The 132,742-nt window shown below is 40.8% G+C and overlaps 8 protein-coding genes, 1 non-coding gene and 1 pseudogene across 12 annotated transcripts in view; 1 reads left to right on the top strand and 9 right to left on the bottom strand.

Moving 5' to 3' along the window:
• The window catches only part of LOC116358936 (zinc finger protein 664), a 16,386-nt gene extending 15,354 nt beyond the window's left edge, over positions 1–1,032 (bottom strand). For 2 of the 3 annotated variants that reach the window (XM_031811375.1, XM_031811378.1), the window contains exons 1-2: positions 945–1,032; positions 311–805 (exon numbers count right to left, since the gene is read on the bottom strand). In XM_031811375.1, the coding sequence (XP_031667235.1) occupies positions 311–728 (418 nt within the window). In that variant the 5' untranslated portion in view covers positions 729–805; positions 945–1,032. Of the gene's footprint in view, positions 1–310 lie in introns of all 3 variants that reach the window. The other variant, XM_031811377.1, reaches the window with a different exon arrangement.
• Positions 1,033–3,469: 2,437 nt separating this feature from the next.
• On the bottom strand, positions 3,470–13,832 carry LOC109877338 (gastrula zinc finger protein XlCGF17.1-like). Of its 2 annotated transcripts, none has more exons than XM_031811394.1 (2): positions 13,278–13,832; positions 3,470–4,399 (listed from the first exon to the last, which is right to left on the bottom strand). In XM_031811394.1, exons 1-2 carry the CDS (start codon positions 13,540–13,542, stop codon positions 3,705–3,707), a joined length of 960 nt encoding a protein of 319 aa, XP_031667254.1. In that variant the 5' UTR covers positions 13,543–13,832; the 3' UTR covers positions 3,470–3,704. The 2 variants fall into 2 exon arrangements, with proteins under 2 accessions (XP_031667254.1, XP_031667253.1); XM_031811393.1 differs by having other exon boundaries at positions 3,470–4,402; positions 13,278–13,831.
• Positions 13,833–16,646: 2,814 nt separating this feature from the next.
• On the bottom strand, positions 16,647–52,752 carry LOC109876839 (zinc finger protein 239-like). The gene is made up of 2 exons (XM_031811079.1): positions 52,698–52,752; positions 16,647–18,721 (listed from the first exon to the last, which is right to left on the bottom strand). The coding sequence occupies exons 1-2, from the start codon at positions 52,750–52,752 to the stop codon at positions 17,736–17,738; spliced, it is 1,041 nt and encodes a 346-aa protein (XP_031666939.1). The 3' UTR covers positions 16,647–17,735.
• A 2,615-nt stretch (positions 52,753–55,367) lies between these two features.
• On the bottom strand, positions 55,368–65,197 carry LOC116358933 (zinc finger protein 501-like). The gene is made up of 2 exons (XM_031811372.1): positions 64,384–65,197; positions 55,368–56,299 (listed from the first exon to the last, which is right to left on the bottom strand). The coding sequence occupies exons 1-2, from the start codon at positions 64,961–64,963 to the stop codon at positions 55,560–55,562; spliced, it is 1,320 nt and encodes a 439-aa protein (XP_031667232.1). The 5' UTR covers positions 64,964–65,197; the 3' UTR covers positions 55,368–55,559.
• A 4,411-nt stretch (positions 65,198–69,608) lies between these two features.
• Positions 69,609–74,002, bottom strand: LOC116358837 (histone H3.v1-like; annotated as a pseudogene).
• Positions 74,003–82,200: 8,198 nt separating this feature from the next.
• Positions 82,201–87,349, bottom strand: LOC116358949 (cilia- and flagella-associated protein 251-like). The gene is made up of 3 exons (XM_031811400.1): positions 86,550–87,349; positions 85,068–85,478; positions 82,201–82,761 (listed from the first exon to the last, which is right to left on the bottom strand). The coding sequence occupies exons 1-2, from the start codon at positions 87,076–87,078 to the stop codon at positions 85,318–85,320; spliced, it is 690 nt and encodes a 229-aa protein (XP_031667260.1). The 5' UTR covers positions 87,079–87,349; the 3' UTR covers positions 82,201–82,761; positions 85,068–85,317.
• A 183-nt stretch (positions 87,350–87,532) lies between these two features.
• Positions 87,533–87,614, top strand: trnal-aag (transfer RNA leucine (anticodon AAG)). Its single transcript has one exon. It is a non-coding gene; the product is annotated as a tRNA-Leu (tRNA).
• Positions 87,615–99,740: 12,126 nt separating this feature from the next.
• Positions 99,741–101,637, bottom strand: LOC116358838 (zinc finger protein 180-like). The gene is made up of 3 exons (XM_031811080.1): positions 101,565–101,637; positions 100,086–100,812; positions 99,741–99,771 (listed from the first exon to the last, which is right to left on the bottom strand). The coding sequence occupies exons 1-3, from the start codon at positions 101,635–101,637 to the stop codon at positions 99,741–99,743; spliced, it is 831 nt and encodes a 276-aa protein (XP_031666940.1).
• A 5,310-nt stretch (positions 101,638–106,947) lies between these two features.
• LOC116358945 (putative zinc finger protein 833) lies at positions 106,948–110,307 on the bottom strand. Its single transcript, XM_031811395.1, has 2 exons — positions 109,749–110,307; positions 106,948–107,696 (listed from the first exon to the last, which is right to left on the bottom strand). The coding sequence occupies exons 1-2, from the start codon at positions 110,017–110,019 to the stop codon at positions 107,038–107,040; spliced, it is 930 nt and encodes a 309-aa protein (XP_031667255.1). The 5' UTR covers positions 110,020–110,307; the 3' UTR covers positions 106,948–107,037.
• Positions 110,308–119,248: 8,941 nt separating this feature from the next.
• Positions 119,249–131,447, bottom strand: LOC116352920 (zinc finger protein 239-like). The gene is made up of 2 exons (XM_031811388.1): positions 130,907–131,447; positions 119,249–121,221 (listed from the first exon to the last, which is right to left on the bottom strand). The coding sequence occupies exons 1-2, from the start codon at positions 131,205–131,207 to the stop codon at positions 120,479–120,481; spliced, it is 1,044 nt and encodes a 347-aa protein (XP_031667248.1). The 5' UTR covers positions 131,208–131,447; the 3' UTR covers positions 119,249–120,478.
• Positions 131,448–132,742: the final 1,295 nt, after the last annotated feature.

Here is a 132,742-nt window from a genome sequence, read left to right on the forward strand (position 1 = left end):
AATATTTAACAAATCACTTAATTTCAATAGTTCATCACAATGTGACCAAGAAACCTAAAACCAACTTAGGATCGTCCACTGGGTAGGTTTTCCCATAGGATCGTCACAGGGTAGGTTTTCCCATAGGATCGTTCACAGGGTAGGTTTTCTCATAGGATTGTTCACCCTATGGTTTTCCAATAAAGCACTTACACATTTTTTTTATTCATATTTGAAACTTTTAAATTTCAATACCTCGTTTTCAAACATGTGACCTAGCAATCTTCAAGGATTGAAGAGTTTGTGCCCCCGTTTTTAAGACACTACTTACTGGTTTTACTTAGATCTCCCGTCTCCTCTTCCTCTCCTTCCTCCTCTTTCAACGTGAAAGTAATCTGCCCCTCCTCTTCCTCCTCTTTCAACGTGAAAGTAATCTGCCCCTCTTCTTCCTCCTCTTCCAACGTATAAGTAATCTGCCCCTCTTCCTCTCCTTCCTCCTCCTCTTTCAACGTGAAAGTAATCTGCCCCTCTTCCTCTCCTTCCTCCTCCTCTTTCACTCTGAAAACTCCTTCCTCCTCCTCTTTTACTTCGAAAGCTTCTTTCTCTGTCACAGTAACTTCTTTATCTTCTTCTTTCACTGTAACAGCCTCATCCTCTACTTCTTGTTTAACTGTGACAGCCTCTTCTTCTTTCTCCGTCCAGCAGACCCCCTCTTCTTCAGCAGGAGTGGAGTAGCTAAGTGAACTCATGATCGGGGATGTTAGCTCGCTAGCTACTTAGCATTAGCGATTAGCCTAGTGCAAAGCTAACTTAGCAAGCCAGCTACCTGACAAACAACGTAAATAGTACATTAAATGGACCAACAAGTAAACAAAACAGAAATATGTTTAAAACACAGTGACTAATGTACATCAAAACAGGCTAAAAACATTTGATGTTTTTGGCTACGGAGGTTGCCGACCTACTGTTGTTTTACTGTTGAGGAAGTGTCCCGTCCACTACATTAGACGTCACACAAGCGGTATCGCCTGAAATCTGCACAACGCCATCTGCTGCTTGGAGTGGGTAACGCAGTTGTATTTATTGTATTTTGGGGGCCAAACGTTTGTTTAATAATCTAAGTGTAATATTTTATGTAAACGTACAAAGAGACGCGTGTGTTGATGGATTAGTGCAGATTTTTTTTATAAGAGAATTTAAATACTGTACTACACAACAGTAGTAGGTCTGATTACCAACAATCACGAGACATCTACAGCAGGGGTAGGAACCCCAATCCTCAGGGGCCTGATTGATGTCACACTTTTTCTCCATCCCTAGCAAACACAGCTGATTAATCAAACTGCATTCTGAACTGAAGATCATGATTAGGTGATTATTGGAGTCAGGTGTGTTAGCTGGGGATGGGGTAAAACTGTGACACCAATAAGGCACCCGAGGACTGGATTTGTCGTGGCAGAGTGGTGCCGGGAAAATAATCTCTCCCTCAACGTCAACAAATCAAAAGAGCTGATGGTGGACTTCAGGAGACAGCACAGATAGGGAGCCTCTATCCACGTCGACGGGACCGCAGTGAGGAAGGTGAAAAGCCTCAAGTTCCTTGGCGTACACATCACTGACAATCTGAAATGGTCCAGACAGTGTGGTGAAGAAAGCGCAACCCTCCAGGACACCTAAAGTATGTAATTTACAAAATCGCCTCCAATACCCTACTCAACAAATTGGATGCAGTCTATCACAGTGCAATCCGTTTTGTCACCAAAGCCCCATATGATACCCACCATTGCGACCTGTACGCTCTCGTTGGCTGGCCCTCGCTTCATACTCGTCGCCAAACCCACTGGCTCCATGTCATCTACAAGACCCTGCAAGGTAAAGTCCTCCCTTATCTCAGCTCGCTGGTCACCATAGCATCACCCACCTGTAGCATGCGCTCCAGCAGGTATATCTCTCTGGTCACCCCCAAAACCAATTCTTTCTTTGGCCGCCTCTCCTTCCAGTTCTCTGCTGCCAATGACTGGAACAATCTACAAAAATCTCTGAAACTGGAAACACTTATCTCCCTCCCTAGCTTTAAGCACCAACTGTCAGAGCAGCTCACAGATTACTGCACCTGTACATAGCCCACCTATAATTTAGCCCAAACAACTACCTCTTTCCCAACTGTATTTAATTTTATTTATTTATTTTGCTCCTTTGCACCCCATTATTTTTATTTTTATTTTGCACATTCTTCCATTGCAAAACTACCATTCCAGTGTTTTACTTGCTATATTGTATTTACTTTGCCACCATGGCCTTTTTTTTGCCTTTACCTCCCTTATCTCACCTCATTTGCTCACATCGTATATAGACTTGTTTATACTGTATTATTGACTGTATGTTTGTTTTACTCCATGTGTAACTCTGTTGTATATGTCGAACTGCGCTGCTTTATCTTGGTCAGGTCGCAGTTGTAAATGAGAACTTGCTCTCAACTTGCCTACCTGGTTAAATAAAGGTGAAATAAATAAAGTACCCGATGTCACAAAGGCCAAAAAGATCATCAAGGACATCAACGACCCGGGCCACGGCCTGTTCACCCCGCTATCATCCAGATGGCGAGGTCAGTACATGTGCATCAAAGCTGGGACCGAGAGACTGTTAAACAGCTTCTATCTCAAGGCCATCAGACTGTTAAATAGCAATCACTAGCCGGCCCCCACCCAGTACCCTGCCCTGAACTTAGTCACTGTCACTAGTCGGCTACCACCCAATACCCTGCCCTGAACTTAGTCACTGTCACTAGCCGGGCACCACCCAATACCCTGCCCTGAACTTAGTCACTGTCACTAGTCGGCTACCACCCAATACCCTGCCCTGAACTTAGTCACTGTCACTAGCCGGGCACCACCCAATACCCTGCCCTGAACTTAGTCACTGTCACTAGCCGGCTACCACCCAATACCCTGCCCTGAACTTAGTCACTGTCACTAGCCGGCTACCACCCAATACCCTGCCCTGAACTTAGTCACTGTCACTAGCCGTAGATATGTGGTAGTAGAGTAGAGGCCTGAGGGAACACACTTAATATGTTGTAGATATGTGGTAGTAGAGTAGAGGCCTGAGGGCACACTTAATGTGTTGTAGATATGTGGTAGTAGAGTAGAGGCCTGAGGGCACACACTTAATGTGTTGTTGATATATGGTAGTAGAGTAGAGGCCTGAGGGCACACACTTAATGTGTTGTTGATATATGGTAGTAGAGTAGAGGCCTGAGGGCACACACTTAATGTGTTGTTGATATATGGTAGTAGAGTAGAGGCCTGAGGGCACACACTTAATGTGTTGTTGATATATGGTAGTAGAGTAGAGGCCTGAGGGCACACACTTAATGTTGTGAAATCTGTTATGACTGTTTTGTAATGTTTAAAAAAAATGTAGAACTGCCTTCATTTTGCAGGATTCCAGGAAGAGTAGTGGGGATCGATAATAAATACAGAGGCTTGTGAAAGGCAAATTACTTATATATTTATGTACATTATGCAATATGAAAAGCATATGATGAACAACAGAGGGTTTATACTTGTATCAAATCCAACGAAGCTCATCATCAAAAACCCAACAGACACCTGATATTAGACATGATCAGGTCTCTAAATGAAACAACAACAGCAGGAACCTTATTCTGCTTTCATATATACAAATGGATTTCATAAAGATTAAACAAAAACACAAATGATCAGTCAAAAACTCAAGTCAGAACACAGCCTCTCTATTTTCTCATGTGATTTCAGGTCCTCTAACTGGGAAAATGTCTTTCCACACTGAGAGCAGTGGTATGTCTTCACCTCCTGTGTATGTATTCTTTCATGCTTATTCAGCTGCCTTAACCAGTTAAATCTCTTTCCACACTGGGAGCAGTGGTAGGTCTTATCCCCTCCTGTGTGTGTCCTGTCATGCACAATCAGGGCTTCTAACTGGGTAAACCGCTTTCCACACAAGGAACATTGGAGGTTTTTTTGTGTGTGTATTCGCTCATGCGATTTCAGAGTCCCTAACCACCTAATACTTTTTCCACAATGGGAACAGGAGTAAGACTTCTCTCCAGAGTGTATTTGCTTATGACTTTTCAGGTAATCTAACCGAGTAAAACACTTCCCACACTGGGAACACTTGTAAGGCTTTTCTCCTGTGTGTGTTCGCTTGTGTGATTTCAGGTGTTGTGATCGGATAAAACTCTTCCCACACTGGGAGCACTGGTAAGGCTTTTCTCCTGTGTGTGTTCTCTTGTGCAATTTCAGTTGTTGTGATCGGATAAAACTCTTTCCACACTGGGAGCAGTGGTGTCGTCTCGCCGATTTGGACGTCTCTGGGTCTGGTTCCCCTGAAGGACTCTCGCTGCCACTCTCGCTGCCAGAGTGAGAGTCTGGTCGCTCTCCTGCTAAAAGACAAACAAACGATTTAGTTCAATACTAAAACAGAGCCCTGATATGAAACCTCCATGTGATAAAACTATCTTCCTGTGTGGTTTAATGGGCTGTGTCTGTGCACCGGGGTTCAGTTGGTATTTTCTTTTGACCCGACTAGACGCACTAAGAACATCCCAGGCAAATCTGTTGAATAGTTGATACTGTGTCCCTATCAAACAGCGACCGGACAAACATTATTAGGTTTTTACAGGTATTTATTTGGATTTCAGCATTATTGGTTTTGTTCCGTCCATTATCCTCCTTTTCTAGTCTAGTAGAATTGATTTGATATTTAGATTATGGATGTGAGGACGACGGTCCATACATTAAAAAGGACTAACATGTCAACTACAGAACTAAGCCAACCTCAGCGTGAGCTTTGGTTGTGAATGGTGTGAACTTCGAACTCTTATTCACTACAGAAGTGAGACATCCTAGACGTTGAGTTAGCAACAGCAGCTAAAAACATGGGCTTGGAAAGGACAGACAGAGTATCCCGTCTACCACCTAACGACGACACTACAACGTTTCCCGTTCACCACCAGAGACACTCTTCAAAGGACAAAGGACTCTGTTGGGCAACACTGCCATCCATCTACCACCAACCTATGGAAGCGCAGCTCAGAGTTAATATTTAATCACATTTTTCTTTTCCAAACGGGTGGTAATTTAGAAGGCATAGGATATTGTATTTACGATAGCATAGCTTCTCGCTTTGTTCTTCAGTCTTCCCGCTCTTTCACTCAAACCCAACCCCCGTTCTTTGTGTAAGTTTTCCTTTATGACATCATTTGTAATCAAGGTATGATTCATTCTGTGTATATTTAATTCTGTGTGATTAGTTAGGTATTTAGTAAATAAATAATTAAACCCAATTTTGTATTGCTGATTCAACTTGTTAGCCAAGAGTATACTCTGCTTCCAAGAATTTAACATTGTTCGATGATCTGAAAACTCTGAAACATAAAATTATTGGAGCCCCCGTGCGAGGAATCTAAAATGGAATGACGCTTTCATTTTGATTCAGCCTATATACATTTGAAAAGCAGATGACATAATATACCAAGTGGTAGACAAGCATTATTGGGTGTGTGTGTGCTGAGGATTCCTCCGTGTTGTTCTGACGTAGTCAGTGGGTACCGTAAGTGGATACGTTTCTGTATGAGGGCTGATAAAGATAATTATAGAAATCTGAGAAATAAGAGTGTTTGGCCAAACTCAGGGCTATTTCTGCCTCGCGCGTTTCAGACGTGTGTAGGCTCGGTCATTATTAATTTTCTCGAGCAAAGGACAAAAGAGCCAGCCGATTGAAATCAAGGAGATATTAGCATGACCAGCGCAAATTATCTAGGTCTCTCTCGTGTTTCCTCGCGAGTAGACCACGGTGCAGTTCGTCGTTTGCCGCGTGTTCCGATTGAAATATCGTCAAAATAACGCCGAAAAGGGTTTGAACATAATATGTTATGATTAAAACATCGTCATAATAACGCCGAAAAGGGTTTGAACATATGTTGATGTGAGTAAAACTTTTCCCTTGCTAAGGGAATCCTATGTTGCTAAGGGAATCCTATGTTGTGCATTTTTCATGCATAAAGTAGGATTAGCCTGCACAAGATTCTACGCTAACAAAGGGAAAACAGCCATTTTGTTTTCTTTCGCAACATTGTAATTCCTCCGCCTTGCGGAACGGAAGTCCCGCCCCGGGTGCTTCCGCTTGATTTCAGTGTGTGCAATCAGTGACGGCTGAAGTCTGTGCCAGTACTTTCCTAGAAGAATTATTCAGGTCACACTCAAGTCATTAATTATCCAGACGGATATCAATGTCTTATTCAATTGAACTATTAAGTGAAATGGCCTGATTTACATCCTCAAATGGATCTTTCAAATAATATCCAAATTGATGAGTTTTCTAAATAAGACATTGTAAACTTTTTCCAAACTAACCTAGATGAAACAACTTCTCAGGTTAATTAAAGTTGAATTCCCAAATAGCCTATACAGGTCTGATTTATCATTAAATTGATCAATCAGTCAAATGTGATTTTTGCAAAACCCATTCAGTAATCCAGTACTGACAGAAGCCCCGCCCCATCTGGAATCCCAAGTGGCTTCGGCCTTCAGGGAGAAGTGCACCAGTGTTGAATATTCCCAACATTAGATCTAATGTTTACACTTATGATATCCAATCAATGGAGATTGTATGGATTATGATATCCAATCAATGGAGATTGTATGGATTATGATATCCAATCAATGGAGATTGTATGGATTATGATATCCAATCAATGGAGATTGTATGGATTATCGTCTCAGTCAATTTAATAAGTTAAATTGTTGAACATAACTTAATGTTCTTCCAATCAAATGAGACACTTTTAAACTTCTCATATTAACCTGGATGAAGCAACCTCTCATATTAACCTGGATGAAGCAACCTCTCATATTAACCTGGATGAAGAAACCTCTCAGGTTAACCTGGATGAAGCAACCTCTCATATTAACCTGGATGAAGAAACTTCTCCTATTAACCTGGATGAAGCAACTTCTCATATTAACCTGGATGAAGAAACCTCTCCTATTAACCTGGATGAAGAAACTTCTCATATTAACCTGGATGAAGAAACCTCTCCTATTAACCTGGATGAAGAAACTTCTCATATTAACCTGGATGAAGCAACATCTCCTATTAACCTGGATGAAGAAACTTCTCATATTAACCTGGATGAAGCAACTTCTCCTATTAACCTGGATGAAGAAACTTCTCCTATTAACCTGGATGAAGCAACATCTCATATTAACCTGGATGAAGAAACCTCTCCTATTAACCTGGATGAAGCAACTTCTCATATTAACCTGGATGAAGAAACTTCTCCTATTAACCTGGATGAAGCAACCTCTCAGGTTAACCTGGATGAAGAAACCTCTCCTATTAACCTGGATGAAGCAACCTCTCATATTAACCTGGATGAAGCAACCTCTCCTATTAACCTGGATGAAGAAACTTCTCATATTAACCTGGATGAAGAAACCTCTCATATTAACCTGGATGAAGCAACCTCTCATATTAACCTGGATGAAGCAACTTCTCATATTAACCTGGATGAAGCAACTTCTCATATTAACCTGGATGAAGCAACTTCTCCTATTAACCTGGATGAAGCAACTTCTCATATTAACCTGGATGAAGCAACTTCTCATATTAACCTGGATGAAGCAACTTCTCATATTAACCTGGATGAAGCAACTTCTCATATTAACCTGGATGAAGCAACTTCTCATATTAACCTGGATGAAGAAACTTCTCCTATTAACCTGGATGAAGCAACCTCTCATATTAACCTGGATGAAGCAACATCTCATATTAACCTGGATGAAGCAACATCTCATATTAACCTGGATGAAGCAACCTCTCAGGTTAATTACAGTTTAATACCCAGGTAGTATTAATCAATTAATTAATTGGCAATGATTAATTATTTCAATTTGCTTTTGCAAATTCATTCACGTCAAACTTCCACATTACTGGTATGGTACTGATGGTTTGTCAACATCTATAAATAGATTAAACTTGTTTTTGCAGCTTCCAATGAATTCCAAACCCAAACTTTGAAAAAAAAAAATAGGCCAATTTTTCCTCTAAACTTTTCTAATAATGTGCAAGCTATCAAAGGAGGTGGTCACCACCTCTCCGCTAATTAGTGAACATCCACCCATAAAAGGATTGATCTCTGACCTCAGCAGCGATACCAACCCTAATTATGCCATTCGTGAAAAAACAGCCGAAATTGCGAACGCTCTGCAAAATCAACCATCAAACAGGCTTTGTGACGGTTCTCTCCACTTTAGCACTTCTGTATCGCCATCAAAGGTTGGCATCGGTCCAATACCACAGTAAACAGCTGAAGCATGTGCAAGACATGGCTAACATGAGGGGACAGGTGGAGAGAACTGAGCAACTATTGACAAAAGCAGGAAATGAAAACATTCTGCTAGCCGAAGAACTGCGTTTGAATTCAGAACAATTAAAAGTAATTGCAGAATACTTATGACGATGAAAGAGCACAACCTCTTCAACAAAATCGTTGTCTCCAGGAACAACTCGATTTAGCCAAAACTAAATACGATGTAGTCCACTCCAAACTCGATAAATCTGTTTGAGTCATCTACAAACAGGAGCTCAACTTGATAACATGCAGGCAGTTTTGTTGAACGTTACCCAGAGGAACACGGTTCTCCTCAAAACGCTGCAGAATCTAAACAGCCTGGAGGACTGCTTAACTTGTCATGCTCTAATTGATTCAGGCGCGAAGCCAGCTAAACGTTGGTTAAAAGTGGAACGATGCGACACTACACTTCGAGGGGTCACTCAGACTACCTCACCTCTCACATGGAGTGTCATGCTGAAACTACACATCAAGGACGTATCGCTCGTTCACCCTGTGTATGTTACCAGCCTCGAAACGGGTACCCCTGCTACTTGGAGCAGACTTGATGGATTGGTTACTCCCATTGATGGATTGGAAAACCAACAGGGTATGGTCACAGGCTACAGTGCCTCCTCCACCGACCACACTGTCTCCCCTAACGCTAGCTGCAACGCAGTCATTCACGAGGGGAATCTGTCAAAAGCTGCAGTTTTGCAGTCCAAAACGCTGCAGACCAAAGACCATCAGTTAATGAACACAAGGACAAAGTTGGATGACAAATCAGCAGAACTCATTGAAGTCGCTGACCAAATGAATGCTGAGAGAACTCAGGTGATGAAGATGGAAATATGAATGATGAGAGAACTCAGGTGATGAAGATGGAAATATGAATGATGAGAGAACTCAGGTGATGAAGGTGGAAATATGAATGATGAGAGAACTCAGGTGATGAAGATGGAAATATTGATTTCTAAGCAGGCGGAGGAAATCTCATCACTGAATCTCTCGCTCCGTACTCAAGACCTCTATCTGCAAACCATGACGGATAAGTTTGAGAACGAAAGTAGCAAATGCGACACTCACGTGTCCAAAATCAGTACTCTAAGTGCTCAAGTGGACTCTGCAATGCAGCAGAATACCACCCTTAGGTACCATCTGGAGGAAGTCCAGAATGGTCACGCTCTACAGCGTGACTATCCATCCAAGCAACCGGAGCCCGGTACTCAAAGGAGTGAAGATGATAGGTTTCAGACTTTGCCTCCATCATGTGTCCCTCAGTCTTCTCCTCTTGGCCATTCGGCACTGAGTAATATGGCGCCTCTTGGCCAACAAAGCCAAAGCTCTGCTTCTCCTCTTGGCCTTTTGGCTCCACTTTCCCCACAGGATGAGGCCAACCCTCTCCACCCGCTTGATGCGGAATACCTTGACAAACTCATCAAGAATTTCCCCACCTTTGACCCCGTTCCAGGTCAGCCAAACGATACTGAGACGTTCCTAGCTGACGTAGAGGAAGCGTTGGGTGGCTACCCGAACGCTACGGGTTCTGACAGGGTTTACCTGTTGAAGAGAACGTCGAAAAGACACGTGACAAGGTTAATTCGCCTACAACAGCAATACGCGCTAAATGACTACGCTAAACTTGCCACAGCTTTGAAATTTGAATTCAGTGGTTCTGCGACTCGCAAACACGATAGCTCACAGGCTAACACGGTCAAACAAGCTCGGAACGAACACGCACAAGCGTACTATCATCTTCATTCAGCTTACTTTGTCCTACTCACTGAAACAGGCATGGAAGACCTGTTACCATTTAAACAAATGTTTCTGTCGAACATGTATCCCACCTTCATTACCTACTTACCTACCTACCTGCATCCCACGTTGCTTGCCTATCTTAAAACTCAGAGAGCTTGCAAGCACAGCTTTTGAGGCATCAAAACCTCGCAACGCTAAGAGCCCTGATCACTCGGTTTTGAAGTTTGACCAGGAGCACTCACTCCAGTTAGAGGATTATCAGGTATTGGAGCGTTGAGAGATGACGCACAACAACGGGTTCCACCACAAATCCAATAACCAACGAGGTCGACTGTAAAGTACGTCGCCATCAAAGCGACTACCGCTATAATCGACCTGTTCGCTATGTTCCTGCCCCCAACCCACACAAAGTGTCAGAGCACAAGGGTAACAAAGGGTTGAAGGATGATCAAAACGTAGACCAATGTTCTCCAGAAGTTCTACTACGTGAAGAACTAAAGCGAGAAACATTTGAGAAAAGGGTAAAAGGGATTAGACGGGGAATTACCAGACACCAGGTCCGCAGGAAATAACACCCATAGCAGGGACGTTAAAATTCAAATCCCGCTCTCACTCGAGACCCCATCCAGGGCCCACTTGATCAAGAAACAAGACTCTGTTACAAAGGTTGCGAAGAAAAAGGTCAAACACTTTGCTAAAGCCAAGCCCACTCAAAATCTGAAAATCGATCTGCTTCCACCTTGAACAGAAATGACACATCATGTCTATGCGAACGACCCCTCCACTTTGTGGGGAATATGTCCACTAATCACGAATCTAAACGGCCTGGAGGACTGCTTAACTTGTCATGCTCTAATTGATTCAGGCGCGACGATATCACTCATCTCTCAAACATTGTTCGATGATCTCAAAAGAGCTTTGAAGCCAGCTAAACGTTGGTTAAAAGTGAAACGATGCGACACTACACTTCGAGGGGTCACTCAGACTACCTCACCTCTCACATGGAGTGTCATGCTGAAACTACACTTCAAGGACATATCGCTCGTTCACCCTGTGTATGTTACCAGCCTCGAAATGGGTACCCCTGCTACTTGGAGCAGACTTGATGGATTGGTTACTCCCATTGATGGATTGGAAAACCAACAAGGTATGGTCACAGGCTACAGTGCCTCCTCCACCGACCACACTGTCTCCCCTAACGCTAGCTGCAACGCAGTCATTCACCAGGGGAATCTGTCAAAAGCACCCCTTGGGAAAAAGACGTTTAGAAACCTCTTGGGGCAGAATCCGATCCAAGGAGATATTACGATATCTCGACACATTCCATCAGCCAATCTGATTGAATATTCTTGTCCTGATTTCGAGCCAGCTGTCTCTGTGAATGAGCAACTTCCCTCCTCCTTGCAGTCCAGTAATACGGTAGTTGAGATGAACTGCCCTCCTCCTTGCAGTCCTGTAATACGGTAGTTGAGATGAACTGCCCTCCTCCTTGCAGTCCTGTAATACGGTAGTTGAGATGAACTGCCCTCCTCCTTGCAGTCCTGTAATACGGTAGTTGAGATGAACTGCCCTCCTCCTTGCAGTCCAGTAATACGGTAGTTGAGATGAACTGCCCTCCTCCTTGCAGTCCTGTAATACGGTAGTTGAGATGAACTGCCCTCCTCCTTGCAGTCCAGTAATACGGTAGTTGAGATGAACTGCCCTCCTCCTTGCAGTCCTGTAATACGGTAGTTGAGATGAACTGCCCTCCTCCTTGCAGTCCTGTAATACGGTAGTTGAGATGAACTTCTCTTGCCCTTCGGACACTTCCGCAAACACTACACCTTCCGCTTTGTGGGGGACTGTCAACCCTTACAATGACACTAATGGCGTCAGTCCAGCAACTGACCCGATGACTCCCAATGGTGAAACACTTTGCAATATCACAGACCGATATCCTTGCCTCAGTTCGCAGGTACTGAAGAGGTTGCCACACGCGGACACGCTGAAAATTACCTGATGCGGTAATGAGAAATGTGTGTTTTGGTAAAGAGAGGCCCTTAGCTTCATCTGGAAGTAATAGGAGACAGACATTATGAGTCAGCAAACTATGTTGGTAAGGTAATGGGTCTCTAAGGGTTGACTACATCACTAAAGCCCATTCATGTCTCCATGTTGGTAAGGTAATGGTTCTCTAAGTGTTGACCACATCACTAAAGCCCATTCATGTCTCCATGTTGGTAAGGTAATGGTCTCTAAGTGTTGACTACATCACTAAAGCCCAACATCTCCATGTTGGTAAGGTAATGGTCTCTAAGTGTTTACCACATCACTAAAGCCCATTCATGTCTCCATGTTGGTAAGGTAATGGTTCTCTAAGTGTTTACCACATCACTAAAGCCCATTCATGTCTCCATGTTGGTAAGGTAATGGTTCTCTAAGTGTTGACCACACCACTAAAGCCCATTCATGTCTCCATGTTGGTAAGGTAATGGTTCTCTAAGTGTTGACCACATCAATAAAGATTTACAAAAGTTTTAGCTTTTTTGTCATTTTGGTATTGACAAGGTCAAGTGTCATAAAGGGGGAGGGTGCAAGAATAAGACCCTCATTCTGAACGCATATAAGTGAACCATTTTAAATATCTTGTGCTCATCTAATGAATAGTCCACTAGATGATGCATCATGGGGGAATAAAACTTGGAGTTTACAACAATACCCCATAATGACATCACAATACCCCATAATGACATCACAATACCCCATCATGGGGGAATAAAACGTTGTAAAAAACAAATACTGGAGTTTTTACAGCAACTTGAACAAGTGTTACAGTAATGAGAAATATGTCCACAGACACTTTATGAGAATCACCTCTTTCACCACTTGATTTAGAAACCTAATTCCAACGGTCCATTATTCCTTTCGTGGAAAGGCAAGTTGAACACTATATTAAAATATATATATTTTTACCAAATCACTTAAGAAACCTAAAACCAACTTAGGATCGTTCACAGGGTATGTTCTCATAGGATTGTTCACCCTATGGTTCACCCAAAAAGCACTTACACGTTTATATATAAATATGAGTAACTTTACAATTTCAATAGCCTCGTCTTCAAGCATGTGACCTAGCAATCTTCAAGGACTGAAGAGTTTGTGCCCCCATATTTAAGACACTACTTACTGGTGTTACTCAGACCTCCCGTCTCCTCTTCCTCCTCTTCCAACGTGCCAGTCATCTTCCCCACCATCTTCACTCCGAAAACTCCTTCCTCCTCCACTTTCACTCTGGAAGCTTCTTTCTCTGTCACAGTAACTTCTTTGTCTTCTTCTTTCACTGTAACAGCCTCATCCTCTACTTCTTGTTTAACTGTGACAGCCTCTTCTTCTTTCTCCGTCCAGCAGACCCCCTCTTCTTCAGCAGGAGTGGAGTAGCTAAGTGAACTCATGATCGGGGATGTTAGCTCGCTAGCTACTTAGCATTAGCGATTAGCCTCGTGCAAAGCTAACTTAGCAAGCCAGCCACCTGACAAACAACGTAAATATTAACCTTACATTAAATGGGCCAACAAATAGACACGGCATAAGTATGTTTAAAACACAGTGACTGATGTTTACGGAAATGTTGGCTACGCAGGTTGCCGACCAAATGTTTGACTGTTTATGAAGTGTCCCGTCCACTACAATAGACGTCACACTAGCGGTATCGCCTGAAATCTGCATATCGCCATCTGCTGACTGGAGTGGGTAACGCGGTAGTATTTATTTTAATTTGGGGCGGCAAACATTTGTTTCATAGAATGTAATCTTTTATGTAAACATACAGAGACGCGTGTGTTGATGGATTAGTGCAGATTTTGTAAAGAGATTATTTAAATACTATAAGACACAACAGTAGTAGGCCTGATTACCAATGACGAGACATCTAGAAAGCTTGGACCTAGAGACTGAAAAACACCTTCTATCTCAAGGCAATCAGACTGTTTTTTAACTATCACTGAGCTGGTTACCGCTCGGTTACTCAACCCTGCACCTTAGAGGCTACCGGCGTCACTGGTCACTTAAAATTTTTTACATTAGTCACTTTAATAATGTTTACATACTGTTTTACTCACTTCATATGCATATACTGTATTCTACTGTATTTTAGTCAATGCCACATTGCTCATCCTAATATTTATATATTTCTAAATTCCATTATTTTACTTTTACATGTGTGTGTATTGTTGTGAATCGTTAGATACTACTGCGCTGTTAGATCTCGGAACACAAGCATATCGCTACACCCGCAATAATATCTGCTAAATATGTGTATGTTGCCAATACAATTAGATTTTATTTTACAGCACATCCGCATGAGCATTTAAGCCCTAGTTCATGCAGCTCTCTATCGCCGCACCAAACAAAAAAATATGTCACTTTCTCTTGGGAAAGATTAGCGACAGAGTGGCCTGTCGGCTCATACTGAATTATTCCACTGTTCTGTCGTTCGCTACAGACTTCAGTCTGAGACTGCCGTCATTGAAGCCGATTGTGGTGACGTCTAAATGAGGGGTGTTGTACAAAACAAAGTAATCAACGATTGGCTCATCTCCAACCAATCAGAGTAGCAACACCAGACGAACCCTCACTCACTAGCGGACCAATGAAGACACATTGTTCACGCCTCCCACTACAAACCCCGCCCTTCATGGAAAAATAATGCCAAAACTCGCATTCCGAAAGACTGACAGTGAAAGCAAAGACATGAACAGCGTAACCCAGTTAGTACATGCAGGCAAGAGCGTAGGCAAAATGTATTCAATCGGATTGGTTGCTGGGAAAGTTGAACTGAAAACGATTTCTGCATTCGATTTCAAATTTTGATTTGAATCATTTGTCATTGAGTTTTGCTCTCGCCTTAATTATTTGCTTACAAGTTTTTGTGTTTTGCTTTTGATGTCTTTTTACATTCTTTTTATTCCTTAATTTTTAAACATGTTTACATTCACAACTTTATTTTTCATTTTTACGATTTATTTCATTTTGAGTTCCATACACATGGCGTGAATTTGACCCCATAGGAGTCTGCTGCAGAATTGAGAGCGGTTGTAAATGAAACCAATCAGTACATTTTATTTATTTTTATTTTACCTTTATTTAACTAGGCAAGTCAGTTAATTAAGAACAAATTCTTATTTTCAATGACGGCCTCAGAACTAGTGGGTTAACTGGTCTAGGAACAGTGGGTTAACTGGTCTAGGAACAGTGGGTTAACAAAGCTCTTAACCCTGCCAAGCTGCTCTTAATTGTTCCCTTTGATGAATTGTGGAACAGTTTTATTCCGTTAGTACTTTAGTATGTCAGTTAGTTCGTACCTTAGTCACGTGCGATATCTCAGACAGCACTGGCCTGATTTTGACGAAACTTGGGTGAATGATGCTCTTGCCATAGAGATCTGGCATTTACAAAATTACACTGATTGGCAAGATGTTGGCGCTGTAACAAGATAAACCCATTTTAAAGTCCCATCTTATAAAATGTTATTGTTAGTTACGAATTCAACATAATTCAAGTGAAATTAGTGTTGTAAATATGTATGGTATAAATTACAGTGATGTGTCTTTGCAATTACAGTTTTCTTGTTAATTTCAGCCTCATATTTCTCTTTGGCTTTTGTTTGTCTGTCTTTCCTCTTGGTGGCATTCATACGTCTTTGTGCCAACAACTTGAAATGGAACCCCATTTAAATAGAAGCCTTTTCCTCTCCCAACTGTTATTTTCCTGTTAAAGGCTGGGCATCTGGTGAAGGTCAACAACATGATATATTACTATTAGAATGAAAGGCTGGGCATCTGGTGAAGGGCAACAACATGATATATTACTATTAGAATGAAAGGCTGGGCATCTCCGTCCAGCTGACGACCGCTTCTTTAGCAGGGGGCGAGTAATTTCGTGAGCTCATGGTCGGTGATGTGCCACCATACTGCCACCTAGAGGGGTGGTGTTGGAACAGTTATTAAAGTCAAGGTTGGTGATTTAACTTTAACCTGCAGTTATGGAACGTTTTCTCGCAAGTATCATTTTAATTGGCCGATTCCTCCCGATGACCCGGATGGAATCATGTCATCCTTCCTCAACCCATAGGACAGGGACCATCAACTAGAATCAGCCGCATGACGATTTTTCTTTTTCTTGAGCGGAATGTCGGAATGGCCGGAACAGAAATACAAATAATTTGTAGATGGCAAATTGACCTCCTTGCTCATATTTTTATACGACCGCGTGTCTCTCTATTATGCTTGGGAATACTTGGGAACAGATTTCTTGAATTAAAATCACTTGGAGCTGGTGTTTTTACAGTCTTTCATGTTGATGACCCAGTTGATGACCTGGATGGAATCATGTGATACTTCCTTAACCAATAGGAAGTCCCACCCAGTTGATGACCTGGATGGAATCATGTGATACTTCGTTAACCAATAGGAAAGTCCCACCCAGTTGATGACCTGGATGGAATCATGTGATACTTCCTTAACCAATAGGAAAGTCCCACCCAGTTGATAACCTGGATGGAATCATGTGATACTTCCTTAACCAATAGGAAAGTCCCACCCAGTTGATGACCAGGATGGAATCATGTGATACCTCCTTAACCAATAGGAAAGTCCCACCCAGTTGATGACCTGGATGGCATCATGTGATACCTCCTTAACCAATAGGAAAGTCCCACCCAGTTGACTGCTTTTTAATGGTGGAAACCCTCAATGTTCATGCCAAAATGTGTTCCATGCGTCTTAGAGTCCGACATCTCACTCTGTTTCTCATCTCTCTTCCCCAATTTAGATCAATTAGTCCTCTGTGTTTAGTTCACATAATATCATTTTAAAGTTTGCGTGAAGTTGTCTGTGATAGAATACAACAAATGTAGACATGAATAAATAAATTTCTATAGCTTCCTAAATAGTTTTTAGAATGGTGGTGGAGTACCAAAATGGAGGCGCAATGGCTTCAAAACAGCACCCCATTCCTCTCATCTAGTGTGTATATATATAAATCATTGGTACCAACCCCCTCCCCCCAAACACACATTTCTCAACTAACCCGAGCCAACGCTCTGTGTTCTAATACCCAGGTCTGTTGTTGGACATTCCACACTCTGTGTTCTACTACCCAGGTCTGGTGTTGGACATTCCACACTCTGTGTTCTACTACCCAGGTCTGTTGTTGGAGGTTGTTCCACACTCTGTGTTCTACTACCCAGGTCTGGTGTTGGACATTCCACACTCTGTGTTCTACTACCCAGGTCTGGTGTTGGATATTCCACTCTCTGTGTTCTACTACCCAGGTCTGGTGTTGGATATTCCACTCTCTGTGTTCTACTACCCATGTCTGGTGTTGGACATTCCACTCTCTGTGTTCTACTACCCAGGTCTGGTGTTGGACATTCCACTCTCTGTGTTCTACTACCCATGTCTGGTGTTGGACATTCCACTCTCTGTGTTCTACTACCCAGGTCTGGTGTTGGAGGTCATTCCACTCTCTGTGTTCTACTACCCAGGTCTGGTATTGGACATTCCACTCTCTGTGTTCTACTACCCAGGTCTGGTGTTGGAATTCATTCCGCTCTCTGTGTTCTACTACCCAGGTCTGTTGTTGGAGGTCATTCCACTCTCTGTGTTCTACTACCCAGGTCTGGTGTTGGAGGACATTCCACTCTCTGTGTTCTACTACCCAGGTCTGGTGTTGGACATACCATTCTCTGTGGATCTACTGTGTGCATTTTCTGATGTTTAATCAGATCTCTTAAATCAGAGTATCTCTTCTCACATTGATCACAGCTATAAGGCTTCTCTCCAGTGTGAGTTCTCTGGTGGGATTTAAGGTTGGTTGACTGAGTAAAACTCTTCCCACACTGATCACAGCTATAGGGCTTCTGTCCTGTGTGAGTTCTCTGGTGTGATATCAGGTTATTTGACTGAGTAAAACTCTTCCCACACTGATCACAGCTATAAGGCTGCTCTCCTGTGTGAGTTCTCTGGTGTGATATCAGGTTATTTGACTGAGCAAAACTCTTCCCACATTGATAACAGCTATAAGGCTGCTCTCCTGTGTGTGTTCTCTGGTGTAGTAATAGTCCTCTTGACGTGGTTAAGTTTATTCCACAGTCAGAGCAGTGGTAATGCTTCTCTCCCGTGTGTATTCTCTGGTGTGCAGTCAGGTTAGCTGAGGTAGCAAAACTCTTCCCACATTGATCACAGCCATAGGTTTTCTCTCCTGTATGAATTCTCAGGTGTGATTTCAATGAATGTGATCTGGAGAAAGTCATGCCACACTGTGAGCAGCGATAAGGTTTCTCTCCTGTGTGGATTCTCTGGTGTATTTTAAGTTCTGACGAAGAGGTGCATCTCTTCCCACATTGATCACAGTTGAAAAGCTTCTCACCTGTGTGAATTCTCAGGTGTAATTTTAGTGAATCTGATCTTGAATAACTCTTCCCACATTCAGAGCAGCGGAGCGGTTTCTTCCCTGTAAGTGTTAGCTGGTGTTTAATGAGGTGTTCTGATGTGGAGAGGCTCTTCTCTGCTTCCTCAGAATCAGGATGTTGTTGAGGCTCCCCGGATGATCGACGATAGTCATGTCTCTCTCCTGTGTGAACGACAAAGTCAGACGGTCAATGGCGTGAATGATTAAATTATTTTACAAACTTTGGACAATTGTCTTCTAAGTATTTTTGGGGGGTTCGTTTTTGGTCCACCAGTCACCGTGGCAGGCAGATTGAAAAAAAAAAAAAACGACCATCCAAAATATTATTTTCCGCTATGACTACAAAATAATAAATAAAAATGAATAAGCATTCTTTGTCATTGTTGTAAAACAAGAAATGTGAGTATGAAGTAATGTGGTATGTTACTCAATGTACAGTAATTTCATTTTTGTGATATGAGTCTTTTAACCAATGTGTGTTAAAATAATTAATTTGGACACAATAGTAATGATGAACAGTTGTATAAGTGAACATCAAGAATCAGCAAAGTGCCTCCATATCACTACACACCACACTGTCCTGACTGATACAATGCTGATTGGTGCAGTTGACTTATTATTATAGTTCTACGCTGACATGTATCACAAGGAGTACATGTGATCCTACATTTATAGTTAGGAGCACACAAATATATTTAGGAGCACACAAATATATTTAGGAGCACACCAATATATTTAGGAGCACACCAATATATTTAGGAGCACACAAATATATTTAGGAGCACACAAATATATTTAGGAGCACACAAATATATTTAGGAGCACACAAATATATTTAGGAGCACACAAATATATTTAGGAGCACACAAATATAGTTAGGAGCACACAAATATATTTAGGAGCACACAAATATATTTAGGAGCACACAAATATAGTTAGAAGCACACAAATATATTTAGGAGCACACAACTATATTTAGGAGCACAACTAAAGTACGAGTCTTTTAATGACATGTTTTTTGTTGGGGTGATCCAGTTTCAGTGAAGCACAATTTTCCCCTCAAATAGGTGTCATTAGGATATACCAAAAATGTTCAGTTGTCCCTTTAAGGTGGGGTCCGATACCGTGGTAACAGGGTATTGGGTGTGTCTTTAAGTGATAGATGAGGATGGTGATCTCTGTTGTCTCTTCAGTGGGAGCAAACTAACTGACATTGAATGATGATCTCTGTTGTCTCTTCAGTGGGAGCAAACTAACTGATATTGAATTGTAATCTCTGATGTCTCTTCACTAGCAGCAGAGAGTGGGAGCAAACTAACTGATATTGAAAAACAACCTAGTGAATAAACAAAACGATGAATGTCCCCCCGCATTGTAAGATGTTATAAGTGTTTGTTTCTACATGGGCATCGTTGGTCTGACGTTTTACGTATCTGTAGAAGCACTTTGTAAGATGTTATAAGTGTTTGTCTCTACATGGGCATCGTTGGTCTGAGGTTTTAGGTATCTGTAGAAGCACTTTGTGACACCTGCTGAAGAGCTTTTTAAAATACATTTGATTGATTGATGTCTTTAGAAAACGTTACTTAGTGTATTAAAGTAGTCAATGCTTTGCTTGTGACTCTTTAAACGTGTTGCACTTTCAGTTTGTACTGGTTGTGTTTCGGTTTTACGTTTTTATGCTTATAGGGACTGAATGGTAAATCATGTTGGTTTTTATGCTTATAGGGACTGAATGGTAAATCATGTTGGTTTTTATGCTTATAGGGACTGAATGGTAAATCATGTTGGTTTTTATGCTTATAGGGACTGAATGGTAAATCATGTTGGGTTTTATGCTTATAGGGACTGAATGGTAAATCATGTTGGGTTTTATGCTTATAGGGACTGAATGGTAAATCATGTTGGGTTTTATGCTTATAGGGACTGAATGGTAAATCATGTTGGGTTTTATGCTTATAGGGACTGAATGGTAAATCATGTTGGGTTTTATGCTTATAGGGACTGAATGGTAAATCATGTTGGGTTTTATGCTTATAGGGACTGAATGGTAAATCATGTGTCATTTTGGAGTCTCTTTTCTCATTGGAAGTAAAAATGGAAGCAGCACTGAACAGAAATCTAATCACAACATGTAAAGAGTTAGTGCCGTGTTTCATGAGACTATAATGTAAAGAGTTAGTCCCATGCTTCATGAGACTATAATGTAAAGAGTTAGTGCCGTGTTTCATGAGACTATAATGTAAAGAGTTAGTGCCGTGTTTCATGAGACTATAATGTAAAGAGTTAGTCCCATGTTTCATGAGACTATAATGTAAAGAGTTAGTCCCATGTTTCATGAGACTATAATGTAAAGAGTTAGTCCCATGTTTCATGAGACTATAATGTAGAGTTAGTCCCATGTTTCATGAGACTATAATGTAAAGAGTTAGTCCCATGTTTCATGAGACTATAATGTAGAGTTAGTCCCATGTTTCATGAGACTATACTGTAAAGTGTTAGTGCCATGTTTCATGAGACTAATGTAAAGAGTTAGTGCCGTGTTTCATGAGACTAATGTAAAGAGTTAGTCCCATGTTTCATGAGACTATAATGTAAAGAGTTAGTCCCATGTTTCATGAGACTATAATGTAGAGTTAGTCCCATGTTTCATGAGACTATAATGTAAAGAGTTAGTCCCATGTTTCATGAGACTATAATGTAAAGAGTTAGTCCCATGTTTCATGAGACTATACTGTAAAGAGTTAGTGCCGTGTTTCATGAGACTATAATGTAAAGAGTTAGTGCCGTGTTTCATGAGACTATAATGTAAAGAGTTAGTCCCATGTTTCATGAGACTATAATGTAAAGAGTTAGTCCCATGTTTCATGAGACTATAATGTAAAGAGTTAGTCCCATGTTTCATGAGACTATAATGTAAAGAGTTAGTCCCATGTTTCATGAGACTATAATGTAAAGAGTTAGTCCCATGTTTCATGAGACTATAATGTAAAGAGTTAGTGCCGTGTTTCATGAGACTATAATGTAAAGAGTTAGTGCCGTGTTTCATGAGACTATAATGTAAAGAGTTAGTGCCGTGTTTCATGAGACTATAATGTAAAGAGTTAGTCCCATGAGACTATAATGTAAAGAGTTAGTCCCATGTTTCATGAGACTATAATGTAAAGAGTCAGTCCCGTGTTTCATGAGACTATAATGTAAAGAGTTAGTGCCGTGTTTCATGAGACTAGGATGTAAAGAGTTAGTCCCATGTTTCATGAGACTATAATGTAAAGAGTTAGTCCCATGTTTCATGAGACTATAATGTAAAGAGTTAGTGCCATGTTTCATGAGACTATAATGTAAAGAGTTAGTCCCGTGTTTCATGAGACTATAACGTAAAGAGTTAGTGCCGTGTTTCATGAGACTATAATGTAAAGAGTTAGTCCCGTGTTTCATGAGACTATAATGTAAAGAGTTAGTCCCGTGTTTCATGAGACTATAATGTAAAGAGTTAGTCCCGTGTTTCATGAGACTATAATGTAAAGAGTTAGTCCCGTGTTTCATGAGACTATAATGTAAAGAGTTAGTCCCGTGTTTCATGAGACTATAATGTAAAGAGTTAGTCCCATGTTTCATGAGACTATAATGTAAAGAGTTAGTCCCATGTTTCATGAGACTATAATGTAAAGAGTTAGTCCCATGTTTCATGAGACTATAATGTAAAGAGTTAGTGCCGTGTTTCATGAGACTATAATGTAAAGAGTTAGTCCCATGTTTCATGAGACTATAATGTAAAGAGTTAGTGCCGTGTTTCATGAGACTATAATGTAAAGAGTTAGTCCCATGTTTCATGAGACTATAATGTAAAGAGTTAGTCCCATGTTTCATGAGACTATAATGTAAAGAGTTAATCCCATGTTTCATGAGACTATAATAAGAGTTAGTCCCGTGTTTCATGAGACTATAATAAGAGTTAGTCCCATGTTTCATGAGACTATAATGTAAAGAGTTAGTCCCATGTTTCATGAGACTATAATGTAAAGAGTTAGTCCCATGTTTCATGAGACTATAATGTAAAGAGTTAGTCCCATGTTTCATGAGACTATAATGTAAAGAGTTAGTCCCGTGTTTCATGAGACTATAATAAGAGTTAGTCCCATGCTTCATGAGACTATAATGTAAAGAGTTAGTGCCATGCTTCATGAGACTATAATGTAAAGAGTTAGTGCCGTGTTTCATGAGACTATAATGTAAAGAGTTAGTCCCATGTTTCATGAGACTATAATGTAAAGAGTTAGTCCCGTGTTTCATGAGACTATAATGTAAAGAGTTAGTGCCGTGTTTCATGAGACTAATGTAAATAGTTAGTCCCATGTTTCATGAGACTATAATGTAAAGAGTTAGTCCCATGTTTCATGAGACTATAATGTAGAGTTAGTCCCATGTTTCATGAGACTATAATGTAGAGTTAGTCCCATGTTTCATGAGACTATACTGTAAAGTGTTAGTGCCATGTTTCATGAGACTAATGTAAAGAGTTAGTGCCGTGTTTCATGAGACTAATGTAAAGAGTTAGTCCCATGTTTCATGAGACTATAATGTAAAGAGTTAGTCCCATGTTTCATGAGACTATAATGTAAAGAGTTAGTCCCATGTTTCATGAGACTATACTGTAAAGAGTTAGTGCCGTGTTTCATGAGACTATAATGTAAAGAGTTAGTGCCGTGTTTCATGAGACTATAATGTAAAGAGTTAGTCCCATGTTTCATGAGACTATAATGTAAAGAGTTAGTCCCATGTTTCATGAGACTATAATGTAAAGAGTTAGTCCCATGTTTCATGAGACTATAATGTAAAGAGTTAGTCCCATGTTTCATGAGACTATAATGTAAAGAGTTAGTCCCATGTTTCATGAGACTATAATGTAAAGAGTTAGTGCCGTGTTTCATGAGACTATAATGTAAAGAGTTAGTGCCGTGTTTCATGAGACTATAATGTAAAGAGTTAGTGCCGTGTTTCATGAGACTATAATGTAAAGAGTTAGTCCCATGAGACTATAATGTAAAGAGTTAGTCCCATGTTTCATGAGACTATAATGTAAAGAGTCAGTCCCGTGTTTCATGAGACTATAATGTAAAGAGTTAGTGCCGTGTTTCATGAGACTAGGATGTAAAGAGTTAGTCCCATGTTTCATGAGACTATAATGTAAAGAGTTAGTCCCATGTTTCATGAGACTATAACGTAAAGAGTTAGTCCCATGTTTCATGAGACTATAACGTAAAGAGTTAGTGCCATGTTTCATGAGACTATAATGTAAAGAGTTAGTCCCGTGTTTCATGAGACTATAATGTAAAGAGTTAGTCCCGTGTTTCATGAGACTATAATGTAAAGAGTTAGTCCCGTGTTTCATGAGACTATAATGTAAAGAGTTAGTCCCGTGTTTCATGAGACTATAATGTAAAGAGTTAGTCCCGTGTTTCATGAGACTATAATGTAAAGAGTTAGTCCCATGTTTCATGAGACTATAATGTAAAGAGTTAGTCCCATGTTTCATGAGACTATAATGTAAAGAGTTAGTGCCGTGTTTCATGAGACTATAATGTAAAGAGTTAGTGCCATGTTTCATGAGACTATAATGTAAAGAGTTAGTCCCATGTTTCATGAGACTATAATGTAAAGAGTTAGTGCCGTGTTTCATGAGACTATAATGTAAAGAGTTAGTCCCATGTTTCATGAGACTATAATGTAAAGAGTTAGTCCCATGTTTCATGAGACTATAATGTAAAGAGTTAATCCCATGTTTCATGAGACTATAATAAGAGTTAGTCCCGTGTTTCATGAGACTATAATAAGAGTTAGTCCCATGTTTCATGAGACTATAATGTAAAGAGTTAGTCCCATGTTTCATGAGACTATAATGTAAAGAGTTAGTCCCATGTTTCATGAGACTATAATGTAAAGAGTTAGTCCCATGTTTCATGAGACTATAATGTAAAGAGTTAGTCCCGTGTTTCATGAGACTATAATAAGAGTTAGTCCCATGCTTCATGAGACTATAATGTAAAGAGTTAGTGCCGTGTTTCATGAGACTATAATGTAAAGAGTTAGTCCCATGTTTCATGAGACTATAATGTAAAGAGTTAGTCCCATGTTTCATGAGACTATAATGTAGAGTTAGTCCCATGTTTCATGAGACTATAATGTAAAGAGTTAGTCCCATGTTTCATGAGACTATAATGTAGAGTTAGTCCCATGTTTCATGAGACTATACTGTAAAGTGTTAGTGCCATGTTTCATGAGACTAATGTAAAGAGTTAGTGCCGTGTTTCATGAGACTAATGTAAAGAGTTAGTCCCATGTTTCATGAGACTATAATGTAAAGAGTTAGTCCCATGTTTCATGAGACTATAATGTAGAGTTAGTCCCATGTTTCATGAGACTATAATGTAAAGAGTTAGTCCCATGTTTCATGAGACTATAATGTAAAGAGTTAGTCCCATGTTTCATGAGACTATACTGTAAAGAGTTAGTGCCGTGTTTCATGAGACTATAATGTAAAGAGTTAGTGCCGTGTTTCATGAGACTATAATGTAAAGAGTTAGTCCCATGTTTCATGAGACTATAATGTAAAGAGTTAGTCCCATGTTTCATGAGACTATAATGTAAAGAGTTAGTCCCATGTTTCATGAGACTATAATGTAAAGAGTTAGTCCCATGTTTCATGAGACTATAATGTAAAGAGTTAGTCCCATGTTTCATGAGACTATAATGTAAAGAGTTAGTGCCGTGTTTCATGAGACTATAATGTAAAGAGTTAGTGCCGTGTTTCATGAGACTATAATGTAAAGAGTTAGTGCCGTGTTTCATGAGACTATAATGTAAAGAGTTAGTCCCATGAGACTATAATGTAAAGAGTTAGTCCCATGTTTCATGAGACTATAATGTAAAGAGTCAGTCCCGTGTTTCATGAGACTATAATGTAAAGAGTTAGTGCCGTGTTTCATGAGACTAGGATGTAAAGAGTTAGTCCCATGTTTCATGAGACTATAATGTAAAGAGTTAGTCCCATGTTTCATGAGACTATAACGTAAAGAGTTAGTCCCATGTTTCATGAGACTATAACATAAAGAGTTAGTGCCATGTTTCATGAGACTATAATGTAAAGAGTTAGTCCCGTGTTTCATGAGACTATAATGTAAAGAGTTAGTCCCGTGTTTCATGAGACTATAATGTAAAGAGTTAGTCCCGTGTTTCATGAGACTATAATGTAAAGAGTTAGTCCCGTGTTTCATGAGACTATAATGTAAAGAGTTAGTCCCGTGTTTCATGAGACTATAATGTAAAGAGTTAGTCCCATGTTTCATGAGACTATAATGTAAAGAGTTAGTCCCATGTTTCATGAGACTATAATGTAAAGAGTTAGTCCCATGAGACTATAATGTAAAGAGTTAGTCCCATGTTTCATGAGACTATAATGTAAAGAGTCAGTCCCGTGTTTCATGAGACTATAATGTAAAGAGTTAGTGCCGTGTTTCATGAGACTAGGATGTAAAGAGTTAGTCCCATGTTTCATGAGACTATAATGTAAAGAGTTAGTCCCATGTTTCATGAGACTATAACGTAAAGAGTTAGTCCCGTGTTTCATGAGACTATAACATAAAGAGTTAGTGCCATGTTTCATGAGACTATAATGTAAAGAGTTAGTCCCGTGTTTCATGAGACTATAATGTAAAGAGTTAGTCCCGTGTTTCATGAGACTATAATGTAAAGAGTTAGTCCCGTGTTTCATGAGACTATAATGTAAAGAGTTAGTCCCGTGTTTCATGAGACTATAATGTAAAGAGTTAGTCCCGTGTTTCATGAGACTATAATGTAAAGAGTTAGTCCCATGTTTCATGAGACTATAATGTAAAGAGTTAGTCCCATGTTTCATGAGACTATAATGTAAAGAGTTAGTGCCGTGTTTCATGAGACTATAATGTAAAGAGTTAGTGCCATGTTTCATGAGACTATAATGTAAAGAGTTAGTCCCATGTTCATGAGACTATAATGTAAAGAGTTAGTGCCGTGTTTCATGAGACTATAATGTAAAGAGTTAGTCCCATGTTTCATGAGACTATAATGTAAAGAGTTAGTCCCATGTTTCATGAGACTATAATGTAAAGAGTTAATCCCATGTTTCATGAGACTATAATAAGAGTTAGTCCCGTGTTTCATGAGACTATAATAAGAGTTAGTCCCATGTTTCATGAGACTATAATGTAAAGAGTTAGTCCCATGTTTCATGAGACTATAATGTAAAGAGTTAGTCCCATGTTTCATGAGACTATAATGTAAAGAGTTAGTCCCATGTTTCATGAGACTATAATGTAAAGAGTTAGTCCCGTGTTTCATGAGACTATAATAAGAGTTAGTCCCATGCTTCATGAGACTATAATGTAAAGAGTTAGTGCCATGCTTCATGAGACTATAATGTAAAGAGTTAGTGCCGTGTTTCATGAGACTATAATGTAAAGAGTTAGTCCCATGTTTCATGAGACTATAATGTAAAGAGTTAGTCCCGTGTTTCATGAGACTATACTGTAAAGTGTTAGTGCCGTGTTTCATGAGACTAATGTAAATAGTTAGTCCCATGTTTCATGAGACTATAATGTAAAGAGTTAGTCCCATGTTTCATGAGACTATAATGTAGAGTTAGTCCCATGTTTCATGAGACTATAATGTAAAGAGTTAGTCCCATGTTTCATGAGACTATAATGTAGAGTTAGTCCCATGTTTCATGAGACTATACTGTAAAGTGTTAGTGCCATGTTTCATGAGACTAATGTAAAGAGTTAGTGCCGTGTTTCATGAGACTAATGTAAAGAGTTAGTCCCATGTTTCATGAGACTATAATGTAAAGAGTTAGTCCCATGTTTCATGAGACTATAATGTAAAGAGTTAGTCCCATGTTTCATGAGACTATACTGTAAAGAGTTAGTGCCGTGTTTCATGAGACTATAATGTAAAGAGTTAGTGCCGTGTTTCATGAGACTATAATGTAAAGAGTTAGTCCCATGTTTCATGAGACTATAATGTAAAGAGTTAGTCCCATGTTTCATGAGACTATAATGTAAAGAGTTAGTCCCATGTTTCATGAGACTATAATGTAAAGAGTTAGTCCCATGTTTCATGAGACTATAATGTAAAGAGTTAGTCCCATGTTTCATGAGACTATAATGTAAAGAGTTAGTGCCGTGTTTCATGAGACTATAATGTAAAGAGTTAGTGCCGTGTTTCATGAGACTATAATGTAAAGAGTTAGTGCCGTGTTTCATGAGACTATAATGTAAAGAGTTAGTCCCATGAGACTATAATGTAAAGAGTTAGTCCCATGTTTCATGAGACTATAATGTAAAGAGTCAGTCCCGTGTTTCATGAGACTATAATGTAAAGAGTTAGTGCCGTGTTTCATGAGACTAGGATGTAAAGAGTTAGTCCCATGTTTCATGAGACTATAATGTAAAGAGTTAGTCCCATGTTTCATGAGACTATAACGTAAAGAGTTAGTCCCATGTTTCATGAGACTATAACGTAAAGAGTTAGTGCCATGTTTCATGAGACTATAATGTAAAGAGTTAGTCCCGTGTTTCATGAGACTATAATGTAAAGAGTTAGTCCCGTGTTTCATGAGACTATAATGTAAAGAGTTAGTCCCGTGTTTCATGAGACTATAATGTAAAGAGTTAGTGCCGTGTTTCATGAGACTATAATGTAAAGAGTTAGTGCCATGTTTCATGAGACTATAATGTAAAGAGTTAGTCCCATGTTTCATGAGACTATAATGTAAAGAGTTAGTGCCGTGTTTCATGAGACTATAATGTAAAGAGTTAGTCCCATGTTTCATGAGACTATAATGTAAAGAGTTAGTCCCATGTTTCATGAGACTATAATGTAAAGAGTTAATCCCATGTTTCATGAGACTATAATAAGAGTTAGTCCCGTGTTTCATGAGACTATAATAAGAGTTAGTCCCATGTTTCATGAGACTATAATGTAAAGAGTTAGTCCCATGTTTCATGAGACTATAATGTAAAGAGTTAGTCCCATGTTTCATGAGACTATAATGTAAAGAGTTAGTCCCGTGTTTCATGAGACTATAATAAGAGTTAGTCCCATGCTTCATGAGACTATAATGTAAAGAGTTAGTGCCGTGTTTCATGAGACTATAATGTAAAGAGTTAGTCCCATGTTTCATGAGACTATAATGTAAAGAGTTAGTCCCATGTTTCATGAGACTATAATGTAGAGTTAGTCCCATGTTTCATGAGACTATAATGTAAAGAGTTAGTCCCATGTTTCATGAGACTATAATGTAGAGTTAGTCCCATGTTTCATGAGACTATACTGTAAAGTGTTAGTGCCATGTTTCATGAGACTAATGTAAAGAGTTAGTGCCGTGTTTCATGAGACTAATGTAAAGAGTTAGTCCCATGTTTCATGAGACTATAATGTAAAGAGTTAGTCCCATGTTTCATGAGACTATAATGTAGAGTTAGTCCCATGTTTCATGAGACTATAATGTAAAGAGTTAGTCCCATGTTTCATGAGACTATAATGTAAAGAGTTAGTCCCATGTTTCATGAGACTATACTGTAAAGAGTTAGTGCCGTGTTTCATGAGACTATAATGTAAAGAGTTAGTGCCGTGTTTCATGAGACTATAATGTAAAGAGTTAGTCCCATGTTTCATGAGACTATAATGTAAAGAGTTAGTCCCATGTTTCATGAGACTATAATGTAAAGAGTTAGTCCCATGTTTCATGAGACTATAATGTAAAGAGTTAGTCCCATGTTTCATGAGACTATAATGTAAAGAGTTAGTCCCATGTTTCATGAGACTATAATGTAAAGAGTTAGTGCCGTGTTTCATGAGACTATAATGTAAAGAGTTAGTGCCGTGTTTCATGAGACTATAATGTAAAGAGTTAGTGCCGTGTTTCATGAGACTATAATGTAAAGAGTTAGTCCCATGAGACTATAATGTAAAGAGTTAGTCCCATGTTTCATGAGACTATAATGTAAAGAGTCAGTCCCGTGTTTCATGAGACTATAATGTAAAGAGTTAGTGCCGTGTTTCATGAGACTAGGATGTAAAGAGTTAGTCCCATGTTTCATGAGACTATAATGTAAAGAGTTAGTCCCATGTTTCATGAGACTATAACGTAAAGAGTTAGTCCCATGTTTCATGAGACTATAACATAAAGAGTTAGTGCCATGTTTCATGAGACTATAATGTAAAGAGTTAGTCCCGTGTTTCATGAGACTATAATGTAAAGAGTTAGTCCCGTGTTTCATGAGACTATAATGTAAAGAGTTAGTCCCGTGTTTCATGAGACTATAATGTAAAGAGTTAGTCCCGTGTTTCATGAGACTATAATGTAAAGAGTTAGTCCCGTGTTTCATGAGACTATAATGTAAAGAGTTAGTCCCATGTTTCATGAGACTATAATGTAAAGAGTTAGTCCCATGTTTCATGAGACTATAATGTAAAGAGTTAGTGCCGTGTTTCATGAGACTATAATGTAAAGAGTTAGTGCCATGTTTCATGAGACTATAATGTAAAGAGTTAGTCCCATGTTTCATGAGACTATAATGTAAAGAGTTAGTGCCGTGTTTCATGAGACTATAATGTAAAGAGTTAGTCCCATGTTTCATGAGACTATAATGTAAAGAGTTAGTCCCATGTTTCATGAGACTATAATGTAAAGAGTTAATCCCATGTTTCATGAGACTATAATAAGAGTTAGTCCCGTGTTTCATGAGACTATAATAAGAGTTAGTCCCATGTTTCATGAGACTATAATGTAAAGAGTTAGTCCCATGTTTCATGAGACTATAATGTAAAGAGTTAGTCCCATGTTTCATGAGACTATAATGTAAAGAGTTAGTCCCATGTTTCATGAGACTATAATGTAAAGAGTTAGTCCCGTGTTTCATGAGACTATAATAAGAGTTAGTCCCATGCTTCATGAGACTATAATGTAAAGAGTTAGTGCCGTGTTTCATGAGACTATAATGTAAAGAGTTAGTCCCATGTTTCATGAGACTAATGTAAAGAGTTAGTCCCATGTTTCATGAGACTATAATGTAAAGAGTTAGTCCCATGTTTCATGAGACTATAATGTAAAGAGTTAGTCCCATGTTTCATGAGACTAATGTAAAGAGTTAGTCCCATGTTTCATGAGACTATAATGTAAAGAGTTAGTCCCATGTTTCATGAGACTATAATGTAAAGAGTTAGTGCCGTGTTTCATGAGACTAATGTAAATAGTTAGTCCCATGTTTCATGAGACTATATGTAAAGAGTTAGTCCCATGTTTCATGAGACTTAATGTAGTAGTCTTTAGTCCCATGTTTCATGAGACTATAATGTAAAGAGTTAGTCCCATGTTTCATGAGACTATAATGTAGAGTTAGTCCCATGTTTCATGAGACTATACTGTAAAGTGTTAGTGCCATGTTTCATGAGACTAATGTAAAGAGTTAGTGCCGTGTTTCATGAGACTAATGTAAAGAGTTAGTCCCATGTTTCATGAGACTATAATGTAAAGAGTTAGTCCCATGTTTCATGAGACTATAATGTAGAGTTAGTCCCATGTTTCATGAGACTATAATGTAAAGAGTTAGTCCCATGTTTCATGAGACTATAAGTGTAAAGAGTTAGTCCCATGTTTCATGAGACTATACTGTAAAGAGTTAGTGCCGTGTTTCATGAGACTATAATGTAAAGAGTTAGTGCCGTGTTTCATGAGACATATAATGTAAAGAGTTAGTCCCATGGTTCATGAGACTATAATGTAAAGAGTTAGTCCCATGTTTCATGAGACTATAATGTAAAGAGTTAGTCCCATGTTTCATGAGACTATAATGTAAAGAGTTAGTCCCATGTTTCATGAGACTATAATGTTAAAGAGTTAGTCCCATGTTTCATTGATACTATAATGTAAAGAGTTAGTGCCGTGTTTCATGAGACTATAATGTAAAGAGTTAGTGCCGTGTTTCATGAGCTATAATGTAAAGAGTTAGTGCCGTGTTTCATGAGACTATAATGTAAAGAGTTAGTCCCATGAGACTATAATGTAAAGAGTTAGTCCCATGTTTCATGAGACTCATAATGTAAAGAGTCAGTTCCCGTGTTTCATGAGACTATAATGTAAAGAGTTAGTGCCGTGTTTCATGAGACTGGATGTAAAGAGTTAGTCCCATGTTCATGAGACTATAATGTAAAGAGTTAGTCCCATGTTTCATGAGACTATAACGTAAAGAGTTAGTCCCATGTTTCATGAGACTATAACGTAAAGAGTTAGTGCCATGTTCATGAGACTATAATGTAAAGAGGTAGTCCCGTGTTTCCTGAGACTATAATGTAAGAGTTAGTCCCGTGTTTCATGAGACTATAATGTAAAGAGTTAGTCCCGTGTGTCATGAGACTATAATGTAAAGAGTTAGTCCCGTGTTTCATGAGACTATAATGTAAAGAGTTAGTCCCGTGTTTCATGAGACTATAATGTAAGAGTTAGGTCCCATGTTTCATGAGACTATAATGTAAAGAGTTAGTGCCGTGTTTCATGAGACTAGGATGTAAAGAGTTAGTCCCATGTTTCATGAGACATAATGCTAAAGAGTTATGTCCCATGTTTCATGAGAGACTATAACTGTAAGAGGTTAGTCCCATGTTCATGAGACTATAATGTAAAGAGTTAGTCCCATGTTTCATGAGACTATAATGTAAAGAGTTAGTCCCATGTTTCATGAGACTATAATGTAAAGAGTTAGTCCCATGTTTCATGAGACTATAATGTAAAGAGTTAGTCCCGTGTTTCATGAGACTATAATGTAAGAGTTAGTCCCATGTTTCATGAGACTATAATGTAAAGAGTTAGTCCCATGTTTCATGAGACTATAATGTAAAGAGTTAGTCCCATGTTTCATGAGACTATAATGTAAAGAGTTAGTCCCATGTTTCATGAGACTATAATGTAAAGAGTTAGTCCATGTTTCATGAGACTAAAAAGAGTTAGTCCCATGTTTCATGAGACTATAATGTAAAGAGTTAGTGCCGTGTTTCATGAGACTATAATGTAAAGAGTTAGTCCCATGTTTCATGAGACTATAATGTAAAGAGTTAGTCCCATGTTTCATGAGACTATAATGTAAAGAGTTAATCCCATGTTTCATGAGACTATAATAAGGAGTTAGTCCGTGTTTTCATGAGACTATAATAAGAGTTAGTCCCATGTTTCATGAGACTATAATGTAAAGAGTTAGTCCCATGTTTCATGAGACTATATGTAAGAGTTAGTCCCATAGTTTCATGAGACTATAATGCTAAAGAGTTAGTCCCATGTTTCATGAGACTATAATGTAAAGAGTTAGTCCCGTGTTTCATGAGACTATAATAAGAGTTAGTCCCATGCTTTCATGAGACTTAATGTAAAGAGTTAGTGCCGTGTTTCATGAGACTAAATGTAAAGAGTTAGTCCCATGTTTCATGAGACTATAATGTAAAGAGTTAGTCCCATGTTTCATGAGACTATAATGTAGAGTTAGTCCCATGTTTCATGAGACTATAATGTAAAGAGTTAGTCCCATGTTTCATGAGACTATAATGTAAGAGTTAGTCCCATGTTTCATGAGACTATACTGTAAAGAGTTAGTGCCGTGTTTCATGAGACTATAATGTAAAGAGTTAGTGCCGTGTTTCATGAGACTATAATGTAAAGAGTTAGTCCCATGTTTCATGAGACTATAATGTAAAGAGTTAGTCCCATGTTTCATGAGACTATAATGTAAAGAGTTAGTCCCATGTTTCATGAGACTATAATGTAAAGAGTTAGTCCCATGTTTCATGAGACTATAATGTAAAGAGTTAGTCCCATGTTTCATGAGACTATAATGTAAAGAGTTAGTGCCGTGTTTCATGAGACTATAATGTAAAGAGTTAGTGCCGTGTTTCATGAGACTATAATGTAAAGAGTTAGTGCCGTGTTTCATGAGACTATAATGTAAAGAGTTAGTCCCATGAGACTATAATGTAAAGAGTTAGTCCCATGTTTCATGAGACTATAATGTAAAGAGTCAGTCCCGTGTTTCATGAGACTATAATGTAAAGAGTTAGTGCCGTGTTTCATGAGACTAGGATGTAAAGAGTTAGTCCCATGTTTCATGAGACTATAATGTAAAGAGTTAGTCCCATGTTTCATGAGACTATAACGTAAAGAGTTAGTCCCATGTTTCATGAGACTATAACGTAAAGAGTTAGTGCCATGTTTCATGAGACTATAATGTAAAGAGTTAGTCCCGTGTTTCATGAGACTATAATGTAAAGAGTTAGTCCGTGTTTCATGAGACTATAATGTAAAGAGTTAGTCCCGTGTTTCATGAGACTATAATGTAAAGAGTTAGTCCCGTGCTTTCATGAGACTATAATGTAAAGAGTTAGTCCCGTGTTTCATGAGACTATAATGTAAAGAGTTAGTCCCATGTTTCATGAGACTATAATGTAAAGAGTTAGTCCCATGTTTCATGAGACTATAATGTAAAGAGGTTAGTGCCGTGTTTCATGAGACTATAATGTAAAGAGTTAGTGCCATGTTTCATGAGACTATAATGTAAAGAGTTAGTCCCATGTTTCATGAGACTATAATGTAAAGAGTTAGTGCCGTGTTTATGAGACTATAATGTAAAGAGTTAGTCCCATGTTTCATGAGACCTATATGTAAAGAGTTAGTCCCATGTTTCATGAGACTATAATGTAAAGAGTTAATCCCATGTTTCATGAGACAATTAATAGAGTTAGTCCCGTGTTTCATGAGACTATAATAAGAGTTAGTCCCATGTTTCATGAGATAATGTAAAGCGTTAGTCCATGTTTCATGAGACTATAATGTAAAGAGTTAGTCCCATGTTCATGAGACTATACGGTAAAGAGTTAGTCCCATGTTTCATGAGACTATAATGTAAAGAGTTAGTCCCGTGTTCATGAGACTATAATAAGAGTTAGTCCCATGCTTCATGAGACTATAATGTAAAGAGTTAGTGCCGTGTTTCATGAGACTATAATGTAAAGAGTAGTCCATGTTTCATGAGACTCTAATGTTAACGAGTTAGTGCCGTGTTCATGAGACTATAATGTAAAGAGTTAGTCCCATGTTTCATGAGACTATAATGTAAAGAGTTAGTCCCATGTTTCATGAGACTATAATGTAAAGAGTTAATCCCATGTTTCATGAGACTATAATAAGAGTTAGTCCCGTGTTTCATGAGACTATAATAAGAGTTAGTCCCATGTTTCATGAGACTAATGTAAAGAGTTAGTCCCATGTTTCATGAGACTATAATGTAAAGAGTTAGTCCCATGTTTCATGAGACTATAATGTAAAGAGTTAGTCCCATGTTTCATGAGACTATAATGTAAAGAGTTAGTCCCGTGTTTCATGAGACTATAATAAGAGTTAGTCCCATGCTTCATGAGACTATAATGTAAAGAGTTAGTGCCGTGTTTCATGAGACTATAATGTAAAGAGTTAGTCCATGTTTCATGAGACTATAATGTAAAGAGTTAGTGCCGTGTTTCATGAGACTAATGTAAAGAGTTAGTCCCATGTTTCATGAGACTATAATGTAAAGAGTTAGTCCCATGTTTCATGGAGGACTATCATAAGAGTTAGTCCCGTGTTTCATGAGACTATAATAGAGTTAGTCCCATGTTTCATGAGACTATATGTAAAGAGTTAGTCCCATGTTTCATGAGACTATAATGTAAGAGTTAGTCCCATGTTTCATGAGACTATAATGTAAAGAGTTAGTCCCATGTTTCATGAGACTATAATGTAAAGAGTTAGTCCCGTGTTTCATGAGACTATAATAAGAGTTAGTCCCATGCTTCATGGACTATAATGTAAAGAGTTAGTGCCGTGTTTCATGAGACTATAATGTAAAGAGTTAGTCCCATGTTTCATGAGACTATACTGTAAAGTGTTTAGTGCCGTGTTTCATGAGACTAATGTAAATAGTTAGTCCCATGTTTCATGAGACTATAATGTAAAGAGTTAGTCCCATGTTTCATGAGACTATAATGTAGAGTTAGTCCCATGTTTCATGAGACTATAATGTAAAGAGTTAGTCCCATGTTTCATGAGACTATATGTAGAGTTAGTCCCATGTTTCATGAGACTATACTGTAAAGGTTAGTGCCATGTTTCATGAGACTAATGTAAGAGTTAGTCCGTGTTTCATGAGACTAATGTAAAGAGTTAGTCCCATGTTTCATGAGACTATAATTGTAAGAGTTAGTCCCATGTTTCCTGAGACTATAATGCTAGAGTTAGTCCCATGTTTCATGAGGACTAATGTAACGAGTTAGTCCCATGTTTCATGATGACTATAATGTAAGAGTTAGTCCATGTTTCATGAGACTTTATACTGTAAATAGAGTTAGTGCCGTGTTTCATGAGACTATAATGTAAAGAGTTAGTGCCGTGTTTCCTGAGACTATAATGTATAAGAGTTAGTCCCCTGTTTCATGAGACTATAATGTAAAGAGTTAGTCCCATGTTTCATGAGACTATAATGTAAAGAGTTAGTCCCATGTTTCATGAGACTATAATGTAAAGAGTTAGTCCCATGTTTCATGAGACTATAATGTAAAGAGTTAGTGCCGTGTTTCATGAGACTATAATGTAAAGAGTTAGTGCCGTGTTTCATGAGACTATAATGTAAAGAGTTAGTGCCGTGTTTCATGAGACTATAATGTAAAGAGTTAGTCCCATGAGACTATAATGTAAAGAGTTAGTCCCATGTTTCATGAGACTATAATGTAAAGAGTTAGTCCCGTGTTTCATGAGACTATAATGTAAAGAGTTAGTGCCGTGTTTCATGAGACTAGGATGTAAAGAGTTAGTCCCATGTTTCATGAGACTATAATGTAAAGAGTTAGTCCCATGTTTCATGAGACTATAATGTAAAGAGTTAGTCCCATGTTTCATGAGACTATAATGTAAAGAGTTAGTGCCATGTTTCATGAGACTATAATGTAAAGAGTTAGTCCCGTGTTTCATGAGACTATAATGTAAAGAGTTAGTCCCGTGTTTCATGAGACTATAATGTAAAGAGTTAGTCCCATGTTTCATGAGACTATAATGTAAAGAGTTAGTCCCGTGTTTCATGAGACTATAATGTAAAGAGTTAGTCCCGTGTTTCATGAGACTATAATGTAAAGAGTTAGTCCCATGTTTCATGAGACTATAATGTAAAGAGTTAGTCCCATGTTTCATGAGACTATAATGTAAAGAGTTAGTGCCGTGTTTCATGAGACTATAATGTAAAGAGTTAGTGCCATGTTTCATGAGACTATAATGTAAAGAGTTAGTCCCATGTTTCATGAGACTATAATGTAAAGAGTTAGTGCCGTGTTTCATGAGACTATAATGTAAAGAGTTAGTCCCATGTTTCATGAGACTATAATGTAAAGAGTTAGTCCCATGTTTCATGAGACTATAATGTAAAGAGTTAGTCCCATGTTTCATGAGACTATAATAAGAGTTAGTCCCGTGTTTCATGAGACTATAATAAGAGTTAGTCCCATGTTTCATGAGACTATAATGTAAAGAGTTAGTCCCATGTTTCATGAGACTATAATGTAAAGAGTTAGTCCCATGTTTCATGAGACTATAATGTAAAGAGTTAGTCCCATGTTTCATGAGACTATAATGTAAAGAGTTAGTCCCGTGTTTCATGAGACTATAATAAGAGTTAGTCCCGTGTTTCATGAGACTATAATAAGAGTTAGTCCCATGTTTCATGAGACTATAATAAGAGTTAGTCCCATGTTTCATGAGACTATAATAAGAGTTAGTCCCATGTTTCATGAGACTATAATAAGAGTTAGTCCCGTGTTTCATGAGACTATAATAAGAGTTAGTCCCGTGTTTCATGAGACTATAATAAGAGTTAGTCCCATGTTTGTTTCATGAGACTATAATAAGAGTTAGTCCCATGTTTCATGAGACTATAATAAGAGTTAGTCCCATGTTTCATGAGACTATAATGTAAAGAGTTAGTCCCATGTTTCATGAGACTATAATGTAAAGAGTTAGTCCCATGTTTCATGAGACTATAATAAGAGTTAGTCCCATGTTTCATGAGACTATAATAAGAGTTAGTCCCATGTTTCATGAGACTAATGTAAAGAGTTAGTCCCGTGTTTCATGAGACTATAATAAGAGTTAGTCCCATGTTTCATGAGACTATAATGTAAAGAGTTAGTCCCATGTTTCATGAGACTATAATGTAAAGAGTTAGTCCCATGTTTCATGAGACTATAATGTAAAGAGTTAGTCCCATGAGACTATAATGTAAAGAGTTAGTCCCATGTTTCATGAGACTATAATGTAAAGAGTCAGTCCCGTGTTTCATGAGACTATAATGTAAAGAGTTAGTGCCGTGTTTCATGAGACTATAATGTAAAGAGTTAGTCCCATGTTTCATGAGACTATAATGTAAAGAGTTAGTCCCATGTTTCATGAGACTATAATGTAAAGAGTTAGTCCCATGTTTCATGAGACTATAATGTAAAGAGTTAGTGCCATGTTTCATGAGACTATAATGTAAAGAGTTAGTCCCGTGTTTCATGAGACTATAATGTAAAGAGTTAGTCCCGTGTTTCATGAGACTATAATGTAAAGAGTTAGTCCCGTGTTTCATGAGACTATAATGTAAAGAGTTAGTCCCGTGTTTCATGAGACTATAATGTAAAGAGTTAGTCCCGTGTTTCATGAGACTATAATGTAAAGAGTTAGTCCCATGTTTCATGAGACTATAATGTAAAGAGTTAGTCCCATGTTTCATGAGACTATAATGTAAAGAGTTAGTGCCGTGTTTTCATGAGACTATAATGTAAAGAGTTAGTGCCCATGTTTCATGAGACTATAATGTAAAGAGTTAGTCCCTGTTTCATGAGACTATAATGTAAAGAGTTAGGCCGTGTTTCATGAGACTATAATGTAAAGAGTTAGTCCCATGTTTCATGAGGACTATAATGTAAAGAGTTTAGTCCATGTTTCATGAGACTATACATGTAAAGAGTTATCCCATGTTTCATGAGACCTATAATAAGAGTAGTCCCGGTTTCATGAGACTATAATAAGAGTTAGTCCCATGTTTCATGAGACTATAATGTAAAGAGTTAGTCCCATGTTTCATGAGACTAGAATGTAAGAGTTAGTCCCATGTTTCATGAGACTATAATGTAAAGAGTTAGCCCATGTTTCATGAGACTATAATGTAGAGTTAGTCCCATGTTTCATGAGACTATAATGTTAAAGAGTTAGTCCCCATTTTCATGAGACTATAATGTAGAGTTAGTCCCATGTTCATGAGACTATATGTAAAGTGTTAGTGCCATGTTTCATGAGACTAATGTAAAGAGTTAGTGCCGTGTTTCATGAGACTAATGTAAAGAGTTAGTCCCATGTTTCATGAGACTATAATGTAAAGAGTTAGTCCCATGTTTCATGAGACTATAATGTAGAGTTAGTCCCATGTTTCATGAGACTATAATGTAAAGAGTTAGTTCCCATGTTTCATGGACTATAATGTAAAGAGTTAGTCCCATGTTTCATGAGACTATACTGTAAAGAGTTAGTGCCGTGTTTCATGAGACTATAATGTAAAGAGTAGTGCCGTGTTCATGAGACTATAATGTAAAGAGTTAGTCCCATGTTTCATGAGACTATAATGTAAAGAGTTAGTCCATGTTTCATGAGACTATAATGTAAAGAGTTAGTCCCATGTTTCATGAGACTATAATGTAAAGAGTTAGTCCCATGTTCATGAGACTATAATGTAAGAGTTAGTCCCATGTTTCATGAGACTATAATGTAAAGAGTTAGTGCCGTGTTTCATGAGACTATAATGTAAAGAGTTAGTGCCGTGTTTCATGAGACTATAATGTAAAGAGTTAGTGCCGTTGAGACTATAATGTAAAGAGTTAGTCCCATGAGACTATAATGTAAGAGTTACGTCCCATGTTTCATGACGACTATAATTGTAAAGAGTCAGTCCCGTGTTTTCATGAGTGAGTTTATAATTGTAAAAGGTTAGTGCCTGTTGTTAGTCATGAGACTAGGATTGGTAACGAGCTTAGTCCACATGTTTCATGAGACTATTAATTTGTAAGAAGTTAGTCCCATGTTTCCTGAGACTATAACGTAAGAGTTAGTCCATGTTTCATGAGACCTATAACGTAAAGAGTTAGTGCCATGTTTCATGAGACTATAATGTAAAGAGTTAGTCCCGTGTTTCATGAGACTATAATGTAAAGAGTTAGTCCCGTGTTTCATAAGACTATAATGTAAAGAGTTAGTCCCGTGTTTCATGAGACTATAATGTAAAGAGTTAGTCCCGTGTTTCATGAGACTATAATGTAAAGAGTTAGTCCCGTGTTTCATGAGACTATAATGTAAAGAGTTAGTCCCATGTTTCATGAGACTATAATGTAAAGAGTTAGTCCCATGTTTCATGAGACTATAATGTAAAGAGTTAGTGCCGTGTTTCATGAGACTATAATGTAAAGAGTTAGTGCCATGTTTCATGAGACTATAATGTAAAGAGTTAGTCCCATGTTTCATTGAGACTATAATGTAAAGAGTTAGTGCCGTGTTTCATGAGACTATAATGTAAAGAGTTAGTCCCATGTTTCATGAGACTATAATGTAAAGAGTTAGTCCCATGTTTCATGAGACTATAATGTAAAGAGTTAATCCCATGTTTCATGAGACTATAATAAGAGTTAGTCCCGTGTTTCATGAGACTATAATAAGAGTTAGTCCCATGTTTCATGAGACTATAATGTAAAGAGTTAGTCCCATGTTTCATGAGACTATAATGTAAAGAGTTTAGTCCCATGTTTCATGAGGACTATAATGTTAAAGAGTTAGTCCCATGTTTCATGAGACTATAATGTAAAGAGTTAGTCCCGTGTTTCATGAGACTATAATAAGAGTTAGTCCCATGCTTCATGAGACTATAATGTAAAGAGTTAGTGCCGTGTTTCATGAGACTATAATGTAAAGAGTTAGTCCCCATGTTTCATGAGACTACTGTAAAGTGTTAGTGCCGTGTTTCATGAGACTAATGTAAATAGTTAGTCCCATGTTTCATGAGACTATAATGTAAAGAGTTAGTCCCATGTTTCATGAGACTATAATGTAGAGTTAGTCCCATGTTTCATGAGACTATAATGTAAAGAGTTAGTCCCATGTTTCATGAGACTATAATGTAGAGTTAGTCCCATGTTTCATGAGACTATACTGTAAAGTGTTAGTGCCATGTTTCATGAGACTAATGTAAAGAGTTAGTGCCGTGTTCATGAGACTAATGTAAAGAGTTAGTCCCATGTTTCATGAGACTATAATGTAAAGAGTTAGTCCCATGTTTCATGAGACTATAATGTAGAGTTAGTCCCATGTTTCATGAGACTATAATGTAAAGAGTTAGTCCCATGTTTCATGAGACTATAATGTAAAGAGTAGTCCCATGTTTCATGAGACTATACTGTAAAGAGTTAGTGCCGTGTTCATGAGACTATAATGTAAAGAGTTAGTGCCGTGTTCATGAGACTATAATGTAAAGAGTTAGTCCCATGTTTCATGAGACTATAATGTAAAGAGTTAGTCCCATGTTTCATGAGACTATAATGTAAAGAGTTAGTCCCATGTTTCATGAGACTATAATGTAAAGAGTTAGTCCCATGTTTCATGAGACTATAATGTAAAGAGTTAGTCCATGTTCATGAGACTATAATGTAAAGAGTTAGTGCCGTGTTTCATGAGACTATAATGTAAGAGTTAGTGCCGTGTTTCATGAGACTATAATGTAAAGAGTTAGTGCCGTGTTTCATGAGACTATAATGTAAAGAGTTAGTCCCATGAGACTATAATGTAAAGAGTTAGTCCCATGTTTCATGAGACTATAATGTAAAGAGTCAGTCCCGTGTTTCATGAGACTATAATGTAAGAAGTTAGTGCCGTGTTTCATGAGACTAGGATGTAAAGAGTTAGTCCCATGTTTCATGAGACTATAATGTAAAGAGTTAGTCCCATGTTTCATGAGACTATAACGTAAAGAGTTAGTCCCATGTTTCATGAGACTATAACGTAAAGAGTTAGTGCCATGTTTCATGAGACTATAATGTAAAGAGTTAGTCCCGTGTTTCATGAGACTATAATGTAAAGAGTTAGTCCCGTGTTTCATGAGACTATAATGTAAAGAGTTAGTCCGTGTTTCATGAGACTATAATGTAAAGAGTTAGTCCCGTGTTTCATGAGACTATAATGTAAAGAGTTAGTCCCGTGTTTTCATGAGACTATAATGTAAAGAGTTAGTCCCATGTTTCATGAGACTATAATGTAAAGAGTTAGTCCCATGTTTCATGAGACTATAATGTAAAGAGTTAGTGCCGTGTTTCATGAGACTATAATGTAAAGAGTTAGTGCCATGTTTCATGAGACTATAATGTAAAGAGTTAGTCCCATGTTTCATGAGACTATAATGTAAAGAGTTAGTGCCGTGTTTCATGAGACTATAATGTAAAAGAGTTAGTCCCATGTTTCATGAGACTATAATGTAAAGAGTTAGTCCCATGTTTCATGAGACTATAATGTAAAGAGTTAATCCCATGTTTCATGAGACTATAATAAGAGTTAGTCCCGTGTTTCATGAGACTATAATAAGAGTTAGTCCCATGTTTCATGAGACTATAATGTAAAGAGTTAGTCCATGTTTCATGAGACTATAATGTAAAGAGTTAGTCCCATGTTTCATGAGACTATAATGTAAAGAGTTAGTCCCATGTTTCATGAGACTATAATGTAAAGAGTTAGTCCCGTGTTTCATGAGACTATAATAAGAGTTAGTCCCGTGTTTCATGAGACTATAATAAGAGTTAGTCCCATGTTTCATGAGACTATAATAAGAGTTAGTCCCATGTTTCATGAGACTATAATAAGAGTTAGTCCCATGTTTCATGAGACTATAATAAGAGTTAGTCCCGTGTTTCATGAGACTATAATAAGAGTTAGTCCCGTGTTTCATGAGACCATAATAAGAGTTAGTCCCATGTTTCGTTTCATGAGACTATAATAAGAGTTAGTCCCATGTTTCATGAGACCATAATAAGAGTTAGTCCCATGTTTCATGAGACTATAATGTAAAGAGTTAGTCCCATGTTTCATGAGACTATAATGTAAAGAGTTAGTCCCATGTTTCATGAGACTATAATAAGAGTAGTCCCATGTTTCATGAGACTATAATAAGAGTTAGTCCCATGTTTCATGAGACTAATGTAAAGAGTTAGTCTCGTGTTTCATGAGACTATAATAAGAGTTAGTCCCATGTTTCATGAGACTATAATGTAAAGAGTTAGTCCCATGTTTCATGAGACTATAATGTAAAGAGTTAGTCCATGTTTCATGAGACTATAATGTAAAGAGTTAGTCCCATGTTTCATGAGACTATAATGTAAAGAGTTAGTGCCGTGTTTCATGAGACTATAATGTAAAGAGTTACTGCCGTGTTTCATGAGACTATAATGTAAAGAGTTAGTCCCGTGTTTCATGAGACTATAATGTAAAGAGTTAGTCCCATGTTTCATGAGACTATAATGTAAAGAGTTAGTCCCATGTTTCATGAGACTATAATGTAAAGAGTTAGTGCCGTGTTTCATGAGACTATAATGTAAAGAGTTAGTGCCGTGTTTCATGAGACTATAATGTAAAGAGTTAGTGCCGTGTTTCATGAGACTATAATGTAAAGAGTTAGTCCCATGAGACTATAATGTAAAGAGTTAGTCCCATGTTTCATGAGACTATAATGTAAAGAGTTAGTCCCGTGTTTCATGAGACTATAATGTAAAGAGTTAGTCCCGTGTTTCATGAGACTATAATGTAAAGAGTTAGTCCCGTGTTTCATGAGACTATAATGTAAAGAGTTAGTCCCGTGTTTCATGAGACTATAATGTAAAGAGTTAGTCCCGTGTTTCATGAGACTATAATGTAAAGAGTTAGTCCCATGTTTCATGAGACTATAATGTAAAGAGTTAGTCCCATGTTTCATGAGACTATAATGTAAAGAGTTAGTGCCGTGTTTCATGAGACTATAATGTAAAGAGTTAGTGCCATGTTTCATGAGACTATAATGTAAAGAGTTAGTCCCATGTTTCATGAGACTATAATGTAAAGAGTTAGTGCCGTGTTTCATGAGACTATAATGTAAAGAGTTAGTCCCATGTTTCATGAGACTAATGTAAAGAGTTAGTCCCATGTTTCATGAGACTATAATGTAAAGAGTTAATCCATGTTTCATGAGACTATAATAAGAGTTAGTCCCGTGTTTCATGAGACTATAATAAGAGTTAGTCCCATGTTTCATGAGACTATAATGTAAAGAGTTAGTCCCATGTTTCATGAGACTATAATGTAAAGAGTTAGTCCCATGTTTCATGAGACTATAATGTAAAGAGTTAGTCCCATGTTTCATGAGACTATAATGTAAAGAGTTAGTCCCGTGTTTCATGAGACTATAATAAGAGTTAGTCCCATGCTTCATGAGACTATAATGTAAAGAGTTAGTGCCGTGTTTCATGAGACTATAATGTAAAGAGTTAGTCCCATGTTTCATGAGACTATACTGTAAAGTGTTAGTGCCGTGTTTCATGAGACTAATGTAAATAGTTAGTCCCATGTTTCATGAGACTATAATGTAAAGAGTTAGTCCCATGTTTCATGAGACTATAATGTAGAGTTAGTCCCATGTTTCATGAGACTATAATGTAAAGAGTTAGTCCCATGTTTCATGAGACTATAATGTAGAGTTAGTCCCATGTTTCATGAGACTATACTGTAAAGTGTTAGTGCCATGTTTCATGAGACTAATGTAAAGAGTTAGTGCCGTGTTTCATGAGACTAATGTAAAGAGTTAGTCCCATGTTTCATGAGACTATAATGTAAAGAGTTAGTCCCATGTTTCATGAGACTATAATGTAGAGTTAGTCCCATGTTTCATGAGACTATAATGTAAAGAGTTAGTCCCATGTTTCATGAGACTATAATGTAAAGAGTTAGTCCCATGTTTCATGAGACTATACTGTAAAGAGTTAGTGCCGTGTTTCATGAGACTATAATGTAAAGAGTTAGTGCCGTGTTTCATGAGACTATAATGTAAAGAGTTAGTCCCATGTTTCATGAGACTATAATGTAAAGAGTTAGTCCCATGTTTCATGAGACTATAATGTAAAGAGTTAGTCCCATGTTTCATGAGACTATAATGTAAAGAGTTAGTCCATGTTTCATGAGACTATAATGTAAAGAGTTAGTCCCATGTTTCATGAGACTATAATGTAAAGAGTTAGTGCCGTGTTTCATGAGACTATAATGTAAAGAGTTAGTGCCGTGTTTCATGAGACTATAATGTAAAGAGTTAGTGCCGTGTTTCATGAGACTATAATGTAAAGAGTTAGTCCCATGAGACTATAATGTAAAGAGTTAGTCCCATGTTTCATGAGACTATAATGTAAAGAGTCAGTCCCGTGTTTCATGAGACTATAATGTAAAGAGTTAGTGCCGTGTTTCATGAGACTAGGATGTAAAGAGTTAGTCCCATGTTTCATGAGACTATAATGTAAAGAGTTAGTCCCATGTTTCATGAGACTATAACGTAAAGAGTTAGTCCCATGTTTCATGAGACTATAACGTAAAGAGTTAGTGCCATGTTTCATGAGACTATAATGTAAAGAGTTAGTCCCGTGTTTCATGAGACTATAATGTAAAGAGTTAGTCCCGTGTTTCATGAGACTATAATGTAAAGAGTTAGTCCCGTGTTTCATGAGACTATAATGTAAAGAGTTAGTCCCGTGTTTCATGAGACTATAATGTAAAGAGTTAGTCCCGTGTTTCATGAGACTATAATGTAAAGAGTTAGTCCCATGTTTCATGAGACTATAATGTAAAGAGTTAGTCCCATGTTTCATGAGACTATAATGTAAAGAGTTAGTGCCGTGTTTCATGAGACTATAATGTAAAGAGTTAGTGCCATGTTTCATGAGACTATAATGTAAAGAGTTAGTCCCATGTTTCATGAGACTATAATGTAAAGAGTTAGTGCCGTGTTTCATGAGACTATAATGTAAAGAGTTAGTCCCATGTTTCATGAGACTATAATGTAAAGAGTTAGTCCCATGTTTCATGAGACTATAATGTAAAGAGTTAATCCCATGTTTCATGAGACTATAATAAGAGTTAGTCCCGTGTTTCATGAGACTATAATAAGAGTTAGTCCCATGTTTCATGAGACTATAATGTAAAGAGTTAGTCCCATGTTTCATGAGACTATAATGTAAAGAGTTAGTCCCATGTTTCATGAGACTATAATGTAAAGAGTTAGTCCCATGTTTCATGAGACTATAATGTAAAGAGTTAGTCCCGTGTTTCATGAGACTATAATAAGAGTTAGTCCCATGCTTCATGAGACTATAATGTAAAGAGTTAGTGCCGTGTTTCATGAGACTATAATGTAAAGAGTTAGTCCCATGTTTCATGAGACTATACTGTAAAGTGTTAGTGCCGTGTTTCATGAGACTAATGTAAATAGTTAGTCCCATGTTTCATGAGACTATAATGTAAAGAGTTAGTCCCATGTTTCATGAGACTATAATGTAGAGTTAGTCCCATGTTTCATGAGACTATAATGTAAAGAGTTAGTCCCATGTTTCATGAGACTATAATGTAGAGTTAGTCCCATGTTTCATGAGACTATACTGTAAAGTGTTAGTGCCATGTTTCATGAGACTAATGTAAAGAGTTAGTGCCGTGTTTCATGAGACTAATGTAAAGAGTTAGTCCCATGTTTCATGAGACTATAATGTAAAGAGTTAGTCCCATGTTTCATGAGACTATAATGTAGAGTTAGTCCCATGTTTCATGAGACTATAATGTAAAGAGTTAGTCCCATGTTTCATGAGACTATAATGTAAAGAGTTAGTCCCATGTTTCATGAGACTATACTGTAAAGAGTTAGTGCCGTGTTTCATGAGACTATAATGTAAAGAGTTAGTGCCGTGTTTCATGAGACTATAATGTAAAGAGTTAGTCCCATGTTTCATGAGACTATAATGTAAAGAGTTAGTCCCATGTTTCATGAGACTATAATGTAAAGAGTTAGTCCCATGTTTCATGAGACTATAATGTAAAGAGTTAGTCCCATGTTTCATGAGACTATAATGTAAAGAGTTAGTCCCATGTTTCATGAGACTATAATGTAAAGAGTTAGTGCCGTGTTTCATGAGACTATAATGTAAAGAGTTAGTGCCGTGTTTCATGAGACTATAATGTAAAGAGTTAGTGCCGTGTTTCATGAGACTATAATGTAAAGAGTTAGTCCCATGAGACTATAATGTAAAGAGTTAGTCCCATGTTTCATGAGACTATAATGTAAAGAGTCAGTCCCGTGTTTCATGAGACTATAATGTAAAGAGTTAGTGCCGTGTTTCATGAGACTAGGATGTAAAGAGTTAGTCCCATGTTTCATGAGACTATAATGTAAAGAGTTAGTCCCATGTTTCATGAGACTATAACGTAAAGAGTTAGTCCCATGTTTCATGAGACTATAACGTAAAGAGTTAGTGCCATGTTTCATGAGACTATAATGTAAAGAGTTAGTCCCGTGTTTCATGAGACTATAATGTAAAGAGTTAGTCCCGTGTTTCATGAGACTATAATGTAAAGAGTTAGTCCCGTGTTTCATGAGACTATAATGTAAAGAGTTAGTCCCGTGTTTCATGAGACTATAATGTAAAGAGTTAGTCCCGTGTTTCATGAGACTATAATGTAAAGAGTTAGTCCCATGTTTCATGAGACTATAATGTAAAGAGTTAGTCCCATGTTTCATGAGACTATAATGTAAAGAGTTAGTGCCGTGTTTCATGAGACTATAATGTAAAGAGTTAGTGCCATGTTTCATGAGACTATAATGTAAAGAGTTAGTCCCATGTTTCATGAGACTATAATGTAAAGAGTTAGTGCCGTGTTTCATGAGACTATAATGTAAAGAGTTAGTCCCATGTTTCATGAGACTATAATGTAAAGAGTTAGTCCCATGTTTCATGAGACTATAATGTAAAGAGTTAATCCCATGTTTCATGAGACTATAATAAGAGTTAGTCCCGTGTTTCATGAGACTATAATAAGAGTTAGTCCCATGTTTCATGAGACTATAATGTAAAGAGTTAGTCCCATGTTTCATGAGACTATAATGTAAAGAGTTAGTCCCATGTTTCATGAGACTATAATGTAAAGAGTTAGTCCCATGTTTCATGAGACTATAATGTAAAGAGTTAGTCCCGTGTTTCATGAGACTATAATAAGAGTTAGTCCCGTGTTTCATGAGACTATAATAAGAGTTAGTCCCATGTTTCATGAGACTATAATAAGAGTTAGTCCCATGTTTCATGAGACTATAATAAGAGTTAGTCCCATGTTTCATGAGACTATAATAAGAGTTAGTCCCGTGTTTCATGAGACTATAATAAGAGTTAGTCCCGTGTTTCATGAGACCATAATAAGAGTTAGTCCCATGTTTCGTTTCATGAGACTATAATAAGAGTTAGTCCCATGTTTCATGAGACCATAATAAGAGTTAGTCCCATGTTTCATGAGACTATAATGTAAAGAGTTAGTCCCATGTTTCATGAGACTATAATGTAAAGAGTTAGTCCCATGTTTCATGAGACTATAATAAGAGTAGTCCCATGTTTCATGAGACTATAATAAGAGTTAGTCCCATGTTTCATGAGACTAATGTAAAGAGTTAGTCCCGTGTTTCATGAGACTATAATAAGAGTTAGTCCCATGTTTCATGAGACTATAATGTAAAGAGTTAGTCCCATGTTTCATGAGACTATAATGTAAAGAGTTAGTCCCATGTTTCATGAGACTATAATGTAAAGAGTTAGTCCCATGTTTCATGAGACTATAATGTAAAGAGTTAGTGCCGTGTTTCATGAGACTATAATGTAAAGAGTTACTGCCGTGTTTCATGAGACTATAATGTAAAGAGTTAGTCCCGTGTTTCATGAGACTATAATGTAAAGAGTTAGTCCCATGTTTCATGAGACTATAATGTAAAGAGTTAGTCCCATGTTTCATGAGACTATAATGTAAAGAGTTAGTGCCGTGTTTCATGAGACTATAATGTAAAGAGTTAGTGCCGTGTTTCATGAGACTATAATGTAAAGAGTTAGTCCCATGAGACTATAATGTAAAGAGTTAGTCCCATGTTTCATGAGACTATAATGTAAAGAGTTAGTCCCGTGTTTCATGAGACTATAATGTAAAGAGTTAGTGCCGTGTTTCATGAGACTAGGATGTAAAGAGTTAGTCCCATGTTTCATGAGACTATAATGTAAAGAGTTAGTCCCATGTTTCATGAGACTATAACGTAAAGAGTTAGTCCCATGTTTCACGAGACTATAACGTAAAGAGTTAGTGCCATGTTTCATGAGACTATAATGTAAAGAGTTAGTCCCGTGTTTCATGAGACTATAATGTAAAGAGTTAGTCCCGTGTTTCATGAGACTATAATGTAAAGAGTTAGTCCCGTGTTTCATGAGACTATAATGTAAAGAGTTAGTCCCGTGTTTCATGAGACTATAATGTAAAGAGTTAGTCCCGTGTTTCATGAGACTATAATGTAAAGAGTTAGTCCCATGTTTCATGAGACTATAATGTAAAGAGTTAGTCCCATGTTTCATGAGACTATAATGTAAAGAGTTAGTGCCGTGTTTCATGAGACTATAATGTAAAGAGTTAGTGCCATGTTTCATGAGACTATAATGTAAAGAGTTAGTCCCATGTTTCATGAGACTATAATGTAAAGAGTTAGTGCCGTGTTTCATGAGACTATAATGTAAAGAGTTAGTCCCATGTTTCATGAGACTATAATGTAAAGAGTTAGTCCCATGTTTCATGAGACTATAATGTAAAGAGTTAATCCCATGTTTCATGAGACTATAATAAGAGTTAGTCCCGTGTTTCATGAGACTATAATAAGAGTTAGTCCCATGTTTCATGAGACTATAATGTAAAGAGTTAGTCCCATGTTTCATGAGACTATAATGTAAAGAGTTAGTCCCATGTTTCATGAGACTATAATGTAAAGAGTTAGTCCCATGTTTCATGAGACTATAATGTAAAGAGTTAGTCCCGTGTTTCATGAGACTATAATAAGAGTTAGTCCCGTGTTTCATGAGACTATAATAAGAGTTAGTCCCATGTTTCATGAGACTATAATAAGAGTTAGTCCCATGTTTCGTTTCATGAGACTATAATAAGAGTTAGTCCCATGTTTCATGAGACCATAATAAGAGTTAGTCCCATGTTTCATGAGACCATAATAAGAGTTAGTCCCATGTTTCATGAGACCATAATAAGAGTTAATCCCATGTTTCATGAGACCATAATAAGAGTTAGTCCCATGTTTCATGAGACTATAATAAGAGTAGTCCCATGTTTCATGAGACTATAATAAGAGTTAGTCCCATGTTTCATGAGACTATAATGTAAAGAGTTAGTCCCATGTTTCATGAGACTATAATGTAAAGAGTTAGTCCCATGTTTCATGAGACTATAATGTAAAGAGTTAGTCCCATGTTTCATGAGACTATAATGTAAAGAGTTAGTGCCGTGTTTCATGAGACTATAATGTAAAGAGTTACTGCCGTGTTTCATGAGACTATAATGTAAAGAGTTAGTCCCGTGTTTCATGAGACTATAATGTAAAGAGTTAGTCCCATGTTTCATGAGACTATAATGTAAAGAGTTAGTGCCGTGTTTCATGAGACTATAATGTAAAGAGTTAGTCCCGTGTTTCATGAGACTATAATGTAAAGAGTTAGTCCCATGTTTCATGAGACTATAATGTAAAGAGTTAGTGCCGTGTTTCATGAGACTATAATGTAAAGAGTTAGTGCCGTGTTTCATGAGACTATAATGTAAAGAGTTAGTGCCGTGTTTCATGAGACTATAATAAGAGTTAGTCCCGTTTTTCATGAGACTATAATAAGAGTTAGTCCCATGTTTCATGAGACTATAATAAGAGTTAGTCCCATGTTTCGTTTCATGAGACTATAATAAGAGTTAGTCCCATGTTTCGTTTCATGAGACTATAATAAGAGTAGTCCCATGTTTCATGAGACTATAATAAGAGTTAGTCCCATGTTTCGTTTCATGAGACTATAATAAGAGTTAGTCCCATGTTTCATGAGACTATAATAAGAGTTAGTCCCATGTTTCATGAGACCATAATAAGAGTTAGTCCCATGTTTCATGAGACTATAATAAGAGTTAGTCCCATGTTTCATGAGACTATAATAAGAGTTAGTCCCATGTTTCATGAGACTATAATGTAGAGTTAGTCCCATGTTTCATGAGACTATAATGTAAAGAGTTAGTCCCATGTTTCATGAGACTATAATGTAAAGAGTTAGTCCCGTGTTTCATGAGACTATAATGTAAAGAGTTAGTGCCGTGTTTCATGAGACTATAATGTAAAGAGTTAGTGCCGTGTTTCATGAGACTATAATAAGAGTTAGTCCCGTGTTTCATGAGACTATAATAAGAGTTAGTCCCATGTTTCGTTTCATGAGACTATAATAAGAGTTAGTCCCATGTTTCATGAGACTATAATAAGAGTTAGTCCCATGTTTCGTTTCATGAGACTATAATAAGAGTTAGTCCCATGTTTCATGAGACCATAATAAGAGTTAGTCCCATGTTTCGTTTCATGAGACTATAACAAGAGTTAGTCCCATGTTTCATGAGACCATAATAAGAGTTAGTCCCATGTTTCGTTTCATGAGACTATAATAAGAGTTAGTCCCATGTTTCATGAGACCATAATAAGAGTTAGTCCCATGTTTCATGAGACTATAATAAGAGTTAGTCCCATGTTTCATGAGACTATAATGTAAAGAGTTAGTCCCATGTTTCCTGAGACTATAATGTAAAGAGTTAGTCCCATGTTTCATGAGACTATAATGTAAAGAGTTAGTCCCGTGTTTCATGAGACTATAATGTAAAGAGTTAGTCCCATGCTTCATGAGACTATAATGTAAAGAGTTAGTGCCGTGTCTCATGAGACTATAATGTAAAGAGTTAGTCCCGTGTTTCATGAGACCATAATAAGAGTTAGTCCCATGTTTCATGAGACTATAATGTAAAGAGTTAGTCCCGTGTTTCATGAGACTATAATGTAAAGAGTTAGTGCCGTGTTTCATGAGACTATAATGTAAAGAGTTAGTGCCGGCCGGTGAGATTTTCCATACGCACAAAAAAAAGCGTATTTCTCTCAAATGTGTTTACATCACCTGTTAGTGAGCATTTCCTCCTTTGCCAAGATAATCCATCCACCTGACAGGTGTGGCATATCAAGAAGCTGATTTAACAGCATGATCATTACACAGGTGCACCTTGTGCTGGGAACAATAAAAGGCCACTCTAAAATGAGCAGTTTTGCCACATCAACACAATGCCACAGATGTTTCAAGTTTTGAGGGAGCGTGCAATTGGCATGTTGACGGCAGGAATGTCCACCAGAGCTGTTACTAGATAATTGAATGTTAATTTCTCTGTGATAAGCCATCTTCAATGTTGTTTTAGAGAATTTGGCCTCACAACCTCAAACCACATCTTTGCCGTCATTTGCGTGAGTGGTTTGTTGATGTCAACATTGTGAACAGAATGCCCTATGGTGGCGGTGGGGTTATGGTATGGGCAGGCATAAGCTACGGACAACTGACACAATTGCATTTTATCGATGGCAATTTAAATGCACAAAAATACTGTAACGAGATCACGAGGTCCATTGTTAGGCTTTTTTTAAAGGTATCTGTGACCAAAAGATGCATATCTGTATTCCCAGTCATCTGAAATTCATAGATTAGGACCTAATTCGTTTATATCAATTGACTGAAACTGTTGCATTTTACGTTTATATTTTTGTTTAGTATAATTAACATTCACTTCCAGCTAGCTACTAATTCCGTTGCATAAGAGGGGACAGTGGACGGTCCTCAGCCTTGCCGTAGCTACCGTTAGCTGTGCTCCGTGGTGATGGCGCCATACTGCGATGCTGCATTCAACTGCACCGGTGAAACATTAAATGTTACAACAACCCGTAGCTACGTCTGCTGTGCTCCGTGGTGATGGCACCATACTGCAATGCTGCATTCAACTGCACCGGTGAAACATGCAGTGCAAAAACTATATACAAAAATTAATTCCGTTTAAATGTTACAACAACCCGTAGCTACGTCTGCTGTGCTCCGTGGTGATGGCACCATACTGCAATGCTGCATTCAACTGCACCGGTGAAACATGCAGTGCAAAAACTATATACAAATATTAATTCCGTTTAAATGTTACAACAACCCGTAGCTACGTCTGCTGTGCTCCGTGGTGATGGCACCATACTGCAATGCTGCATTCAACTGCACCGGTGAAACATGCAGTGCAAAAACTATATAAAAAAATTAATTCCGTTTAAATGTTACCCGTAGCTACGTTTTTTTGTTATTTGGAAATATTAAATACGTTTTGATTGGTTGTTGGGGTTGTATATTATGCACATCTGCAAGCATTGCTGCAAAGGACAGATACTAGGAAATGTATCTCCAGAGTAGATCATCATCCCTAACAGGTTAAAAGGCTGTATACAGAATGTACATGCGTGGACATTACAAAGGGCCATAAGTTTTCTAATAAATCAATGGCCAGTTTGGACGGTTCACTGTTATAACAAACATAATAGGCTTTGACTGGCAAATTAGTTGTTTTATCAATATGTCCTGTCTGCTGATTGGGCCAGTTATTTGCACGGTTTTCTGTTATAACAAACATAATAGGCTATGATAAATATAATAATATATAATATGGCAAATTAGTTGTTTTATCAATATGTCCTGTCTGCTGATTGGGCCAGTTATTTGCACGGTTTTCTGTTATAACAAACATAATAGGCTATGATAAATATAATAATATATAATATGGCAAATTAGTTGTTTTATCAATATGTCCTGTCTGCTGATTGGGCCAGTTATTTGCACGGTTTTCTGTTATAACAAACATAATAGGCTATGATAAATATAATAATATATAATATGGCAAATTAGTTGTTTTATCAATATGTCCTGTCTACTGATTGAGTTTGACAGGGGGGCAGTATTGAGTAGCTTGGATGAATAAGGTGCCCAAAGTGAACTGCCTGCTACTCTGTCCCAGATGCTAATATATGCATATTATTAGTAGTATTGGATAGAAAACACTCTGAAACACTCTGTTTCTAAAACTGTTTGAATGATGTCTGTGAGTATAACAGAACTCATATGGCAGGTGAAAACCTGAGAAAATACCAACCAGGAAGTGGGAAATCTGAGGCTTGTAGTTTATTTTTAATTTTTTACTCAGCCCCTATTGCAGGTACAGTGGGATATTGGTTATGTTGCGGTCACGAGAGAGTTAGCTCTCATTCCATTGCTTTTCTACAGACAATGGAATTCTCCATTTGGAACATTATTGAACATTCATGATAAAAACATCCTAAAGATTGATTCTATACTTAGTTTGAAATGTTTCTACGACCTGTAATATAACTTTTAAAACTTTTCTTCTGACGTTCGGCTGGACCTGAACGCGCCATTGGATTTGTTTACCAAACGCCCGAACAAAAGAAGCTATTTGGACATAAATGATGGACATTATCGAACAAATCAAACATTTATGGTGGAACTGGGATTCCTGGGAGTGCATTCTGATGAAGATCATCAAAGGTAAGTGAATATTTATAACACTATTTCTGACTAATGTTGACTATCCAATATGGCACGTATCTTTTTGGCTGCTTTGTTGTCTGAACGCTGTACTCAGATTATTGCATGGTTTGCCTTTTACGTAAAGTTTTTTTGAAATTTGACAGAGCGGTTGCATTAAGGAGAAGTATATCTCTAATTCCCTGTGTAACACTGGTATTTTCATCAACAATTATGATGAGTATTTCTGTAAATTGATGTGGCTCTCTGCAAAACCACTGCATGTTTTAGAATTACTGAACGTAACGTGCCAATGTAAAATTAGATTTTTTAAATATAAATATGCACTTTAGCGAACAAAACATACATGTATTGTGTAACATGAAGTCCTATGAGTGTCATCTGATGAAGATCATCCAAGGTTAGTGATACATTTTTATCTCTATTTGTGCTTTTTGTGATGCCTCTTTGGCTGGAAAAATGGCTGGGTTTTCTGTGACTTGGGGGTGACCTAACAATCGTTTGTGGTGCTTTCGCTGTAAAGCATTTTTGAAACCAGACACTGTGGCCGGATTAACGAGAATTTTATCTTTAAAATGGTGTAAAATACTTGTATGCTTGAGGAATATTAATTATGAGATTTTTGTTGTTTTGAATTTGGCGCCCTGCACTTTCGCGCTCCCGTCCCACATGTCTCAGAGAGGTTAAAGCCACACTGTAAGATCAGCAGTGGGCCAACAATGCAAATGTAAACAATGGAACAAATGCATCACATCCAAAGATCACTTGATTATCTGTAGTGCTGGAGGAATGACACACCCAGATAAACACACACACATAGAGTTTAATAAATGACCATTTAAACACATGGAATCTGATATGCTCTATATTCAAACTGACAGACTCCATATTCAATTCATGTTTTCTAATAAAAACAAACAAATATATGTTTGAGTACACTTTGCACCATTTAATTTCATGTGGTATAAACAGGTAAACACATTATCAGGCAACAATATAAGAACTATGTATGTTCTCTGATGAATTTTAAGTTAATGTGAAGTGAAATATCAATATACCCACTAGGAGAAGAAATTAAGTCAATGTGATGTGACATAACAATTTACAAACTAGGGGAAGGCTTCTTTCCTCCTGCGTGGATCCTCACGTGACTTTTAAGTGACCGTGATGAGGAATAGGTCTTTCCACAGTCTGAGCATTGGTAAGGCTTTTCTCCCGTGTGGATTCTCTCATGTACTTTCAGGTGTGCTAACTGGGTAAAACTTTTTCCACACCGGGAGCACCGATGAGGCTTATCTCCTGTGTGTGTCCTCTCATGTCTTTTTAGGTTCCCTAACTCTGTAAAACCCTTCCCACACTGGGAGCAGTGGAAAGGCTTTTCTCCTGAGTGTATTCTTTTATGTTTTTTCAGGTTCCCTAACCGTGTAAAACTCCTTTCACACTGGGAGCAGTGGAAAGTCTTATCACCTGTGTGTGTCCTCTCATGTCTTTTCAAGCTTGCTAACAAGGAAAAACTATTTTCACACTGGGAGCATTGGAAAAGCGCATCTCTTGTGTGGATCCTCTCATGTCTTTTCAGGCTTGCTAACAAGGAAAAACTCTTTCCACACAGAGAGCATTGGTAAGGCTTCTCCCCTGTGTGCATTCTCTCATGTGCTTTCAGGTGCCCTAACTCTGCAAAACTCTTTCCACACTGGGAACATTGAAAAGGCTTCTCTCCTGTGTGCAATGTCCTATGCACTTTCAGGGACCCTAACCGGGTAAAACTCTTTCCACAGTGGGAGCAGTGGTGTCGTCTTGCTGATTTGTACGTCTCTGGTTCCTCTGAGTCTGGTCTTTCTCCTGCCAAAAGACAGAGTATTTATTTAAGTAGAGAGAGACCTGAATGAAACCTCCATGTGACAAAACTGACTTCCTTTGAAGTTTAATCCAAATCAGAGCCGGGTTTCCAATCATTTAATAATTTAAACAATTATTTGTTTTTAAAAACAACTGTAGAACATGGTGCTTGCACTGCCACAGGCCTACTTCTATGTGTAATCAGGCCAGGTAGCCTACAGGCCTACTTCTATGTGTAATCAGGCCAGGTAGCCTACAGGCCTACTTCTATGTGTAATCAGGTCAGGTAGCCTACAGGCCTACTTCTATGTGTAATCAGGCCAGGTAGACTACAGGCCTACTTCTATGTGTAATCAGGTCAGGTAGCCTACAGGCCTACTTCTATGTGTAATCAGGTCAGGTAGCCCAGAGGCCTACTTCTATGTGTAATCAGGCCAGGTAGCCTACAGGCCTACTTCTATGTGTAATCAGGCCAGGTAGCCTATAGGCCTACTTCTATGTGTAATCAGGCCAGGTAGCCTAGAGGCCTACTTCTATGTGTAATCAGGCCAGGTAGCCTACAGGCCTACTTCTATGTGTAACCAGGCCAGGTAGCCTACTTCTATGTGTAATCAGGCCAGGTAGCCTACAGGCCTACTTCTATGTGTAATCAGGTCAGGTAGCCTACAGGCCTACTTCTATGTGTAATCAGGCCAGGTAACCTAGAGGCCTACTTCTATGTGTAATCAGGCCAGGTTGCCTACAGGCCTACTTCTATGTGTAATCAGGTGAGGTATCCTACAGGCCTACTTCTATGTGTAATCAGGCCAGGTAACCTAGAGGCCTACTTCTATGTGTAATCAGGTCAGGTAGCCTACAGGCCTACTTCTATGTGTAATCAGGCCAGGTAGCCTACAGGCCTACTTCTATGTGTAATCAGGCCAGGTAGCCTACAGTCCTACTTCTATGTGTAATCAGGTCAGGTAGCCTACAGGCCTACTTCTATGTGTAATCAGGCCAGGTAGCCTACAGGCCTACTTCTATGTGTAATCAGGTGAGTGTCTTTACGCAAGATTGACAGGAGCGCTCCAAAAAAACTTGTAAACGCAATGAAATAAACACTAACTAGCCTAGACAGTGCTCTCGGCAAACAACGTGTCCATGACAACGGTAAGACTGTAGTAACATAGTGAATGCATTAACAGAAATTACCGTAACCAAACTAACATTGTATATTAGAAATGATGGTAATTAACGGTAAATGTACTACTGGTGATACTAGCGTGACATTAATACTATGCCTGCCAGTCTCTCTTGGCTAAGAGTTGAGGAGAGACTGACTGCATCACTTCTTCTTTTTATAAGAAACATTCATGCGTTGAAAATCCCAAATTGTTTGCATAGTCAACTTACACACAGCTCTGACACACACACTTATCTCAACAGACATGCCACCAGGGGTCTTTTCACAGGCCCCAAAATCGAAAACAAATTCAAGAAAATGTACAGTATTATATAGAGCCGGCCTCTACAATGACAGGCCTCTACAATGGCCTCTACAATGGATTAATCCACTCAGACAAGCCTCTACAATGGATTAATCCACTCAGACAGGCCTGAATCAGCCAGGTGTCTCGTGTGCCATACTTATATATATATATATATACTTGCCACTGCTTGACTAAAATAATCTCGGTCGACCAACAGTCTTTCGACCAAACAATTGACCAGACGACTAAATGGGGTCAGCCCAACTCTAAAGGCTCCACAACCCGCCATCCATATGGCGTCTCCGACCACATTCTCAGATCAACCATAAAATGAACGTAATACTTATATTAGTCTCTGCCGGCAGCTATTCACCTGACTGACATCTAGAAGTGACCAGGTATTCACCTGACTGACATCTAGAAGTGACCAGGTATTCACCTGACTGACATCTACAAGTGACCAGGTATTCACCTGACTGACATCTACAAGTGACCAGGTATTCACCTGACTGACATCTACAAGTGACCAGGTATTCACCTGACTGACATCTACAAGTGACCAGGTATTCACCTGACTGACATCTACAAGTGACCAGGTATTCACCTGACTGACATCTACAAGTGACCAGGTATTCACCTGACTGACATCTACAAGTGACCAGGTATTCACCTGACTGACATCTACAAGTGACCAGGTATTCACCTGACTGACATCTACAAGTGACCAGGTATTCACCTGACTGACATCTACAAGTGACCAGGTATTCACCTGACTGACATCTACAAGTGACCAGGTATTCACCTGACTGACATCTACAAGTGACCAGGTATTCACCTGACTGACATCTACAAGTGACCAGGTATTCACCTGACTGACATCTACAAGTGACCAGGTATTCACCTGACTGACATCTACAAGTGACCAGGTATTCACCTGACTGACATCTACAAGTGACCAGGTATTCACCTGACTGACATCTACAAGTGACCAGGTATTCACCTGACTGACATCTACAAGTGACCAGGTATTCACCTGACTGACATCTACAAGTGACCAGGTATTCACCTGACTGACATCTACAAGTGACCAGGTGTCATTTGTTTGTTTAGGGGATCCACCTGCTGCAAACAAGGTAAATCCGGGGGGCGGATATAACGAACAAACAACTGTTCATGACACTAATTCGCTAAGATCAGGGGCAATTAGAACTCAGATCAAGAATATAAATGTTCTGATCTTTGATCAATGCTGGGAATGCAATAAGTGGATAAATGCTAATTAACAAAATAAAAAGGTCAGTAAACAGTGTTTACCCTCTGCTACTTCCCTGTTTATTTCACATTGTTTGTAACTTATTCTGTACATAATGTTGCTGATTGAAAAGAGCATCTAGATATCAGAACAGCGATTACTCACCTCGAACTGGACAAAGATTTTTTTCTTTACTGAGTCCAACGCAAAGTGCTTCCCCAAACTGCTTCCCCTAAACCAGGCCCAAATCCCCGTCATTCGCACAAAGAAAAGACGGATAATACAGGGGGCGGAGATCGGGTTGCCTTGTGAGAAGTCGTCGGTGAGTGGGTAACCCGCCTCTACCTTACATTCTATTGGCCAATAGAGTGGGTAACCCGCCTCTACCATACGTTCTATTGTCCAATAGAGTGGGTAACCCACCTCTACCATCCGTTCTATTGGCCAATAGAGTGGGTAACCCGCCTCTACCATCCGTTCTATTGGCCAATAGAGTGGGTAACCCACCTCTACCATACGTTCTATTGGCCAATAGAGTGGGTAACCCACCTCTACCATCCATTCTATTGGCCAATAGAGTGGGTAACCCGCCTCTACCATCCGTTCTATTGGCCAATAGAGTGGGTAACCCACCTCTACCATCCGTTCTATTGGCCAATAGAGTGGGTAACCCGCCTCTACCATCCGTTCTATTGGCCAATAGAGTGGGTAACCCACCTCTACCATACGTTCTATTGGCCAACGTGCTGGAGAATAAACTGGATGAGCTCCGTTCGACATGATCCAACGCTGTAATATCTTATGTTTCATGAGTCGTGGCTGAACGACGACATGGATAATATAGAGCTGGCTGGGTTTTCCGTGCATCGGCAGGACAAAACAGCTACGTCTGGTAAGACGAGGGGAGGGGTGTGTGTCTATTTGTCAATAACAGCTGGTGCCTCATGTCTAATATTAAAGAAGTCTCAAGGTATTGTTCGCCTGAGGTAGAGTACCTCATGATGAGCTGTAGACTAAACTATATATTCATAGTTAATTTTCTCATGATGAGCTGGAGTTGCACACTATCTACTAAGAGAGTTTTCATCTATATTATTTGTAGCCATCTATTTACCATCACAAACCAATGCTGGCACTAAGACCTCACTCAACGAGCTCTATAAGGCCATAAGCAAACAAGAAAATGCTCATCCAGAAGTGGCGCTCCTAGTGGCCAGTGACTTTAATGCAAGCAAACTTAAATCCGTTTTACCTCATTTCTATCAGCATGTCACATGTGCAACCAGAGGGGGAAAAAAACTCTAGACCACCTTCACTCCACAGACAGAGACACATACAAAGCTCTCCTTCACCCTCCATCTGGCAAACCTGACCATAATTCTATATTCCTGATTCCAGCTTACAAGCAAAAACTAAAGCAGGAAGTACCAGTGACTAGCTCAATACGGAAGAGTTCAGATAACATGGATGCTACTAGGGATGCACGACATATCAGTGAACATATCGGAATCGGACAATATTAGCTAAAAATGCCAACATCGGTATCGGCCCGATGTCTAGTTTAACACTGATGTGCAAACCCGATGTCAAAGCTGACGTGCCATTCCTATATAACGTAGGTAGATGACGTAGTGAGGCCACGTAATAATTTTGCGCTACACGTGCAGCACAGCATTCCTAACCTAGCCCACAATGTCTGCTGTGTGGATCGAGCAGTCAACAAGTCCAGCAGTCATTTGAAAGAGTAAGAACATTTCAGCGAGACAACTCAAAAGGCGAAATCCATTAAAGCCAAGATAATGGAATTCATTGCCCTTGACAATCAACCGTTCTCTGTCGTGGGTGATGTTGGCTTTCGCCGACGGGTGGAGGAGCGGTACACACTACCAAGTGAGTTCTTTTTTCCGGTGTGGCCCTACCGGAGTTACACAGTAATAGCGTCACTGCTATTAGCTTCAAGACATACATACTATGGAACGCCACTTGGGTCTTTGCGTGTCAAAGAATATACAGTAGCACTGTCAAAGCTGTACAAAAAACGTCTGCAAACAAGAAAACACCGGCCAGGAACGATGTGTTTACAATACCGCCTTGGTAATAAAGCAGAATTTGTTCGCCTGCAACTTCTGGGGTAGCTAGCTTTAGCTAGCATCAATACAACCATCCTGAAAACAATGACCAGTAGAAACTGCAGTAATTTTCATTATTCTTAGCAATGATTTAGGTAGTGTCCTTGTAACTATTAGCTAGGTTGCCACTTGTTGTTCGCCTATTGAAATTGAACTTTATTTCATGAAAATAAATAGCTAACCAGCTACTTAACCCTGTTGCCCAAAGCTAAATTCATCTGACTAGTGAGGTTCGACAGTACCGGGTTATATGTTGTGAAGCTAGCCACAATAAGGATTAGGCACAATAGTGGAATTTGCAGTTTGCCTTCCAAATAAAAGTATGTAATTGACAGTAATGCAAATTAATACAAATAGTAGAATTATGCCATACTTTTATTTTGAAGGCTAACCGCAAAGTCCACTAATGCGGCTAATCCTTCTTGTGGCTAGCTTCACATAGATGGGTCCAACCACCATTAATCACATAAGAACTGCCTTATAAATTGGGGTTATTTTAGATGATGACACCGAGCTATATAGTTAGCTAGCTAACTATAGCTACTGAAACAGATTGTCGTTTTGCTGTGTTTTTGGGGAAGAACATTGTTTGCATCCATGAGCTAGCTAGCTTTTTTTAAATGTCCAGCACTGTAGATGCCCGAGACAACTTTACCAGCATCATAGCATATGTATCGATGAATCGTTGTGACAAACTAAATTCGAGTGATCAGTGTAATCAATGTGTAATAACTACGTTAAAACAATTAGTGAACACGTTAAAATATTATGTGACGTCATATTCAGGTCCTGATTGGTCAACAAGCTTATTGGACACGTCAAATAGTGTTATTTGACATGCAAAGACCCAAACTGCGTTCCATTAGTATGAGAAATCCTGGTTGAGAATGAAACGACTTAACAACGAAACAGGAAGTAAGAAATAGGTTTTGATTATGTTTACTGGCCAACAAAATAACTTTTTGGTCAGTGTGTTGTGTGTGTGTAACCTTTATTTAATTAGGCAAGTCAGTTAAGAACAAATTATTTTTTTCAATGACTGTCTACCATGGCCAAACTCGGACGACACTGGGCCAATTGTGCGCCACCCTATGGGACTCCCAATCACGGCCGGATGTGATACAGCCTGGAGTCGAACCAGAAACTGTAGTGATGCCTCTTGCACTGAGATGCAGTGTCTTAAACCATCCGCACATCTGCACCGCGCTAAAGGCTAGAGCTGTCAAGGAGCGAGACACTAATCCAGAAGCTTATAAGACATCCTGCTATGCCCTAACACTATGCCCTAACACAAACCATCAAACAGGCAAAGCGTCAATACAAGATTAAGATTGAATCCTACTACACCAGCTCTGATGCTCGTCGGTGGTGGCATGGCAGGGCTTGCAAACTATTACAGACTGCAAAGGGAAACCCAGCCGCGAGCTGCCCAGTGACGCGAGCCTACCAGACGAGCTAAATGCGTTTTATGCTCGCTTTGAGGCAAGCAACACTGAAGCATGCATGAGAGCACCAGCTGTTCCTGGATGACTGTGTGATGACGCTCTCCGTAGCCGCTGTGAGCAAGACCTCTAATTAAGTCAACATTCACAAGGCTGCGTGGCCAGACAGATTACCAGGAAGTGTACTCAGCGCATGTGCGGACAACACCTATTCCCCCTCAGGAGACTGAAAAAATTTGGCATGGGTCCCCAGTTCCTCAAAAGGTTTTCCAGCTGGATCATTCATCACCGCCTGGTATGGCAACTGCTCGGTATCCGACCGTAAGGCGCTACAAAGGGTAGTGCATAGGGCCCAGTACATCACGCCATCCAGGAACTATATACCAGGCGGTATCAGAGGAAGGCCCAAAACATTGTCAAAGACTCCAGTCACCCAAGTCATAGACTGTTCTCTCTGCTACCGCACGGCAAGCTGTACCAAAACGCCAGGTCAATCTCCGAAGGGCTCCTTGGCAGCTTCCACCCACAGGCCATAAGACTGCTGAACAATCAATCAAATGGAAACCCAGACTAGTAGAAAAAGTATGAAGGGAAGCGCTACTAAGGTACTCAATAGTACATTTTGGTAGATAGAAGGTGCTCTTTGGTAAAAGGGGTAAATTGGTCATCAAAAAAGAAAGGAGGACCAAGGCACTCTTCATATAATCGATTAAAATGCCTTTTTATGGCATTTTCAATAGAAATAAAGTTTTAAAAATCTGACGCATTTCGGCTGCATGGCCTTCGTCAGGGAGTACAAAGAAATAAACCCAGACTATTTACATTGACACCACCCCCTACCTACATGTACATTTACACTGCTGGTGCTCACTGTTTGTCTATGCATGGTCACTTTACCCCTACCTACATGTACAAATTGCCTGGACTGGCCTCCACCCCCGCACATTGACTCGATGCCGGTGCCCCCTGTATATAGCCTCGTTATTATTATAATATATATATTTTTACCCCATTTTCTCCACAATTTCGTGGTTTCCAATTGGTAGTTACAGTGTTGTCTCATCGCTGCAACTCCCATACGGACTCCGGAGAGGCGAAACACAACCCAACCAAGCCGCACCGCTTCTTGACACAATGCCCACTTAACCCGGGAAGTACCAACGTGTCGGAGGAAACACTGTGCACCTGGCTACCGTGTCAGCGTGCACTGCGCCAAGACTGCCGCAGGAGTCGCTAGTGCGCAATGGGACAAAGACATCCCTGCCAGACAAACCCTCCCCTAACCTGGACAACACTGGGCCAATTGTGCGCCGCCCCAGGGGTCTCCCGGTCGCGGCTGGCTGCGACAGAGCCTGGACTCGAATCCAGAATCTCTATCGTTATTGTTATTTTATTGTGTTACTTAGAAACATTTTTTTTTACAATAGTTTATTTTCTAAATATTTTCTTAAGTCTTTTTCTTTTACTTCATGGTTTGTTAAGGGCTTGTCAGTCAGCATTTCACGGTAAGATCTACACCTTTTGGAATCGGCACATGTGACAAATAATATTTGATTTGATTCCGTCTGTGTTGTTTGCTGTTAAAGCAGTGGAAAAACAATGGGGGAGGTCAAAGTTTGTGGTAGGCTATATACAATTAATTTAAAAGTAAAAAATGCATGTCCCTTTAACAATTCCTACAGTCCTGAACAATATATTCATGTGTAGAACTCCAGTAGAATGCCCCTTTAAAACCACACACACACATTAGCTTAACAAGGGTAGTTTATGCCCCTGTTTTTAATCCAATACTCACTGGTGTTAATCAGATCGTCTGTCTCCTCCTCCTCTCCTTCCTCCTTGTCTTTGTTTGAGAGAGCCCCCTCCTCCTCTCTAAAAGTTTCTTCCTCTTTTTTTACTGTCACGTCACCCTCTTCTTCCTCTTTCAATGAGATGGCCTCTTCCTCCTTTTTCATTCTTAAAGGTTCTACCTCCTCTTCCTCCTTTTTGATTCTTAAAGATTCTACCCCCTCTTCCACGCTGATATCCTCATCTTCCTCCTTTTTAATTCTGAAAGCATCCAACTCCTCTTCTTCCACTGTGACAGCCTGTATCCCCTCTTCCACTCCTAAAGTGTCTTTCTCTTCTTTCACTGTAACATCCTCCTCTTTCAATGTGAGAACCTCCTCTTCCCGTTTCATTCCACAAGGTTCTTTCTCTTTTTTAAATGTTATAGCATTCTCTTCCTCCTGCTTAAATCTAAACACGTCTTCATCTCCTTTCATTGCAATATCCTCATGTTCTTCTTTCACGACAAAGTTCAGCCCCAGAGATTCTTTCTCCGTGCAACAGACCTCTTCTTCTTTAGCAGGGGTGGAGTAGCTAAGTGAGCTCATGGTCAGGGCATGTCAGCTAGCGACTAGCCTAGTGATTGGCTCAGAAATAACCTTAACCTTATTTGCCAATGTAACAAGTAAATTATGTTCATTTAACCAGTAGATACTCAAACAGAATTGTGTTTAAAACACTGAGATGAATATATACAAACAATGGCAAAATAAGCTTCAATATTACGTTTTGTTTTGGCTAGCGAGAAAGTTGAATCAGTAACCGTGTTGTTATTGAAGTGTCCTTTCCCGTCCACTAGATTATACGTCACTGCAAGAGGCACAATCTGAAAGACTCACGTCGCCATCTGCTGACTGGAGTGGGTAACGCAGTTTAGAAAAATATTCACTACGTTGTTTATTCTGTCGCAAGTCATTGCAAAACAACCAGATCTCATGTTTTCTCTTACTTCTTACCAGTACTTTTCTCTATGCAATTAAATTGTTTATTTGATTTGTAATGAAATATTATCTTATGTTGTTGTTGTCTATATCAGTTTTGTAAACTGTCATGTATTTTTGTGTTTGTGCATTTAAAAAAAATGCATTTTCCAAAAATGCATGTACCAATCACAGATTGCCCCTTTAACAATTCCTACAGTAGTGAACAACACATTAGTTCAACAAGTGCCGAGTTTGTGCCCCTGTTTTTATGACACAACTAACTGGTGTTAATCTTCCTCTCCTCCTCCTCTTACACTCCCAAAATGTATTTCCCCTTCTCTTTCATTGAGATGTCCTCCTCTTCCTCTTCAAAAGGTTCTTCCTCTTCTTTCACTACAACATCCTCCTCTTCTTCTTTCAATGTGATATCTTCTTCCTCCCCCTCTTCCTCGTCCACTGTAACACCCTCTATCTCCTCTTCCTCATCCACTGTAACACCCTCTATCTCCTCTTCCTCTTCCACTGTAACACCCTCTATCTCCTCTTCCTCTTCCACTGTAACACCCTCTATCCCTTCTTCCACTGTAACACCCTCTATCTCCTCTTCCTCGTCCACTGTAACACCCTCTATCCCTTCTTCCACTGTAACACCCTCTATCCCTTCTTCCACTTCCACTGTAACACCCTCTATCCCTTCTTCCACTTCCACTGTAACACCCTCTATCCCTTCTTCCACTTCCACTGTAACACCCTCTATCCCTTCTTCCAATGTAACACCCTCTATCCCTTCTTCCTCTTCCACTGTAACACCCTCTATCCCTTCTTCCTCTGTAACACCCTCTATCCCTTCTTCCTCTGTAACACCCTCTATCCCGTCTTCCTCTTCCACTGTAACAGCCTCTATCCCTTCTTCCACTGTAACACCCTCTATCCCTTCTTCCTCTGTAACACTCTCTATCCCGTCTTCCTCTTCCACTGTAACAGCCTCTATCCCTTCTTCCACTGTAACAGCCTCTATCCCTTCTTCCACTGTAACACCCTCTATCCCTTCTTCCACTGTAACACCCTCTATCCCTTCTTCCACTGTAACAGCCTCTATCCCTTCTTCCACTGTAACACCCTCTATCCCTTCTTCCTCTTCCACTGTAACACCCTCTATCCCTTCTTCCTCTGTAACACCCTCTATCCCTTCTTCCTCTGTAACACCCTCTATCCCTTCTTCCTCTGTAACACCCTCTATCCCTTCTTCCTCTGTAACACCCTCTATCCCTTCCTCCTCTTCCACTGTAACACCCTCTATCCCTTCTTCCACTGTAACACCCTCTATCCCTTCTTCCACTGTAACACCCTCTATCCCTTCCTCCTCTTCCACTGTAACACCCTCTATCCCTTCTTCCACTGTAATACCCTCTATCCCTTCCTCCTCTTCCACTGTAACACCCTCTATCCCTTCTTCCACTGTAACACCCTCTATCCCTTCCTCCTCTTCCACTGTAACACCCTCTATCCCTTCTTCGTCTTCCACTGTAACACCCTCTATCCCTTCTTCCACTGTAACACCCTCTATCCATTCTTCCACTGTAACACCCTCTATCCCTTCCTCCACTGTAACACCCTCTATCCCTTCTTCCACTGTAACACCCTCTATCCCTTCCTCCTCTTCCTCTGTAACACCCTCTATCCCTTCTTCCTCTTCCTCTGTAACATCCTCTATCCCTTCTTCCTCTTCCTCTGTAACACCCTCTATTCCTTCTTCCTCGTCCACTGTAACACCTTGATCCCTTCTTCCACTGTAACACCCTCTATCCCTTCTTCCACTGTCACACCCTCTATCCCTTCTTCCACTGTAACACCCTCTATCCCTTCTTCCACTGTAACACCCTCTATCCCTTCTTCCACTGTAACACCCTCTATCCCTTCCTCCTCTTCCTCTGTAACACCCTCTATCCCTTCTTCCTCTTCCTCTGTAACATCCTCTATCCCTTATTCCTCTTCCTCTGTAACACCCTCTATCCCTTCTTCCTTGTCCACTGTAACACCCTGATCCCTTCTTCCACTGTAACACCCTCTATCCCTTCTTCCACTGTAACACCCTCTATCCCTTCTTCCACTGTAACACCCTCTATCCCTTCTTCCACTGTAACACCCTCTATCCCTTCTTCCACTGTAACACCCTCTATCCCTTCTTCCACTGTAACACCCTCTATCCCTTCTCCCTCTTCCTCTGTAACACCCTCTATCCCGTCTTCCTCGTCCACTGTAACATCCTCTATCCCTTCTTCCTCTGTAACACCCTCTATCCCTTCTTCCTCTGTAACACCCTCTATCCCTTCTTCCTCTGTAACACCCTTTATCCCTTCTTCCTCTGTAACACCCTCTATCCCTTCTTCCTCTTCCTCTGTAACACCCTCTATCCCTTCTTCCTCTTCCTCTGTAACATCCTCTATCCCTTCTTCCACTGTAACACCCTCTATCCCTTCTTCCTCTGTAACACCCTCTATCACTTCCTCCTCTGTAACACCCTCTATCCCTTCTTCCTCTTCCTCTGTAACACCCTCTATCCCTTCTTCCTCTGTAACACCCTCTATCCCTTCTTCCTCTTCCTCTGTAACAACCTCTATCCCTTCTTCCACTGTAACACCCTCTATCCCTTCTTCCTCTGTAACACCCTCTATCACTTCCTCCTCTGTAACACCCTCTATCCCTTCTTCCTCTTCCTCTGTAACACCCTCTATCCCTTCTTCCTCTGTAACACCCTCTATCCCTTCTTCCTCTGTAACACCCTCTATCCCTTCTTCCTCATCCACTGTAACACCCTCTATCCCTTCTTCCACTGTAACACCCTCTATCCCTTCTTCCTCTTCCACTGTAACAGCATCTCTCTCCTCTTCCTCTTCTTTCAATGTGACAGCCTCCTCTTCCTCCTTTTTTTCATTCTGAAAGCTTCCTCTCCTTTCAATATTTGGTAGCGCTTCATTTGAATGTCTGTTTTAGTACAAATATTGTAATAAATTACAATAATTCATAGTTATGCTGTAATAGTAACATCTAACTGGTGGTAATTGCTGTCTGTAATTACAGGGTTGTAACAATGAATGCTTGTCACCGTGCTTATTACGAATGTTAAAGTTTCCGCTAGCATCCTAACCGCATCTTTTTGACCAATTGAAATGATCTGATCAAAACATGGGAGTTTTTGCCACCAAGGATCGTGACACGTCTTCAACGGTCACATGGGACAGGAATGATGGAATGGCGATTTTTCACAAAGTAATTGACAGACTCTAGCATGTTTACATTCCAAGAACAATTGGATTCTTAAAAAGAACAACGTGCACCACTTCGACACTGGAGGACGGAGTTCGGGAAACGCTGGGTTGAAAATCAAATACCAATAGGGAGCCACTGTAACAGTATAACTTTAGACCGTCCCCTCGCCCATACCCGGGCGCGAACCAGGGACCCTCTGCACACATCAACAACAGTCACCCACGAAGCATCGTTACCCATCGCTCCACAACACCCTTGCAGGGCAAGGGGAATCACTACTTCAAGGTCTCAGAGCAAGTGACATCACCGATTGAAACGCTATTTAGCGCGAACATCGCTAACTAAGCTAGCCGTTTCACATCCGTTACACCACTATGACGTGCTCACATGTTGGCAGTACCCGCGTTTAACCACTAGATGGCCTCCGTGCTCCACGGTAAAGTTGTCCCCCTCTGCACGAGTCTCTCAGCAGCACTGCAATGTGGGGACTTTCAAAGTCAGTTGGCATGCAATGTTTTTCTTCGCTACATAGTGACAATTCTCCATGCCAACACTATTATTGGGACTCTTTGCCCTTATATCATCACTATCACTCATTACTCCTAGTGTATTTTCGCCTCCTTTGTAAAACCTTTCACTGTTCTACTCTGGGCATACTAATATACATCTAATCGCATTCTAGTGGTCACATCCCTCTCTCTAGCACATCATATTGAAGCTAGAATTCCGCCGAGTAAAACGTGCAATACGCAGCTTTTATTTCTATGTGACCCTTTATTTAACTAGTCAAGTCAGTTAAGAACCAACTCTTATTTACAATCACGGCCGGTTGTGATACAGCCTGGAATCGAATCACGGTCTGTGGTGACTCGAGAGCAGGGAACACGACGTGTTCGTCAACAACATACATGGTGGGAAATGTAGAGGGGCGTGTAGAAATTGAACAATTGTGCCTTTTTTGACGGAAATATTTGGGATATTTTGGAGATCGGGTCATCGTTTAAGCGCGCTCTCCGCGAATATGGCGGGCCTGCTGGATGTCCTTGGACATGATGTCACCCTCTTGGCGTGGATGGCGCACAGGTTGGTGTCCTCGAACAGGCCGACCAGGTAGGCCTCGCTAGCCTCCTGCAGGGCCATCACGGCGGAACTCCGGAAGCGCAGGGCGGTCTTGAAGTCCTGACCAATTTCTCTCACCAGGCGCTGGAAGGCCAGTTTGCGGATCAGCAGCTCAGTGGACTTCTGGTAACCTCGGTTCTCTCTCAGAGCCACGGTGCCGGGCCTGTAACCGTGAGGCTTCTTCACGCCGCCGGTGACCGGGGCGCTCTTGCGCGCAGCCTTGGTGGCGAGCTGCTTCCTGGGTGCTTTGCCACCGGTGGACTTGCGAGAGGTTTACTTGGTTCTGGCCATGGACGCATTGTACGATACACAGAGAGAAACTGGCGGGGAAAAGCGCTGAGCACAGAACAACTGAGATGCACTGCAGCAGGTAACGTCCATTGTAAACTACATTAAACCACATCCACTGAGCACGTGCGCCGTCCATTGTAAACTACATTAAACCACATCCACTGAGCACGTGCGCCTGTTCACACAACTATGTGGAGATACGGCCCAGCGTCGTCCGGGTTCCGCAGGTATAGGCCGTCATTGTAAACTACTTTAAACCACATCCACTGAGCACATGCGCCTGTTCACACAACTATGTGGAGATAGTTGTAACAGCCTCTATCCCTTCTTCCACTGTAACACCCTCTATCCCTTCTTCCTCTGTAACACTCTCTATCCCGTCTTCCTCTTCCTCTGTAACACCCTCTATCCCTTCTTCCACTGTAACAGCCTCTATCCCTTCTTCCACTGTAACACCCTCTATCCCTTCTTCCACTGTAACACCCTCTATCCCTTCTTCCTCTGTAACACCCTCTATCCCTTCTTCCTCTGTAACACCCTCTATCCCTTCTTCCTCTGTAACACCCTCTATCCCTTCCTCCTCTTCCACTGTAACACCCTCTATCCCTTCTTCCACTGTAACACCCTCTATCCCTTCTTCCACTGTAACACCCTCTATCCCTTCCTCCTCTTCCACTGTAACACCCTCTATCCCTTCTTCCACTGTAATACCCTCTATCCCTTCCTCCTCTTCCACTGTAACACCCTCTATCCCTTCTTCCACTGTAACACCCTCTATCCCTTCCTCCTCTTCCACTGTAACACCCTCTATCCCTTCTTCGTCTTCCACTGTAACACCCTCTATCCCTTCTTCCACTGTAACACCCTCTATCCATTCTTCCACTGTAACACCCTCTATCCCTTCCTCCACTGTAACACCCTCTATCCCTTCTTCCACTGTAACACCCTCTATCCCTTCCTCCTCTTCCTCTGTAACACCCTCTATCCCTTCTTCCTCTTCCTCTGTAACATCCTCTATCCCTTCTTCCTCTTCCTCTGTAACACCCTCTATTCCTTCTTCCTCGTCCACTGTAACACCTTGATCCCTTCTTCCACTGTAACACCCTCTATCCCTTCTTCCACTGTCACACCCTCTATCCCTTCTTCCACTGTAACACCCTCTATCCCTTCTTCCACTGTAACACCCTCTATCCCTTCTTCCACTGTAACACCCTCTATCCCTTCCTCCTCTTCCTCTGTAACACCCTCTATCCCTTCTTCCTCTTCCTCTGTAACATCCTCTATCCCTTATTCCTCTTCCTCTGTAACACCCTCTATCCCTTCTTCCTTGTCCACTGTAACACCCTGATCCCTTCTTCCACTGTAACACCCTCTATCCCTTCTTCCACTGTAACACCCTCTATCCCTTCTTCCACTGTAACACCCTCTATCCCTTCTTCCACTGTAACACCCTCTATCCCTTCTTCCACTGTAACACCCTCTATCCCTTCTTCCACTGTAACACCCTCTATCCCTTCTCCCTCTTCCTCTGTAACACCCTCTATCCCGTCTTCCTCGTCCACTGTAACATCCTCTATCCCTTCTTCCTCTGTAACACCCTCTATCCCTTCTTCCTCTGTAACACCCTCTATCCCTTCTTCCTCTGTAACACCCTTTATCCCTTCTTCCTCTGTAACACCCTCTATCCCTTCTTCCTCTTCCTCTGTAACACCCTCTATCCCTTCTTCCTCTTCCTCTGTAACATCCTCTATCCCTTCTTCCACTGTAACACCCTCTATCCCTTCTTCCTCTGTAACACCCTCTATCACTTCCTCCTCTGTAACACCCTCTATCCCTTCTTCCTCTTCCTCTGTAACACCCTCTATCCCTTCTTCCTCTGTAACACCCTCTATCCCTTCTTCCTCTTCCTCTGTAACAACCTCTATCCCTTCTTCCACTGTAACACCCTCTATCCCTTCTTCCTCTGTAACACCCTCTATCACTTCCTCCTCTGTAACACCCTCTATCCCTTCTTCCTCTTCCTCTGTAACACCCTCTATCCCTTCTTCCTCTGTAACACCCTCTATCCCTTCTTCCTCTGTAACACCCTCTATCCCTTCTTCCTCATCCACTGTAACACCCTCTATCCCTTCTTCCACTGTAACACCCTCTATCCCTTCTTCCTCTTCCACTGTAACAGCATCTCTCTCCTCTTCCTCTTCTTTCAATGTGACAGCCTCCTCTTCCTCCTTTTTTTCATTCTGAAAGCTTCCTCTCCTTTCAATATTTGGTAGCGCTTCATTTGAATGTCTGTTTTAGTACAAATATTGTAATAAATTACAATAATTCATAGTTATGCTGTAATAGTAACATCTAACTGGTGGTAATTGCTGTCTGTAATTACAGGGTTGTAACAATGAATGCTTGTCACCGTGCTTATTACGAATGTTAAAGTTTCCGCTAGCATCCTAACCGCATCTTTTTGACCAATTGAAATGATCTGATCAAAACATGGGAGTTTTTGCCACCAAGGATCGTGACACGTCTTCAACGGTCACATGGGACAGGAATGATGGAATGGCGATTTTTCACAAAGTAATTGACAGACTCTAGCATGTTTACATTCCAAGAACAATTGGATTCTTAAAAAGAACAACGTGCACCACTTCGACACTGGAGGACGGAGTTCGGGAAACGCTGGGTTGAAAATCAAATACCAATAGGGAGCCACTGTAACAGTATAACTTTAGACCGTCCCCTCGCCCATACCCGGGCGCGAACCAGGGACCCTCTGCACACATCAACAACAGTCACCCACGAAGCATCGTTACCCATCGCTCCACAACACCCTTGCAGGGCAAGGGGAATCACTACTTCAAGGTCTCAGAGCAAGTGACATCACCGATTGAAACGCTATTTAGCGCGAACATCGCTAACTAAGCTAGCCGTTTCACATCCGTTACACCACTATGACGTGCTCACATGTTGGCAGTACCCGCGTTTAACCACTAGATGGCCTCCGTGCTCCACGGTAAAGTTGTCCCCCTCTGCACGAGTCTCTCAGCAGCACTGCAATGTGGGGACTTTCAAAGTCAGTTGGCATGCAATGTTTTTCTTCGCTACATAGTGACAATTCTCCATGCCAACACTATTATTGGGACTCTTTGCCCTTATATCATCACTATCACTCATTACTCCTAGTGTATTTTCGCCTCCTTTGTAAAACCTTTCACTGTTCTACTCTGGGCATACTAATATACATCTAATCGCATTCTAGTGGTCACATCCCTCTCTCTAGCACATCATATTGAAGCTAGAATTCCGCCGAGTAAAACGTGCAATACGCAGCTTTTATTTCTATGTGACCCTTTATTTAACTAGTCAAGTCAGTTAAGAACCAACTCTTATTTACAATCACGGCCGGTTGTGATACAGCCTGGAATCGAATCACGGTCTGTGGTGACTCGAGAGCAGGGAACACGACGTGTTCGTCAACAACATACATGGTGGGAAATGTAGAGGGGCGTGTAGAAATTGAACAATTGTGCCTTTTTTGACGGAAATATTTGGGATATTTTGGAGATCGGGTCATCGTTTAAGCGCGCTCTCCGCGAATATGGCGGGCCTGCTGGATGTCCTTGGACATGATGTCACCCTCTTGGCGTGGATGGCGCACAGGTTGGTGTCCTCGAACAGGCCGACCAGGTAGGCCTCGCTAGCCTCCTGCAGGGCCATCACGGCGGAACTCCGGAAGCGCAGGGCGGTCTTGAAGTCCTGACCAATTTCTCTCACCAGGCGCTGGAAGGCCAGTTTGCGGATCAGCAGCTCAGTGGACTTCTGGTAACCTCGGTTCTCTCTCAGAGCCACGGTGCCGGGCCTGTAACCGTGAGGCTTCTTCACGCCGCCGGTGACCGGGGCGCTCTTGCGCGCAGCCTTGGTGGCGAGCTGCTTCCTGGGTGCTTTGCCACCGGTGGACTTGCGAGAGGTTTACTTGGTTCTGGCCATGGACGCATTGTACGATACACAGAGAGAAACTGGCGGGGAAAAGCGCTGAGCACAGAACAACTGAGATGCACTGCAGCAGGTAACGTCCATTGTAAACTACATTAAACCACATCCACTGAGCACGTGCGCCGTCCATTGTAAACTACATTAAACCACATCCACTGAGCACGTGCGCCTGTTCACACAACTATGTGGAGATACGGCCCAGCGTCGTCCGGGTTCCGCAGGTATAGGCCGTCATTGTAAACTACTTTAAACCACATCCACTGAGCACATGCGCCTGTTCACACAACTATGTGGAGATACGGCCCAGCGTCGTCCGGGTTCCGCAGGTATAGGCCGTCATTGTAAACTACTTTAAATCACATCCACTGAGCACATGCGCCTGTTCACACAACTATGTGGAGATACGGCCCAGCGTCGTCCGGGTTCGGCAGGTACAGGCCTGTCATTGTAAATAAGAATTTCTTCTTAACTGACTTGCCTAGTTACATTTAAAAACAAACAAATCTATCATGTTTATGTTCCTAGCTCCAACAGTGATATCATGTTTATGTTCCTAGCTCCAACAGTGATATCATGTTTGTGTTCCTAGCTCCAACAGTGATATCATGTTTATGTTCCTAGCTCCAACAGTGATATCATGTTTGTGTTCCTAGCTCCAACAGTGATATCTCTCATGTGTGTGTTCCTAGCTCCAACAGTGATATCTCTCATGTGTGTGTTCCTAGCTCCAACAGTGATATCTCTCATGTGTGTGTTCCTAGCTCCAACAGTGATATCTATCATGTTTATGTTCCTAGCTCCAACAGTGATATCTATCATGCTGTGTGTTCCTAGCTCCAACAGTGATATCTATCATGTTTGTGTTCCTAGCTCCAACAGTGATATCATGTTTGTGTTCCTAGCTCCAACAGTGATATATATCATGCTGTGTGTTCCTAGCTCCAACAGTGATATCTATCATGTTTATGTTCCTAGCTCCAACAGTGATATCTATCATGCTGTGTGTTCCTAGCTCCAACAGTGATATCTATCATGTTCATGTTCCTAGCTCCAACAGTGATATCTATCATGTGTGTTCCTAGCTCCAACAGTGATATCTATCATGTTTATGTTCCTAGCTCCAACAGTGATATCTATCATGCTGTGTGTTCCTAGCTCCAACAGTGATATATCATGTTTATGTTCCTAGCTCCAACAGTGATATCTATCATGCTGTGTGTTCCTAGCTCCAACAGTGATATATCATGTTTATGTTCCTAGCTCCAACAGTGATATCTATCACGCTGTGTGTTCCTAGCTCCAACAGTGATATCTATCATGTTTATGTTCCTAGCTCCAACAGTGATATCTATAATGTTTGTGTTCCTAGCTCCAACAGTGATATCTATAATGTTTGTGTTCCTAGCTCCAACAGTGATATCTATCATGCTGTGTTCCTAGCTCCAACAGTGATATCTATCATGCTGTGTGTTCCTAGCTCCAACAGTGATATCTATCATGCTGTGTGTTCCTAGCTCCAACAGTGATATCTATCATGTTTATGTTCCTAGTTCCAACAGTGATATCTATCATGTTTGTGTTCCTAGCTCCAACAGTGATATATATCATGCTGTGTGTTCCTAGCTCCAACAGTGATATCTATCATGTTTATGTTCCTAGTTCCAATAGTGATATCTATCATGCTGTGTGTTCCTAGCTCCAACAGTGATATCTATCATGTTTATGTTCCTAGTTCCAATAGTGATATCTATCATGCTGTGTGTTCCTAGCTCCAACAGTGATATCTAACTTGTGCTTGAGTTCCTAAAAAGTCAGATCCACTCCATGTATTATTAGGACCTGCCCTGGAGCAGCCATGTTGACGTCATGACCAGGGTCCCTTTAACCAAAGCAGAGCTACTGGGCATCTACATCAGCTACGTATCAAATCAAATCACGTTATTGGTCCATACACATTTTGTAGAAGATGTTATTGGTCCATACACATGTTGTAGCAGATGTTATTGGTCCATACACATGTTGTAGCAGATGTTATTGGTCCATACACATTTTAAGCAGATGTTATTGGTCCATACACATGTTGTAGCAGATGTTATTGGTCCATACACGTGTTGTAGCAGATGTTATTGGTCCATACACATGTTGTAGCTGATGTTATTGGTCCATACACATTTTAAGCAGATGTTATTGGTCCATACACATGTTGTAGCAGATGTTATTGGTCCATACACGTGTTGTAGCAGATGTTATTGGTCCATACACATGTTGTAGCAGATGTTATTGGTCCATACACATGTTGTAGCAGATGTTATTGGTCCATACACATGTTGTAGCAGATGTTATTGGTCCATACACATTTTAAGCAGATGTTATTGGTCCATACACATGTTGTAGCTGATGTTATTGGTCCATACACATGTTGTAGCAGATGTTATTGGTCCATACCCATGTTGCAGCAGATGTTATTGGTCAGAACACATTTTTAGCAGATGTTATTGGTCAGAACACATTTTTAGCAGATGTTATTGCGGGTGTAGTGAAATGCTTGTGTTCATAGCTCCAAACAGTAGTATCTAACAATTCACAACAATTCCACACAAATCTTAAAAGTAAAAGAATGGAATTAATAAATATATAAATATTAGGACGAGTAATGTCAGAGTGGCGTTGACTAAAATACAGGAGAATAAAATACAGAATATATACATTTGAGATGAGTAAAGCAGTATGTAAACATTATTCAAGAGACCAGTTGTAAGACCAATTCTGGAGTCTGTTTTCCCTGGCTGTCACCCTAGCATACCATGATCACATCCTGACCTCACTCAAACCCTGACCGTTCAAGCTGGAGAGTGTCCAGAAGAGACCCCTGCAGCAGAATCCTTCTAGGCTGGTCGTAACTGTACACCAGCTACCGGGAAGCACTCATGTAAGACAGGAGCAGATCTGCCTGACATTTTGTTTAAAATTGTTTTTATTTTTTATTTCACCTTTATTTAACCAGGTAGGCAAGTTGAGAACAAGTTCTCATTTACAATTGCGACCTGGCCAAGATAAAGCAAAGCAGTTCGACACATACAACGACACAGAGTTACACATGGAGTAAAACAAACATACAGTCAATAATACAGTATTAACAAGTCTATATACAATGTGAGCAAATGAGGTGAGATAAGGGAGGTAAAGGCAAAAAAAAAGGCCATGGTGGCAAAGTAAATACAATATAGCAAGTAAAACACTGAAGAACTTCCAGTTTACAGACTGGCTCCCTCCAACCAGAGAGAAAACTGAACACTCCCTGTCTCCGTGACAACAAACAGGCTGCTATCAGACTCTCCCGTTCCGTACTTCACTAAACGGACCGATTGATATGGCGGCACACACCACATCGCCCAGAGCCTTAGAAATGCCTTCCTAAGAACTCTAAAGATGTATTTTCTCAAGCTGCCAACCAAAAAAACCTGGTTGATTTGTATTAAAAAAGGGTTTTGCTAGTTTAGAATGTTACTATTTGATAATTATATATGATTGACGTTATGATTGTAGATTGGTGTACAATTCAGTCTACAACTGTGAGAAAGAAAGGAAAAGCTGCTACTACCAGTACTACTACTACTGTTACTACTACCAGTACTACTGCTACTACCAGTACTACTGCTACTACCAGTACTACTACTACTACTGTTACTACTACCAGTACTACTGCTACTACCAGTACTACTGTTACTACTACTACTACCAGTACTACTGTTACTACTACTGTTACTACTACTGTTACTACTACCAGTACTACTGTTACTACTACTGTTACTACTACCAGTACTACTGTTACTACTACTGTTACTACTACCAGTACTACTGCTACTACCAGTACTACTGTTACTACTACTGTTACTACTGTTACTACTACCAGTACTACTGTTACTACTACTACTACCAGTACTACTGTTACTACTACCAGTACTACTGCTACTGCTACCAGTACTACTGCTACTACCAGTACCACTGCTGTTACTACTACAACTACTGTTACTACTACCAGTACTACTGCTACTACCTGTACTACTGTTACTACTACTACTACCAGTACTACTGTTACTACTACCAGTACTACTGCTACTACTACTGTTACTACTACTACTACCACTACTGCTACCAGTACTACTGCTACTGCTACCAGTACTACTGCTACTACCAGTACCACTGCTGTTACTACTACTACCAGTACTACTGCTACTACCAGTACTACTGTTACTACTACTACTACCAGTACTACTGTTACTACTACCAGTACTACTGCTACTACTACTGTTACTACTACTACTACCACTACTGCTACTACTACTACCAGTACTACTGCTACTGCTACCAGTACTACTGCTACTACCAGCACTACTGCTACCAGTACTACTACTACTACTACCAGTACTACTGCTACTACCAGTACCACTGCTGTTACTACTACTACTACCACAGTTACAAGAAAGCCATTTTGTGTGACTACTACTGTATCCACTACCTGGAAAAACACAAACATTTCAAAATGTAATTGAATATTACCATATGTTGTTCCACGTTTGAGATCAGTCCTCTTAACAATGCTTAACTATGTATTAAAAGGCCATTGAAGCATACCTAAAGTAAATGTATATTTTCTAGATCAGTAAAAATGCTATGCAAAACGGCATTCTAATGTGTCATTGTAGACCCTCTTGACTTCTCAACCGCCTGGTAGAGCTCTGTAACAAAACGGCATTCTAATGTGTCATTGTAGATATGACCCTCTTGACGTCTCAACCGCCTGGTAGAGCTCTGTAACAAAACGGCATTCTAATGTGTCATTGTAGATATGACCCTCTTGACGTCTCAACCGCCTGGTAGAGCTCTGTAACAAAACGGCATTCTAATGTGTCACTGTAGATATGACCCTCTTGACGTCTCAACCGCCTGGTAGAGCTCTGTAACAAAACGGCATTCTAATGTGTCACTGTAGATATGACCCTCTTGACGTCTCAACTGCCTGGTAGAGCTCTGTAACAAAACGGCATTCTAATGTGTCACTGTAGATATGACCCTCTTGACTTCTCAACCGCCTGGTAGAGCTCTGTAACAAAACGGCATTCTAATGTGTCACTGTAGATATGACTCTCTTGACGTCTCAACCGCCTGGTAGAGCTCTGTAACAAAACGGCATTCTAATGTGTCACTGTAGATATGACCCTCTTGACGTCTCAACCGCCTGGTAGAGCTCTGTAACAAAACGGCATTCTAATGTGTCACTGTAGATATGACTCTCTTGACGTCTCAACCGCCTGGTAGAGCTCTGTAACAAAACGGCATTCTAATGTGTCATTGTAGACCCTCTTGACTTCTCAACCGCCTGGTAGAGCTCTGTAACAAAACGGCATTCTAATGTGTCACTGTAGATATGACCCTCTTGACGTCTCAACCGCCTGGTAGAGCTCTGTAACAAAACGGCATTCTAATGTGTCATTGTAGATATGACCCTCTTGACGTCTCAACCGCCTGGTAGAGCTCTGTAACAAAACGGCATTCTAATGTGTCACTGTAGACCCTCTTGACGTCTCAACCGCCTGGTAGAGCTCTGTAACAAAACGGCATTCTAATGTGTCATTGTAGATATGACCCTCTTGACGTCTCAACCGCCTGGTAGAGCTCTGTAACAAAACGGCATTCTAATGTGTCATTGTAGATATGACCCTCTTGACGTCTCAACCGCCTGGTAGAGCTCTGTAACAAAACGGCATTCTAATGTGTCATTGTAGACCCTCTTGACTTCTCAACCGCCTGGTAGAGCTCTGTAACAAAACGGCATTCTAATGTGTCATTGTAGATATGACCCTCTTGACGTCTCAACCGCCTGGTAGAGCTCTGTAACAAAACGGCATTCTAATGTGTCATTGTAGATATGACCCTCTTGACGTCTCAACCGCCTGGTAGAGCTCTGTAACAAAACGGCATTCTAATGTGTCACTGTAGATATGACCCTCTTGACGTCTCAACCGCCTGGTAGAGCTCTGTAACAAAACGGCATTCTAATGTGTCACTGTAGATATGACCCTCTTGACGTCTCAACTGCCTAGTAGAGCTCTGTAACAAAACGGCATTCTAATGTGTCACTGTAGATATGACCCTCTTGACTTCTCAACCGCCTGGTAGAGCTCTGTAACAAAACGGCATTCTAATGTGTCACTGTAGATATGACTCTCTTGACGTCTCAACCGCCTGGTAGAGCTCTGTAACAAAACGGCATTCTAATGTGTCACTGTAGATATGACCCTCTTGACGTCTCAACCGCCTGGTAGAGCTCTGTAACAAAACGGCATTCTAATGTGTCACTGTAGATATGACTCTCTTGACGTCTCAACCGCCTGGTAGAGCTCTGTAACAAAACGGCATTCTAATGTGTCATTGTAGACCCTCTTGACTTCTCAACCGCCTGGTAGAGCTCTGTAACAAAACGGCATTCTAATGTGTCACTGTAGATATGACCCTCTTGACGTCTCAACCGCCTGGTAGAGCTCTGTAACAAAACGGCATTCTAATGTGTCATTGTAGATATGACCCTCTTGACGTCTCAACCGCCTGGTAGAGCTCTGTAACAAAACGGCATTCTAATGTGTCACTGTAGACCCTCTTGACGTCTCAACCGCCTGGTAGAGCTCTGTAACAAAACGGCATTCTAATGTGTCATTGTAGATATGACCCTCTTGACGTCTCAACCGCCTGGTAGAGCTCTGTAACAAAACGGCATTCTAATGTGTCATTGTAGATATGACCCTCTTGACGTCTCAACCGCCTGGTAGAGCTCTGTAACAAAACGGCATTCTAATGTGTCATTGTAGACCCTCTTGACTTCTCAACCGCCTGGTAGAGCTCTGTAACAAAACGGCATTCTAATGTGTCATTGTAGATATGACCCTCTTGACGTCTCAACCGCCTGGTAGAGCTCTGTAACAAAACGGCATTCTAATGTGTCATTGTAGACCCTCTTGACTTCTCAACCGCCTGGTAGAGCTCTGTAACAAAATGGTAGAGCTCTGTAACAAAACGGCATTCTAATGTGTCATTGTAGACCCTCTTGACTTCTCAACCGCCTGGTAGAGCTCTGTAACAAAATGGTAGAGCTCTGTAACAAAACGGCATTCTAATGTGTCACTGTAGATATGACCCTCTTGACGTCTCAACCGCCTGGTAGAGCTCTGTAACAAAACGGCATTCTAATGTGTCACTGTAGATATGACCCTCTTGACGTCTCAACCGCCTGGTAGAGCTCTGTAACAAAACGGCATTCTAATGTGTCACTGTAGATATGACCCTCTTGACGTCTCAACCGCCTGGTAGAGCTCTGTAACAAAACGGCATTCTAATGTGTCATTGTAGACCCTCTTGACGTCTCAACCGCCTGGTAGAGCTCTGTAACAAAACGGCATTCTAATGTGTCATTGTAGATATGACCCTCTTGACGTCTCAACCGCCTGGTAGAGCTCTGTAACAAAACGGCATTCTAATGTGTCACTGTAGATACGACCCTCTTGACGTCTCAACCGCCTGGTAGAGCTCTGTAACAAAACGGCATTCTAATGTGTCATTGTAGATATGACCCTCTTGACGTCTCAACCGCCTGGTAGAGCTCTGTAACAAAACGGCATTCTAATGTGTCACTGTAGATATGACCCTCTTGACGTCTCAACCGCCTGGTAGAGCTCTGTAACAAAACGGCATTCTAATGTGTCATTGTAGTTATGACCCTCTTGACGTCTCAACCGCCTGGTAGAGCTCTGTAACAAAACGGCATTCTAATGTGTCACTGTAGATATGACCCTCTTGACGTCTCAACCGCCTGGTAGAGCTCTGTAACAAAACGGCATTCTAATGTGTCATTGTAGATATGACCCTCTTGACGTCTCAACCGCCTGGTAGAGCTCTGTAACTTGATTGGAAAAATAATATTGGAAATTCTTATTTCAGTTGGTAGTAATAAGAATTTAATGTTAAAGAATTGTTTTACCGTGTTTTCTCAAGAAGAAACAGAGGGTAACATTTGTTTCGTCGTCGTTGTCGAGTATACTTTCTACAATTTGATTTCATGTGGCATAAACAAAAAAAAAACACGATTTTTCAGTCAAAAATATGAGATAAGGGCGGGAGCACTGTGTGTGTTCTCTCATGAAGACTATGTGCATGTGACGTGAAATATGTCTTTCCACACTGGGAGCAGTGGTACGGCATCTTCCCTGTGTGTGTTACCTCGTGGTCTGTCAGATGCCTAAACTGGGTAAATATCGTTCCACACTGGGAGCAGCGAAAAAGCTTCCCGCCTGTATGGCATTTCTCATGCACTTTCAGGTTCCCTAAATTCTTAAACGTTTTTTCACAATGAGAACAGTGGAAAAGCCTCTTTACTTCTGTGTGAGTTCTCTCGTGTGATTCCAGGTTCCCTAACTGGATAAATCTCTTTCCGCACTGAGAGCAGTGATAAGGTTTCTCCCCTGTGTGTATTTTTGTATGTGCTTTCAGGCTCCCTGAATGGGTGAATCTCTTTCCACAGAGGGGGCAGTGGTACGGCTTCTCTCCCGTATGTGTCCTCCCGTGCGTTTTCAGGTTCCCTAAATGGTTAAAACTCTTTCCACACTGGGCGCAGTGGTGTCGTCCAGCTGGTTTGGACGTCGCTGGGTCCGGATCCCCCGAAGGACTCTTACCGCTGTCAACGTGAGAGTCTGATCTCTCTCCTGCCAAAGACAGTGTTTAGTTAGACAGACATGTACGAAGTCCACATGATGAAACCTCCTGCTAAGTCTTTGTATGTATGGGGTTTAATATAGATCCCTCAGAGCAGAGTGGCTGTAGAGAACTGTAGGCTAATAAAAATAAATCCTATTGAACTTTACATGTTGTTGTGTCTTTTTTTGTTGACATCCTAATCTGATCTAGATTTATGACATCCTTATTACATCTTGACATCCTTATTGATCAAAAATGACATCCTAATCTGATCTAGATTTATGACATCCTTATTACATCTTGACTTCCTTATTGATCAAAAATGACATCCTAATCTGATCTAGATTTATGATATCCTTATTACATCTTGACATCCTTATTGATCAAAAATGACATCCTAATCTGATCTAGATTTATGATTTCCTTATTACATCTTGACATCCTTATTGATCAGAAATGACATCCAAATCTGATCTAGATGTATGATATCCTGATTACATCTTGACATCCTTATTGATCAAAAATGACATCCAAATCTGATCTAGATTTATAATATCCTTATTACATCTTGACATCCTTATTGATCAAAAATGACATCCAAATCTGATCTAGATTTATGATATCCTTATTACATCTTGACATCCTTGTTGATCAAAAATGACATCCTAATCTGATCTAGATTTATGATATCCTTATTACATCTTGACATCCTTATTGATCAAAAATAACATCCTAATCTGATCTAGATTTATGATATCCTTATTACATCTTGACATCCTTATTGATCAAAAATGACATCCTAATCTGATCTAGATTTATGATATCCTTATTACATCTTGACATCCTTATTGATCAAAAATAACATCCTAATCTGATCTAGCTCTATAACCTCCTTATTGAGCTCTACATCCAACATCTGATATAGGGTTACCAGGGCATCAATGGAATGTGGATGTCAGATTAAATGAGGTTGGTTTCAATTATTGACTAAGACTTTGGAAGTAAATCCAAATTTAATATATGACATCAAAATAGGTAAATAAACAAAAAGAGGAAGTATAAATATAATATTTATTATTTTTGATATTCTTTTGCTTTTAACTCAGCTAGGTGAACTGGAGGAGTGTGCTCGCACATGCCCTTAGGGATAGGGCCCCCCTTTTTTCTCCACTTCCTGTCTGAATGACGTGCCCAAAGTAAACTGACTGTAGCTCAGGTCCTGAAGAGAGGATATGCATATAATTGGTACCATTGGAAAGAAAAAACTTTGAAGTTTGTAGAAATGTAAAAATAATGTAGGAGAATATAACACAATAGATATGGTAGGAGAAAATCCAAACAGATTTTTTTATTTTTTTTTGGAGAGAGACCACCTCTTAGAAATGGAAGAGAAAGGTCATATTGTAAAATATCAGAAGATGCAATTCCTATGGATTCCACAGGACGTCAACAGTACATCCTGTACAAAAACAAACTCACGTCCTTGACAACTTCCTGGACAACTTCCTGGACAACAGCTCTGCACTGCTTCACGAAGCGCAAGAAGTATGAATGCCCTTCTACTTCTGAAGAGGTCGTATCACTGTAAATGCTACATGGTCAAGTATGAATGCCCTGACTTCTGAAGAGGTCGTATCACTGTAAATGCTACATGGTCAGGTATGAATGCCCCTCTACTTCTAAAGAGGTCGTATCACTGTAAATGCTACATGGTCAGGTATGAATGCCCCTCTACTTCTGAAGAGGTCGTATCACTGTAAATGCTACATGGTCAGGTATGAATGCCCTGACTTCTGAAGAGGTCGTATCACTGTAAATGCTACATGGTCAGGTATGAATGCCCTGACTTCTGAAGAGGTCGTATCACTGTAAATGCTACATGGTCAATGCAGACGTCAGATTAACTATGCAGCGCCCAGACGCACAATTCACCTCACCGCCAATTTGACATCTGATTGGCTTAACGCACCACCACTATTTTTTATTTTTATTTTTTTTTAACCTTTATTTAACTAAGTCAGTTAAAGAACAAATTCTTATTTTTAATGAGGAACAGTGGGTTAACAGTGGGTTAACAGTGGGTTAACTGCCTTGTTCAGGGGCAGAACGACAGATTTGTACCTTGTCAGCTCGGGGGATTTGAACTTGCAACCTTCCGGTTACTAGTCCAACCGTGTGGACCTGTGGAGCTTCTCAATGTAATGTTTTCTGGGAACAGGGACCAGCCCTACTGGGAACAGATACCAGCCCTACTGGGAACAGACCCGAGTGGGCAGATCTATTCTATTTGTTCAAACTCAACTACAGCACTTACTTTGATGTGTCAAATCTGATCCTTTCTTCTCTTCTCCTCCTCTCACAGTTCCACTCAGCCCCGTTGTTTTCCTGCAGTCCACCAGCAGCACAGACAACCTCTTCATACCCAGCAGTAAGGTGCTACCGGGAGAGGCACGATACAGGGACTCCGGGAGGGAGGAAGGGCTAGCGTTGTCCTGGTAACCATAAAGAGGGGACACAGACACATATCATTATGGATGCTGATGTCACTGTTGTCATGAAGTGCTTTACAGAAACCCAGCCCAGAGCCCGATAGAGAAAGCTGTTTGCTTGTCCAGACCAAGCTGTACCATCTGGTGTTCTGATCTGGAGAGACTCTTCTCTGCCTTGTCAGCATCAGGATGTTGTTGAGGCTCCCCAGAGGATCCACCATAGTCATGTCTCTCTCCTGTGTGAATGAGAACATCAAACAGATGGTGAACTTATGACTTGTTATTGCAATCATAGATGGAAGGGAATTCGATTTGATTGGTCCTCAACTCACAGCTCAAGACACAACACTTGAGTCAGGATAAAGTGGGGTTAGCCTGCCCCCTGATTGGTCTTCAACTAGCCTGCCCCGGAGCAGGTTAGAGATGAAGGATTTGTTGTCATAGAAACTTACATGGTTAAGAGGTAAGAGACCTTCAACAGTTATCCTGAGTTGAATTCAGTGAGTCGAATTCAGAACTGAACCAAAGTCAGCTCACTAACTCCTCTATCCCACTACATAGTATACCCCTCAGAGTTGAAACAGGCTGTTGTGGGTTCTGATGGGAAATCAAAGTTGAGCAGGTGTTCATAATGTTTTGTAAACTCTGTATATATCGGGTTCAGATGGGGTATGACCGTTGAACTGAGGTCGTTGGGCATTTAGAAGTTATATTCTTCAAGAATCAATGGCTACAACTCTCTCTTATGTGTCATCAGGTTCTAGGACTTCTTCTCTGCTTTTAAACTGTGAGATGTGAAGTTATGGACTGGTTCCGAGTGACATTATTGGTGTATAGAGCGCTCTGTGAATTTCATAGGTTCCCATGCCTTATAGTGTCACAACGCCCCATGTCAGCTCTCGGTTTCCACTCTCTCAGCGGAGCTGACCTGAACTGCCAGGTTTCACACCCCACATTTAGATAGGGAGTAACATGTCACATTTTCTGGCCATTCCAGAAAAATGATCTCTTCCTCTGAGAGAGTGAGCCCAGCTTGGGAGACAGCTCCCAGTGTGGAAAGATGTTTACCCGCTGACTAAACTAAATTCATGTAAATGGACAATAAAGTATCAATAATTTACTTTTAAAAAATGTAGTTAATTTAATTTAGTTTAAAAAAATGTATGTACCAATCGCAGAGTGCCCCTTTATCAATTCCTCCAGTACTGAACAATATATTTGAGAGCATAACTTCAGTAGAATGCCCCTTTAAAACCACACCTTAGCCTAGTTCAACAACTGCTGAGTTGTTTTTAGACAATACTCACTGGTGTTAATAAGAGCTTCTGTCTCCTCCTCTTTCACTCCCAGAACGGCTTCAACCTTCTCTTTTATTGAGACAGCCTCCTCTTCCTCCCAAAAAGGTTCGTCTTTCACTGAAACAGCCTCCTCTTCCTCCCTTTTCATTCTGAAAGCTTCTACCTCCTCTTCCACTGTGACAGCCTGTATCCCCTCTTCCTCTTTCACTCCTAAAGTTTCATTCTCTTCTTTCACTATAATATCCTCCTCTTCCTCCTTTTTCATTCTGAAAGATTCTTCCTCTTTTACCACTGTGACAGCCTGTATCCCCTCTTCCTCTTTCACTCCTAAAGTTTCATTCTCTTCTTTCCCTATAACAGCCTCCTCTTCCTCCTTTTTCATTCTGAAAGCTTCTTCCGCTCCTTTCACTGTAATATCATCCTCTTTTACGATAATGTTCAGCCCCAGAGATTCTTTCTGAGTCCAGCAGACCTCTTTAGCAGGGGAGAAGTAGCTTAGTGAGCTCATGGTCGGGGATATTAGTTCGCTAAATAGCATTAGCTGGTTAGCATTAGAGACTAGCCTAGTGCCGGGATCAGTATCAATCTTAACAAGTTAACACATTTAACATGCAAATGACGTTACAATTAAGCAGTTGATACGTTAACATAATTGTGTTTAAAACACCGAGACTAATATACACAAGAATGGCCTAAAGAGCTTCAATATTCCGGTTTCATGTTGCCTAGCAAGCTATCGAGGTGGATGAATAAGTAGCCGTGTTGCTCGTCTTAGCATCCCGTCCACTAGATTATACGTCACGTAAGAATGACTCACTTCGCTGTCTGAATTGGGTGACGCAAAGAGGATTCTGTCAAACAATGTCATAACAAATCATTTCAATGTAAGGTTTTTCCACACTTCTTATACATACCAACTATACAACTATCTGCGGAGTTGATAAAAATGGATATCAATATGTTGAATCATTTGGAAGAATTGTACGTTCATCGGTAGCGTGGCCGAGCGGTCTAAGGCGCTGGATTAAGGCTCCAGTCTCTTCGGAGGCGCGGGTTCGAATCCCGCCGCTGCCAGATATTTTTGGCTCTTGAGTTGCGCTGCATCTCAGTGCTAGAGTCGTCACTACAGACCCTGGTTCGATTCTAAACTGTATCACAAACGGTCGTGATCGGAAGTCCCATAGTGCGGCTCAAAATTGGCCCATGTTTGCGGTCATTGTAAATAAGAATTGTTCTTAACTGACTTGCCTAGTTAAATACGGGGCTAAAAAAAATATTTATATCATCAGAACTGACAGACATATTGTCCTCATTCCAAGCACAGCTGTTGCTTCACCAACCCTTTTCTCCATTTCATCCGCACTACTCGCCTCCATTTCCTAAACTATGGTTCCTCGTCGTAGATTTATGTCTCGAAGGTGAATGTTGATCCAACACCTGCAGTTTTGATTTACATTTGGTTAAATTGTCAACTAAAGTGAATTCAACATGAAATCAACTAAACATTTCACCGTGTCATTGGATTTAAATTGGGTGAAAATGCTTTATGTTAATCCTAAATCTTCAGCAATGCGTGGGCGAGTCAGTGCCACATGTTCATTTTTGCCGACATCAAGAAGTTATCCTGAAAAACCTACGCTATGTGGCAAATAACGTTAAAAAAATGTCGTCTTCCCTGACAAAAAAAAAAGATTGCTGTTTTGAAACTGCAGTCCAAGTGCAGTAACTGCAGTCGACTGAGGTATATTTAGGACGCAGTAATTGCAGAATAGCTGCAGTGTACTACAAGGTTCATTTGATTGTACTAAATAAATGCGTTCTTTGGTTTCCATGGTTTCCTTCACTCCTATTGATAAAGACCATTTTATTAAAAGGCATCTGTGCTGCATATGTGAAGTGGCATCCTGTCAATAGCCCACAACATGTTTAGTTTGTAATTGCACAACAATGATTTGAATGTTATTATTTAAAAAAATCAAATAAACATATCTGATAAAAAAAAGAAGTCTGTCATTAACCAAGTCACTTTAACCCCTACCTACATGTACACATTACCTCAACTACCTCGTACCCCTGCACAGTGACTCTGTACCGGTACGTCTTGTATATAACCTCCTGCACAGTGACTCTGTACAGGTACGTCTTGTATATAACCTCCTGCACATTGACTCTGTACAGGTACGTCTTGTATATAACCTCCTGCACATTGACTCTGTACAGGTACGTCTTGTATATAACCTCCTGCACAGTGACTCTGTACAGGTACGTCTTGTATATAACCCCCTGCACATTGACTCTGTACAGGTACGTCTTGTATATAACCTCCTGCACATTGACTCTGTACAGGTACGTCTTGTATATAACCTCCTGCACATTGACTCTGTACAGGTACGTCTTGTATATAACCCCCTGCACATTGACTCTGTACAGGTACGTCTTGTATATAACCTCCTGCACATTGACTCTGTACAGGTACGTCTTGTATATAACCTCCTGCACAGTGACTCTGTACAGGTACGTCTTGTATATAACCTCCTGCACATTGACTCTGTACAGGTACGTCTTGTATATAACCTCCTGCACATTGACTCTGTACAGGTACGTCTTGTATATAACCCCCTGCACATTGACTCTGTACAGGTACGTCTTGTATATAACCTCCTGCACATTGACTCTGTACAGGTACGTCTTGTATATAACCTCCTGCACATTGACTCTGTACAGGTACGTCTTGTATATAACCCCCTGCACATTGACTCTGTACAGGTACGTCTTGTATATAACCCCCTGCACATTGACTCTGTACAGGTACGTCTTGTATATAACCCCCTGCACATTGACTCTGTACAGGTACGTCTTGTATATAACCTCCTGCACAGTGACTCTGTACCGGTACGTCTTGTATATAACCCCCTGCACATTGACTCTGTACAGGTACGTCTTGTATATAACCTCTTGCACATTGACTCTGTACAGGTACGTCTTGTATATAACCTCTTGCACATTGACTCTGTACAGGTACGTCTTGTATATAACCTCCTGCACATTGACTCTGTACAGGTACGTCTTGTATATAACCTCCTGCACAGTGACTCTGTACAGGTACGTCTTGTATATAACCCCCTGCACATTGACTCTGTACAGGTACGTCTTGTATATAACCCCCTGCACATTGACTCTGTACAGGTACGTCTTATATATAACTTCCTGCACATTGACTCTGTACAGGTACGTCTTGTATATAACCTCCTGCACATTGACTCTGTACAGGTACGTCTTGTATATAACCTCCTGCACATTGACTCTGTACAGGTACGTCTTGTATATAACCTCCTGCACATTGACTCTGTACAGGTACGTCTTGTATATAACCTCCTGCACATTGACTCTGTACAGGTACGTCTTGTATATAACCTCCTGCACATTGACTCTGTACAGGTACGTCTTGTATATAACCTCCTGCACAGTGACTCTGTACCGGTACGTCTTGTATATAACCTCCTGCACATTGACTCTGTACAGGTACGTCTTGTATATAACCCCCTGCACAGTGACTCTGTACAGGTACGTCTTGTATATAACCCCCTGCACATTGACTCTGTACAGGTACGTCTTGTATATAACCCCCTGCACAGTGACTCTGTACAGGTACGTCTTGTATATAACCTCCTGCACATTGACTCTGTACAGGTACGTCTTGTATATAACCTCCTGCACATTGACTCTGTACAGGTACGTCTTGTATATAACCCCCTGCACATTGACTCTGTACAGGTACGTCTTGTATATAACCCCCTGCACATTGACTCTGTACAGGTACGTCTTGTATATAACCTCCTGCACAGTGACTCTGTACCGGTACGTCTTGTATATAACCTCCTGCACAGTGACTCTGTACCGGTACGTCTTGTATATAACCTCCTGCACAGTGACTCTGTACAGGTACGTCTTGTATATAACCTCCTGCACATTGACTCTGTACCGGTACGTCTTGTATATAACCTCCTGCACAGTGACTCTGTACCGGTACGTCTTGTATATAACCTCCTGCACAGTGACTCTGTACCGGTACGTCTTGTATATAACCCCCTGCACAGTGACTCTGTACCGGTACGTCTTGTATATAACCCCCTGCACAGTGACTCTGTACCGGTACGTCTTGTATATAACCCCCTGCACAGTGACTCTGTACCGGTACGTCTTGTATATAACCTCCTGCACATTGACTCTGTACAGGTACGTCTTGTATATAACCCCCTGCACATTGACTCTGTACAGGTACGTCTTGTATATAACCTCCTGCACATTGACTCTGTACAGGTACGTCTTGTATATAACCTCCTGCACATTGACTCTGTACAGGTACGTCTTGTATATAACCCCCTGCACATTGACTCTGTACAGGTACGTCTTGTATATAACCCCCTGCACATTGACTCTGTACAGGTACGTCTTGTATATAACCCCCTGCACATTGACTCTGTACAGGTACGTCTTGTATATAACCTCCTGCACAGTGACTCTGTACCGGTACGTCTTGTATATAACCCCCTGCACATTGACTCTGTACAGGTACGTCTTGTATATAACCTCTTGCACATTGACTCTGTACAGGTACGTCTTGTATATAACCTCTTGCACATTGACTCTGTACAGGTACGTCTTGTATATAACCTCCTGCACATTGACTCTGTACAGGTACGTCTTGTATATAACCTCCTGCACAGTGACTCTGTACAGGTACGTCTTGTATATAACCCCCTGCACATTGACTCTGTACAGGTACGTCTTGTATATAACCCCCTGCACATTGACTCTGTACAGGTACGTCTTATATATAACTTCCTGCACATTGACTCTGTACAGGTACGTCTTGTATATAACCTCCTGCACATTGACTCTGTACAGGTACGTCTTGTATATAACCTCCTGCACATTGACTCTGTACAGGTACGTCTTGTATATAACCTCCTGCACATTGACTCTGTACAGGTACGTCTTGTATATAACCTCCTGCACATTGACTCTGTACAGGTACGTCTTGTATATAACCTCCTGCACATTGACTCTGTACAGGTACGTCTTGTATATAACCTCCTGCACAGTGACTCTGTACCGGTACGTCTTGTATATAACCTCCTGCACATTGACTCTGTACAGGTACGTCTTGTATATAACCCCCTGCACAGTGACTCTGTACAGGTACGTCTTGTATATAACCCCCTGCACATTGACTCTGTACAGGTACGTCTTGTATATAACCCCCTGCACAGTGACTCTGTACAGGTACGTCTTGTATATAACCTCCTGCACATTGACTCTGTACAGGTACGTCTTGTATATAACCTCCTGCACATTGACTCTGTACAGGTACGTCTTGTATATAACCCCCTGCACATTGACTCTGTACAGGTACGTCTTGTATATAACCCCCTGCACATTGACTCTGTACAGGTACGTCTTGTATATAACCTCCTGCACAGTGACTCTGTACCGGTACGTCTTGTATATAACCTCCTGCACAGTGACTCTGTACAGGTACGTCTTGTATATAACCCCCTGCACATTGACTCTGTACAGGTACGTCTTGTATATAACCCCCTGCACATTGACTCTGTACAGGTACGTCTTGTATATAACCCCCTGCACATTGACTCTGTACAGGTACGTCTTGTATATAACCTCCTGCACATTGACTCTGTACAGGTACGTCTTGTATATAACCTCCTGCACATTGACTCTGTACAGGTACGTCTTGTATATAACCTCCTGCACATTGACTCTGTACAGGTACGTCTTGTATATAACCCCCTGCACATTGACTCTGTACAGGTACGTCTTGTATATAACCTCCTGCACATTGACTCTGTACAGGTACGTCTTGTATATAACCTCCTGCACATTGACTCTGTACAGGTACGTCTTGTATATAACCTCCTGCACATTGACTCTGTACAGGTACGTCTTGTATATAACCTCCTGCACATTGACTCTGTACAGGTACGTCTTGTATATAACCTCCTGCACATTGACTCTGTACAGGTACGTCTTGTATATAACCCCCTGCACATTGACTCTGTACAGGTACGTCTTGTATATAACCTCCTGCACATTGACTCTGTACAGGTACGTCTTGTATATAACCTCCTGCACATTGACTCTGTACAGGTACGTCTTGTATATAACCTCCTGCACATTGACTCTGTACAGGTACGTCTTGTATATAACCCCCTGCACATTGACTCTGTAAAGGTACGTCTTGTATATAACCCCCTGCACATTGACTCTGTACAGGTACGTCTTGTATATAACCTCCTGCACATTGACTCTGTACAGGTACGTCTTGTATATAACCCCCTGCACATTGACTCTGTACAGGTACGTCTTGTATATAACCTCCTGCACATTGACTCTGTACCGGTACGTCTTGTATATAACCTCCTACACATTGACTCTGTACAGGTACGTCTTGTATATAACCTCCTGCACATTGACTCTGTAAAGGTACGTCTTGTATATAACCCCCTGCACATTGACTCTGTAAAGGTACGTCTTGTATATAACCTCCTGCACATTGACTCTGTACAGGTACGTCTTGTATATAACCCCCTGCACATTGACTCTGTAAAGGTACGTCTTGTATATAACCCCCTGCACATTGACTCTGTACAGGTACGTCTTGTATATAACCTCCTGCACATTGACTCTGTACAGGTACGTCTTGTATATAACCTCCTGCACATTGACTCTGTACAGGTACGTCTTGTATATAACCTCCTGCACATTGACTCTGTACAGGTACGTCTTGTATATAACCTCCTGCACATTGACTCTGTACAGGTACGTCTTGTATATAACCTCCTGCACATTGACTCTGTACAGGTACGTCTTGTATATAACCTCCTGCACATTGACTCTGTACAGGTACGTCTTGTATATAACCTCCTGCACATTGACTCTGTACAGGTACGTCTTGTATATAACCTCCTGCACATTGACTCTGTACAGGTACGTCTTGTATATAACCTCCTGCACATTGACTCTGTACAGGTACGTCTTGTATATAACCTCCTGCACATTGACTCTGTACAGGTACGTCTTGTATATAACCTCCTGCACATTGACTCTGTACAGGTACGTCTTGTATATAACCCCCTGCACATTGACTCTGTACAGGTACGTCTTGTATATAACCTCCTGCACATTGACTCTGTACAGGTACGTCTTGTATATAACCTCCTGCACATTGACTCTGTACAGGTACGTCTTGTATATAACCTCCTGCACATTGACTCTGTACAGGTACGTCTTGTATATAACCTCCTGCACATTGACTCTGTACAGGTACGTCTTGTATATAACCCCCTGCACATTGACTCTGTACAGGTACGTCTTGTATATAACCTCCTGCACATTGACTCTGTACAGGTACGTCTTGTATATAACCTCCTGCACATTGACTCTGTACAGGTACGTCTTGTATATAACCTCCTGCACATTGACTCTGTACAGGTACGTCTTGTATATAACCCCCTGCACATTGACTCTGTACAGGTACGTCTTGTATATAACCTCCTGCACATTGACTCTGTACAGGTATGTCTTGTATATAACCTCCTGCACATTGACTCTGTACAGGTATGTCTTGTATATAACCTCCTGCACATTGACTCTGTACAGGTACGTCTTGTATATAACCTCCTTATTGTTATTTTCTGTAACTATTTCCTTTTTTCTTCTTTTTAACTCATTCATTTCCGGGTAAAAGTCTACACCTGTTGCATTCGGTGTTTGTGAGAAATACAATTTGATTTGATTTAAAAAAATACAGCGCACATGGGGAAAATATTAATGTGAGCCAGTTTGCTACAGCAGGAAAATACTCCCGAAACAACAGGAAATGTGAATTATTGTGCTGATTATAATTAATTACATTTTTTTTTGTAGGGATTGATGCATTTTACGTTAGGGCAAATTAAGTCTGAAATGTTAAGTGGAAATTACAAACTTTGGAAGCCTTTTTAAACTGTGAATAAACTACAAGTTTGAATGTACTGCTGCACAGGAAGAGTGATAAAACTAAGATCCTACATCTGTACGCAATCTTTGCGAGAGGAAAAAGTCTTTATACAGTGGGAGCATTGGAAAGGTTTATTGCCTGTGTGTGTCCTCTCATGTCGTTTCAGGTCCCCTAACTGGTTAAAACCCTTTCCACAGTGGGAACAGTTGCGTCCTCTTGCGGGTTTGGACGTCTCTGGTTCCTCTGAGTCTGGTCTTTCTCCTGCCAAAGACAGAGTGTTTATTTAAATAGAGAACTGAATGAAACCTCCACAACTCTCTTGCTAGGAGGTTGAATCCAAATCACATCCCTCAATAACCATTGGCCAGTTTACAAAAAATATAATTTAAAAGAGTCTTGGTGTAATTTGAAAATCAAAAGATGTAGAGTTCCAACTAGAATCCTGCTCTCATGGAATGTCATGATGTCATAATAAGAGCTATGTCATACTAGATAATGTCATGTTGAGGCTGAACAGAGCTCTATAATAATAGATAATGTCATGTTTATAGGCTGAACAGAGCTCTATAATAATAGATAATGTCATGTTTACAGGCTGAACATAGCTCTATAATAATAGATCATGTCATGTTTACAGGCTGAGCAGAGCTCTATAACAGTAGATAATGTCATGTTTATAGGCTGAACAGAGCTCTATAACAATAGATAATGTCATGTTTATAGGCTGAGCAGAGCTCTATAATAATAGATAATGTCATGTTTTTAGGCTGAACAGAGCTCTATAATAATAGATAATGTCATGTTTTTAGGCTGAACAGAGCTCTATAATAATAGATAATGTCATGTTTATAGGCTGAGCAGAGCTCTATAATAATAGATAATGGCATGTTGAGGTTGAGCAGAGCTCTATAATAATATATATTGTGGACTACAATATTGCAATCAATGTCATAGGCTGCATTTGATAAATTTTTAATAATGTTTTGTTGGTGGCCCACTATTTAATGGTAAACATTTTACGCTGTGGCTTTAAAAGGGATACTGTGAGATTCTGGTACCTCGTGTTAGCACATTGACTCACCTGTGTGGAAGCACCTGCTTTCAATATATACTGAACACAAATATAAACGCAACATGCAACAATTTCAAAGACTTTACTGATTTACAATTCATAGATGGAAATCAGTCAATTTAAATAAATGTATTAGGCCCTAATCTATGGATTTCACATGACTGGGCAGGGGCGCAACCATGGGTGGGCCTCGGAGGGCCACTGGGGAGCCAGGCCTAGCCAATCAGAATCATTTTTTCCCCACAAAAGGGCTTTATTACAGACAGAAATACTCCAGTAGCCAGCTGTAGGGGTCCTGGCCATAAACAAGAAACTACTCATCCAGAAGCGGTGCTCCTAGTGGCTGGGGACTTTAATGCAGGCAGACTTAAATCTGTTTCACCTCATTTCTACCAGCATGTCACATGTGTAACCAGAGAAGAAGAAAAACATTAGACCACCTTTACTCCACACACAGAGACGCATACAAAGCTCTCCCTCGCCCGCCATTTGTCAAATCTGACCATAATTCTATCCTCCTAATTCCTGCTTACAAGCAAAAACTAAAGCAGGAAGTACTAGTGACTCGCTCAATACGGAAGTGGTCAGATGACGTGGATGCTATGCCACAGGACTGTTTTGCAGCACACACTGAATGACTGGACCAGACTAATGTTTTGGACACAGGCTGCACCTTGCAATCGTAAGGCTACGTTTTACGTGTCTTTAAGGCACTTTGACTCATAATTTAAATTAAATTAGAATAATGATTGAACCTACACACGATTACACAATCAATACGCTTCTTACTCCATCTTCAGCCTATGTTTACCTCAACGAATAATTGACGTAGCATATTTCAGAACTCGTAACAAAGGAAATAAAGCCCCACAGTGGAGGTGTCATAGAGACTTACACGGTTCTCAAAACGTCACACCAGGGTCACGCCCACACGAAACACAGCCCTTAATAAAGATTAGACCCCTCCCCCCCAAAAAAAATCCTCCCCCCAAAATTACCCAAATCTAACTGCCGGTAGCTCAGGACCTGAAGCAAGGATATGCATATTCTTCATACCATTTGAAAGGAAACTCTTTGAAGTTTGTGGAAATGTGAAATGAATGTAGGAGAATATAACACATTAGATCTGGTAAAAGATAATACAAGGAAAAAAATAATTTTTTGCATCATCATCTTTTAAATGCAAGAGAAAGGCCATAGTGTACTATTCCAGGTTAGGCGCAATTTAGATTTTGGCCACTAGATGGCAGCAGTGTATGTGCAAAGTCTTAGACTGATTCAATGAACAATTGCATTTCTGTTCAAAATTTTGTATCAAGACTGCCCAAATGTGCCTAATTGGTTTATTAATTCATTTTCAAGCTCATAACTATGCACCTTCCTCAAACAATAGCATGGTATTATTTCACTGTAATAGCTACTGTAAATTAGACAGTGCAGTTAGATTAACAAGAATTTAATCTTTCTGCCAATATCAGATGTGTCTATGTCCTGGGAAATGTTCTTGTTACTTACAATCTCATGCTAATCACATTAGCCTACGCTAGCTCAACTGTCTAGAGGGGGGGGGGACTGATCCCATATAGGTTTAAGGTTCTTTAAAAATCCCCTATGGGAAAAATGAATGGTGGATAAACGATTGTACGACAGAGTTCCATGTAGTCATGGTTCTATGTAGTACTGTGCACCTCCCATAGTCTGTTCTGGACTTGGGGACTGTGAAGAGACCTCTTGTGGCATGTCTTGTGGGGTATGCATGGTTGTCTGAGCTGTGTGTTAATAGTTTAAACAGACCTCTGGTGGCATGTCTTGTGGGGTATGCATGGATGTCTGAGCTGTGTGTTAATAGTTTAAACAGACCTCTGGTGGCATGTCTTGTGGGGTATGCATGGATGTCTGAGCTGTGTGTTAGTAGTTTAAACAGACCTCTGGTGGCATGTCTTGTGGGGTATGCATGGATGTCTGAGCTGTGTGTTAATAGTTTAAACAGACCTCTTGTGGCATGTCTTGTGGGGTATGCATGGATGTCTGAGCTGTGTGTTAATAGTTTAAACAGACCTCTTGTGGCATGTCTTGTGGGGTATGCATGGATGTCTGAGCTGTGTGTTAATAGTTTAAACAGACCTCTTGTGGCATGTCTTGTGGGGTATGCATGGATGTCTGAGCTGTGTGTTAATAGTTTAAACAGACCTCTGGTGGCATGTCTTGTGGGGTATGCATGGATGTCTGAGCTGTGAGCTAGTAGTTTAAACAGACCTCTGGTGGCATGTCTTGTGGGGTATGCATGGATGTCTGAGCTGTGTGTTAATAGTTTAAACAGATCTCTGGTGGCATGTCTTGTGGGGTATGCATGGATGTCTGAGCTGTGTGTTAATAGTTTAAACAGACCTCTGGTGGCATGTCTTGTGGGGTATGCATGGATGTCTGAGCTGTGAGCTAGTAGTTTAAACAGACCTCTGGTGGCATGTCTTGTGGGGTATGCATGGATGTCTGAGCTGTGTGTTAGTAGTTTAAACAGACCTCTGGTGGCATGTCTTGTGGGGTATGCATGGATGTCTGAGCTGTGTGTTAATAGTTTAAACAGACCTCTTGGGGCATGTCTTGTGGGGTATGCATGGATGTCTGAGCTGTGTGTTAATAGTTTAAACAGACCTCTTGTGGCATGTCTTGTGGGGTATGCATGGATGTCTGAGCTGTGTGTTAATAGTTTAAACAGACCTCTTGTGGCATGTCTTGTGGGGTATGCATGGATGTCTGAGCTGTGTGTTAATAGTTTAAACAGACCTCTGGTGGCATGTCTTGTGGGGTATGCATGGATGTCTGAGCTGTGCGCTAGTAGTTTAAACAGACCTCTGGTGGCATGTCTTGTGGGGTATGCATGGATGTCTGAGCTGTGTGTTAATAGTTTAAACAGACCTCTTGTGGCATGTCTTGTGGGTTATGCATGGATGTCTGAGCTGTGTGTTAATAGTTTAAACAGACCTCTGGTGGCATGTCTTGTGGGGTATGCATGGATGTCTGAGCTGTGTGTTAATAGTTTAAACAGACCTCTGGTGACATGTCTTGTGGGGTATGGATGGATGTCTGAGCTGTGTGTTAATAGTTTAAACAGACCTCTGGTGGCATGTCTTGTGGGGTATGCATGGATGTCTGAGCTGTGAGCTAGTAGTTTAGACAGACAACTCGGTGACTTCAACATGTCAATACCTCTCATAAATAAAAGTAGTGATGAAGTCAATCTCTCCTGCACTTTCAGCCAGGAGAGATTGACATGCATATTATTAATATTAGCTCTCTGTGTACATCCAAGGGCCAGCCGTGCTGCCTTGTTCTGAGCCAATTGCAATTTTCCTAAGCCCTTTTTTTGTGGCACCTGACCACACGACTGATCAGTAGTCAAGGTGCGACAAGGCCTTTAGGACCTGCCTTGTTGATAGTGTTGTTAAGGCTAGAGCATCACTTTATTATAGACAGACTTCTCCCCATCTTAGCTACTACTGCATCAATATGTCTTGACCATGACAGTTTACAATCTAGGGTTACACCAAGCCCATTAGTCGTCTCAACTTGCTCAATTTCCACATGATTTATTACAAGATTTAGTTGAGGTTTAGGGTTTAGTGAGTGTTTTGTTCCAAATACAAAACTAAAAGTATTGTAAATATTTAGGGAAAACGTATTCCTTGCCACCCACTCTGAAACTAACTGCAGCTCTTTGTTAAGTGTTGCAGTCATTTTAGTCGCTGTAGTAGCGGATGTGTTATAGTGTTGAGTCATCCGCATACATAGACTCACTGGCTTTACTCAAATGTCATTGGCATGTTGTTGGTAAAATTGAAAAAAAGCAAGGGGCCTAAACAGCTACCCTGGGGAATTCCTGATTCTACTTGAAAGGCTTCCGTTAAAGAACACCCTCTGTGTTCTGTTAGACAAGTAACTCTTCATCCACATTATAGCAGGGGGTGTAAAGCCATAACACATACATTTTTCCAGCAGCAGACTATGATCGATAATGTCAAAAACAGCATTGAAGTCTAACAAGACAGTCCCCTGTTGATCAGAACAGACCTGTAATGAGTGAGTATTTTAAACGGAGTTAACAAACATATCACAACATGCGCGCTGGGTCTATACTGCTCCTACATGGTGTAACAATACATCATGTAGATGTATATAATGAACAGACTAGGTCTATACTGCTCCTACATGGTGTAACAATGCATCATGTAGATGTACAGTACCAGTCTAAAGGTTGGACTCACCTACTCATTCAAAGGGTTTTTATTTATTTTTTTACTATTTTCTACATTGTAGAATAATAGTGAAGACATCAAAACTATGAAATAACACATACGGAATCATGTAGTGACCCAAAAAGTGTAAAACAAATCAAAATATATTTTATATTTGAGATTCCTCAAAGTAGCCGCCCTTTACTGTTCAGCCTACATCCTTATCTCCTGTGTGTATTCTCTCATGTCTTCTCATGTGACCTAACTGGGTAAAACTCTTTCCACACTGGGAGCAATGATGAGGCTTCTCTCCTGTGTGCGTCCTCTCATGTCTTCTCAGGTACCCTAACCAAGCAAAACTCTTTTCACATTGGGAGCAGTGGTAGGGCTTCTCTCCTGTGTGTATTCTCTCATGCACTTTCAGGTATTCTTTAAGGTTAAAACTCTTTCCACACTGGGGGCAGTGATGAGGCTTCTCTCCTGTGTGTGTCCTCTCATGTCTTTTCAGTCTCGCTAACAAGGAAAAACTCTTTCGACACTGGGAGCATTGGAAAGGTTTATCTCGCTTCTCTCCTGTGTGTATGCTCGCATGCTCTTTCAGGTATTCTTTCCGGTGAAAGCTCTTTCCACACTGGGGGCAGTGAAGAGGTTTTTCCCCTGTGTGTATTCTCTCATGTATTTTTAAGTTCCCCAACTGAATAAACATCTTTCCACATTGAGAGCAGTGATGAGGAGTATCTCCTGTGTGTGTCCTCTCATGTCTTTTCAGGCTCACTAACAAGGAAAAACTCTTTACACACAGGGAGCATTGGAAAGGTTTCTCCCCCGTGTGTATTCTCTCGTGTCGTTTCAGGTCCCCTAAATGGTTAAAACCCTTTCCACAGTGGGAGCAGTTGCGTTGTCTTGCTGGTTTGGACGTCTCTGGTTCCTCCGAGTCTGGTCTTTCTCCTAACAAAAACAGAGTGTCTATTTAAATAGAGACCTGAATGACACCTCCAAAACTCTCTTGCGAGGAGGTTGAATCCAAATCAGATCCCTCAAATTAAATCTAATTTAAAAGACTCTTGGGTTAATTTGAAAAACAAAAGATGTATTTTAGTGGCAGATGTGACTAAATGTTAACCATCCAATTTTACTTAAAGTAAATTAACTGTAACATTGAATTATCAATTATATTAACCCATATATTAAGATGACATAAAAAGGACATCGTATGCTTAGCAATGGTCATCACACTGGATTAATGATATACTGAAAACATATCAGGCTCAATTAGATCGTCCTGTGTGTCATGACGTCATAAACACATCTTGGATTGATAATTGAACATTTCCTAAACAGCGCCAACATCAGGCTACTGCAGCCTCACTCTACCCGTGATGTCAAAGCAATTTATGATAAGGTGCGGAAATGAACGAAACGATTTGGTATCACTTTGATTATGGAAGATTGAATAAGTGTGCGTGAAACTGTTTGTTTGGAATAATTCGTAGCTGTCGTTTCTATCAGAGCATTAGAGAACATCCTAATCAGTTTCCCCTCACAGAAAACACGCGGTACCGTAAAGTGTTGTGACTTCGCTTAAAAAAAATTCACGCGGAAGTTTTGCGAATGACGGCTCACTTGACCGCAGTCTTTAACATGACACATTAGTTCAACAACTACAGAGTTTGTTCCACTGTTTTTAAAATAGCACTTACTGGTGTTAATCAGATCTCCAGTCTTCCCTTCCTCCTCCAACGGGACAGTAATCTCCTCCTCCTCCTCCTTCATTCCAAAAACTGCATCCTCCTCTTTCCCTCTAAAAGCTTCTTCCTCTTTCACTGTAAATTCTTCCTCTTTCACTGTAACAGTCTCATCCTCTACTTCTTGTTTAACTGTAACAGCCTCCTCTTCCTTCTCCTCTTTCACGAGAACATCTTTCTCTGTCCAGCAGACCTCCTCTTCTTTAGCAGGGAGGGAGTAGCTTAATGAACTCATGGTCGGGGATGTTAGCAAGCTAGTTAGCATTAGCAGAGTGTTACTTAGCTAGAGAGCTAATAACGTAAATAGTAAATTAAATAGAGTAACTAGTAAATACGCAGACAGTGTGTTTAAAACACTGAGGTTAATCTGAACAAAAATGTCCCAAAGAGCTTCAATGTTGTGGTTTTATTTTGGCTAACACTCTACCGAGGTGGCTGAAGGGTTGTTGAAGAAAAAGCATCCCGTCCACTACATTATACGTCACACAATAAGCGTCACCTGAAAGACTCTCATCGCCACCTGCTGACTGGAGTGGGTAACACAGTTGAACAAAAACAACATTCTGGAAAACAACGTAAACAAATAATTGTTAAATAACCAGATCTCTTACTTCTTACAGATAATCATTTCCTCTACGCAGATGTAGAGGCTAAAAATAGATTTGTACATTATGATAAACCCGGTTACGAATAAACCCGGTTACGAATCAACCCGGTTACGAATCAGCCCGGTTAAGAATCAACCCGGTTACGAATCCACCCTGTTATGATCAACCCTGTTATAATAAACCCTGTTATAGTAAACCCTGTTATTAATAAACCATGTTATAAAAGGTCATGTGTTTGTTTTAAATCCTCTGTTGTTTGTTCTTTGTTCACATTAATAGTTTTCATCTTGGTGAGAGAGTCCTATTTCTTTACAGGGGACCTGCAGTTCAAACAATAACAATGTCCTCCCCCTGTTTTGGTGAAAAGCTGAGTCTGGAGAAATACAACCAGCCTCAAATTCATAGAGCAATGGATGCACGAACTGACCATCCATGTTTTCAGGTTAACAGTGTTTATAGAACTGACCATCCATGATATTACAATTCTAGTTCATCCATGTTTTCAAGAACTGACCATCCATGATATTACAATTCTAGTTCATCCATGTTTTCAAGAACTGACCATCCATGATATTACAATTCTAGTTCATCCATGTTTTCAAGAACTGACCATCCATGATATTACAATTCTAGTTCATCCATGTTTTCAAGAACTGACCATCCATGATATTACAATTCTAGTTCATCCATGTTTTCAAGAACTGACCATCCATGATATTACAATTCTAGTTCATCCATGTTTTCAAGAACTGACCATCCATGATATTACAATTCTAGTTCATCCATGTTTTCAAGAACTGACCATCCATGATATTACAATTCTAGTTCATCCATGTTTTCAAGAACTGACCATCCATGATATTACAATTCTAGTTCATCCATGTTTTCAAGAACTGACCATCCATGATATTACAATTCTAGTTCATCCATGTTTTCAAGAACTGACCATCCATGATATTACAATTCTAGTTCATCCATGTTTTCAAGAACTGACCATCCATGATATTACAATTCTAGTTCATCCATGTTTTCAAGAACTGACCATCCATGATATTACAATTCTAGTTCATCCATGTTTTCAAGAACTGACCATCCATGATATTACAATTCTAGTTCATCCATGTTTTCAAGAACTGACCATCCATGATATTACAATTCTAGTTCATCCATGTTTTCAAGAACTGACCATCCATGATATTACAATTCTAGTTCATCCATATTTTCAGGTTAACAGTGTTTATATTATTTACAAACAATGGAGTTAAACAGGTTGGGTTCTGATGGGGTACGACAGTTGAACTAAGCTCATGAGGTATTTATAAGTTTATATTCTTAAAGAGTCGATGGGTATATATGATTGATTTAAAAGGTTTGATATGTGACGTACCAATCGCAGATCTCCTCTTTATTAAAGTCGCTCTGAAAAAAACAATCTCTGACTGGGGAACAATATCTTCCAACGGTCACCCAACTCTTATTTCCAATTCAGAAACTGGGGAACAATATCTTCCAACGGTCACCCAACTCTTATTTCCAATTCAGAAACTGGGGAACAATATCTTCCAACGGTCACCCAACTCTTATTTCCAATTCAGAAACTGGGGAACAATATCTTCCAACGGTCACCCAACTCTTATTTCCAATTCAGAAACTGGGGAACAATATCTTCCAACGGTCACCCAACTCTTATTTCCAATTCAGAAACTGGGGAACAATATCTTCCAACGGTCACCCAACTCTTATTTCCAATTCAGAAACTGCTGCATCTTCCTACAGCTCTGACTTTCCCACCTGAAAATCACTGATATCATGACGACCCCCCCTCCCTGAGTTCCCAGTTTACAAGTTTACCTGCTTAACAGACCATGCACTCCTCAGGCTATATTCTATCCATTTCTGTGGAGGGCTTGATGTGATATGGTTCAAAGCAGGGCTTGATGTGATATGGTTCAAAGCAGGGCTTGATGTGATATGGTCCAAAGCAGGGCTTGATGTGATATGGTCCAAAGCAGGGCTTGATGTGATATGGTTCAAAGCAGGGCTTGATGTGATATGGTCCAAAGCAGAGCTTGATGTGATATTATTCAAAGCAGGGCTTGATGTGATATGGTCCAAAGCAGAGCTTGATGTGATATGGTCCAAAGCAGGGCTTGATGTGATATGGTCCAAAGCAGGGCTTGATGTGATATTATTCAAAGCAGGGCTTGATGTGATATGGTCCAAAGCAGGGCTTGATGTGATATGGTCCAAAGCAGGGCTTGATGTGATATGGTCCAAAGCAGGGCTTGATGTGATATGGTCCAAAGCAGGGCTTGATGTGATATGGTTCAAAGCAGGGCTTGATGTGATATGGTCCAAAGCAGGGCTTGGTGATATGGTCCAAAGCAGGGCTTGATGTGATATGGTCCAAAGCAGGGCTTGATGTGATATGGTCCAAAGCAGAGCTTGATGTGATATGGTCCAAAGCAGGGCTTGATGTGATATGGTCCAAAGCAGGGCTTGATGTGATATGGTCCAAAGCAGGGCTTGATGTGATATGGTCCAAAGCAGGGCTTGATGTGATATGGTCCAAAGCAGGGCTTGATGTGATATGGTCCAAAGCAGGGCTTGATGTGATATGGTCCAAAGCAGGGCTTGATGTGATATGGTTCAAAGCAGGGCTTGATGTGATATGGTTCAAAGCAGGGCTTGATGTGATATGGTCCAAAGCAGAGCTTGATGTGATATGGTCCAAAGCAGGGCTTGGTGATATGGTCCAAAGCAGGGCTTGAACTGAGGGGATGCGTGACGATATAGTTTTAACCCTTGTTATAGTGAATGGTAAAAAGCATAGGCTACCCCCCCTGGTTGGTTTATAAATGGTAATAAACAATGATCCACGGTGCTTTCTGCATATCGAAGGTCTTGCTCAGCCTCAACATGGGGTCATGGTAGGCATATAGGCCTAGGAAAAACATTGCATTTTAAATATGAAATCAAATATCGTTAGCCCGTTATCCCGTTATACCGTTATACAATTATCCCGTTATACCGTTATCCCGTTATCCCATTATCCCGTTATCCCATTGAAAATATGGTTGTTTTAAATGCTCCCGGAGTGAGAGTATTAACGGTAGGCTATGCCTGTAGCAAAGGACCACTGAAACGGTATGTTTCTATCCATACACCAAACAGGTGAACAGACCCTCAGGTTTCTATAGAAACGTTGATTACGGATTTACGTCTGAATCTCCTCTTTGTATTTCACACAGTCTAAAACAACCACAGCACCCCCCCCCCCCCCCCCCCCCCCCCCTTGTCTGCAGGTTTGATGTTTCACAGTCTAAAACAACCACAGCACTCCCCCCCCCCCACAGCTTCTTGTTGGTCTGACCTACAACAGGTATTAAGAGGAGTTGGTAACCAAAGGACATACACAGACATAGATTCTTGTTGGTCTGACCTACAACAGGTATTGATGGAGGAGTGGTGCATCTGATAGGACATACACAGACATAGCTTCTTGTTGGTCTGACCTACAACAGGTATTAAGAGGAGTTGGTAACCAAAGGACATACACAGACACAGCTTCTTGTTGGACTGACCTACAACAGGTATTAAGAGGAGTTGGTAACCAAAGGACATACACAGACACAGCTTCTTGTTGGACTGACCTACAACCGGTATTGATGGAGGAGTTGTGCCTCTGATAGGACATACACAGACACAGCTTCTTGTTGGTCTGACCTACAACAGGTATTGATGGAGGAGTTGGTAACCATAGAATAGAATATGCCTTTTGGGTTTAATCAGTAACAGTTATTTGTTATTTTAAGGGGTAGATCAGCTTTAATATCAAATCTAATTTTTATTAGTCAAATGCCACAAATACAACAGGTGAAGACTTTACAGTGAAATGCTTACTGACGAGCCCCTAACCAACAATTCAGTAATTTTAAGAAAATGTAAAATAAGAAAAATAAATCAAAGTGACAAGTCATTAAAGAGCAGCAGTAAAATAACAATAGTGAGACCATATACAAGGGGGTACCAGTACAGAGTCATAGTGGAGGTTATATACAAGGGGGTACCAGTACAGAGTCAATGTGGAGACTATATACAAGGGGGTACCAGTACAGAGTCAATGTGGAGGCTGTATACAGGGGGTACCAGTACAGAGTCAATGTTGAGACTATATACAAGGGGGTACCAGTACAGAGTCAATGTGCAGACTATATACAAGGGGGTTACCGGTACAGAGTCAATGTGCAGACTATATACAAGGGGGTTACCGGTACAGAGTCAATGTGCGGGGGCACCGGTTAGTCGAGGTAATATGTACGTGTACGTAGAGTTATGAAAGTGAATATGCACGGACAATTATAACAGAGAGTAGCAGCAGTGTAAAAGGGGGAGGGGCAATGCAAATCGTCTGGGTAGCCAATAGATGTTCAGGAGTCTTATGGCTTGGACCTAGACTTGGCGCTCCGGTAAGGTTTGCCATGTGGTAGTAGAGACAACAGTCTACGACATGGGTGGCTGGAGTCTTTGACATTTTTGGGGCCTTCCTCTGACACCGCCTGGTATAGAGGTCCTGGATGGCAAGAAGCTTGGCCCTAGTGATGTACTGGGCCGTACGCACAGCCCTCTGTAGTGCCTTGCGGTCGGAGGCCGAGCAGTTGCCATACCAGGCAGTGATTCAACCAGTTAGGATGCTCTCGATGGTGCAGCTGTCGAACCTTTTGAGGATCTGAGGACTCATGTCAAATCTTTTCAGTCTCCTGAGGGGGAATAGGCTTTCTCGTGCCCTCTTCACGGCTGTCTGTCCTTTGTCCCACTGTTCAGCAGCCTACATCCTTATCTCCTGTGTGTACTCTCTTATGTCTTCTCATGTGACCCAACCAGGAAAAACTCTTTTCACATTGGGAGCAGGGGTACGGCTTCTCCCCTGTGTGTATTATCTCATGCTGTTTCAATTGTCCTTTCAGCTTAAAACTCTTTCCACACTGGGAGCAATGATGAGGCTTCTCCCCTGTGTGTATTCTATCATGTATTTTCAGGCTCGCTAACAAGGAAAAATTATTTCCACACTTAGAGCATTGGAAAAGTTTATCTCGCTTCTCTCCTGTGTGTATTCTCTCATGCTCTTTCAGGTATTCTTTCCGGTTAAAACTCTTTCCACACTGGGAGCAGTGATGAGGTTTTTCCCCTGTGTGTATCATCTCATGTCTTTTCAGGCACCCTGATGAGAAAAAACTCTTTCCACATTGAGAGCAGTGATGAGGCTTCTCTCCTGTGTGTATCCTCTCATGTCTTTTCATGCTCGCTAACAAGGAAAAACACTTTCCACACTGGGAGCATTGGAAAGGCTTCTCCCCTGTGTGTATTCTCTCATGTTGTTTCAGACACCTTAACTGGTTAAAAACCATTCCACAGTGGGAGCAGTGGTGTCGTCTTGCTGGTTTGGACGTCTCTGGTTTCTCCGAGTCTGGTCTTTCTCCTGCCAAAGACAGAATGTTTATTTAAATAGAGAACTGAATGAACCCTCCATAACTCCCTTGCTAGGAGGTTAAATCTAAATCAGATCCCTCAATAACCATTGGCCAGTTTACAAAAAAATTTATAATTTAAAAGAGTCTTGGTGTAATTTGAAAATCAAAAGATGTAGAGTTCCAACTAGAATCCTTCTCTCATGGAATGTCATGATGTCATAATAAGAGCTATGTCATACTAGATAATGTCTTGTTTATAGGCTGAGCAGAGCTCTATAATAACAGATAATGTCATGTTTTTAGGCTGAACAGAGCTCTATAATAATAGATAATGTCATGCTGAGAAGAGCTCTATAATAATAGATAATGTCATGGTTACAGGCTGAGCAGAGCTCTAAAATAATAGATAATGTCATGTCTCCAGGCTGAGCAGAGCTCTATAATAGATAATGTCATGTTTATAGGCTGAGCAGAGCTCTATAATAATAGATAATGTCGTTTACAGGTTGAACAGAGCTCTATAATAATAGATAATGTCATGGTTGCAGGTTGAGCAGAGCTCTATAATAATAGATAATGTCATGGTTGCAGGTTGAGCAGAGCTCTATAATAATATACAGTATATTGTGGACTACAGTATTTCAATCAATGTCATAGGCTGCATTTGATCCATTGCTATTAATGTAGGTTCGCCAGGTTCGATCCCACGCTGTGTCCGAGGGAAAATAAAGGAAACCAACAAAGTGTCGTAACTGCCAATATAAAGGAAACCCCAACATAAGGTGTGTTGAGCCCCGACAACGGCTTCAGCCTTGGCCTTTAGGACATTAAACACTTCATTAGAATTGTTTGGAAAATACTCTTCATAACTTGCATTTGTCCGAATGCTTTCATGATATTTAAATGAGTAGGAATTAGGCTTTTGGTTCCCAAATGGCAAAGAGGGATTTTTCTGATGGGCCTTGTCATTTCTGTCTTGAGAATGCTTTGCTCAACTGTAAGGTATGTTCAAATTTCACATTTCATTTTTCAATATTGCTATTGTTCCTTCTCTCTCTCGCTCATTATTACTTGAGGGTTCCAATGTTTTAGGTTATTCAGAAACAACGTCTAACAACGTCTAACTTTCTGATAAAGCCTCTGATAAAGCCTAGAAATCAACACTGATTTCAACACTGAGTAAAGGTACTTTCCGAATGTACAGTAAACTAGCGTTTTTCCAATGCTGTTGCTGTCATATGGGCATGTTATTTATTTTACCTTTATTTAACTAGGTCAGCTAGTCAGCAAAGAACAAATTCTTATTTTCAATGACGGCCTAGGAACAGTGGGTTAACTGCCTGTTCAGAGGAAGAACAACAGATTTGTACCTTGTCAGCTCGGGGGTTTGAACTTGCAACCTTCCGGTTACTAGTCCAACGCTCTAACCACTAGGCTACCGTTAGCCTAGCCGTTATACATTACAATGTTAATGACAATGTAATAGGGATGTACTGGTGGCAGACGTGACACATTTTCTATCATCCGATTTCGCTTCAACATTAACTGTAATATAGAATTATCAATTATGTTAAACCATATTTTAAATTGGCAGAATATAGTCATCACACTGGATTAATGATATACTGAAAACATATCAGGCTCAATTAGATCGTCCTGTGTGTCATGACGTCATAAACACATCTTGGATTGATAATTGAACATTTCCTAAACAGCGCCAACATCAGGCTACTGCAGCCTCACTCTACCCGTGATGTCAAAGCAATTTATGATAAGGTGCGAAAATGAACTAAACGATTTGGTATCACGTTGATTATGGAAGATTAAATAAGTGTGAGGCAAACTGTTTGCTTGGAATAATTTGTAGCTGTCGTTTCTATCAGAGCATTAGAGAACAGTTCCCCTCCCAGAAAACACGCGGTACCGTAAAGTGTCGTCACTTCGCTTAAAAAAATTCACACGGAAGTTTTGCGAATGACGGCTCACTTGACCGCAGTCTTTAACATGACACATTACTTCAACTACAGAGTTTGTTCCACTGTTTTTAAAATACCACTTACTGGTGTTAATCAGATCTCCAGTCTCCTCCAATGGGACAGTAATCTCCCCCTCCTCCTCCTTCATTCCACAAACTGCATCCTCCTCTTTCACTCTTAAAGATTCTTCCTTTTTCACGTCTTTCTCCTCTTCTTTCACTGTAACAGCTTCACCCTCTACTTCTTGTTTAACTGTAACAGCCTCCTCTTCCTTCTCCTCTTTCACGAGAACATCTTTCTCTGTCCAGCAGACCTCCTCTTCTTTAGCAGGGAGGGAGTAGCTTAGTGAACTCATGGTCGAGGATGTTAGCAAGTAAGCTAGTTAGCATTAGCCGAGTGTTACTTAGCTAAACACGTAAATAGTAAATTAAATAGAGTAACTAGTAAATACGCATTAAGTGTGTTTAAAACACCGAGGTTAATATGAACAAAAATGGCCTAAAGCGCTTCAATGTTGTGGTTTTATGTTGGCTAGCACGCTACCGAGGTGGCTGAAGTGTTGTTGTAGAAACAAACATCCCGTCCCGTACATTATACGTCACCAATGAAGCATCACCTGAAAGATTCTCATCGCCACCTGCTGACTGGAGTGGGTAACACAGTTGAACCAAAAAATATTCTGACAAACAACGTAAACAAATAATTGTTAAATAACCAGTTCTCTTACTTCTTACAGATACTAATTTCCTCTACGCAGATGTAGAGGCTGAATAGGGAAATGTACATTAATAACAAACCTGTTACGAATCAACCCTGTTACAAATAAACCCTCCTGTTACAAATAAACCCTGTTATAAGAAACCCTGTTATAGTAACCCTTGAATGTTCCTTAGTTTTCCAAAAAAGGACAACAGCTTTATACCTGAACACGTTTTTAAAGGTGACATCAGTAATGGCGAGAAACAATAAGAAACTCCCACACTGCTCCTGAAAGTGTCACCGCTCTCAATTAAACTTATCGGCCGCAAGGCCATCGTCAGAGCTTTTGTGAGTAAAAAAAAAAATTGCACCCGTATTTAGACATAGCCACACCCACATCCGTTCCACGCATCCAATGGGGTTGGAGGGAAAACAAGCATCACGAAAGAAGTGCTACCAAATATAACAATGTGCATTTCATAAATATTCTAATGCAGTGTGAACATAACACAACATAAACACGTCAACATAACACTGAATAAACACGTCAACATAACACAACATAACACTGAATAAACACGTCAACATAACACTGAATAAACACGTCAACATAACACAACATAACACTGAATAAACACGTCAACATAACACAACATAACACTGAATAAACACGTCAACATAACACTGAATAAACACGTCAACATAACACTGAATAAACACGTCAACATAACACTGAATAAACACGTCAACATAACACTGAATAAACACGTCAACATAACACTGAATAAACTCGTCAACATAACACTGAATAAACACGTCAACATAACACTGAATAAACACGTCAACATAACACTGAATAAACACGTCAACATAACACTGAATAAACACGTCAACATAACACTGAATAAACACGTCAACATAACACTGAATAAACACGTCAACATAACACTGAATAAACACGTCAACATAACACTGAATAAACACGTCAACATAACACTGAATAAACACGTCAACATAACACTGAATAAACACGTCAACATAACACTGAAATAAACACGTCAACATAACACCTGAATAAACACGTCAACATAACACTGAATAAACACGTCAACATAACACTGAATAAACACGTCAACATAACACTGAATAAACACGTCAACATAACACTGAATAACACGTCAACATAACACTTGATAAACATGCCTAGACTTGCCTGGTTAAATAAAGGTTAAAATAAAAAATACTAACTTTCTCTACGCCACAAAATCTTTTAAAAAGTTAGAAATTACATGTTTTTGGTCATGTTCTGCGACTGGATGAACTTTTATGTTCACTAATTCTGTTTGAGAGTCAGAGGTTATACCAACATAACACAGCCCACAACACAACACAACATAACACAACCCACAACATAACGCAGCCCACAAAAGAACACAGCCCCACAACACAACATAACATAACACAACCCACAACATAACACAACCCACAACACAACACAACACAGCCCACAACATAACACAGCCCACAACATAACACAACATAACACAGCCCACAACACAACACAACATAACACAGCCCACAACATAACACAACATAACACAACCCACAACACAACACAACACAGCCCACAACATAACACAGCCCACAACATAACACAGCCCACAACACAACACAGCCCACAACATAACACAGCCCACAACACAACTCAGCCCACAACACAACATAACATAACACAACCCACAACATAACACAGCCCCACAACACAACATAACACAACCCACAACATAACACAGCCCACAACACAACACAACATAACACAGCCCACAACATAACACAACATAACACAACCCACAACACAACACAGCCCACAACATAACACAGCCCACAACATAACACAGCCCACAACACAACACAGCCCACAACATAACACAACATAACACAGCCCACAACACAACACAACATAACACAGCCCACAACATAACACAACATAACACAACCCACAACACAACACAACACAGCCCACAACATAACACAGCCCACAACATAACACAGCCCACAACACAACACAGCCCACAACATAACACAGCCCACAACACAACTCAGCCCACAACACAACATAACATAACACAACCCACAACATAACACAGCCCACAACACAACATAACACAACCCACAACATAACACAGCCCACAACACAACACAACATAACACAGCCCACAACATAACACAACATAACACAACCCACAACACAACACAGCCCACAACATAACACAGCCCACAACATAACACAGCCCACAACACAACACAGCCCACAACATAACACAGCCCACAACACAACACAGCCCACAACATAACTCAGCCCACAACACAACATAACATAACACAACCCACAACATAACACAGCCCACAACACAACATAACACAACCCACAACATAACACAGCCCACAACACAACACAGCCCACAACATAACACAACATAACACAGCCCACAACACAACATAACACAACCCACAACATAACACAGCCCACAACACAACATAACACAACATAACACAGCCCACAACATAACACAGCCCACAACACAACACAACATAACACAACCCACAACACAACATAACACAACCCACAACATAACACAGCCCACAACACAACACAGCCCACAACATAACACAACATAACACAGCCCACAACACAACACAACATAACACAACCCACAACATAACACAGCCCACAACACAACACAGCCCACAACATAACACAACATAACACAGCCCACAACACAACATAACACAGCCCACAACATAACACAGCCCACAACACAACACAGCCCACAACACAACACAGCCCACAACATAACACAGCCCACAACACAACACAACCCACAACATAACACAACATAACACAACCCACAACATAACACAACATAACACAACCCACAACATAACACAACCCACAACACAACACAGCCCACAACACAACACAGCCCACAACATAACACAGCCCACAACACAACACAGCCCACAACATAACACAACCCACAACATAACACAACATAACACAACCCACAACATAACACAACATAACACAGCCCACAACATAACACAACCCACAACACAACACAGCCCACAACACAACACAGCCCACAACATAACACAGCCCACAACACAACACAGCCCACAACATAACACAGCCCACAACATAACACAACATAACACAACCCACAACATAACACAACATAACACAGCCCACAACATAACACAACCCACAACACAACACAGCCCACAACACAACACAGCCCACAACATAACACAGCCCACAACACAACACAGCCCACAACACAACACAGCCCACAACATAACACAACATAACACAGCCCACAACATAACACAGCCCACAACACAACACAGCCCACAACACAACACAGCCCACAACACAACACAGCCCACAACACAACACAGCCCACAACACAACATAACATAACACAACCCACAACACAACATAACATAACACAACCCACAACATAACACAGCCCACAACATAACACAGCCCACAACATAACACAGCCCACAACACAACACAGCCCACAACATAACACAACATAACACAGCCCACAACACAACACAGCCCACAACACAACACAGCCCACAACACAGCCCACAACATAACACAGCCCACAACATAACACAGCCCACAACACAACACAGCCCACAACATAACACAGCCCACAACATAACACAGCCCACAACATAACACAGCCCACAACATAACACAACCCACAACACAACACAGCCCACAACATAACACAGCCCATAACATAACACAACATAACACAACATAACACAGCCCACAACATAACACAGCCCACAACACAACACAACACAACATAACACAGCCCACAACATAACACAGCCCACTACATAACACAGCCCACAACATAACACAGCCCACAACATAACACAGCCCACAAAAGAACACAGCCCACAACACAACACAACATAACACAACATAACACAGCCCACAACACAACATAACACAGCCCACAACACAACATAACACAGCCCACAACACAACACAGCCCACAACACAACACAACATAACACAGCCCACAACACAACATAACACAGCCCACAACATAACACAGCCCACAACACAACATAACACAGCCCACAACATAACACAGCCCACAACACAACATAACACAGCCCACAACACAACATAACATAACACAGCCCACAACATAACACAGCCCACAACACAACACAGCCCACAACATAACACAGCCCACAACATAACACAACATAACACAACCCACAACACAACACAGCCCACAACACAACACAGCCCACAACATAACACAGCCCACAACACAACACAGCCCACAACATAACACAGCCCACAACACAACATAACACAGCCCACAACACAACACAGCCCACAACACAACACAACATAACTCAGCCCACAACACAACATAACACAGCCCACAACATAACACAACATAACACAGCCCACAACACAACACAACATAACACAGCCCACAACATAACACAGCCCACAACATAACACAGCCCACAACACAACACAGCCCACAACATAACACAGCCCACAACACAACACAACACAGCCCACAACACAACACAACCCACAACACAACACAACACAACACAACCCACAACACAACACAACACAACACAGCCCACTACATAACACTACATAACACAGCCCACAACATAACACAGCCCACAACATAACACAGCCCACAACACAACACAGCCCACAACACAACACAACATAACACAGCCCACAACACAACATAACACAGCCCACAACACAACATAACACAGCCCACAACACAACATAACACAGCCCACAACACAACATAACACAGCCCACAACACAACATAACACAGCCCACAACACAACACAGCCCACAACATAACACAACCCACAACATAACACAGCCCACAACATAACACAACCCACAACATAACACTACATAACACAGCCCACAACATAACACTACATAACACAGCCCACAACATAACACAACCCACAACATAACACAACCCACAACATAACACAGCCCACAACATAACACAGCCCACAACACAACACAGCCCACAACATAACACAACCCACAACATAACACAACCCACAACACAACACAGCCCACAACATAACACAACCCACAACATAACACAGCCCACAACATAACACAACCCACAACATAACACAACCCACAACATAACACAGCCCACAACACAACACAGCCCACAACACAACACAGCCCACAACATAACACAGCCCACAACATAACACAGCCCACAACACAACACAGCCCACAACACAACACAGCCCACAACACAACACAACCCACAACATAACACAGCCCACAACATAACACAACCCACAACATAACACAACCCACAACATAACACAGCCCACAACACAACACAGCCCACAACATAACACAACATAACACAACCCACAACATAACACAGCCCACAACACAACACAGCCCACAACATAACACAGCCCACAACATAACACAGCCCACAACATAACACAACATAACACAGCCCACAACATAACACAGCCCACAACATAACACAACCCACAACATAACACAGCCCACAACATAACACAACATAACACAGCCCACAACACAACACAACATAACACAGCCCACAACACAACACAACATAACACAGCCCACAACACAACACAACATAACACAGCCCACAACATAACACAACCCACAACATAACACAGCCCACAACACAACATAACACAGCCCACAACACTACATAACACAGCCCACAACATAACACAGCCTACAACATAACACAGCCCACAACATAACACAGCCCACAACATAACACAACATAACACAGCCCACAACATAACACAGCCCACAACATAACACAACATAACACAGCCCACAACATAACACAGCCCACAACACAACACAACCCACAACACAACACAGCCCACAACACAACACAACACAGCCCACAACACAACACAACCCACAACACAACACAACCCACAACACAACACAACACAGCCCACAACACAACACAGCCCACAACATAACACAACGTAACACAGCCCACAACATAACACAGCCCACAACACAACTCACAACATGGGTGGAGGATCACATAATAAGGCCCTTCATTTGGAACTATTTATCCTGTTTTGTTGGCATATTGTTGCACTGTGCGCAGCCTTGCATTTATAACTGCCTTAGACTTTAGGACACACCTACTGATTCAACAGTTTATTTATTTATTTATTTATACTATTTTCTACTTTGTAGAAGAATAGTGAAGACATCAACACTCTATAAAATAACACATATGGAATCATGTAGTAACCAAAAAAAAGTGTTAAACAAATCAAAATATATTTTAGATTCTTCGAAGTAGCCACCGTTTGCCTTGATGACTCGACCAGCTTCATGAGGAAGTCACCTGGAATGCATTTCAAGTTATGTTGTGCCTTGTTAAAAGTTAATTTGTGAAATTTCTTAATGCGTTTTTGAGCCAATCAGCAAGAATGGAAGATCCAGAGTTACTTCTGATGCATAAGTTCAGTAGAGTTTACCAGCCTTAGAAATTGCAGCCCAAATAAATGCTTCACAAAGTTCAAGCAACAGACACATCTCAACATCATCGGTTCAGAGGAGACTGCGTGAATCAAGCCTTCATGGTCAAATTGCTGCAAGGAAACCACTACTAAAGGACACCAATAAGAAGAAGAGACTTGCTTGGGCCAAGAAACACGAGCACTAAACCTTAGACCAATCTTTTTTTTCAGCTCATGAAACATCCAACACTTTACATGTTGCGTTTATATTTCTGTTTATTGTTGTTACTATCAGTTTTAGGAACATTTACCCAAATATTTCACCTTATTTTTTACTTTACCCAGAATATGACATCAGCGATAATCAAAATGTTGAAAATCTGTGAACATCTAAATAAGAAATTGGGCCAATTAAACAGCAATGTGACGAACCCTTTCAACAACGGGGAGATGTTACTGATGTGCTTTGTATCTGCGACGTAAAAACAAGTTTTGAACTTCCACACAAAATTACTTCTTAATTTAGTTAATTTGTGGAATGTCTTTCCTTCTTAATGCAATTGAGCCAATCAGTTGTGTTGTGACAAGGTAGGGGTAGTATACAGAAGATAGCCCTATTGGGTAAAAGACCAAGTCCATATTATGTCAAGAACAGAACAGCTCAAATAAGCAAAGAGAAGCAACAGACCATCATTACTTTAAGACATGAAGGTTAGTGAATCCGGAACATTTCAACAATTAAAGGAAAATAGAAAAACAGGAAATATTCTCAGTCAAAAACAACAGTTAGAACAAAGCCTCTATATTCTCTCATGAAAAACTCCCTAGAAAGGCCAAAACCTAGGAAGAAACCTAGAGAGGAACCAGGCTATGTGGGGTGGCCAGTCCTCTTCTGGCTGTGCCGGGTGGAGATTAGAACAAAGCCTCTATATTCTCTCATGTGATTTCAGGTCCTCTAACACACATGAAGAACAGCTTGATGATGAGTTGGTTATTTGAATCAGCTGTGCTCGGGCACAAACCCTCACCCAGAAAACACATCCACAAACACAATCCTTTATAATACCTGCAGGAGGGAAAACACTGGAAAGTCAAGACACATTCAGAGTGTCTGGGGACTACTGTCCCACCATGTATTGGGCCTTCATCTGTCCTCTGTTCAGTCTATATCTGTCCTATGTCCTACTGTTCAGCAGCCTACATCTGTCCTATGTCCCACTGTTCAGCCTTCATCTGTCCTACTGTTCAGCCTACATCTGTCCTATGTCCCACTGTTCAGCCTTCATCTGTCCTACTGTTCAGCCTACATCTGTCCTATGTCCCACTGTTCAGCCTATATCTGTCCTATGTCCTACTGTTCAGCCTACATCTGTCCCACTGTTCAGTCTACATCTGTCCTATGTTCCACTGTTCAGCCTACATCTGTCCCACTGTTCAGCCTACATCCGTCCTATGTCCCACTGTTCAGCCTACATCTGTCCTATGTCCCACTGTTCAGCCTATATCTGTCCCATGTCCCACTGTTCAGCCTACATCTGTCCTCTGTCCCACTGTTCAGCCTACATCTGTCCTCTGTCACACTGTTCAGCCTACATCTGTCCTATGTCCCACTGTTCAGCAGCCTACATCTGTCCCATGTCCCACTGTTCAGCCTATATCTGTCCCATGTACCACTGTTCAGCCTACATCTGTCCTCTGTCCCACTGTTCAGCCTACATCTGTCCCATGTCCCACTGTTCAGCAGCCTACATCTGTCCTATGTCCCACTGTTCAGCCTTCATCTGACCTACTGTTCAGCCTACATCTGTCCCATGTCCCACTGTTCAGCCTACATCTGTCCCATGTCCCACTGTTCAGCAGCCTACATCTGTCCTATGTTCCACTGTTCAGCCTACATCTGTCCCACTGTTCAGCCTACATCTGTCCTATGTCCCACTGTTCAGCCTACATCTGTCCTATGTCCCACTGTTCAGCCTATATCTGTCCCATGTCCCACTGTTCAGCCTATATCTGTCCCATGTCCCACTGTTCAGCCTACATCTGTCCTCTGTCCCACTGTTCAGCCTACATCTGTCCTCTGTCACACTGTTCAGCCTACATCTGTCCTATGTCCCACTGTTCAGCAGCCTACATCTGTCCCATGTCCCACTGTTCAGCCTATATCTGTCCCATGTCCCACTGTTCAGCAGCCTACATCTGTCTATGTCCCACTGTTCAGCCTTCATCTGACCTACTGTTCAGCCTACATCTGTCCCATGTCCCACTGTTCAGCAGCCTACATCTGTCCTATGTCCCACTGTTCAGCCTTCATCTGACCTACTGTTCAGCCTACATCTGTCCTATGTCCTACTGTTCAGCCTATATCTGTCCCACTGTTCAGCCTACATCTGTCCTACTGTTCAGCCCACATCTGTCCTATGTTCCACTGTTCAGCCTACATCTGTCCTATGACCCACTGTTCAGCCTATATCTGTCCTATGTCCTACTGTTCAGCCTAAATCTGTCCTATGTCCCACTGTTCAGCCTACATCTGTCCTACTGTTCAGCCTACATCTGTCCTATGTCCCACTGTTCAGCCTACATCTGTCCTATGTTCCACTGTTCAGCCTACATCTGTCCTCCTGTTCAGCCTATATCTGTCCTATGACCCACTGTTCAGCCTATATCTGTCCTATGACCCACTGTTCAGCCTATATCTGTCCTACTGTTCAGTCTACATCTGTCCTATGACCCACTGTTCAGCCTACATCTGTCCTATGACCTACTGTTCAGACTACATCTGTCCTATGACCTACTGTTCAGTCTACATCTGTCCCACTGTTCAGCTTACATATGTCCTATTACCCACTGTTCAGCCTACATCTGTCCTATGTCCCACTGTTCAGCCTACATCTGTCCTACTGTTCAGCCTACATCTGTCCTATGTCCCACTGTTCAGCCTACATCTGTCCTATGTTCCATTGTTCAGCCTACATCTGTCCTCCTGTTCAGCCTATATCTGTCCTATGACCCACTGTTCAGCCTATATCTGTCCTATGACCCACTGTTCAGCCTATATCTGTCCTACTGTTCAGTCTACATCTGTCCTATGACCCACTGTTCAGCCTACATCTGTCCTATGACCTACTGTTCAGACTACATCTGTCCTATGACCTACTGTTCAGTCTACATCTGTCCCACTGTTCAGCCTATATCTGTCCTACTGTTCAGCCTACATCTGTCCTATGTCCTACTGTTCAGCCTCCATCTGTCCTATGTCCTACTGTTCAGCCTACATCTGTCCTACTGTGCAGTCTACATCTGTCCCACTGTTCAGCCTACATCTGTCCTATGACCTACTGTTCAGCCTACATCTGTCCTGACCCACTGTTCAGCCTCCATCTGTCCTATGTCCTACTGTTCAGTCTACATCTGTCCTATGTCCCACTGTTCAGCCTACATCTGTCCTATGTCCCACTGTTCAGCCTACATCTGTCCTATGTCCCACTGTTCAGCAGCCTTTATCTGTCCCATGTCCCACTGTTCAGCAGCCTACATCCTTATCTCCTGTGTGTGTTCTCTCATGTCTTCTCATGTGTCCTAACCAGGCAAAACTCTTTTTACATTGGGAGCAGTGGTAGGGCTTGTCTCCTGTGTGTATTCTCTCATGCTCTTTCAGGTGTTCGTTCCGGTTAAAACTCTTTCCACACTGGGAGCAGTGATGAGGTTTTCCCCCTGTGTGTGTTCTCTCATGTCTTTTCAGGCACCCTGATGCGGAAAAACTCTTTCCACACTGGAAGCATTGGAAAGATTTATCGCATGTGTGTATTCTCTCATGCATTTTCAGGTCCCCTAACTGGTTAAAACCCTTTACACAGTGGGAGCAGTGGTACGGTTTCTCTTGCTTCTGCACTGTGTGTATTCTTTCATGCTCTTTCAGGGATTCTTTCCGGTTAAAACTCTTTCCACATTGGGAGCAGTGGTAGGGCTTCTCCCCTGTGTGTATCCTCTCGTGCACTTTCAGGTGTCCTAACTGGGTAAAACTCTTTCCACACTGGGAGCAGTGATGAGGCTTCTCTCCTGTGTGTGTCCTCTCATGTCGTTTCAGGCTCGCTAACAAGGAAAAACTTTTTCCACACTGGGAGCATTGGAAAGGCTTCTCCCCTGTGTGTATTCTCTCATGTCGTTTCAGGTCCCTTACATGGTTAAAACCCTTTCCACAGTGGGAGCAGTTGTGTTGTTTTGCCGGTTTGGACGTCTCTGGTTCCTCTGAGTCTGGTCTTTCTCCTGCCAAAGACAGAGTGTTTATTTAAATAGAGAACTGAATGAAACCTCCACAACTCTCCTGCTAGGAGGTTAAATCTAAATCAGATCCCTCAATAATTTAAAATAAAAGATGTAGAGTTCCAACTAGAATCTTGCTCTCATGGAATGTTGTGTTTACAGGCTGAGCAGAGCTCTATAATAATAGATAATGTCATAGTTACAGGCTGAGCATAGCTCTATAATAATAGATAATGTCATAGTTACAGGCTGAGCATAGCTCTATAATAATAGATAATGTCATAGTTACAGGCTGAGCATAGCTCTATAATAATAGATAATGTCATAGTTACAGGCTGAGCAGAGCTCTTTAATAATAGATAATGTCATAGTTACAGGCTGAGCAGAGCTCTATAATAATAGATCATGTTTTTAGGCTGAGCAGAGCTCTATAATAATAGATCATGTCATGTTTACAGGCTGAGCAGAGCTCTATAATAATAGATCATGTCACGTCTTTAGGCTGAACAGAGCTCTATAATAATAGATAATGTCATGTTTACAGGCTGAGCAGAGCTCTATAATAATAGATCATGTTTTTAGGCTGAGCAGAGCTCTATAATAATAATGTCATAGTTACAGGCTGAGCAGAGCTCTATAATAATAGATAATGTCACGTCTTTAGGCTGAGCAGAGCTCTATAATAATAGATCATGTCATGTTTTTAGGCTGAACAGAGCTCTATAATAATAGATAATGTCATGTTTACAGGCTGAGCAGAGCTCTATAATAATAGATAATGTCATGTCTCCAGGCTGAGCAGAGCTCTATAATAATAGATCATGTCATGTTTTTAGGCTGAACAGAGCTCTATAATAATAGATAATGTCATGTTTACAGGCTGAGCAGAGCTCTATAATAATAGATCATGTTTTTAGGCTGAGCAGAGCTCTATAATAATAATGTCATAGTTACAGGCTGAGCAGAGCTCTATAATAATAGATAATGTCACGTCTTTAGGCTGAGCAGAGCTCTATAATAATAGATCATGTCATGTTTTTAGGCTGAACAGAGCTCTATAATAATAGATATTGTGGACTACAGTATTTCAATTAATGTCATAGGCTGAATTTGATCCATTGTTATTAATGTTTTGTTGGTGGTAAACACATCTTACAGACTGTGACATTCTAGTGTTTAATCGGACTCCGTACAAATGGCCAGAATCACACAGTAGCCCTTTAACGATTCCTACATTAAAAACAACATATTCAATGTAAAACTTGAGTAGAATGTCCGTAACGGGGGATTTTAACATCCATAGAAGAAGTCTCCTTTGAGGGGAAGGATTGTTGACATGTATTCAGGTCCAAAATGATCCGTGGGGCCTCCCGAGTTTGCACAGCGGTCTAAGGCACTGCAGTGCTTGAGGCATCACTACAGAGCCAGGTTCGATCCCGGGCTGTGTCCGGGGAGAAAAAGTAGGTAAAAAAAAAATGTGTGTGTTTTTTTTAAGTATAAATGATCCATTGGTAAAGAAATTAATAATAATGGCTACAGGTAACTGCCCAAATAAAGGAATCCCCAACATAAAGAGTCATAACTACCAAAATAAAGGAATCCCCAACATAAAGAGTCATAAATGCCCAAGTAAAGGAAACCCCAACATAAAGAGTCATAACTACAAATTTGTGCACACAATTTGAGAGAAATACAGGAATACAGAGGAATGCACATTTCTGGGTCTTTTTATTTCAGCTCATGAAACATGGGAACAACACTATACTACATGTTGCGTTTATATTTTAGTTCAGTCTACTTTGTTTCCCTCATTGACTCAAGCGTCTCCTTTATTTGGCAGTTACCTGTATATTGTATCCTCAAAACACTTCCACACTCATACAATTTATCAGACAGAGACAAAACACTTCCACACTCATACCATTTATCAGACAGAGTCAAAACACTTCCACACATACAATTTATCAGACAGAGATTTTAACAACATTGGTGGTGGTGGGTTGAGCATCAGAGTTTCAGAGTAGGATCTCTACTAGTTTGAATGTGATGGACCATTTTAGACAGAGTTTCAGAGTTGGACCTCTACTAGTTTGAATGTGATGGACCATTTTAGACAGAGTTTCAGAGTAGGACCTCTACTAGTTTGAATGTGATGGACCATTTTAGACAGAGTTTCAGAGTAGGATCTCTACTAGTTTGAATGTGATGGACCATTTTAGACAGAGTTTCAGAGTTGGACCTCTACTAGTTTGAATGTGATGGACCATTTTAGACAGAGTTTCAGAGTAGGACCTCTACTAGTTTGAATGTGATGGACCATTTTAGACAGAGTTTCAGAGTAGGATCTCTACTAGTTTGAATGTGATGGACCATTTTAGACAGAGTTTCAGAGTAGGATCTCTACTAGTTTTAATGTGATGGACCATTTTAGACAGAGTTTCAGAGTAGGATCTCTACTAGTTTGAATGTGATGGACCATTTTAGACAGAGTTTCAGAGTAGGATCTCTACTAGTTTTAATGTGATGGACCATTTTAGACAGAGTTTCAGAGTAGGATCTCTACTAGTTTTAATGTGATGGACCATTTTAGACAGAGTTTCAGAGCAGGATCTCTACTAGTTTTAATGTGATGGACCAATTGACATAGTAGGAAATGTAACCAATCACAGCCCTTCTTTGACCTGCAGAGGGCAAACTTTTTAATGTGATGGACCAATTGGCATAGTAGGAAATGTAACCAATCACAGCCCTTCTTTGACCTGCAGAGGGCAAGCTTTTTAATGTGATGGACCAATTGGCATAGTAGGAAATGTAACCAATCACAGCCCTTCTTTGACCTGCAGAGGGCAAGCTTTTTAAATACATGTTTTACATTCATTATGTTGGTACGGCTTCCCAAATGGATCATATAGTGGCTTACCAAATGGATCATATGGTGGCTTACCAAATGGATCATATGGTGGCTTACCAAATGGATCATATGGTGGCTTCCCAAATGGATCATATGGTGGCTTCCCAAATGGATCATATAGTGGCTTACCAAATGGATCATGTGGTGGCTTCCCAAATGGATCATATAGTGGCTTACCAAATGGATCATATGGTGGCTTCCCAAATGGATCATATGGTGGCTTCCCAAATGGATCATATAGTGGCTTCCCAAATGGATCATATAGTGGCTTCCCAAATGGATCATATGGTGGCTTCCCAAATGGATCATATAGTGGCTTACCAAATGGATCAAATCAAATCAAAATCAAATCAAATTTATTTGTCACATACACATGGTTAGCAGATGTTAATGCGAGTGTAGCGAAATGCTTGTGCTTCTAGTTCCGACAATGCAGTAATAACGAACAAGTAAACTAACTAACAATTCCAAAAAAAACTACTGTCTTATACACAGTGTAAGGGGATAAAGAATATGTACATAAGGATATATGAATGAGTGATGGTACAGAGCAGCATAGGCAAGATACAGTAGATGATATCGAGTACAGTATATACATATGAGATGAGTATGTAAACCAAGTGGCATAGTTAAAGTGGCTAGTGATACATGTATTACATAAGGATGCAGTCGATGATATAGAGTACAGTATCTACGTATGCATATGAGATGAATAATGTAGGGTAAGTAACATTATATAAGGTAGCATTGTTTAAAGTGGCTAGTGATATATTTACATCATTTCCCATCAATTCCCATGATTAAAGTGGCTGGAGTAGAGTCAGTGGCATTGACAGTGTGTTGGCAGTAGCCACTCAATGTTAGTGGTGGCTGTTTAACAGTCTGATGGCCTTGAGATAGAAGCTGTTTTTCAGTCTCTCGGTCCCAGCTTTGATGCACCTGTACTGACCTCGCCTTCTGGATGACAGCGGGGTGAACAGGCAGTGGCTCGGGTGGTTGATGTCCTTGATGATCTTTATGATCTTTATGGCCTTCCTGTAGCATCGGGTGGTGTAGGTGTCCTGGAGGGCAGGTAGTTTGCCCCCGGTGATGCGTTGTGCAGACCTCACTACCCTCTGGAGAGCCTTACGGTTGAGGGCGGTGCAGTTGCCATACCAGGCGGTGATACAGCCCGCCAGGATGCTCTCGATTGTGCATCTGTAGAAGTTTGTGAGTGCTTTTGGTGACAAGCCGAATTTCTTCAGCCTCCTGAGGTTGAAGAGGCGCTGCTGCGCCTTCTTCACGATGCTGTCTGTGTGAGTGGACCAATTCAGTTTGTCTGTGATGTGTATGCCGAGGAACTTAAAACTTGCTACCCTCTCCACTACTGTTCCATCGATGTGGATGGGGGGGTGTTCCCTCTGCTGTTTCCTGAAGTCCACAATCATCTCCTTAGTTTTGTTGACGTTGAGTGTGAGGTTATTTTCCTGACACCACACTCCGAGGGCCCTCACCTCCTCCCTGTAGGCCGTCTCGTCGTTGTTGGTAATCAAGCCTACCACTGTTGTGTCGTCCGCAAACTTGATGATTGAGTTGGAGGCGTGCGTGGCCACGCAGTCGTGGGTGAACAGGGAGTACAGGAGAGGGCTCAGAACGCACCCTTGTGGGGCCCCAGTGTTGAGGATCAGCGGGGAGGAGATGTTGTTGCCTACCCTCACCACCTGGGGGCGGCCCGTCAGGAAGTCCAGTACCCAGTTGCACAGGGCGGGGTCGAGACCCAGGGTCTCGAGCTTGATGACGAGCTTGGAGGGTACTATGGTGTTGAATGCCGAGCTGTAGTCGATGAACAGCATTCTCACATAGGTATTCCTCTTGTCCAGATGGGTTAGGGCAGTGTGCAGTGTGGTTGAGATTGCATCATCTGTGGACCTATTTGGGCAGTAAGCAAATTGGAGTGGGTCAAGGGTGTCAGGTAGGGTGGAGGTGATATGGTCCTTGACTAGTCTCTCAAAGCACTTCATGATGACGGATGTGAGTGCTACGGGGCGGTAGTCGTTTAGCTCAGTTACCTTAGCTTTCTTGGGAACAGGAACAATGGTGGCCCTCTTGAAGCATGTGGGAACAGCAGACTGGTATAGGGATTGGTTGAATATGTCCGTAAACACACCGGCCAGCTGGTCTGCGCATGCTCTGAGGGCGCGGCTGGGGATGCCGTCTGGGCCTGCAGCCTTGCGAGGGTTAACACGTTTAAATGTCTTACTCACTTCGGCTGCAGTGAAGGAGAGACCGCATGTTTTCGTTGCAGGCCGTGTCAGTGGCACTGTATTGTCCTCAAAGCGGGCAAAAAAGTTGTTTAGTCTGCCTGGGAGCAAGACATCCTGGTCCGTGACTGGGCTGGGTTTCTTCCTGTAGTCCGTGATTGACTGTAGACCCTGCCACATGCCTCTTGTGTCTGAGCCGTTGAATTGAGATTCTACTTTGTCTCTGTACTGGCGCTTAGCTTGTTTGATAGCCTTGCGGAGGGAATAGCTGCACTGTTTGTATTCAGTCATGTTACCAGACACCTTGCCCTGATTAAAAGCAGTGGTTCGCGCCTTCAGTTCCACACGAATGCTGCCATCAATCCACGGTTTCTGGTTGGGGAATGTTTTAATCGTTGCTATGGGAACGACATCTTCAACGCACGTTCTAATGAACTCGCACACCGAATCAGCGTATTCGTCAATGTTGTTGGCTGACGCAATACGAAACATCTCCCAGTCCACGTGATGGAAGCAGTCTTGGATTGTGGAGTCAGCTTGGTCGGACCAGCGTTGGACAGACCTCAGCGTGGGAACTTCTTGTTTTAGTTTCTGTCTGTAGGCAGGGATCAATAAAATGGAGTCGTGGTCAGCTTTTCCGAAAGGGGGGCGGGGCAGGGCCTTATATGCGTCGCGGAAGTTAGAGTAACAATGATCCAGGGTCTTTCCACCCCTGGTTGCGCAATCGATATGCTGATAAAATTTAGGGGGTCTTGTTTTCAGATTAGCCTTGTTAAAATCCCCAGCTACAATGAATGCAGCCTCCGGATAAATCGTTTCCAGTTTGCAGAGAGTTAAATAAAGTTCGTTCAGAGCCATCGATGTGTCTGCTTGGGGGGGGATATATACGGCTGTGATTCTCTTGGTAGATAATGCGGTCTACATTTGATTGTGAGGAATTCTAAATCAGGTGAACAGAAGGATTTGAGTTCCTGTATGTTTCTTTCATCACACCATGTCACGTTGGCCATAAGGCATACGCCCCCGCCCCTCTTCTTACCAGAAAGATGTTCGTTTCTGTCCTCGCGATGCGTGGAGAAACCCGCTGGCTGCACCGCTTCGGATTGCGTCTCACCAGTGAGCCACGTTTCCGTGAAACAGAGAACGTTACAGTCTCTGATGTCCCTCTGGAATGCTACCCTTGCTCGGATTTCATCAACCTTGTTGTCAAGAGACTGGACATTGGCAAGAAGAATGCTAGGGAGTGGTGCACGATGTGCCCGTCTCCGGAGTCTGACCAGAAGACCGCTTCGTTTCCCTCTTTTTCTGAGTCGTTTTTTTGGGTCGCTGCATGGGAACCATCCCGTGGCGCTGGTTGTAAGGCAGAACACAGGATCCGCATCACGAAAAACATATTCTTGGTCGTACTGGTGGTGAGTTGACGCTGATCTTATATTCAGTAGTTCTTCTCGGCTGTATGTGATGACACCTAAGATGACCTGGGGTACTAGTGTAAGAAATAACACGTAAAAAAACAAAAAACTGCATAGTTTCCTAGGAACGCGAAGCGAGGCGGCCATCTCTGTCGGCGCCGGAAGTTCATTGTGGCTTCCCAAATGGATCATATGGTGGCTTCCCAAATGGATCATATGGTGGCTTCCCAAATGGATCATATGGTGGCTTCCCAAATGGATCATATGGTGGCTTCCCAAATGGATCATATAGTGTCTTCCCAAATGGATCACATGGTGGCTTCCCAAATGGATCACATGGTGGCTTCCCAAATGGATCATATGGTGGCTTCCCAAATGGATCACATGGTGGCTTCCCAAATGGATCACATGGTGGCTTCCCAAATGGATCACATGGTGGCTTCCCAAATGGATCACATGGTGGCTTCCCAAATGGATCACATGGTGGCTTCCCAAATGGATCACATGGTGGCTTCCCAAATGGATCATATGGTGGCTTCCCAAATGGATCATATGGTGGCTTCCCAAATGGATCATATGGTGGCTTCCCAAATGGATCATATGGTGGCTTCCCAAATGGATCATATGGTGGCTTCCCAAATGGATCATATGGTGGCTTCCCAAATGGATCATATGGTGGCTTCCCAAATGGATCATATGGTGGCTTCCCAAATGGATCATATGGTGGCTTCCCAAATGGATCATATGGTGGCTTCCCAAATGGATCATATGGTGGCTTCCCAAATGGATCATATGGTGGCTTCCCAAATGGATCATATGGTGGCTTCCCAAATGGATCATATGGTGGCTTCCCAAATGGATCATATGGTGGCTTCCCAAATGGATCATATGGTGGCTTCCCAAATGGATCATATAGTGGCTTCCCAAATGGATCATATCTCTAAAAGTAGCAGAGATTCTCAGAACTCTGAATCTTTGATATGTCCATAGAGTATATTATGCTCAACAATAGATTGAAAAATTTGCCAAATAAAATTGCATTATTTCAATATTAATGTTTATATGTTTCAATGTGAATAAATATATGTAAGAAATGTAAAGCGGGTGTCTAATGACACCAATTCTCATCTTTGAATTTTTGATTTGCAGCATCTACAGATTAAACATTATGGAGTCTTAAAGGAGGACTGTAGCATCTAATGATGAAACATTATGGAGTCTTAAAGGAGGACTGTAGCATCTAATGATTAAACATTATGGAGTCTTAAAGGAGGACTGTAGCATCTAATGATGAAACATTATGGAGTCTTAAAGGACTGTAGCATCTAATGATGAAACATTATGGAGTAGTCAAAGAGTGTCTTTTAAAAAAAAAGAGTTTCTGTGCACCGGAACCCCGGGTTACCTGAACGAGCACCGGGACCCCGGGTTACCTGAACGAGAGCATCAGAAAGGTCCTTGAGTATCGGTTCCTGTCCAGCCCCGTTAACGTGATGCTGTGCTTCATAGAACTGTAAGCAGCAGTCATCGTTACAGGTCTGACCTCATACAGTGCCCAGAAAAAGTGGATTGGCAGTACAGGGTGATTCCACACCATCATGGTTCGAAAAACTTGTGTGGTGGAAAAAATGGGGCGGAAATATGTTTTACATTTGTATCACAAACCCTTTTCTGACAACATCATGATGAAAGTGGGTCATTTTCGGCCAAAACATGCCCACCCTGTAAGACCCTGTGATCCATGAACGATACAGACAACATCTCGTCATTATGATCCTTATAATGTGCTCTAACACGTCCAGTATGTCTACATTCTGAAATGCACATTTTCACATAAATGTATTCAATCTTAAACTTTAATATTAATTAGGGAAGCACGATATATTGGTAAGCAAATCCCCAAAAAATCGGCATGACCTGATGTCTAGTTTAACGTCGATGTGCAAAACCGATGTCAAAGCTGACCTACGTACCTATAAAACGTAGGTAGATGACGTGCCATACCTATATAACGTAGGTAGATGACGTGCCATACCTATATAACGTAGGTAGATGACCTACATAACGTAGGTAGATGACGTACATACCTATATAACGTAGGTAGATGACGTAATCACGCCACGAAAAATACAGCGCTACACAGAACAAACGCAGAAAAATACTAAGCGCACAATTCATCTACCTACTTCACTTCCAACAACTGAACAAGTTCATGTCCAGTAGTCATTTGAAAGAGAAAGAAAATTTCAGCGAGACAACTCAAGGAAGAGAGGCCACGGACCGACTGAGCTGAAACTTCCCTGCTTCTATGATGTATGATGAAATCCTGGTTGAGAATGAAACGACTGAACAAATGAACAACACAGCAGGTAAGTGAAAGAAATAGGTTTTAAATATGTTTTACTGGTAATGGGGACATACGTAAATGCCAACAAAATAACCCTTTGGTCAGTGTGTTTGTTTAAACTATTTAACTGTATTAGAATGCTTAAAAGGCCGCTAGAATGTTTAGTATCGGTAATAGGTAAAGTTTTTTTGGGCAAAGAAAATAACGGATATCGGGACAAAAATGTACTATCGGTGCATAATATTAATATCGCAAAAGTAGCCTTTTGATTTCACTTATTTGTACACATATGGTCTGGAACAAGACTTGACAAATGTCCAGGGTCCCTGGTACTTTAAAAGGGTATCACCCATTTATAAATATACTTAAAACCAATATAAACCATGTAAAGTGTTTCACGAGCTGAAATAAAAAAGATCCCTGAAAAACGTTTATTGCAGATGACGCTGATCGAGATGTTTAAAGAGCATCCGACCCAGTCTCCCCATCAGAAAACACGCGGTACCATAAAGCGTTGTTTATTCGCATTGGAAAATGAATGTATTTTTGGTGTCCCCAAAATGCAATAACAACTTTCAGAATGATCTCGGTGTAAGAAAATGCAGGCGGAAACAGAAGAGTGGGTGGCTTGACAGCGTTTTTGCGAATGTCGGCAGACTTTAACACGACACATTTAGTAAGACAGTTCAACAACTACAGAGTCAGGAAAAACTCTGATAGAAACACTCTGGACAGAAACAGTCTGATAGAAACACAGTGTTTTTAAAATAGTACTTACTCGTGTTAATCGGATCTCCAGTCTTCCCTTCCTCCTCCAACGTGACAGTAATCTCCCCCTCCTCCTCCTCCATTCCAAAAACTGCATCCTCCTCTTTCACTCTTAAAGATTCTTCCTCTTCTTTCACTGTAAATGCTTCCTCTTTCACGTCTTTCTCCTCTTCTTTCACTGTAACAGCCTCGCCCTCTACTTCTTGTTTAACTGTAACAGCCTCCTCTTCCTCCTCTTTCACGGGGGCGTCTTTCTCCGTCCAGCAGACCTCCTCTTCTTTAGCAGGTGGGGAGTAGCTTAGTAAGCTCATGGTCGAGGATGTTAGAAAGTAAGCTAGTTAGCATTAGCCGAGTGTTACATAGCCAGATAGCTAATAACGTAAATGTTAAATTAAATTGCCTATTTACTAGTTAACGTTACTCTGACATTGTGTTTAAAACACTGAGGTTAATATACTTTGACTAAAGAGCTTCAATGTTGTGGTTTTATGTTGGCTAGCACGCTACCGAGGTGGATGAATTGTTGTTGTTGAAAAAACATCCCGTCCACTACATTATACGTCACGCAAGAAGCATCACCTGAAAGTCTCTCATCGCCACCTGCTGACTGGAGTGGGTAACACAGTTGAACAAAAACATTCTGGAAAACCAGTTCTCTTACTTCTTACAGATAATAATTTCCTTTATGCAGATATAGAAGCTGAATAGAGATTTGTACATTATGATAAACCCTGTCATAGTAAATCCTGTTATAGTAAACCCTGTCATGATCAACCCTGTCATGATCAACCCTGTCATGAATAAACCTTGTCATGATTAACCCTGTCATGATCAACCCTGTCATGAATAAACCTTGTCATGAATAAGCCTTGTCATGATTAACCCTGTCATGATCAACCCTGTCATGAATAAACCTTGTCATGATCAACCCTGTCATGATCAACCCTGTCATGATCAACCCTGTCATGAATAAACCTTGTCATGATTAACCCTGTCATGATCAACCCTGTCATGTTCAACCCTGTCATGATCAAACCCTGTCATGATCAACCCTGTCATTTATAAACCCTGTCATGATCAACCCTGTCATGATCAACCCTGTCATGATCAAACCCTGTCATGATCAACCCTGTCATGATCAACCCTGTCATTAATAAACCCTGTCATGTTCAACCCTGTCATTAATAAACCCTGTCATTAATAAACCCTGTCATAATCAACCCTGTCATAATCAACCCTGTCATAATCAACCCTGTCATTAATAAACCCTGTCATAATCAACCCTGTCATTAATAAACCCTGTCATTAATAAACCCTGTCATGTTCAACCCTGTCATTAATAAACCCTGTCATAATCAACCCTGTCATAATCAACCCTGTCATGATCAACCCTGTCATTAATCAGCCCTGTCATTAATCAACCCTGTCATTAATAAACCCTGTCATTAATAAACCCTGTCATTAATAAACCCTGTCATAATCAACCCTGTCATTAATAAACCATGTCATGTTCAACCCTGTCATTAATAAACCCTGTCATAATCAACCCTGTCATAATCAACCCTGTCATGATCAACCCTGTCATTAATCAACCCTGTCATTAATCAACCCTGTCATTAATAAACCCTGTCATTAATAAACCCTGTCATGTTCAACCCTGTCATTAATAAACCCTGTCATGTTCAACCCTGTCATTAATAAACCCTGTCATTAATAAACCCTGTCATTAATAAACCCTGTCATAATCAACCCTGTTATAATCAACCCTGTCATGGTCAACCGTCATAACAAACCCTGTCATTAATAAACCCTGTCATGTTCAACCGTCATAATAAACCCTGTCATT

This window comes from Oncorhynchus kisutch, unplaced genomic scaffold (genome assembly GCF_002021735.2).
Source record: "Oncorhynchus kisutch isolate 150728-3 unplaced genomic scaffold, Okis_V2 Okis01b-Okis20b_hom, whole genome shotgun sequence".
NCBI lineage: Eukaryota > Metazoa > Chordata > Actinopteri > Salmoniformes > Salmonidae > Oncorhynchus > Oncorhynchus kisutch.

Excerpts from the sequence above, each read along its gene's own strand:
- LOC109877338 (XM_031811393.1), bottom strand. The coding sequence starts at position 13,542 with ATGAGTTCACTTAGCTACTCCACTCCTGCTGAAGAAGAGGGGGTCTGC. Across the intron at positions 4,403-13,277 it reads GGGAGGTCTGAGTAACACCA|CAGGAGAGCGACCAGACTCT; the intron begins GTAAGTAGTGTC and ends TTTGTCTTTTAG.
- LOC109876839 (XM_031811079.1), bottom strand. The coding sequence starts at position 52,752 with ATGGCGCCATCACCACGGAGCACAGCTAACGGTAGCTACGGCAAGGCT. Across the intron at positions 18,722-52,697 it reads CTACGGCAAGGCTGAGGACC|GAGAGAGACATGACTATCGT; the intron begins GTCCACTGTCCC and ends TCGTTCACACAG.
- LOC116358933 (XM_031811372.1), bottom strand. The coding sequence starts at position 64,963 with ATGAGCTCACTTAGCTACTCCACCCCTGCTAAAGAAGAAGAGGTCTGT. Across the intron at positions 56,300-64,383 it reads AGACGATCTGATTAACACCA|GAGAAAGACCAGACTCAGAG; the intron begins GTGAGTATTGGA and ends GTCTTTTGGCAG.
- LOC116358949 (XM_031811400.1), bottom strand. The coding sequence starts at position 87,078 with ATGCTATTTAGCGAACTAATATCCCCGACCATGAGCTCACTAAGCTAC. Across the intron at positions 85,479-86,549 it reads AGAAGCTCTTATTAACACCA|GAGAGAGACATGACTATGGT; the intron begins GTGAGTATTGTC and ends TCATTCACACAG.
- LOC116358838 (XM_031811080.1), bottom strand. The coding sequence starts at position 101,637 with ATGAAGGAGGAGGAGGAGGAGATTACTGTCCCGTTGGAGGAGGAAGGG. Across the intron at positions 100,813-101,564 it reads TGGAGATCTGATTAACACCA|GAGAAAGACCAGACTCGGAG; the intron begins GTAAGTGCTATT and ends TGTTTTTGTTAG. Across the intron at positions 99,772-100,085 it reads AGAATACACACAGGAGATAA|GAGCAGTATAGACCCAGCGC; the intron begins GGATGTAGGCTG and ends TACACCATGTAG.
- LOC116358945 (XM_031811395.1), bottom strand. The coding sequence starts at position 110,019 with ATGAGTTCACTAAGCTACTCCCTCCCTGCTAAAGAAGAGGAGGTCTGC. Across the intron at positions 107,697-109,748 it reads TGGAGATCTGATTAACACCA|GAGAAAGACCAGACTCGGAG; the intron begins GTAAGTGGTATT and ends TGTCTTTGGCAG.
- LOC116352920 (XM_031811388.1), bottom strand. The coding sequence starts at position 131,207 with ATGAGCTTACTAAGCTACTCCCCACCTGCTAAAGAAGAGGAGGTCTGC. Across the intron at positions 121,222-130,906 it reads TGGAGATCCGATTAACACGA|GAGAAAGACCAGACTCAGAG; the intron begins GTAAGTACTATT and ends TGTCTTTGGCAG.